Source organism: Phodopus roborovskii, unplaced genomic scaffold, assembly GCF_943737965.1.
Source record: "Phodopus roborovskii unplaced genomic scaffold, PHOROB, whole genome shotgun sequence".
Classification (NCBI taxonomy): Eukaryota; Metazoa; Chordata; class Mammalia; order Rodentia; family Cricetidae; genus Phodopus; species Phodopus roborovskii.
Genome location: NW_026126418.1, coordinates 17,141,548 through 17,285,726, shown reverse-complemented (window position 1 = coordinate 17,285,726; position 144,179 = coordinate 17,141,548). Strand labels below are relative to the sequence as shown.

Below are 144,179 nucleotides of genomic sequence, written 5' to 3'. Positions count from 1 at the left end.
CTCTCTCTTAATTATTAACTGATTTCTACTAATCTAGACATCTCCATGTAGTTTTGTCTTACCAGACCTCTTGCTCCATCAGCAGCTACATGGTGTCTACCTTGCATCTCACTCCCTGTGTTTTTCTTCCCAGCCTTCTCCTAGTCTGGTGTTTCTGCCTATACTTCTTGCCTGGCTACACAAAGACATTGCAAAGCATATATTTCAACATAACTAGTAGCCTAATGATGAGTTTCTTGTTTGTAACAATTTGTTTTTCTTCAGACACATTTAATATTCTCTCCTTTTTTATTTAGCCTTTGACAAATTAACAATAATATGTCTTGGTATAGGTTGTTTGGAATCATTCTCTTAAGTGCCCATTGAGATTCCTGGATCTTGGTTTCTATCTTTTTCTAAAGTTTTCTGGGAAAAAAAAAGCTATACAGGGAATGTACAACAGAGGTTATGTATGACAATCCAAAAACTAATATCATATTCAACAGTAAAATGTTTTTGTCTAAAGTCAGGATCAAAATGAAAATGATCACTTTCTCCAGTTGTATTCAGCATCATAAAGGAATCATGCAAAATAAGAAATTAAAGTCATCTCAATTCGAAAGAAAGAAAGAGAGAGAGAAAGAAACAAAGAGAGAGAGAAATTAAGTTTCCTGTTTGCTGATGACACCACACACAAAAAACAAAAACCTTTACTAATAAATTGAATATGATTTCAGAATATAAAATTATCAAACCACAACTTTCTATACTAAAAAATAAATATTTTAAAAATGAAAATTTAAATTCTATTTATAAATAAGTAAATGTTTAGGACTACATTTAATTGGAAAGGTAAAAGTTAGGAATATGTGTATACTGAAAATTGTAAAACATTGTTGACTTTCAAAAATGGCAGCATACACAAATGCAAAAATATTTTACATTCATATATTAGAAGAATTAATATATCAAAATACCCACATTTTGCAAAGTAATCTATGGATTTAATAATACAGTTACTATTAAAATGCCAATATTATTTTCACATAAATGGAAAAACACCCCAAAATATTCATGGAATTAGAAAAGATCACAGATTGTCTTAAGCAATCTTAAGTAAAACATGATTACTGGAGGCACCACATTCCTGAAGTTCAGCATATCTTACAAAACTGTAATAATCAAAATGACATGTCAACAGCATTTAAGTATATATAAAGACATAAGGTGGATGAAAATGAAATTCCAAAAATAAACTTAAGTGTATAGTTTATTAATATTTTACAAAAGTGAAAAGAACACATAGTGAAAAATTAAAGTTCCTTCAATAAATGATGGGGGGGGATAAATGTCCATATGAAGAATAATGAAACTGAACACTTTGTTTTTGTTTTCTCATCAATAAAAAGAAACTGAAAACGGAAAAAAAAATCTAAAATGTAAGGTCTTTAAGCTGTAAACATGTTGAGCAACATCTTGGTGGCACTGGTTACCAATTTCATTAAACTAAAAATAATAAACCTCTCTCTCATACAAGACAGGGAAAAATTAACATAGTGAATAGAACAATGTATAATAATGGGGGAAATAGTTGCAAACAATATATATGGCAACAGACTAATATCTATTATATATGAAACACTCAAAAAACCCAGTGTTTTAAAATGAGACAAGGACTTGTATTTATATATTTCAAAATGACCATCAAGTTTATGTGTGTAGGGGAGATAGTTGGCAACCCTCATAGTCAAAGGAATGGAAAACACAACCAAAGTATTTTATCATCTCACACCTGTTAGATAGCTGTCATCAACAAAACAAAAGATAGTGGGTATTTGTAAGGGTATTGTAATAAAAGAACTTTTCATAATTTTATGGGACTAGAAATTAGTACAAAATACTGAGGAAATTTCTCACAAAAGCTAAAACTAAAATGCAGTGTCAGATTGCATGTCCAAATGTACATGAAAAATTGTCTCAAAATAATATCTATTAACTCATTTCTATTACGTAATTATTCATAATAGTCAAGAGAGTGATCAAGTGTTAAAAAGAATGAATGAATAAACACCGTGGGATTGTTAACGAGTAGTTTTCCTGCCAGCCTGGTCCCACTGCCATGTCAGCACCAAATAACACACAGAGAAGCTGTATTAGATATAAAGCTGTTGGCCTGTTACTAGCATTTCTTATTGGCTAGTTCTGTCTTAAATATTAACCCATTTCTATCAATCTAATCATTCCATGTGGTCTTGGCTTACGGGAGAAAGGGTCCGGACCTCTTACATTTTGACCCTTCAACTACCTCTCCCAGAATCCTCCTTGTCTCCTAGTCCCACATATCTTGCCTTTCTATTTGCCAACAGTGGCTTATTCATTAACCAATAAGAGAAACATATTTACAGAATGGCATCTCCAATCATCAGGATAGTATGTATTTGCATGCATACAATAGAATACTGTTTGACCTTAAATCTGTCATTTGCAATGACATAGACAAATCTAGAGGACACTTTTAAGTGAACTAAACCAAGCACTTTTAGTTCAGTACTATATGGCCTCTCTTACCTGTAGAAGTTATAATTTCACTCATATAGGCAGAATTGTAGTTGTCAGGGCTTGAGGGATGACAGTCATAGGGACATTTGATCAAAAAATTAGTACCAAGTTTCAATTAAATATCCTCGAGATCCAATATAAAATATGGGACACATAGTTAAAAATAATATATTCTGATGTTTGAAATTTACGCAGAGAACAAATCTTAAATCTTACCAGAGCAAATATATAATGTAGAAGGTGATTGATTTACTAATTATCTTGATTTTGGTAATCATTCTAAAATTCACACACACACACACACATATATGTATATATAAATATATACATATATATATTAAATATATTGTTTTACTTGAAAATAATAGCCCAAAAATATTTCACATAGCCTTATGACACGTTTAGGTTTTTATTTTTAAATATCAGTAAGTGTGATTATTATCACCACAAATCCAAATTGTTATTAAAATACAAATTGAGCACAGTTCATCACAGATGAAATCAAAGTGCAAAAGCACGCTAGATGATCAGGAGATGGAAACACACAGAGTTAAAAAGTCTCAAAGAAAGGCTTATAAAAAGAAATGGATATTAGCTGTAAAATAAAACATAACCATGCTAAAAGAAGCTGAGTAACAAGGAAATCTCACTATGAAGAGTAAATAGAATAGACATCACAGGTACACACAGGAACAAATCTGAATAGAGGTAGGCATAGGAACAGGAGGGATCATGGGGGGATAGAGAGAGAGAGTACTGGGAAGATAACTAGAATCAGGGGCATCTCAGCAATGAGCTAGAAACCTAGTACAAAGGAAACTCTCAAGAATCTATGATGGTGACCCCTAGCAAAGACTCCTAGCAATGGGATATATGGAGCCTGAATCTACCATCTCCTATAAGCAGGCAAGACTTCCAGTGGAGAGACCGGGATACCAATCCAGTCATATAACCCTTGACCTACAATTTGCCCTGCCTGCAAAATATGCTGTAGTAAAAGTGGTGCTGAAATTATGGGAGTGGCCAACCAATGACTGGTCCAGCTTGAGACCCATACCATGCCTGGAGAGCCAGGACCCAGGGTCTAGACAGCCTAGACCCCTAGAACAAAACCAAACATGACTATAAACAGTCAATGAAATGGTTCCTAATAATATTCTACTATACTCATAGATTAATACCTAGCCCAATTGTCATCAGAGAGATTTAACCCAGCAACTGATGGAAACAAATGCAAAGACACATGGCCAAACATTAGGCAGACCTCAACGAATTCTGTAGAAAAGAGAAAAAAGGATTATGGGAGCAATAAGGGCCAGGAGCAAGACAGAAAAACCCACAGAATCACAGAGACTGAAGTGCCAACCAGAAAATTTTCATGGGACTGATCTAGGTAGGCCCTCTGCACAAATGTTGCAGTTGTATAGCTTTGTCATGTTATGGGGCTCCTAACAGCAGGAGCAGGGGCTGTCTCTGACTCTATTACCTTCTTTTGGCACCCTTTCCTCCTACTAGATTGCCTTGTTCGGGCTTAACAGGAGAGGAGTGTTGAGGTTTAATAATGATCAGGAGAAACAGATAGGCCGAATATATGTTTATTCAGGGAGAAATAACTTACAACATAGACAGATGAACCAGCAGGTTCCTGGTCCCAAGGATGCCTCCAGATGTTCTCCTGTCCCTGTGCTGAAAGCAAGAGAGCTCCCAGAGCCCCTTCCTCAGACTTAGTTGCCCCAGGTAACATCTGCCCCTGTCCCCACTCCCAATGGGCGTGGTCTATGCCACAGGTGTGGACAAAGTAAATATTTCACTACAGAGAAGTCTTATTGTAACTTAATATGCCATGGCTGGCAGATAAAGATAGGTCTACCTTTTTTTCTGATGAGAAAAGAGGAAGAGTGACTGGGGGGAAGAGGGGAGAGATTGGGAGGACAAGAGGGAGAGAGGAAAAAATGTGATCAGGCTGAGAAATAATTAATTAATTAGTTAATTAATTAACTAAAAATTGTGAACTATAACCCTTCATCCTTAAAAGGAAAGAGAAAGAGAGGGAGAGAGAAAAGAAGGAAGGAAGGGTGGAGGGAGGGAGAAAGGGAGGGGAAAGCGGGAAAAGGAGGGAAGTGTAAAGAAAGGGAGGGAGGGAGGGAAGGAATGAAGGTACAAAGGAAGGAAAAGGCAGTGGTCTATTCCTAAACTACTATTTGTTATTTCCCATTGAAATTAAAGTAATTATCCTGAAATACAAAAATTAGAATCCTAGGGAAATAGAAGGGGAAAAAAAGGAAAAGAAAGAAAAGAAACAAACCACACATTAGGAAGTGCGGAGTACATGGATCTCAGTACTGTCTCCTGTTGGCCCATCTAAGCATGACAGGGAACACAAGACTGGACAGGACCAAACAAGCAAACAAAAAAATCAACTTGAGTACAGAAGATGAAAACAAATTCCACTTCTCATCAGGAAGTTATTTGCAATTGATACCTGCTGGGAAAGGAAAAATCAGTTTCCTCCAATGAAGTATCACTGGCTATATCAACCATGTTCTAGGTTAGGCCCCAAACCCAGGAGTAGCTGACCAACACAAAACACACCCCATATTTAATTTTTTTAGTTTTTTTATGCTTTTTTGTTCGGTTTGGTTTGTCTTGCTGTTTTGTTGTTTGTTTGTTTTGTTTATGTTTTGTTTTGGGTTTTTTATGAGAAAGACAAAGAGCATGTAGTTGGGTGGGTAGGGAGGTGGGAAGGAACCAGAAGGAGAGGGGGAAAGGAAAGAATATGATCAAAATGTACCATGTGAAAAAAAAAAAAAAGAAAGAAAGAAAAAAGAGCCCCAGGAACATGTTAAAATTTTAAAACTGCTCTCTTTTTTATCCAAGCAGACCATCTGTATTAATTTATTCACAACTTGAGGATAATTACCCTAGGACCCTTCAATTTCCCCAGTCTACTGGTCTGCTCTGTAATGAGTATGGTCTGCCAGCGTCAGTTTCCTGCAGCTTAGACCATCAATTCAAGACAAACTTCTTTGTTCACCAGTCTTGGTGGATGTGACCATGCACACATGCACACGCACACACACACACACACACACACACACACACACACACACACACACACACACCATCATTATCCATCATCATCACTCATCATCATCATCCCAGTAGAATGTCTGATTCTTGTTAACTTCTCAAAGGAGTTTATTTTGTATCAGCTTCTATCCAGGCCTTAGAAAACATCAAGAACTTCATTAGTCAATGCACAACAACTATGCCTTTCCCAATTATTGAAATCCTAGTGTTCATGGAGGAGCCTCGTCTAAAAAGTACAAATATAACTTTCTTAGAAATTTTTCATATGACATCAGAGTGTCTATTCCTCTATCATAAACACCCAATAAAATTATTAATTATGGGAAAACTTTATCTGTTCAAGTCAAAGATATTTTTAGTCTGTCTCCTGGTTGGATTTCAACTGATATAATATAAAAGCATTTGAAGGCTTATGGGTACAAAATTAACAGTATATCAATTTGCTACATAACCAATGTTTAATAGACAACAAAATTCACAAAAGAAAGAATCTAAAGTAAAGGGAGATGACTAAAGATGTTAGTTTCATTATCATTAATATTCAGCAATTTCAATATTACATAACGTTATTACCATCAAACCAACAATTCAGGCTCATACATTTTAAATTCTAGAGATGTTTCAGATTTCCAATCACTTTACAGATATTTGGTGATTCAGAAGCAAATAGTTATAATGACAGACCTATGAGACAGGAGAACATAAATATAGATGATATCCCAAGCTTAAATTTCTACTAAAATAGTTATATGCTAATGGGCATGGAAATCAGGATTCACTAGACTCTGTATATATGAAGTGGAGTTTATTAGGGGAAAAGGAACTTACACAAAAACAAACAGCACTCCAGCTCCAGGAATGCTGACCCTGACACCTTTTCCTTTTAACGGGTCATGTCAGCATCTGTGACCACACCCAAAAGCCATGGTCAAGGCTACAGGTGTGCAGGCTGATCTATCACTGCAATATGCAAATAAATAATATCCAACTCTGCATTATATTTAAAATTCTCATCTCTAGAGCAAAACATGGTGGCCAAGAGTCCTTGTATTACTTCTGTGTGTAAAATTCAATGACGTATTAAATTATTGTCTAAACTCACTTTTTTCTCCAGAGCTTCTTTATTGCATTTTTTACCTCAGCGTTCCTAAGAGTATAGATTAAAGGATTCAGCATAGGAGCCACCATAGTATAAAAGACAGCAACAGCCTTATCAAATGGCAAGGTGGTCACAGGACGTAGATAGACAAATATGCAAGGGATAAAGAATAAAACTACTACTGTGATGTGAGACACACAGGTGGAGAGGGCTTTGCGCCTGCCCTCCAAGCTATGGTTCTTTAGAGAGCGCAAGATGATCACATAGGATCCCATCAAGAGGAGGAAGTTAAATAGGCAGATGAAGCCACTATTGGCAGCAACAAAGAGACCAAGGGTATGTGTGTCCATGCAGACAAGTTCCAACAATGGGTATAAGTCACACATAAAATGGTCTATGATGTTGGGACCACAGAAGGGCAGCCAAACAGTAAAGAGGATCTGAATAGTTGCATGGAGAAACCCTCCAGTCCAGGCCACTCCCACCAAGAGACTGCATAGCTTGTGATTCATGATGGTCACATAGTGCAGAGGCTTGCAGATGGCCACATAGCGGTCATAGGCCATCACTGTCAAGAGGATGATCTCAGTAGCACCAAAAATGTGCTCTGCATAGACTTGTGCCATGCATCCATTAAAGGAGATGACTTTGTTCTCTTGAAGGGAGTCGGCGATCAGCTTTGGAGCTGAAGAAGAAGTGTAAATCGTGTCTATCAAAGAAAGGTGGCTCAGGAAGAAGTACATGGGGGAACTCAGAGCCTTGCTGTTGATGATGGTGACCACAATAAGAAGGTTGCCTGAAACTGTCACCATGTACAGAACCAAAAATGTCACAAACACTACTTTCTGCATTTGGGGGTTCTGTGTAAGACCTATCAAGATGAATTCTGTCACGTTCCTTTTAGTCTCCATCTGTGTGATATAGCTATTCTTTGCAAAATCCAAAAAAGAATGTTTTATCTTTAGGAAAAAAGAATGGAGAAAATTGTAAAGTAATTAAATATTCCTAAACTTTAGTCTTAAGAAAAGTACCATGTCACACATTAGACTAGTCTTCCCAAAACTCCATAAAAATAGTTCAAACATATTCTTAGTTGATTTTCTTTTTTTTTCTTTACTGTCCAAGCAGCCCTTGAGCTGGTTTTATTATTATTATTATTATTATTATTATTATTATTATTATTATTAATTTACTTTACATTGCGATCCCAGTTCCCTCTCCCTCCCTCTTACCCTCTCTTCCCCCCACATGCACCCTGACTACCCTCCCCTTAAAATACATAGAACATACTGAAGGAAGGATCTCATTTCCTACAGTCAGAGGAGCAATTATAAACTTCACTTTTAGCAGCCAAAATTTTGGAGATTAGCAAGACACACACACACACACACACCCATACACATACACAATAGGGTAATTAATAACCATGAAATAATTCTTAAACACTAGTTCTAGGTATGTAAATTTAACTGAAGTAAAAAGTTAACAACAATAATTATATAATTAGCATTTTAAAATTATGTTCAAAACAAATATGTGTATTTCAGGAATAATATTAAATTATACAGATTATGATTCATTGATATTAAACACAAGCATATTTGTTCCATTTTCTTCTCATCTTTGCAAAACTGGAAGTTTTAAGTGAAATAAGTCAAATATTAATATCATATATTATCGCTCATAAGTGGGTTCTAAAACTAGCATTGACCTTAAGGTAAAACTAGAAATGGAATACAAGGGACTCAAGAACAGGTATCAAACAATTAAATTCTCAGAGTGCTGGCATATGCTCTACAGCACAGTTCACAATAATCTATTATATGTTTTATGAAGACCTGAGAGGAGCCTCTAAATACAGAGGTGACAAGAAGAGGAAAATATTAATGACCGTGTCTTGATCAGAACATATGGTGTGCACGTCTTGAAGGAATGCATTGTGCCTTAATATGTGCAGTTATTTCATGTTAATCAAAAATGAGGTAGAAGTTAATGGGACTGCTAGTTAGTTAAGAATTGCATGAAGCTTCTGCAGAGGACCTCTGTTCAGTACCTAACCACATCAGGTGGTTAACAGTCAAATACAACCTCAGCTCCAGGTAATGCTGTATTCCTCTTATCACAGAAACCCTCACTCACATGCCACATACCCGCAAATAGACACACACACAATTTTCCAAAAAAAAGCATAATAATGTTTCATAGCCATTCAGAACATATATTTTAAAAATTTAATTACTTAAAATATTAAGTATTTACTTCAAAATATAAGATTATGTGTGACTTATTATTTCTTTAATTTTTCATTATTTTCCAAATCACCATGGACTTCATTACTAATTTTATAAACAGAATATAACTTCAATATCTATAGTTAGTGCTATAATTGAAAACATGAATAATCAAAGCTGAATAAATATGATACAACAAATATGAGGGATTGCACCCTGTGGAAATCCAGCTAGTATTTTCTGAATGTAACTAAAAGGTAGTGGAGTGTTGTAAAACTGTGCTTGTTAACTCACTAAATGAGCATAAGACAAGTGCATAAATCAGCATTGGTGAATGGGCACTCAGGACAGAGGATGAAATGACCCTGGTCACCCCACACAAAACTTTGAATCATCCTGAATGTCATCTTTACTTTACAGTCCAATATAGGCTCTCATTTGAACTAACCCCATGTATAAGTCAGCCTGAATAATCAACCAGAATTCACTCAATAAGAAAATCTGTTTTATTTACTTGAGGAAGCATGATATTACTTAAAACTGCTTTGTCACCGGGCAGTGGTGGTGCACGCCTTTAATCACAGCACTCTTGAGGCAGAGGCTAGCAGATCTCTGTCAGTTTGAGACCAGCCTGGCCTACAAGAGCTAGCTAGTTCCAGGACAGCCTCAAAATCCACAGAGAAACCCTGTCTCAAACAAACAAAAACAAAAACTGCTTTGTCATTTAGTCATTTATCATCTGTTGCTTCTGTTTTTAAATATCTCTATTTGTTCTAGCACACCAATACTCTGAGGGATAAGATGAATTGCCCCCATACAAGTGGTCATAATACATACTGATGTCTGTGGGAAAGAGATGTCTTTCCAAGTGACCTCAAGAATACTTTGTTGATACACAGACCTTACATCTCTAAGCCAGGGATCATAGCCTCCCTTCTAAATAGGACTAGAGAATCCTCCCAGGAACAAGAGCCCCTGGGATTAAAAAGGAGTGCATTTTTAATTGCCAGGTCTTCTCTAGAGGAGTTAATTCTCAGGATAGTAAAGAATGGACTAATAAATTTTTATAAATTCTAGAATATAAATGTCAAAATCATATTTCATGATCAAAACCACACATAAAACCCAAAACATGACTCATTCAGTTCCATTTCCTACAAACTTTCAAGTAATCTAAGTATATTTTAATTCTTTTGAGGTATTTAGATTCCCCATTTTCCCTCACATCATACAAAAACAAAGACAGCCTGAACAACTCAAACATATATCAAAGCTGATGTATTTGATGCTCAATTTCTGGTTCAAGGAATATGTGAGTTTCATTTCCTGTCCTGCCTCAAAGACTAATAGCACAAGCTCTGACATTTGCAGAGGAACAAAAAGACACTGATCTTCCATAAAAGGAAAGACTGCAATGGAGAGGCAAGGATGTAAATGGACAACCTCATGTCACACTGAGAAAAGCTGGGCACTTATTACATTTCCTGTGCTCAGATATTTAAGCGCGAAGCTTTTGCTGTGTTCTGCTTTTCCACATTTGTGGCAGTATGGTGAGGCTTGCATTTACCCCACAAGTTTCCTCTGAGATATCCTTGCATTGAGCATTGGCCATGCACTTGGCATACTAAGTGATTTGTCTATAGCATTTCACCTATTCCTCACAAAAAATGTTAAAAGATTTATACACTTTTAAGTATGGATTTTAAAGAAGATTGGATTGTTGTTGTAAGATAAAGAACTTACCTAAAGTACCCGTGATAAAATGTAAAGGAGACTGCATCAAAATCCAGGGTGTCTGTTTCTAGTTCTTTAACATTTACTCAGTGCCTGTGTCTCTGATGCAGATGAGTTTACTTTGAGGGACAGTATTGCCAAAGTTCAAAGATATAATACCTTAAAACCACCAGCAGTTGTCACAGGGAACCTTCACAGTCCTCTGCTAAGCTCCAAAAGAAAGCCAAATGATGATGAGTTCAGATTTCCAGTCCACAAGCCTCCAGAACTGCTCTTCATTAGAAATCCCTGTATACCTTGTATTTATCAATGTATACAAATTTTAAAGTTGAGGGGCCAAGGGCCAGATGAGCAAGTTCTAAGGAACTAGAGCTTATCATGAACAGCCTAGGTCTCTTAAACTTCAACACTGATATTTTCTGCATCTCATCTTTCTTAGGATGATGCAATATAAATATATACAAAGAAACAATAGACCTAAACGATAGAAAATTAACTTCCACTTCTATTTATCAATACTTTTCTCAATTCTGAGCTTACACTTACAATATTTAGTCATGTGACAGGGACCTGATCTGCTATTGCAAGGGCAAACTCTCACTGCTTAGTACGATTCCCAAAAGAATTTCATGAAGTCAAAAGTAAAAGTATCCCTGAGCCTGAACTTTTAATTCAGATTCCCTCTTGCCCATTCCAGATTCTGAATTTTTAACACATTCACCTTTGGACTGTCCTCAGCTTCAGGATTAAAAAAATTCTTTGGTAAAACAGAATTCCAATGCCCCTCCTGTTTTGACCTGTCTCTACTATAGTTAAGGTCACATTATCTATCATAACTCTAACTCCAAAGAACCTTATTTGATTGAATTTTGGTCTCCTACTATTGGTACAAGTTGATATTTTTCCTTCTCTCGAATCCCTGAAAATAGCCATAACATTTTTCTAGAAAATAGGTGACTGTGCATAAGCCAATGAGCTATCCAGACCACAGCATATCCTATGCCCTACCCATCAGTAAACTCTAAGTAACCCTTCCATCTATTTCAATTTCTTTATGTTCTTCCTATTTTCAAATCCTAGAAATGAGCTTTTGCAGTTTCATGAATTATAGGCCTCTTCCTAATGTATTTAATATGTATGTGTATCCATATATACAGTTTAAAGGAACAAATATTTTAGCAAAATATTCTTAAAATATCTAAAAGTGATCAAAAGGCATTAGTTTCATAATTTTATGGCAAATTTTGGGGGGATTGAAAATATGATTAGCTAACTTAAAAATCAGAATTCTGGGAAACTTACCGTGGCTGCTGCTGTAGTTGAAGAAAATGTCCAGTGTCTTCAGAAACACAGAGAAATCATTACATCTAGCCACTTAGACTATATTTTATGTAATGTATGCATTCCAAATCCATAATGAATAAACAATATTTCAGGAGGCAGAGACTGTCAAAAGACACAAACTTAAAATGTGTTTAACAAGTACTTTCAAATCTTGATGGCTTTGTAATGAGCGCCAAAAGAAGAAAAATGAAAGCAAGAAAATGTTCTGTTGAATTAAACACTCAAAGATCTCCCTACTAAGGAGAATCTTCTAATCTTCCTTACCTAGATCAAGTTACAAAGCAAGATACAAATGTCTACTCTTTAAATCTTCCAGTGGAAGAAAAGGAATGAAACCGTGTATAGAAAGGCTACTGACTGCTTTATTAAAGGACAAATCTGTCACACCTTTGCCCTCCCAGGAATTAATTATTTCTGTTTTTTGAAGAGTTTGCCTTTGGAATAGATAGATATTTTCTAATACTTATCTGTACACAATTCACCTGATTAGTTCTTTTTATTACAGTTGAAACTGTTATTAACAGTGCATATCTCTGATCTGGAATATTGTGATGAAACATGTCCCACATAAACCCTTGAGGACCATGCCTGAGACATGAATTGCTCTCACTACTGTATGGATAACAGCCCAGGTTTTTCTCACTGTGTTTCCCTGGGGAAGCTTCCTTACAATCTGAGGTCATATGTGAGATGGAGACACTGATACGTCAGCTATACTAGAATGCATCAGTATTCTCTCTGACCATAGGGATGAGTTTTGGAGACTGATGTACTTTTAAGCAGTGTGATATCTAGAATCTGAAATCCTACTATCAAGTTTCCCTGGGTAGAAATCATAACTTTGTTCTGTTTTCTATATCTTCTCATTGACATTGTCTTATAAGTTGAGGCATTTTGGTGACTCTTCAATGGAAGAATCATTACTCATATAAAAAATGGTGCATATGTTTCATTTATGAATATATGAATATATGTACATATACACATATGCAGTTACAAAAATTAATGAAAAGAGGCTATGAATTTGAAAGAGCTCAAAGAGAGGTTTGAAGTATGAAAGAGAAGGGGGGAAATGATGTAATTATATTAAAATCTATAAAGAGTAATAAACATTTATTGTATATATAAAAACCTAATTAAAAATTCCAAAAACATTAAAATTTTCTTCATACATAATGTCATGAGGACCATGGAAGTTTCTGTAGTTAAGTGCCCCAACACTGTGTGAAAACACACAGTATAGCACTTTCTCTGCATCCTGAAGGATAACTCATTGCTAAATCACATATCATAAAAGTTGAAATAGCTGAGCTATTATCATTTCTCATATGGCTAGAGAGTGGATGGAAAGCCAGTAAAACCAGCATCAATAGCAGCTGTCAGTATTCATTACTGAAATTACTAAGCTCTGTATCCTAATTAGTAAGTGTGTCCTTTTTTAATTAATGGAATGTACTCAAATGAATAATTATTATTCAATTGAACAATTGTACTCAATTGAACAATTTTCATTTCTGGGTTGAAGCTTACTTGGACTAAAGTAAAATAATTTTATAACTACTAAATACACTATTCTCGTTTTTATTGAATTTTATATCTATTTTCAAATATTATAGTATTCATTTCTTTTAGCAGTTTTGTAGAATTTTGGTATTAAAATACTATGCCAGAATCACAGAATAAGTTTGGAAGTATTGCTTCATTGTCTATTTTTGGAAGTTAATGGGGGATTGGTGATGGGAGATGTCATTCTGTAAATCTGTTTCTCATACTGGTTAATGAATAAAACACTGTTGACCAATAGGAAAGCAAGATAGGTGGGACTAGGAGACAAGGAGGAAATAGGAAGTAGTATGGAGGAGTCAGCATGGAGAGATTGGGGAGACCAGACGCCTGCCCCACTCCCGAGTAGGTGAAACCATGTGGAAATACATAGAAATGGGTTAATAATTAAGACAGAGCTAGCCGATAAGAAACTAGTACCTGGCCAACAGCATTATATCTAATACAGAGTCTCTGTGTGCTAATTGGGGCAAGCAAGGCAGTGGGACAAGACCTACGGTAGGAGGAAAAACCTTACTCCTTACAGGATTGGTATTTTCTCTGTTCTTTTCCATAGCCTCTCCATTATATTCAAGATAAATTACATCACTATCCTACGTTGTGATTTTCTCTATGGACAAGAAATTACCTAATATTTTCTGCTCATTCCTAAGGCAGGAAAATAATGGATCTCAAAATACTTGTAGCTGAGTATTCAGGGTTCAACAGAACATCATCACTTTGAGAGACAGTGACCTTTCTGTCAAATTCTTGAATTATTTCAGAATAATATCATAATCCTGTGTATCTATTTGTGAGGTCCTCTTTAGCCATGTCAAAGAAGACAAAGGCCTTGAAACTTTATTGTCTAGTCTGTAACAACTCAAAACATTGACAGGATTACCCCAAGGTTTATGAGTTCAGAACTATGATTATAAGGATAGGTTTGAAGATGTATCTGTAGGAATGTTTGTCTAGTTCATCCAGTGCTAGATAAGTCTCTATTATGCTCTTGTGTATTACCATTTCTATTCTGTGTTAGGGGTGTTATGTAAGTGGTACTTCCCATCTCCTCTCTTTATTAAAATGCAACATTTTTGACCAATGGGTGTTCCCCTAGGATAACAGAGGATCAAAAGGCATATACTCAGTGCTCATGGATAAGAAAGAACAAGGAGGAGCTAACGGGCCCCTGACTGATAGCTGGGAATCCAGCATGAGACTGACTAAGAACCCCTGAACATGGGTATCAGCTGGAAGGACTGAGCAGTCTAAGGGACCTCAGACAGTGGAACCAGGATGTATTCCTGGTACACAAAAGGACCTTGCGGACACATCCCCCATGGAGGGATACTGCCTTAACCTAGAGACAGGAGAGAAGTCCTAATTCAAATGACTTGACAGATTTACATGACCCCACCTAGATGGCATTGCCCTACATGTGGAATTGGGGTGGGGGATGGGAGGGGAGGGTAGTCAGGGTGCATGTGAGGGGGGAAAGAGTGTAAGAGGGAGGGAGGGGAACTAGGATCCACATGTAAAATTATATATATATCAACTATAATTTCTTACCAACCAGATCCTCAGAGTGAGCAGAAAGGTCCCCCAAACTAGGCCACTCACAATCCTCTGTAATTCTTACTCTAGAGAATCCATTGTCTTCTGAGATCTGCAAGCACCTGAGCATGTGCGCTGAGCACGCGTGCGCGCGCACACACACACACACACACACATACACACACACACACACACACACACACACACACAAACACACACACATACACACACGGGAGCAGAAGAAAGTTTGGAAATCCATGAAAGAAGTGGAAGGATATCTGGAAAGAGTAGAAAGATGAGTGATAGACCTGTAAGAAGTTAGCCAAAGCCAGCCGGCAGCCCCTGGCAGGGTGTGGTGGTATGAATGAGAAGTCTCTCATAATCTTGGACATTTGAAAACTCAGTCCCTACTTGGTGGTAGTTTTGGGAGGATTGGGCGTTTTGGCCTCGATGGAGGAAGTCTGTCACTGGCAGAGGCTTGGGGGTTCAAAAAACCCCAGTCATTTCCAGTTAGCCCACTCTGCTTCCTGTTCTGTGGTTGAAGATGTAAGTTTGTTCATCTTCAACTGTCATCTCTTGTTCCAGTTGCCTGTCCTGTCTACCTGTGCTTTGCAATGGATTAGAACCTTCAGGAACCCCAAGTCCCAAATAAACTCTTTCATCTCCAAGCTGCTTTGGTCTGGTGTTATCACAGCAATAGAACAGTAACTAATACAAGGGGAAAGGGAAACAAAAAATATTTCCTAAGGAAAATATAGCAAGAGACAGACAGGCTCGCCCCCAAAATAAGCCTCAATTCCAGTTGAAGGCTTCACTCCAGTGAATGGAGGAGGGGCATGGAGAAACCCATTTTGACACCCAGTATGTCATGGAGAGCAGCAGAGGGCTGTATGGAGAGACGACCTACTATTTAAAGCTGAGCTATGATGCTGGAGGCCTGAGAACAAGGAACAACCACAGGGCCAGAAGATTTAATTTGGCCTGCCACTGCCCCAGGGTGAAGGAAGGTCATGAAGGCAACTGTGGAGAGCATGAGAGCCAGTACTGACAAGCCAAAAGGTGCAGGTGGGCAGGATGCTCAGTTCAGACAGGGGACATCTTAGGTAGGGAACTGCTGCTCTGTGTGATCAGTAGCCAGGAGCTACTGGATCTCTGGATCACCTGTCTCCCTTCACTGCTGTAGTAGAACACAAACAGCTGCTTGATAGCCACAGGTCTATTCCTCCAGCAGGGTCATTAACACTCAGGAGGCCAAGGAGGTTCAGAGGTAAGTGCTACACCTCAACAGACCTCAGGAAGTACTCACCACACTGCCAGTGCATCTGGGAGACACTCCCCCAGCTAGCCCTTCTCAGGTGATATAATCTAAGGAATCTGGGGAGGGTAAGAGAACCTTCCCAACACCCACATCACAAGCCTAAGCATGGCAAGGCAGCCTCTGGAATTCAAAAAAAAAAAAAGTTATCAAGGTGAAGATAGCTCCAGCAGGTGTTACTGAATATGGAGATTCATCAACAGCATGAAACAGTAAAGACAAGTTTTCCAAATACAGCATCCTTACATGGGGCATACAACTAATAGTTCCCAGTTCCTGAGGGTAGAGGAAGTAGCCACACCAACACTTCATTCTTTCTAACCTTTTTTCTTGCCCTTTCTTTCTTGTTTGTTAGTTTGTTTTGACCAACCAAGATTGCCTTTGTTGTAATACACTTATAAAAATAAAATGTTTATCATATGTTTTTATGTTTGAAAAACAAAAAGAAATGTTTATTTATTTATTTATTTTTGGTTTTTCGAGACAGGGTTTCTCTATATCACTTTGGAGCCTGTCCTGGAACTATCTCTGTAGACCAGGCTGGCCTCAAACTCACAGAGATCTTCCTGCCTCTGTCTGCCTCCTGGAGTGCTAGGATTAAAGGCGTGTGCCACCAACACCCAACTAATGTTTGATTTCTTGCAGTTCTGTGTACATGCTGCATTTATGCTCATCATTCATTTATATCCACCTTTTTACCAGATCAAAAGGTAAATAGGTTAAGGCATTTAATATTTATAGCAAAAAGATTGGAAGGACTTAACTCTCTTTCTGTGCTCACATGTCATTGTGGCCTAGGTATTATGTATAAATGCCATATGGATTTAAACTCATTGGAAGAGAATTCTATCAAGAAGCTATATTAATAGTTACCACATCCTTTCACATATCATTTTATACTTTTATAAAATTCAATTTCTTTTTTATTGTCTGAGGAATTCTCTCACTCGGCCTGATATCACAGGCTGTTATTGGGTCTCTCGCCACTGGGTGCTGAGGTCATACATACACATCCTTCTCAACCTCAAAAAGTCTTTTCCTGCATCACCTGCAATTTTAGCTGTTTTAAATGTTGTGTGCTTGAATGGAGGCATGTGGATTCAGCTTTAGCTTTCTTTTTTATTTCAACATAACATTTTTATTGATTCTTGGGGAATTTTGCATCATGCATCCCCAATGCCACTCATTTCCCAGTCCTTCCATGTTCTTTGAGGAGTTGTAACATTCCCCAAAAAAATTAAATATGAAAACAGAAATTAACAGAAACAACAAAATATGTTTTTGGCTCTCTTGGCAACAAACATACCTCATCCATGCTGGGATTTTGGCTGCCTTCACATTCATACAGTCATAGTTGCTATAAGTATATGCATGCAATTACCCTATGATGCCCTAAAAACTCTCTTTTGCTATAAACCCCCACTACCTCTAGTTCATACAGTCTTCCCATACCATCTTCAGCTGTGATCCCTGAATCTTGTGAGTAGTATATATTGTAGTTGTCTGCATTACTAGAGCCAATCATTCCACAACTTCTTATTCTCTTCCCAGTGACCAGTTGTGGATCTGTGCATTAACTGACATTTGCAGAAAAAAAAACATAGCTTTTTATGAGAATTGATAAATGTACATATTGTAGAAAAGAAAGGAACACTGGGAGGGTGTAAAATGATTTGGGTAGGGTGGTCGGTCATTTTCACAATAATGATGCTGACATTCATTGAGCTTGAGATTACATTGGATATAAGTCTTTCAATTCCTTTGTTATATTAATTTCAATATTTTTGTAGTTATTGTAAATGGGATTGTTGCTCCAATTTCTTTATTTGGGTATTTGTGTTTGGAGAACAGGAAGGTAGATGGTTTTTGCTTCTTAATTTTGTATCCTGCTACTTTGCTGAATGGGTTTATCGTAGTTCTGATGAAATCTTGGAGATCTTTTTATGGGTGAAATCTGCAAATAGAGATTTGTATTATTCCTTCATATTTGTATCATTTGTATCCTGTCTTGTCCCTTTTTTTATCTAGCTTAGACTTCAAATACTACATTGAACGAAAATGAAGATAGTGGACATCTCTTACTTGTTCCTGATTTAGTAGAAATGCTTTTCATTTTCCACCATTTAGCTTGATATTAACTATGGTCTTGTATTTTCCCTCACTGCAATGATAAACTCTTATTCCTCTGAAAATATAAAACAAATAGATTTTTATTTCACCAAAAGTCTTTTTACAGCCATGGTTTTTTAGAATAGCAACAGAAAAATAACTCACCAAATATTCACTTTGAGTCCTCACTGGGTAGCAGTATCAACTGCCTTTTACAATGTAGAAACTAAAGGAAATTGAAGCTGACACCCAGATCACATAGTTTATAGTAGAGGAATGTTACATAACATCTTCCTTCAAGATTGGGGCATTCATGTTTATTCCTCCCATGACTCAATCGTCCTAGTCCTGCATGCTTTACTCTCCTCCCCTTCTCTTTCTTTTAGCTCCCTCTCCACTCACTGCCCCCCCACTCCCAATATGCTCAGGACATCTTGTGCCTTTCCCCTTCTGTGATGGAACTTTTATGAATCTCTTAGAATCCTCCTTGTATCCTAGTTTCTCTGGCTGTGAAATAGATGAGAGGAGAGAAAGACAGACAGAGACAGACAGAGAGAGAGAGAGAGAGAGAGAGAGAGAGAGAGAGAGAGAATAAAAGAGGGAGCTGTTATAGGTTTGAAGAGAAAACTAAATCTAGAGAAATGTCCAGAGACCTACAAGACTAATCCCAACTAACAATTTGAGCAACAATGGAAAGGCTACCATAAATGCCCTTCCCTGATAATGAGATTCACGACTAACTTATCCACAATCATAGAGCCCTCATCTAGTAACTGATGGAAACAGAAGCAAACACCCTCTACTAAACACTGAGCCAAATGGAATCCACATGCAGAGAGGGAGGAAATGACCAGGCTACAGAAACCCACAGAGACAGCTGACCAGAACAAGGAGGAGCTAATGGGCCCCAGACTGATAGCTAGGAAACCAGCATTGGACTGACTCAGACCCCCTGAACATAGGTCTCAGTTAGAAGGCCTGGGCAGTCTAAGGGACCTCTGACATTGGAACCAGGATGTATCCCTGGTGCAGGAAAGAACTTTGGGAACACATTCCCAATGGAGGGATACTCCCTTAACCTACAGGCAGGAGGGAGGGCCTAGTCCCTACTCCAAATGACTTGACAGATTTTGTTGATCCCTCCTGGAAGGCATCACCCTCCCTGTGGAGTGGGGGGAGTTGGATGATAGGGGGTTCAGAGGGCATGGGAGGAAGGGAGTGAGAGGAAAATGGGATCTATATGTAAAATAAGAAAAAATAATTAAAAATTTAAAAAAAGAAGTAAGAAGCATTGTGGCTATAGCATAAAAGAGTTGTCTCTTTAACCTGTACATGTCTATCCTCAAAACATTAATAATAATAGCAGGTCAGTTTTCCTCTGAGTTGATATTTTTACATGTCATCTTTCCCATAACACTGTAAAACAAAACTTATGTTATTTTTGTTTATAGGCTGAAACTGGACCCTTCACACAATTCTCCCTAACTATGCTATTCTGTGCTTTAGGTTTCAGGCTCTAAGATCATTTTGCACACACAACTATAGAGATGTTACTCATCCAAGCTGGCTCTTCCCCAAACTTTTGGTCACAGCTGTCATGGTCACCAGAGAGAGAACAGGCTATATTGATTTAAATGCCATCGTGGCTAAAGAAGCTAATTCTGACCTCTGGGAGCTGAGAGGTCAGAGAATCCCTAACTTCTTGCATTTATATAAAATGTTCTGAAAGTTTCCTAAGTATGTTCATGAAATTTTTGGTAAGGAAAGAGTCTCGGGATTCCTGATCTAAAGATTACATGAACATAAGAAGCCACAGGTTTCAGAGTTTACAGACGATTTGGGTCCAGAGTTTCAAGAATCAATGAAGATGTCCTTGATTTATACATTGGCTTACTTAGAAAAAGGCTAAAAATAGCCAGCTTGAGCACCTACTACTCCAAAATAATGTACATGTAGGACTGATCTCAAAGTTTTCAGTGCCTAACTTTTCTACATTCTTGTTTGTTATTATTTGGGGATTTTTGTATCAGCTGAGATATCAGATTCAGTGTTGGTATATATTTTACCTAGTTACTCAGGTAGATGCATAGAACAGTAGTTTAAAGGAAGATGTTCTATGATGGTTGGGCTATTTTGTCCCATCAACTTTTTGAAATCTAACACTTTGATTATTTATTTTCTAAATTTAATTTCTAAATTGGAATGCATCTCCTCACATTCACAGGATTGTATAAACATTGGAAGCAAAAGAAATCTGACCTGTTGACTAAGTTTTATTTACAAATTCTTTGTTAGTCACTAATGAAAATGGATATATTTAAAGAAAAATGGATACGCTTGTAAGAAGCAGCTAGTGAAGGAGCAGTGAATGCTAACTTCATGGGAACTGATCTCCACAATCAAACTGACTTACTATGGAATGAACCTGTTGACCCCAAACATTTAGAAAGGTAGGTAGAACCTGGGCTGGGCTTTCCTTAGGAATGGTCTGTGTTTTGTTTGTTTGTTTGTTTGTTTGTTTGTTTGTTTTTGAGATAATGTCTCTTTATGTTAGCCAGTCTGCACTTAAACTCACTTCCTAAGTTTCAGTTTCTATAGGACTCAGATTACAAATGTGTGCTTATCTGTTTTTATTTTCTGAGTAATATAATGAATTCAGGCAAGACATATTTAAACATGTGTTTCTAATGCCTTAAATTCAGTCATGACCAAATCTCCTAACTAAGAAAATATTACTCTGGATACTATGGGTCCAGACCTGACAGTAAACTAAGAGTTATTTTCCTAAATTGTTTTGCTGGGTGTGAAGGTAATACATTTCATTTTTACAAAACTCAGGTCAGAATTTCTTATTGACACAAAAATTGTTCTAATCCCCACAATTCAGACATGCCTTGTTAGTATTGGTATGCTTTCCATGAAATGCTTTTCTGTGGATATTTAACTTTTGAGATAATATGAGATATTTTATAAATCTGGTCCCCATTTGTACATTAGATTCTTTCAAAAACAAATGATTTTAATGTCTACTTGACATTTATAGATCGAACTCATTCAATTGTTCTTCCTTATGAAGACATTAAAATTATTCTTTCTTTTTCACTATCATGAAGGTGTGCTCTGAAACACCTGCAAGCATAATTCTGTCCTTATTTTCATTCAGTACACTTAAAGGAAGTACTGGATCAAGGTCATAACCAATGATAATGCCCTTGTTCTAAAGAGTTAGATCTCAGAAGTTATCAACAACTGTTAATCAACACAGGATAATGCAAGTCTAAGAAATCTCTCTGTTTACTGCATTAAGTATTTCACTGTTTCTTAAATTGCATATTGTGACTCCTGAGAAGTCAAAAAATGTTTAGATATCAAATGCCTTTTCTGAGAACTATTTTGTTTGTTTGTTTGTTTGTTTTTCTTTTTTTCTTATTTTACATATCGATCCCAGTTCCCTCTCCCTCCCTTTCTCCCTCCCTCCCATCCCCACCACCACCACCCTCCCATCCCATTCTGCCCCCTACTCTACAGGGAAGGTGAGGCCTTCCAGGAGGGGTCAACAAAATCTGTCAAGTCATTTGGAGTAGGAACTAGGCCCTCCCTCCTGCCTCTGAGAACTATTTTTATACTGTTTCTTTTATGTTTGCAATGGTGCAAGTGGCCATTTTAATTTGTTTTTAAAACTACTTTTAATAACAGTCATCATGCTTGTTGCAAATATTTCCAATATTTTCCATATCTTTATATAGGTGAATTCACCATTTTTATCTATGTCTTGTATTAGTGCACTTTTACTTAAAGTCCTCTTCTCTATTCCTATGTTGTCTGTCTGTGTCTGTATGTATATGTGTACATGTGTATATGTAAATATAGATAGGCGATAGATAAAGAGATATAGGTGATAACTGATAGATAGATGTATTCTTTTCTATTTTTCAAATGATCTATGTTTTATTTTCCCCTTCTGATTTTTTTGTGCCAGCACTGAGGAAAATGATCAGTTTTGAAAGTTTCCTGCCTAGTTACTGAAAATCTCCTGGAAACAACATGTTTTTTATTTCAAACATCCTTGAAAGACAATGTCCTCTTGTCACTAAGTCTTGTTTGTTTTCTTGCTGTGTTCACCTGCGCTCATTAGATTGCTTTTATTTTTAAAGTAACAAGAGTCTATGTATCTTTATATTTTTTCTATGGCTAAATGTATTTATTTCTGTACTTAACCATTTTCTGGATTTATTCAATAGTTAATTTCTCCATTTATCTTTTGATTAATATTCAGGTAAATATTTTGAGAACACAAATAATAATATGTATTTTTGTTTACTGTTTTTCTGTTTTATTATAAAAATCTTGAGCATATGGAAAAGCTATGTATTTGGCGGATGGGGAGATGGCTCATTGGGTAAAGCACTGTTGTACAAGCAAGGAGGACCTGACTTTGGATCTCTATCACCGTGTACATTCTGGATGTGGCAGCTCCTGGTTGAAGCCCCAGCACTCGGAGAGTGATGAATAGCAAGGGCCTGTCATTTCACGGAATCAGTGAGTTATAGGATCAGTAAGGAGGACCTATCTCAGATAGTAAGGAGAGGGCAACTAGGGAAGACACTTAATGTCAACCTCTGTTCTGTCCTCCTGGTGTGTGTGTGTGTGTGTGTGTGTGTGTGTGTGTGTGTGTGTCCAATCAGGTATGAGAGAGAAGAGGGCTATATGCTCATTATATGAACAATAATATGGTCCAACTTAAGAAATTTTAAAACTGGGTTTTGTTGCTTTGTATTCCCATCTGTGTTAGGGTGAAAAATATATGAAAGAAATTGTTCACTTGTTCAATGTTTGTCAGTCACAAATTCACTCATCTTGTTATTCACAGATTAATCAATTATCCAAATCTCAAACTAGATTCATGAAGCCAGTGAACAATGTAACAGAATTCATCCTGCTTGGCCTGACACAGAACCCAGATGTGCAGAAACTCTTGTTTGTCATATTTGTACTCATCTACACTCTTACCCTCCTTGGAAATCTACTCATTATTTTAACAGTCATCTCTAGTCCAACACTGGGATCCCCCATGTATTTTTTTCTGTCCTTCCTATCTTTTGTAGATGGCTGCTGCTCTTCTGCCATGACCCCCAAAATGATATTTGACTTACTTGCTGAAAAGAAATCTATCTCTTTCAATGGCTGCATGACTCAGATATTTGCAGAACATTTCTTTGGTGGAGTTGAGATCATCTTGCTCACAGCCATGGCCTATGACCGCTATGTAGCTATCTGCAAACCCCTACATTACATGATCACAATGAACAGGAGAATGTGTGGCTTCCTGGTTTGCATGGCTTGGGCTGGGGGATTTCTCCATGCTCTGATTCAAATTCTTTTTATAACCTGGTTGCCTTTCTGTGGCCCAAATGTCATTGACCATTTCATCTGTGACCTTTTCCCTCTTCTAAAACTCTCCTGCACTGACAACCATGTCTTTGGACTCTTTGTTGCTGCCAACAGTGGGCTAATGTGTATTCTAATCTTTTCTCTTCTTCTCACCTCCTATGCCCTCATCCTTTGCTCTTTAAAAAATCATAGCACTGAAGAACAGCGAAAGGCTCTCTCAACCTGTGCCTCCCATATTACAGTAGTCATCCTATTCTTTGTACCCTGCATATTCGTTTACCTTCGGCCCACAGTCATCTTCCCCATTGACAAAGCTGTGGCTGTGTTCTACACTGTGATAACACCCATGTTAAACCCTTTAATCTACACTCTCAGGAACACAGAGGTGAAAACTGCCATGAGGAAGCTCTGGAACAAAAAAAATCCTAGAGAAAGATTCACATGACTAGAAAGGTCATAAATAAATTTGATTCCTATTTTCACAAGTGTGACTCATGTAAAAGATACAACTATTGCTGAGTAGTGGTGGAACACGCCTTTAATCCCAGCATTTGGAAGGCAGAGGCAGGTAGATTTCTGTGAGTTTGAGACCAGCGTGGTTTACGGAGTGAGTTCCATGACAGGCTTCAAAGCTACACATAGAAACCCTGTCTCAAAAAAAACAAAACAAAACAAAAACAAAAACAAAAAAATACTACCATTGAAGGCATAATATGTTAGTTATTTCATTCTCCTTTTCTTCTACTTAAAACCTTTTGTGAAATGAGTCTTTGAAACAAAACTCATCCCAAAATTTAAACTGCCACACTGCATGGCTCCAGGAACAATGTTGACATTATAATACTACTGTTTGCAGAATAAATAATTTTTTCTGATTAAAGCCAAGGAGCGATACAAATTTCTTCCACATATAACTACAGAAATGGCTAGACAACTAATTATCCAGTCCCTTAGGTAGGTATTTCCTGGAGATTTTTGTATTTGTGGAAAAAAAAAACTCTTTTGAAATGCTTTCCTTCCAGATACATTTATAGGAACAAAGATACCAAAACAAAAATGGATATCTGAGTAAATCAGAAAGAAATTTTAAACACTCAAATCTGCATATGGAGTTTCAGGTCAATGATATGGAGTATAATTTTAAACATAAACACCATAATTTTAAGGGGAAATAAACATTGTTTTCCTGCCCCTCTCCATCGAGGGATAGGGACTTGTGAAATTATTCCCATCTATGTTGCCATGTCCACTGGGCTTTTCATTAAGAGGGTCTTGGTCAGACAACCATCTTGTTAAGGTATCAAGGATGCGGCTTCCTTGTCATGTCCATAAAAACCAGAAAGAACCAGAAAGAGTCCACTGGCTCTTACATTTTTATGTTCCCTCTTCTGTGATTACAGGTAATCAATGGTTGCTGACAGAAGGATAGTCAGTTTTTCCAGGAACAAGTTCCTGGTTGTTATCCATTCCCAAGTGCTCAACTCTAAACACACGTACATATATGCAAACATTAAACTGCTCAATAGATCATAGATATGTGTGTGTATGTACATTCACATGTGCTTGAGTGTGTGTGTGTGTGTGTGTGTGTGTGTGTGTGTGTGTGTGTAAAATTAAGAAGAGGTAATGTAGTTTAATAGGGAAGGATTTGAGGATTGCCACTGGAGGAAATAGAGGCAGAGAGGAGTATAAATGAAGGAAATGCAGTAGTCATTGCATGACATTCTCAAAACAATTTTAAATAGAAATATAATCAGATTTAGGTGGAAGAAAGGAAAAGACATATCAGAGTCTAGATAAAAATCTTCCAGATCTCAGCAATTTCATTACTACTATCATAAAGACCAAATTAAGAAAAGTGACTCCTTACCCATGTCTACCTCGCTATTAACTATGCTGCCATCTCATTTTCCAACCCAGTTTTTTAGGTAATACCTTATTTGCAGAAGCTATGTCACTTGCAGGTTTAAGCATTTAGCAAACATGTACTCTTTTCCCTGGTGTAGCAAGGCTAGGAGCTATGCACTGAGTTGGAATAGTCTCTAGGAAAAACACCTGGATTTGTGGAGAATGGGTTCCCTCACCATCACTCCACCAATAGTGAGTGTTAAACTGAGAATTCTAAGTGTATGTGTTATGTAACCACAGCAAAAGATAGCTTACTCCTGACTAATAATTGTATCTGCTAACTTCAGTTTTTAAAAAATTATAGATATTAAGAGAATGAGAGAACATGTAATTTTTACAATTGTCTGAATCCCCCAATACTGTAGAATAAATAAATATCACTCCTTATTAAGTGAAATTCAAGTTGAGCCTTTTCTGTTACAACATGAGATATCATATAAATACATTTAAACAATTTCTCATCCCTTTCATTTAAAATATAAAGAAAAATGAACAAAATTGCATATCTGTACACTAGGAATTAACTGTGAAATTATGACATCAAATATGAACTAGTTTTTCAAAGATTACCAAGAAAATCATCTCACTTTTTAAATTTTTTCTTTGAGAACTTTGTACATGGAAACTGCATCTACATCACTCCCGTTCCTCCCTCACTCCTCAAACTTCCCTGATGGCTCCTCCTTCAAAATTCATTATCTCTTCCTTAATTACTATTTTCACATGTGTATACATATGTATATATGTGTATATATGAACACATGCATATATAATACACTGAATCTATTTACTGTTGTTTGTATGTTCATGTGTTCAGCTCATACTACTTGGCCTTGGGCAACCATTGTGGGAGTTCATCCTTAGAGGAAACTGATCCTGCCTCTCCAAGCAGCCATTGACCACCTGCAGCTCTTAATCCAGTGGTAGGACTATGTGGAATTTCCCCTATTTATGTTGACATACTAACTGGTGGTGCCACTGTGCAGGTTTTGTTCTAACAGCCACATTGTTGATATGTGCTTTCTCTATCACATTTAGGGAATACTATTAGCAACAGGAGTCCTGGCCCTCTGAGTCTTAAAATCTTTTGTTCCCATGATTTTTCATGAGCATTTTGAATGCTTGCAGATCAGTGTGATGATCTCTACAAGTTGCAAAACATGAGGAGTGACATCCACACTTATCTTTGAATATAAGGATGGATGTTTAGAATGCAGTTAGAAATTATATTGATTTGAGAAAATAACAGTAGTAGGTTCTCCTCTCTGATCAATAATGGCTCAAGCCACATGTAATTGTCTTGCTTTAAAGTACCAGAATTGATTCTCTCCTACTGAGCAGGCCCTAAATCTAATTAGACACCTGTTGGTTACTCTCAAGATAAAAGAGCCACTGTTGTACCATTATAGCAATCTTGCCTATCCAGTCATTGCATTGGTTCATAGGTTTTACTGATGGTTAGGATTACCAGTTTCTCCTCTCCTTGAGCAGACTATATAGCACCTTCTAATACCATGAAAGTCAGTCTTCAAGGTGGAGCCTTCCGGGTCAGCTCAATTTCTCCAAGTCCTGTGTGTGAAATGTGTAGTATCTTTAGCAATACCATCTTACCTTCATATTCTGGGAGGCAACCAAGGGCGATGCCAAAAGCCTGAATTGTTTTGGGATACTCTTACATTCCTGAAACCAGTAACTTGAGGTGAGATTTTTCTAAGACCTGGCATTGGAGTTTTAGTTAGTGCATGGCTCTTGTGGCTGGGAGGATTTGTTGGGGGTTATCACCCCATGTGTTGTAATGCCATAAATATGAATATATATTTATATCTATCCATCCTATGACCACCCTACCTACCTACCTAGGAGTTACAACACTCAAAGTGACCTGGGCCCTTTCATATCAATCACTAAACAAGAAAATGCCTCACAGACATTATCACAAGCCACTCTGGTGGAAGATTTCTTGGTGACATTAGTCTATATCAGGTTCACAGAAACTACCCAGTACAATGTTCATTATTGTTCTCTTCTGCTTTTGGTATCATACTAATGCCTCATAAATGAGTCTTAAAGTATTGTCTTATAAATTTTATAGAAAAGCTTAAGAAATATTAGTACTACTTAAAGTGTTTGAGAAAATGTTCTGGATCTGGATCTGAGATTTTTCTTTCACATAGCACATTTTATTAATGATTCTCTTTTAACAGAAGAAACCAAACTCAAGCATAAACTGCAACAGAGATGAACCATAAAGCCATTACACTACGTGCTGCTACAAGAGGGATTTTGTATAGGAAGCCTTTACCCAGAAGGGGTTGTATATGCACTTGCCTGGCATGTGCAAGGCTCTGAATTCAATTCCTGGTACTCTATAAAAAGCATGTTTGTGAAAGGGCAGATATTGCCCTGTTTAACCTGTGGAAGTCAGCTAGACTAGTAAAATTTGTGAGACAGAAAACAGTGTCTTACCAGAACTTAGAAAAAAGTATTACCAGAAACTTAGAAAAATAATAATAAACAGCTTTCATGACTAAGGAATAGAGTTGGAAATACAAAAATTTTCCTAGATATTGATGAGGAAACTGGTTTACAATAATGTGAATGTATATAATGCCACTGTCTTAGTTAGGATCTTATTGCTGTGAAGAGACAGCATGACCATGGGAACTCATACAAAGGAAAAGCTTTAATTGGCATTGGCTTGCAGCATAGAGGTTTAATCCATTATTGTCATGACTAGAAGTATGGGAACATATGCTGAAGAGGTAGCTGAGAGTTCTACATCTGTATCTACAGACATCAGGAAAGAAAGGACACAATGAGCCTGGCTTGAGCATCTGAAACCTTAAAGCCCAGGCCCAGTAGCATACTTTCTCCAATAGAGCCATATCTACTCCAACAATGTCACACGGCCTAATATTGCCACTCCTTCTGAGGGACTATGGTGGCCATTTTTATTCAAACTACCACAGCCACTAAACTAAACTTTACCTTTACATTTGTTAAATACAGAGAGATCCATAACTAAGAATTATGGTAAAAAAGGGAAATAAATGTTGAAGATTACAATAGAGACAGAAGATTTGCTTTTCTTTGCTGGTCCTCAAATTTAACCTGTTAAATGCAAAAACTGATACTTGGGGGTTTTGGAGGGTGTTGAGGGGGATTGGTTTGGTTTTTATTTTGGTTTTTTTGTTGTTGTTGTTTAGTTGTTTTTCTTTTTTTTTTTTGTTTTTGTTTTTGTTGTTGTTGTTTTCATTGTTTTCTCGAGACAGGGTTTCTCTGTATTGTTTTGGAGCCTGTCCTGGAACTAGCTCTGTAGATCAGGCTGGCCTCAAACTCAAGGAGATCTACTATCTGCTTGCCTCTGCCTACTCAGTGCTGGGATTAAAGGCATGTGCCACCAACATCCAACAAATACAAAGACTAATATTATCAACAAAAGATGATTACATGTGAGATTTCAGTTAGTTTGACAAGTTCTCAGAAGCTACTGGAAACTCCTTGAGAGTGAATTTGTCCCCTAACTCTAAATGTATTTATACAGTAGTTTCTGACTGTATGTGGCTTTCTTAATACCAACATATTGAGAACATGGTGCCTAGCTCTAAGAATCATTTTTCTTCCACAAGGAGGAGAAATAGCAAAAGAAAGAAAATAAGAGCAAAAGAAAAGATCAAGTTCCATTATATATATATGTATATATATATATATATATATATATATATATATATATATGTGTGTGTGTGTCTGTGTGTATATATATATATGTATATTTATAGTGTGTATATATACTGTATATATATACATATAATATATATACATATACATATATATATAATTCTTTTTTTTACATATCAACCCCATTTCCCTATCCCTCCCTCCCATGCCTCCTGACACCCCTCCCATTCCATTCCTCACCAACTCCACAGGAGGCATGATGCCTTCCAGAAGGCATCAAAATCTGTCAAGGGTGTAGGCAATCCCTCCTGCCTCTAGGCTAAGGGAGTAACCCTCCATGGGGAATGTGTTCCCAAATTCATTTCGTGTACCAGGGATAGATCCTGGTTCCACTGTCCGAGGTCCCTTAGACTGCCCAAGCCTTCTAGCTGAGACCCATGTTTACAAGGTCTGAATCGGTCCAAGGCTGGTTTCCCAGCTGTCAGTCAGAAGGTCCATGATGTCCCCCTTGTTCAGGTCAATTGTCTCTATGGATTTCTGTAGCCTGGTCTTGACCCCTTTTCTTATCACTCCTCCCACTCCTCCCTCTCTGCAACTGGGTTCCAGGAGTCCAGCACAGTGTTTAGCTGTGGGTGTTTGTTTCTATTTCCATCAGCTACTACATGAGAGCTCTATGATGGCATATACATTAGTTATCAATCTCATAATCAGGGAAGGGCATTTAAGGTAGCCTCTACACTGTTGCTCAGATGGTTAGTTGTGGTCGTCCATGTAGGTCTCTGGACATTTCTCTAGAGTCAGTTTTCTCTTCAAACCTATAATAGCTCCCTCTATTATGATATCTCTGTTTTTGTTCTGCTCTATTAGTCCCCAACTCAATCTTTCTGGTCCCACATGTTCTTCTCTCTTCTCCTACTCTTTCTCGTAACTCCCTCTCCACTCAATGCCCTCCTACTCCCAATATGCTCATGAGATCTTGTTCCTTTCCCCTTCTCTGAAGGATCTTGTATGAATCTTTTAGGTGTATCCTTTCTCTGGAAGTGGGAATTACAGGATGGTAATACTTTTCTCTATGTCTAAAATCCATATATGAGTGAGTACATAACATGTTCCTCTTTTTGTGACTGGGTTACCACACTCAGATTGAATTCTTCTAGTTCCATCCATTTGCCTGAGAATTTCAAGATTCCATTGTTTATTCCACTAAGTAGTATTCCATTGTGTAAATGTACCACATCTTCTTTTTCAGTCAAGGGCCATCTAGGTTGCTTCCAGGTTCTTGCTATTACAAATAATGTTACTATGAACATAGTTGAACAGATGTCTTCATTGCATGGATGTGGATCATTTGGGTAATAGGCCTAAGAGAAGATTGCCAGAATCTGTGGTAGACTGATTTCCATTTTCCTGAGGAACCACCATATTGATCTCCAAAAAGGCTGTACAAGTTTGAACTCCCACCAACAGGGAAGGATTTTCCCCTTTCTTCACATCCTCTCCAGCATAAACTATCATTGGTATTTCTAATTTTAATCATTCTGACAGGAGTAAGATGGTATCTCAGAGTCGCCTTGATGTCCATTTCCCTAATGGCTAAGGATGTTGATCACTTCCTTAAGTGTCTTTCAGCCATTTTGGATTCCTCTACTGAGAATTCTCTCTTCAGTTCTATACCCCACTTTTTAATAGTGCTATTTTGTGTTTGGTGAATAGTTTCTTGAGTTCTTGTATATTTTTGGAATCAGACCTCTGTCAGATGTGGGGTTGGTGAAGAACTTTTCCCAGTCTGTGAGCTGCTGTTGGTATTGTCAACCTTTACCTTTACCTTACAGAAGATTCTCAGTTTCAGGAGGACTCATTTATTGTCGATGTCAGTGTTTGTGCTACTGGGGTTATGTTCAGGAAGCTGTCTCATGTACCATTTTGTTCAATGGTACCTCCCACTTTCTATTCTAAGAGATTCAGTGTGGCTGGATGTATATTGAGGTCTTTGATCCAGATGGACTTGCATTTTGTGCATAGCGATAGACATGGGTCTATCTGTAGTCTTCTACACACCATGACCCAGTTGATCCAGCCAGCACCATTTGTTGAAGATTCTTTCCTAATTCCATTGTATAATTTTAGCTGTTTTGTCAAAAATCAGGTGTTCATAGGTATATGTATTAATATCATCATTTTCGATTCAATTCCATTGGTCTACTTGTGTATTTTTATGCCAGTACCAAGCTGTTTTCAGGATTATAGCTCTATAGTAGAGCTCCAAGTCGCGAATGGTGATGCCTCCTGAAGTTCCTATATTGTACAGGGTTGTGTTGGCTATCCTGGGTCTTTTGTTTTTCCATATTAAGTTGATTATTATCCTTTCAAGGTCAATGAAGAATTGTGCTAGGATTTTAATGGAGATAGAATTGAATCTGTGGATAGCTATTGGCAAAATTGCCATTTTTACTATTGTAATCCTATGTATCCAAGAGCATGGGGGCTCTTTCTATTTTCTTGTATCTTCTTTAATTTCTCTCTTTAAAGACACAAAGTTCTTGCTATATAGGTCTTTTACTTGTTTGGTTAGCATTACCCCAAGATATTTTATGTTATTTATAGCTATTATGAAGTGTGATGTTTCTTTGATTTCTTTCTCAGCCCCTTTATCGTCTGTATATAGTAGGCTACTGATTTTTTTGAATTAATCTTGTATCCTGCTAATTTACTAAATGTGATAAGCACAGCTGCAGGAGTTCCCTGGTAGAGTTTTTCAGGTCATTCATGGAAACAATCATATCATCTACAAATAGTAAGAGTTTGACTTCTTCATTTCCAATTTTGATCCCATTGATCAACTTTCGTTGCCTTACTACAACTTCAAGTGCAATATTGAAGAGATAATGGAGAGAGTGAGCAGCCTTGATTTGTTCCTGATTTTAGAGGAATCACATTGAGTTTCTCTCCATTTAGTGTGATGTTGGCTGTTAGTTTACTGTATATTGCTTTAATTATGTTTAGGTATGTTCCTGTTTTCCCTGATCTCTCCAAGACCTTTATCATGAAAGGGTGTTGGATTTTGTCAAAATATTTTTCAGCATCTAGTGAGAGGGTAATATGATTTTTCTTTTTCAGTTTGTTTATATGGTGGATCACATTGACAGATTTTTGTATGTTGAACCATCCCTGCATGCCTGGGATGAAGCCTACTTGGTCATGGTGAATGATTTCTCTAATGTGTTCTTGGATTTAGTTTGTCAGTATTTTATTGAGTATTTTTGCATTGATGTCCATCAGGGATATGGGTGTTTCTTTCTTAGTTGTGTCTTTGTGAGGCTTGGGTACCAAGGTTATTGTGGCCATGAACCTTCTGTTTCTATTGGTGAAACAATTTGAGGAGTATTGGTATTAATTCTTCCTTGAATTTCTGGTAGAATTCTGCACTGAATCCATCTGGCCCTGAACTTTTTTTGGTTGGAAGGCTTTCGATGACTGCTTCTATTTTATTGTGGGTTATATGTCAATTTAAATTGCTTATCTGTTCTTGATATAATTTTGGTAACTGATAGCTATCCAGAAATTTGTCCATTTCCTTTGAATTTTCAAATTTTGTGGAGTACAAGTTTTCAAAGTATGACCTGAAAGTTGTCTGGATTTCCTCAGTGTCTGTTGTTATGTCCCCTTTTCATTTCTGATTTTGTTAATTTGCATGGTCTCTCTCTGCTTCTTGGTTAGTTTAGATAAAAATCTATCTTGTTGATTTTCTCAAAGAACTAACCCTTTGTTACATTAATTCTTTGTATTGTTTTCCTAGTTCCTACTTTATTGATTTCAGCCGTCAAATTGATTATTTCCTGGCATCTACTCCTACGGGGTGACTTTGCTTCTTTTTGTTCTAAGGCTTTAAGTTGTGCTGTTACTTCTCTAATGTGACTATTCTGTTGTCTTAATATGGGCACTTAGTGCAATGAACTTCCCTCTTAGCACTGCTTTCAAGGTGTCTCATAAATCAGTTATGTTCTGTCCTCATTCTCCTTGAATTTTAGGAAGTCCTTCATTTCTTTCTTTAGTTCTTCTTTGACCCAGGTATGATACAATTGCACATGGTTCAGTTTCCATGAGTTTGTAGGGTTTCTGTGATTTGTGTTTTTGTTGAATTCCAATTTTAAAGCATGGTGGTCTGATAAGATACAAGAGACAATTCCAATTCTTTTGTATCTGTTGAGGACCACCTAATATATGGTTGATTTTAGAGAACGTTCCATGTGGAGCAGAGAAGAAGGTATATTCTTTTGTCTTTGGATGGAACGTTCTATAGATATCTGTTAAACCCAGTTGAGACATAACTTCTGTTAGTTCTTTTGTTTCTTTGTTGAGTTTCCGATTAGTGGTCCAGTCTAGTGTTGAGAGTGGTGTGTTGAAGTCTCCCATTATAAGCGTGTGAGGTTTTATGTGAGGTTTGAGTTTTAGTAGAATTTCTTTTACCATTGTGGGTGCCTTTGTATTTGGGACATAGATGTTCAGAACTGAGACTTTGTGTTGATGGATTTCTCCTGCAATGAATACGAAATGACTGTCTTCATCTCTTTTGATTAATTTTGGTTTGAAGTCTAACTTTTTAGATAGTGGGATAGCAACGTCTCCTTGCTTCTTGAGTCTATTTGATTGGAAGATCTTTTCCCAGCCCTTTATCCTGAGGTAATGTCTGTCTTTGAAGCTTAGATGTGTTTCTTGTATGCAGCAGAAGGATGGATTCTGTCTTCATATCCATTCTGTTAGCCTGTTTCTTTTTATAGGTGAGTTAAGACCATTAATGTTGAGGGTGAGTAAGGACCATTGATTGTTAATGCTTGTTTGTTTTAGATTTGTTGTTGGCAATAGTATTATAAATATATCTGTCCTGCTTTACCCTTGGTTTCTGGTGAAGTGGGATTATCTGTTGCCTACGTCTTTGTGAGTGTAGTTATCTTCTTTGGGTTGGAGTTTTCCTTCCAAAACTTTCTGTAGGTCTGGATTTGTAGATAGGTATTGGAAAAAAATCTGGCTTTGTCATTAAATATCTTGTTTTCTCCATCTATAGTGATTGAGAGTTTTTCTGGGTATAGTAGCCTCGGCTGGCATCCGTGGACTCTTAGTACTTGCAGAACATCTATCCAGGACCTTCTGGCCTTGAGGGTTTCCATGGAGAAGTCAGGTGTAATTTTGATAGGTCTGCCTTTATATGTTACCTGTCCTTTTTCCTTCGCTGCTCTTAATATTCTTTCTTCATTCTGTATGTTAGGTGTTTTGATTATTATATGTCGAGGGGTCGTTTCTCTTTGGTTCAGCCTATTTGGTGTTCAGTATGCTTCTTGTACTTTCATGGATATGTTCTTCTTCAGATTGGGAAATTTTTCTTCAATGATTTTGTTGAATATATTTTCCTCACCTTTGAGCTGGACTTCCTCACCTTCGTCTATGCCTATTATTCTTAGGTTTGGCCGTTTCACAGTGTCCCACATTTCCTGGATGTTTTGTGTTAAGAATTTGTTGGATTTAAGATTTTCTTTGGTCGATGAATCTATTTCCTCTAGTTTATCTTCGGCACCTGAGATTCTCTCTTCCATCTCTTGAATTCTGTTAGTTATGCTTGTGTCTGTTGTTCCTGATCCTTTGCCCAGTTTTTTGATTTCCAGCATTCCTTCATTTGTGTTTTTTTTTTTTTTTTTTTTTTTTTGTCTCTAAGTTTTCAAGTCTTGAACCATTTCTTTCCCCTGTTTAATTGTTTTTTCTTGGCTTTCGGTACTTTCTTTAAGAAATTTGTTCAATTCTTCCATATTTTTTTTTATCTTCCATTTCTTTAAGGGATTTTCTCACATCTTCTTTGAGGGTCTCTATCATTTTCATGACGATAATTTTTAAGTCATTTTCTTCTGCTTCATCTGCTTTGTTGTGTTCTGATCTAGTTGGTGTAGATTCCCTAGATTCTGGTGGTGTTAGGTGTGTCTTTCTGTTGTTAGGTGTTTTCATGTATTGCTATCTTCCTATAGCTTCTTTCAGTAGGTATTGGTGGAGTCTCTCCCTCTCTCTATGGTACTTTCCCGGTGGGCTTAGGTGTGTCAGAGGTTCGATGTTTGTAGCTCTGGGTGGTCCAAGCTCTCTAGGAGGTCTCTCCACAGGCAGGGGTCTGGCGATGGGGGTCAAAGATCAGGCTCCAGCAGAGGACTTGCTATGGGAGTCAAAGATCTGGAAGGCTGGAATCAGGATGTTCCTTAAACTGATATGCAGATCTAGCCTGGGCTTGGTACTCTCTAGCTGAGGCCTCATTGGCAGAGGCCCTGTGATGGGGGTCTAGGATCTAGCCCTCAGGAACTCAGTGAGGCCCAGCGGAGATAGGCAGATCTCCCAGGGAGGGGCCTAAACTCCAGTAGGGGACTGTGGGTGGGGGTCAGAGACCATGCAGGTGGAAATTACAGGTGGTCCTGCTGGGTAGGCAGGTCTACTGTGCTCAGAGCAGCTTCAGGAAGTTCCCCAAGGTGGCCTGAATGTTGGCTCCACCCTTTGTCCCAGTGCTCAACAGTGGAGCAGTGGGACAGTGGGAAGGGTAGGGCACAGGTTAGGGGGAGGGCAGGCTCGTGATGAGGGTAGGTGGGGTGTATCATAGCTCCAAGAGCACTCTCGATGGGGACAGAACATAGGGGCAGCGAGATCCCGGGGCCAACCCAGGGAGTCCAGGGAAGGGTGTAGGGGAGAATCCACTGGAATTGTTCCCAGACTCACCTCTAGCCAAGGTCTGGGGATGGGGGACAAAGGCTGGGCTTATCATCAGGATGTTTTTGCACAGATAGGTGGATCTAGCTGGGACCTGGCACTCTCCAGCTGAGGCCTCTTCAGCAGAGGCCCTGCAATGGGGGTCCGGGAGATAACTTTTTAACAGCGCCCATTTAGTATAACTAATTCTAGAACAGCAGCTTTTATGCCAGACTATATATGACCCTTCCTTCATGATCCCTTTTTTTGTGAACATTGGATGTATACATGTAAAGGCTCCAAAGTCTTTTAAGTCCTCACAGTATTTCATTAATTTTCCCAAATGGTGAACTATTTCCTCATTTATGATTATGTTCAGGGTTATATGAGGTGAGAGCATGTATGAGCAGGCTAGCTGAGGAAATTTACTCTCTGTTTTTGGTGTGTAATCAGCCAAAATAGATGATTTTACAGTTTTCACTGACAACTCGTGGAAATGATGATGCCATACAAAAATGCTCTCTTTCAATTTCTGCCTGGGGACTTTTACTAGCATGTCAGTGTTATCAAAGAGGAGGAATTCTATTCTTTCTCTTTCCCTTCTGCCTCTTTCAAAAACACCTGCCAGAAAATGAGTGGCATAATTCTCTTCCCGTAACATCCACACTCTGGATAGAGAGGTCATCATCGAGATCCCTCAGTTACAATACAAGTGAGGGAAATAGACTTGGGTTTTAGAGTGGCTTAGTCCCTGAGTAGTTCCCTTTTATTCATTGGACCTGTACATGGTGACTGTGTTGTTAATCATTCTCAATGTCTTTAACTGAAAGTTCTAACTTCAATGTAGCAGCCTGGAAATTAGAAAAGGCAAAAAGCTCTCAGGCTATTATACACAAGACCTCTAAATCTGTGTATTTAGTGAGACTACTGGACAGAGCATTTTAAATTGACGTCTGCTTTGTCAATATCACCTGATATGGGATTTTCTACATGTTATTTAATGTTATCCTGTTTCATGCATTCATTTTCATAGCAAAATATTACACTTTGAATTCACTATAATATTATAAGATCCACTTCAATCCGAACAAATTGTCCAAATCAAGTGAATTCGATTAAAGTATTTAAAGAAATAATGTAGTTTTCACTGACCTGGGTGTAGCTGAATGTAGAGATATCCCTGTTTGTAGTTTAGTGCAGTCATTGTTTCTTCTCCTCTGGACACATGTAGCATAACTTTCCAAAGGTTCTGGGAACTGACATCTCTCTATACAGTTCTCCACTGTGGATGTTTTCAGTTTTTTGAGTTCCATTTTCACTTAAAATTTATTCTGAAATGGACTATTTTAGCCAGGAGAGTTTGGCGGTTGTAGGGATTAATTCCTATGTACTTCTTAATTTTCCTGAGATATATTCATAGCCATATATATATGTATATACATATATATATATATATCTTCCTATATACAAAATATACTTTACATTAAAAGCACTCAAAATAAAAACTAACATCTGAAAGCAGAAAAGCATTTTTGTATTCCACTATAGAATGTATAAGTGAATATAAATAGCTTGATTGGTCCTGGTTGTCTCTACTATTTTGGGCTTTTGCTTTAGTTTCCTAGTAGCCCATTAAAATTTCTGTGCAGAGAGAATTTCTTTTATTCCTAACTTGTTTTCTTGTAACTTACCTCTATAGAAACTCACTGATACCAAGAAGTGTCTCTTAAACAAATATTGTTACCACGTCTCTACACTGACTCACAAAGCAATGATTTGTGATTCCTCTCTCTTAATTAGGAACAACTATTTAAATACACTTTCTGTTAAATCTTTGCCAAGAGAGTAGTCAAGTTATTCTGCATACTCACATTGTCTCCTGCAAACTCTTCATTAGCAGTGACTTATTTTAGGGATGCAGTTGAACTGGGGCTAAATAGGTATGAGTACTGTAGTTTAGGATAAGACCTGACAATTTTTGAAAACTCCTTTATTAAAATTTTATTAAACTTTTTTTTTGCTAATTGTAGCTTTATTGATGTTGTCTCAGTACATGGTTTTAGCTTTAGTTTAAAATTCAGAGGATAGATATCTCTCTAACAATATGAATATTCTGAAGGACATGGTCACTTAAAGATTGAAATGACAGTATTAGACATTGAAGATAGTGACATTTTCATTAATGGCCCATTTAGTTTAGTCAAAGGAATAATGCAGGATCCTTAGCTACTATAGACTGGACAGGTTTTAAAGAAATCAGAGACATCATTGTCCTTTGGTGTGATTGCTTACCGCACCTATTTTCTTGTGTTTGTGTGACTGTTGGGCAAGGATATATATATATGTATGTATATATGTATGTATGTATGCATACATATATATATATCTTAATTATATATGTATATATATATATATATTACTTAATTTTCCTCAATAGTGATTGTCTTATCTCGCCTATAAAAAGACACAGGCTAACAGAATGGATATGAAGACAGAATCCATCTTTCTGCTGCATGCAAGAAACACAGCTAAGCTTCAAAGACAGACGTTACCTCAGGGTAAAGGGTTGGGAAAAGATCTTCCAATCAAATGGACCCAAGAAGCAAGCAGGTGTAGCTATCCTAGTATCTAACAAGTTAGACTTTAAACCAAAATCAATCAAAAGAGATGAAGAAGGTAATTTCATATTCATCACAGGAGGAATCCATCAATACAAAGTCTCAGTTCTGAACATCTATGCCCAATTACAAAGGCACCCACATTTGTAAAAGAAATTCTACTAAAACTCAAAGCTCATATAAAATCTCACACACTCATAGTGGGAGACCTCAACATCCTACTCTCACCATTAGACAGGACCACCAGGCAGAAACTTAACAAATAAAGAAAAGAACTTATTGCAGTTTAATAAGGATCAGGATAAACAATTAGGCTGAACAGATGTTTATTTAGGGAGAAATAACTCACAACATAGACAGGTGAACACCAACAGGTTCCTGCTTCCAAGAATTGCTCTGGATGTCCTCCTGTCCCAGTGCAGCTAGCAAGAGAGCACTCTCCTGCCCTGCACCTCCTCTGACCTAGTTCCCCAAGTCACTTCCACCTCTGGCTCCACCCCCCCAATGGGTGTGGTCAGTGCCACAGAAGGAGAGAAAGGGAATATCCCACTATAAGAACTAACACAATTTATGTCCCAATTGGGTTTAATAGACATCTATAGAATATTCCATCCAAACACAAAAAAACACTTGGAACCTTCTCTAAAATTGACCACATACTAGGCAACACAGGAAACCTCAACAGATACAAAAAAAAAAAAAATTGGAATAGCTCTTTCACTATGCTTTAAAGTTGTAATCCAACAACAACACAAATCACAGAAACCCTACAAGCTCATGGAAACTGAACAATGTGCACCTGGGTCAAAGAAGAACTAAAGAAAGAAATGAAGGACTTCCTAAAATTCAACGAAAATGAGAACAGAACATACCCGATTTATGAGACACCTGGAAAGCAGTACTAAGAGGAAAGTTCATTGCACTAAGTGCCCATATGAAGAAAACAGAGGATAGTCACATTAGAGAATTAACAGTGCAACTGAAAGCCTTAGAACAAAAAGAAGCAAAGTCACCCCGTAGGAGTAGACGCCAGGAAATAATCAATTTGAGGGCTGAAATCAATAAAATAGAAACCAGGAAAACAATACAAAAAAAAAATCAATACAACCAAGAGTTGGTTTTTTGAGAAAATCAACAAGATACACAAACCTTTATTCACACCAAAGAAAAAGCCGAGAGAGACCATACAAATTAACAAAAATTAGGAACGAAAAGGGGGGGCATAACAACAGACACTGAGGAAATCCAGGCAACTTTCAGGTAATACTTTGAAAACCTGTACTCTACAAAAATTTGAAAATTCAAAGGAAATGGCCAAAATTCTGGATAACTATCACTTACCAAAATTAAATCAAGAACAAACAACTTAAATAGACCTATAACACACAATGAAATAGAAGCAGTCATCGAAAGCCTTCCAACCAAAAAAAGTCCAGGGCCAGATGGCTTCAGTGCAGAATTCTACCAAAAATTCAAGGAAAAGCTAATACCAATACTCCTCAAATTGTTCAACACAATAGAAACAGAAGGCTCATTACCAAACTCTGTCTATAAGGCCACAATCATCTTGGTACCATAGCCTCACAAAGATACAACTATGAAAGAAATATCCCTGACGAACATCGATGAAAAAATGCTCAATAAAATACTGGCAAACCGAATCCAAGAACACATCAGAGAAATCATCCACGATGACCAAGTAGGCTTCGTCACTGGGTTGCAGGGATGGTTTAACATATGAAAATCTATCAACATGTTCCACCATATAAACAAACTAAAAAAGAAAAACCATATGATCATCTCACTAGATGCTGAAAAAGCCTTCGACAAAATTCAACATCCTTTAATGATAAAGGTCCTGGAAAGATAAGAGATAACAGGAACATATCTAAACATAATAAGAGCAATATACAATAAACCAACAGCCAACATCAAACTGAATGGAGAGAAGCTTAAGGTGATTCCTCTGAAATCAAGAACAAGACAAGGCTGCCCTCTCTCTCCATATCTCTTCAATATCATACTAGAAGTTCTAGCTAAAGCTATAAGACAACAAAAAGAGATCAAAGGGATCCAAATTGGAAACATAAAGAATCTTGGGGTAACACTTACCAAACAAGTAAAAGACCTATATAATAAGAACTCTGTGTCTTTTAAAGAAAGAAATTAAAGAAGATACCAGAAAATGGAAAGATCTCCCATGCTCTTGGATAGGTAGGATAAACATAGTAAAAATGGCAATCTTGCCAAAAGCAATCTACAGATTCAATGCAATTCCTATCAGAATCCCAGCACAATTCTTCACTAACCTTAAAAGGATAGTTATCAACTTTGAATGGAAAAGCAAAAGACCCAGGATAGACAAAACAACGTTGTACAGTAAAACAACTTCAGGAGGCATCACCATCCCTGACTTTAAGCTCTACTACAGAGCTATAGTCCTGAAAACATCCTGGTATTGGCACAAAAATAGACAGGTAGACAAATGGAATTGAATCGAAAATCCACACACCTATGAACACCTGATTTTCAACAAAACATATAAAGCATCTACAACAAATGGTGCTTGCACAATAGGATAATGGTATGTAGGAGACAGCACTTAGCCTCTTGTCTATTGCCATGCACAAAACTCAAGTTCAAATGGATCAAAAACTGCAACATAAATTCAGCCACACTGGACCTCTTAGAAGAGAAATTAGGAGGTACCCTTGAACAAATTGAAATAGTATACTGCTTCCTGAACATAACTCCAGTAGCACAGACACTGATATCAACAAGTAATAAATGCGACCTCCTCAAACTTAGAAGCTACTATAAGGCCAAGGACACAGTGGACAAGACCAAAAGACAGACCACAAAATGGGAAAAGATTTTTACCAATCCTACATCTGACAAAGGGTTGATTGATGGGAGATGTCATTCTGTATATGTTTCTCATACTGGTTAATGAATAAAGCACTGTTGGCCAATAGGAAAGGAAGATAGGAGGGACTAGGAGACAAGGAGGAAATAGGACGTAGAAAGGAGGAGCCAAGATGGAGAGTCTGGAGAAAGCAGTACGCGGCAGCCGGCTCTGGGTAAGAAGACCACGTGGAAATACATAGATGGGTTAATACTTAAGACAGAGCTAGCCGATAAGAAAGTAGTAACTGGCCAACAGTATAATATCAAATACAGAGTCTCTGTGCATTATTTGGGGCTGGCGTGGCGGCGGGACAAGACCAGCGGCGGCAGGAGGAAAAACTGTACGCGTTACAGTTGATCTCCAAAATATACAAAGAACTCAAGAAACTAGTCAACAAAACACCAAATAACCCTATTTAAAAATGGGGTACAGAACTGAAGAAAGAATAGAGGAATTTTCTCAATAGAGGAAATCAAAAAGGCTGAAAGACACTTAAGAAATTGCTCAACACCCTTAGCTATCAGGGAAATGCAAATCAAAACAACTTTGAGATACCATCTTACTCCTGCCAGAATGGCTAAAATTAGAAACACCAATGACAACTCATGCTAGAGAGGATGTGGAGAGAGGGGAATACTCCTCCTCTGCTAGTGGGAATGCAAACCCGTACAGCCATTTTGGAGATCAGTATGGCGGTTCCTCAGGAAAATGGGAATTAGTTTACCACAGGACCCAGCAATCCCCCTCTTAGGCATATACCCAAATGATCAACATCCTTACAATAAAGACATGTGCTCAACAAAGTTCATAGCAGCATTATTTGTAATAGCAAGAACCTGGAAGCAACCTAGATGCCCCTCAACTGAATAATGGATAAAGAAGATGTGGCACATCTACACAATGGAATACTATTCTGCAGAAAATAATAATGGAATCTTGAAATTCGCAGGCAAGTGGACGGAACTTGAAAAAACATCCTAAATGAGGTAACCTAGTCACAAAAAGAGGAACGTGGTATGTACTTGCTCATATACATATTTTAGACCTAGATCAAAGGATCACCAGCCTATAATTCATATCACCAGAGGAACTACGATACAAGGTATATTCTAAGAGATTCATATAAAGTCCCTCACAGAAGGGGAAGGGACAAGTCCCCCAGAGCACATGGGAAGTGGGGGGGGGAGCAGTGAATGGAGAGAGAAGTAGGAGAAAGAGAAGGGGATGAAAGGAAAGCACATGTGACTAGGATGAATGAGTCAGGGGAGGAATAGAAGACAGAAAAGAGAGAGACAGAGAGAGAGAGAGAGAAAGAGAGAGAGAGAGAGAGAGAGAGATAACACAAAAGAGGGAGCCATTATTGGTTTGAAGAGAAAAATGAACCTAAAGAAAGGTCTAGAGACCTACAAGACTGACTCCAACAACAATTTGAGCAACGTGGAAAAGGTACCATAAATGCCCTTTCTTGACTGTGAGATCAACTAACTTATCCACCATTATGGAGCCCTCATCTAGTACTTGTTGGAAACAGAAGCAAACATCCATACCTAAACACTGAGTCAAACTAGAATCCAGATGCAGAGGGAGAGGACAAGACCAGGTTGCAGAAACACATAGAGACAGCTGACCTGAACAAGGAAAAGCTAATGCCCGCCCCCAGACTGATAGCTGGGAATCCAGCATGGGGCTGACTCAGAACCCCTGAACATGGGTCTCAGCTAAAAATTCTGAGCAGTCTAAGGGACCTCAGAGAGTGGAACCAGGATGTATTCCTGGTGCACAAAAGGTCTTTTCGGACACATCCCCCATGGAGGGATAACTCCCTTAACCTAGAGACAGGAGAGAAGTCCTAGTCCCTACTTCGAATGACTTGACAGATTTACATGACCCCACCTGGATGGCATAGCCCTACATGTAGAATGGGTGTGGGGGGATTGGAGGGAAGGGTGGTCAGAGTGCATGTGAGGGCCAAGAGAGGGTAAGAAGGGGGGAGAGAGAGGGCACTGGGATCCACATGTAAAATATGAAAAATAATAAATAGTATATATTATATGAAAAGTATTTATTCTTTTTTTTACTTTGATTCTTTCTGAATTTCACATCATGAATTCTTATCCCACTTATCTCCCTGCCCCATGGAATCTGCTCTCTGCCCTTGCAAACTCCCCTTGCAAAACAATACCAAATTCAAAAGAAAGGCCAAAAACCAAACCAAACAAAAACAAAAAAGAACAATGTTGTTGGCAATGCTGTAGTGTGGCCAGTTGGTCACACAGCTAACCCTTTAGTCCATTCATCTCTACTTGCATGTGTTCATTGTCTGTCTCAGAGCCTTTGGTTCTACTACAACACTGATAATGGGCTCTCACTGGAGCTCCTTTTGGCTATCCTGTTGTTGTCCTGTATCTTGAAGATCCTGCTATTTTGGAACTGTAGGTTTGTCATCTTCACATGCTCCAACTGTTCACACAAGAGGCGGATGTTGGGGTGGGCCAACTCATAGCCCTGGTTCTGGGTCTGGGTGATCGCTGATTTAATCAGTTCACTAGTTTTCCCTTATCCTCACTATCCAGTTGAACTTCTCCAGTACTGCCTCAGCTAGCTCACCCAATGCAACCTGAAACAAGGAGCTGGACCAGTTTTCCTGCTCTTGGGCCCTCAAATCTGGGCCCCCCTCACTCATTATCACCAGCATCAGCTGGATTATTTTGTTCAGGCAAGGTCCAGACCTTCTCTCCTGATTGCTGTAGGGGCATAGAAAGAGGGATGGAATCAGAAGTCCTGCTCACACTCTCAGGGCTTGCTTACATGTACACCCAACAACAGGGTAAGCTCTAGTGTGCTGTCTAGTTGGTATGCAGGATCAGCTCTCCTATATGCTGTCTGTAGCCAGTATTGGGCAGGGCTTGTTCTCACACTCTCCTGACCCAGGGACTAGCTAGCCCTCTTGCTACAAGTAGCAAGAGGCAGCAGGGGGTGGGGGGGAGACAACAGGAGGCATCTTTCCTTCACACATACCACTGCATGGTAGATGGGGAATAAGGGTCAGCTCTGTTGCTCTCACACTCTCAAGTCTGGTTCACCTGGGTTCCGAAAACAGGGTCAGCTCTAATGTGCTGCCCAGATGGGAAACAGAGGCTGCTTTCTCATGTACTTCAGCCAGCAAGGGTCAGAGCTAGCTCTTTCTTGTGACTCCAGAACTAACTTTCTCATCTGTTGCAGGTGGTAATGGATGAGGGGAGGAAGACATCTTTCCCTCATCCATGCTACCACATGGCAGATGAATGGAGGCAACAGGGTCTGCTCTCTTCCCTCATGCTCTCAGGGTTGGCTCACCTGCATCTCCTACCACAGGGTCAGCTCTAGTGTGTTTCCTAGGGTGAGGTGCACACCTACAGTGAGAGGTAGATCCATCTTTTGCTCTCTCCTGAGAGGGCAAATCCAGATATTCTGCTGGAATATCCATCGGTAGGCAGGACCAGCCATCCAGGGCCAATGAAAGGTAGGACTGGCTCAGCACAGCATGATTCCAATGATACCCATGCTAACACAGGCCCAAGCTGCAGCAGGACCCTCCGGCCTAAGCCTTTACATCTCCATGGCTCCAGGTGGCAGCACAGGCCACCACCCAGATCAGCATGGTCCAGGGCGCAGCATGGTCCTCAGACACCGACATGGTCCAAGGTGGCTGACAAGACTCTGGTCACCCACATGGCCCTCAGTGACAACAGGTGCCCAGGACATCAACTCAGACCCTGGCTGCTGTAACACCTGGACCCAGGCATGACCCTCTGCATCACCCCTGGCCCTGACAACACCATGGCCCGAATGACAGCGAGGCCACTCAAATCAAGATGTTCCTGGTAGCAGCATGGCCCTTGAATGCCCCCATGGCCACAGGTTGGACCCCAGACGCTGGGCATCTATGTGACCTTTGTTGGCAATATAAGCATAATTACAGCCCAAGCCAGGATGTCACCATGGTCCCAGGTGGCAGCATAGGCCATCCAGCTCAGCATGGTCCCCCAGTGAGGACAGAAGCCACAGACATCAACACAGGCCCCTCTGACTGCTCTTGGGGACTTAGATCAAGATCTGGCCCTTAGTCATAGCCCAGGCCCATCTCCCTGGACTTGAGCAATCAGCTGGCTGTTCACATCAGCCCATTTCTCAGCACCCTCACATCCAGATCTACCACTCTACATAGCCCACAAACCATTCTACCTCTCCCTCTCTCCACCTATACTCTCTCACTACAGTGGTGCCCAACTGCCCACACCAGGGCTCTTGATTGGATCACAGGTGGCACATAGTTGAGTACTGCTGGCCCCAGCCACAATGGATGGTGGAGCTGTTGCCTTTCCTCTCTCCTGTGCTTGGGTCTAGAGACGTTGGGCAATACTTGGTATGGTGGTACATGATCAGCTGGGAAGGTTCCTGGTTGATTGAGACCCCTGCAGACCCAAAAGTCTGGGGACACCATCTGTGTTCATCATCAATCTAGGCCCTGAGAAAATATTTTTAGCAAAAAGTAAAAGAAAAAAGGTGCTGCTGTGAAGATAATTTTCTGCAAATTAAAACATTCCTTCCTGGAGGAATGCTACTTAAGACTCGGGAAATAAAACTTATAAGGTTCAGAAAGTAAACAAAATCAGTGTCAAAAAATTTCTGAAACTTGAAAAATTCACAAGACTCCTCCCAAAGTTCTATAGACAGACAAAACTTCAGGGAAGAGGACAGTCTCTAAGTGGCTGAGCTACCTGCAAGTCATTCAGGGAGCTCCACACATGCAGTTTGCATGAGTCATCACTAATACTGAGGTGGGCTTCTCAATGACACAGTTAGTTGTCTTTGAGTCAACACTGCTCCTGTTAAGCCCAATAAACCCATTAGCACCCCAGACTGAACCTGACAGGACTGTTCTTTGGTAGTGGTGGTACCCTGTCTGGGTTGACCAGATGTTTACCCAAGTCTCCCCCCAGAAAAAAGTCATACAACACTAGATAAACATTTCTTTTGCAAAATATAATTTCTCAAACCACATTTTATGACTTTTGGTTTCTTCATTTTTGTTTTAGTTTTGAGACAGGATGTGGCTTTATAACTTCCCCTGGCCTCAGACCAATATCTCCCTACCTCCACTCACGAAAGCTTGGATTACAGGTGTGCTCCTGTTCAGCCAGTGATATATCATTGTTTAACCTACCTTTTCACTCGATATTAAGTTTTCCAGCTTAATCTCTATTAGTAGGTACAGATTTGATTTAATTTTACTCATTGCAAAGTAATCTATTGTAACTGCCATGCATTGCTTGATACCTACTTTACTACAAAACATGGTGGATGTATTTGTACATGCTTCCATGTACACTTTCATGATGTGCTTTTCTAAAACAATACCTATGATTACATCAAATGATTTAACTTTGGAAGCCTAAAAGCATTATTATCTTTATTTTTTGACATTTTCATACACTAGTTTATACTACCACAAATAATCAGCTGTCATCCTTGCCAGAACTTATCTTTATTTTCTATTTTTGTAACATTTTATTAGTTCTTCCAAAACTTTATACATGTATTGCTCATATTCACTCCTCAGCTCCTCGCAGGTCTGCCCCCTATTTACTTTCCCACCCAGACTTTTGTCCTTTTATTTCTACCAATGCCAGTTGTGCTGCCTAACTGTCTTCAGATGTGTGGCCTTTCACTAGAGCATGATTGACTTACCAGGGGCTACATGCTTAAAAAAACTTATGCTCCTTACTCCAGTAGCTAAAAATTGCCAACAGTACCTCAGCTAGGGATGATATATCATGCATAACTCCTCTCTTCTTGATGGAATTTGATCTACCTTGGTTATACAGGTCTTTTGCATGCTGTGAGTTCATATGTGCAATTGCCATTCTGTTTCCAAATTATGTTGTTTTCATTTGCTACTTCTCATATTTTTTATTTAATAAATTTTTATTTTCTCCAAATTAAAAATTATTTTTTCTTATTTTACATATCGATCCCAGTTCCCTCCCATGTCCCCCGACCACCCTCCCATTCCATCCCCTTCCACCCCACAGGGAGGGTGGTGCCTTCCAGGAGGGGTCAACAAAATCTGTCAAGTCATTTGGAGTAGGGACTAGGCCCTCCCTCCTGCCTCTAGGTTAAGGGAGTATCCCTCCATGGGGAATGTGTTCGCAAAGTCCTTTTGTGCACCAGGGATACATCCTGGTTCCATTGTCAGGGGTCCCTTAGACTTCCCAGGCCTTCTAACTGAGACCTGTGTTCAGAGGGTCTGAGTCAGTCCAATGCTGATTTCCTAGCTATCAGTCTGGGGGCACATTAGCTCCTCTTTGTTCAGGTCAGCTGTCTCCGTGGGTTTCTGTAGCGTGGTCTTTCCTCCCTCTCTGCATCTGGATTCCAGTTCAGCTCAATGTTTAGAAAATATTTTTCAATAATGTGAATGGTGAATTTAATTTGTTAGCTTGACAAGGCTATTGCACATATTTTTAACAACAAAGTAACGTATAATAAGATAAAACAAAAACCATACCATCAAAGTTAGATAGGGAAAACAAACAGAAGGAAAAGAGCCCCAAGTGAAGGCAAAATAATCAGAAACCCACTCATTTATGTATTCAGGAGTCCCTTAAAATATTAAAGTAAAATATATTCAGAGGACCTCATATAGACCCAGGTAGGCCCTGTGCTTGCTGCTTCATTTCTGTGAGTACCTATGAGCTTTGCTCATGGGTTTGTATTTAGAGGACCTTGTTCTCCTGGTGTCCTCCATCCCCTCTAGCTCTTTCAGTCTTTCTTCATCCTTTTCTGTGGTGATCCCTGAGCTCTGATGGGAAGGATTTGATGGAGATATCTCAAGTAGAACTGTGTGTTCCCAAATTTCTCTGTGAATAATGTCTGGCTGTGGGTCTCTGTATTTATTTCCATTTGCTTCTCTGATGATGGCTCAGCAAGACACTGACTTATGAGTGTAGCAGAAGGTCATTAGAAGTCATTTTATTGTTGTTGTTGGGTTTTTTTTTTTTTTAAGATCAGGACTATTTGGTTTTACCCTAGGTCTCAGGGCTATCTAGTATCCTGTTCTGGATCAATCAAACAGTGTCAAATATGGGGCGCAACTTGTGGAGTGAGCGTTAAGCCAAATCAAACACTGTTCAGTTATTCCCACAAGCTTTGTGCCACCATTGTCCTATCTTAATTTGAGGGTAGGACAGATTGTAGATCAAAGCTTTTGTGGTTGGCTTAGTATTTACATTTCACTTTTGGAAAAGCTTAAAGGGTACCTTCCCATACCAAAGACACTAGAACATGGGGTGAAGGTTCACTATAGGTACAAGCTCTACCTCTTCATGTTCCATGACTTGTGTGGGTACCCTCTTCAGCAATGGGGTCTTGCTCTCAGTTTTGAAGAGCAGCATCTTAGCTTGGCAACTGCCTGGGTTGTTTGCATATTTCCATGGGACTTTTTTGGTCAACAACTGGGTTAGATATAACACAGTTCTGGTACTGGAAGCTTCATTTGATGGCAAGAGTTTGCCAGTCGGGACTCTCTCCCATATTATTTGAAGACTTCATTCAGTTCACCTTCATATATTTTAGAAAGTTAGGATTTTCATTCTTTGACTCTTACACTTTTTCCATCCCCTCTTCTACAGTGATCCCTGAGCCTTGGAAGGAGGGAGTGTGGTATACAAATTTCATTTAGCAGCGAGTATTCCATAGTCTCTTACTCTTGTATTCATCTATGGGTATAAAAATAAGTCACCATAAGTCAGTTCAATAGTACATCCACTAAATAAATAGTAGATTCTCCACTAGGGTCTATGATCTGACTAGCCATAGAACTTATACCCAATAATGAACCTAACTATGGGTTTCACCTTTTGGCACATGCCTTAAGTCCAATCAGAAAGTTGTTGTTCTCATAATATTCACAATATCACTGCCAGTGGACATGTCTTGTTACCTCACATGGTACACAGCTAAGCATTCTGTTATACCTCATTTGTCTATATGCCCTTTGGTTTGGTAGTATCACGCTGTCTTTATTACCGTGGCTCTGAAAATTGGTCTGAGGTAAGGTAACAGAATGCTTCTGTGTTCTATTTGCTTATAATTTTGGGGGTTTCTGTGATCTTTTAGTGTTCCATGTGAATTTTAAGATTGTTTTTTTAGTTTTGTGATGAATGTTTTTGAAATTTTGATATGAATTGGATTGAATAAATACATTGATTTCTGAAGTATGGTTGTTTTCTACTTTTTTGAAGATTTTTTATTTTTAAATTTTTTAAAATGCTTAAATTTGTTTATTTAAATAACATTTTTTTCATTTTTTTTACATACTGACCATAGTTTCCCCTCCCTCCTCTCCTCCACCCCACCCCCTCACACATCCCATTGCGATTCCCAGCTACCCTCTCCCTCCCATTCCTCCTCTGTGTTCATTCAGAAAGGGCCAGACCTCCCATGGGTTTGAACAAAGCATGACACATCAAGTTGAGACAGGACAAAGCTCCTCCCCTTGCATTAAGGCTGGTCAAGGTAATCCAGCATGGGAACAGGTTCCCAAAAGCCAGCTAAACACCAGGGACAGGTCATGGTCTCACTTCTAGGAGCCTCACAAAGAAACCAAGCTATACAACTCTCACACACATGCAGAGGGCCAAGGATGGTCCCATGGAGACTCCCTAACTGTTAGTCCAGAATCCATAAGCTCCCACTACTTCAAGTCAGCTGTCTCTGTGGGTTCCCCATCATGACCTCCCTGGATAGTTCAATCCCTCCTTCCTTTCTTCAGCAAGACTCCTGAGCTCAGCACAGTGTATGGCTGTGGATCTCTGCATTTGCTTCCATCAGTTACTGGATAGAATACCTCTGATGACAATTAGGGTAGTCACCAATCTGATTATAGTAGATAGCCTGTTCAGGTATCACTCCACTATTGCTTGGAGTCTTAGCTGTGATTTTCCTTGTGGGTTCTTGGGGGTTTCCTTGGTGCCCCCTATCAACACACTTCTTTCGCTACTCTTCCCCCCCACTCCCCATCCCATCGCCAACCTGCCTCCTGCATCCAGTCTGCAGTATAGTCATTTTCAAAATATTCTGCCAATATAGGATAATAGAATCTCGAATGTCTTTCCATTGTTTATTGTCTTATTTTATTTCTTTCTTGAGTATCTTGGTGTTTTTCTTGTGAATATTTTCACCTCCGTAGTTAATCTTATTCCAAGATAGTCTTAAGGAATCATGAGTAGAATATATATTTTCCCTGATTTCTTTCTCAGAAAGCTCATTGCTAGTGTGGATAAAAGTTGGGTTTTTATGCTTATACTTTACTGAAAGTGCTTATTAAATATGCAAGACAAAAAATCTAAAACCAAGCAAACAAACAAAAATTATCCTCAAGATTATTTATGCAAGTATTGGTGGCACAGTCCTTTAATACCAGAACTTGGGAGACAGAGGCAGGTGGACAAGCTCCACAGCAATACAGAGAAACCCTGTCCCGAGGAAAAAAATCCAAATAAATATACAAACTCAGTAGGGCCTTTTAAACATAGTGTTTTGTCATCTTGTCATCTGAATATATGATATTGTTATTCCATGTATGTATTAATACATATAATATTATTATAGAAATTATTACATGTTATTCTAATTGTTATTCTATGTATATACCTCTCTAGTCTTATTTGTCTAATTAAGATTTTAAGCACTGTTATTCTTTGTTTCTCTATTACTATGACCACAAACAAAAAGAATTTAGGAAGAAAGGGGTTTTCTCCATCATAATCCATCACTGAAGGAAGTCAGATCAGGAACTCAAGCAGGATCCTGGAGACAGAAACAAGATGGAAACCATGGAGGAATTCTACTGACTAGATTTTCCTCATAGCTCACTCACACCACTTCTTTATACAACCAGGAACACTTGCCCAGCAGTGGCACCACTCACAGTGACCTTGGCCCTCCTATATTAATCATTAATCAAAAAATGCCCATATACCTGCCTACAGGCTAATTTAATGGAAATATTTTCTTAATTGATGTTCCCTCTTCCTAGATGAACCAGCCTCTGCCAGCCTCAAGTTGACCAAATAAATAAATAACCAGCATAAGTACTACACTGAATAAAAACAGAAAGATTGCTATATAAGTTTGTGGGGTTTTTTATTATTATTTATTTCATATGGTCCCCTTTGACAGCTGATTGCCTTGTGAGAGATCAGAATCTTAGTCAAAAATCCTTACTGATGTCTTGAGGTGTATTCCCTACTTTTTCCTCCAGCAGTTTGAGAGGTTTAGAACTTCCATTGAAGTCCTTGATCCATTTGAAGTAGATTTGTCTTCAGGGTACAAAATGAAGATAGTTTCATTCTTCTATATGCAGATTTCCAGGTTTTTCTATAACTCTGATGAAGATGCTGTCTTTTATGTAATGAATAGTTAGTAATTGACTTCATTCTTTTCCACATCTTAGATTAATCCCTACTCTGCTCAGTCAGGTCTTCTATTTGTTCTCTATACACACACACACACACACACACACGCGCGCGCGCGCGCGCGGAAACAAAAGAAGAAGAAAGAAAAAAGAAAAAGAAAAAAAACAGTACTCCTCTGAGGAGCCTGAATATGGAGAGGATTTCAGGAAATTCTGTAAAGACTCACCTCTGGACATAGCATGCTGTTCACACAAGACTTGGCTGTTCCAACATAAAGTCATCACAATAAGAAGCATGGAAAGAGGACATGATCCTGATGTCCTACCCATTACTGATAAGTTAAAGTCATTGATAGAAGGAGAGTCATTTTCCTTGGTGATGTCATGAGAATTGTGAGGTTGTTTATTCCAAAGCAGATGAACCCAAACAAATATTTGAATGGGCAGCACTAGTTTTATCTAGTGGATTTTTTTAAGTATAAAAAGAGATAGGAAATATGTGGGGATGGGCAAAGAAAGCAAGAGGAATGAAAGAGGGGATGGATATGGCCAAAATGAATTATATACATGTATAAAACTTTTAGCCAATGAAAAAACCTAGTTAAAGCTGACCTGAACAAAGGAGAACTCATGGACCCCAGTCTGATAGCTGGGAAACCAGCATAGGACCAACCCAGACCCCTTAAGCATGGGTGTTAGTTAGGAGAACTGGGCAGTCTATGGGGTCTCTGGTAGTGGACCAGTATTTATCCCTAGTATATGAATCGACTTTGGGAGCCCATTCCACATAGAGGGATACTCTCTCAGCCTAGATACATGGGGGAAGGGCCTAGGCCCTGTTCCAAATGATATGATGTTGAAGACTCCCCATGGAAGAACACACCCTCCCTAGGGAGCAGAAAGGGGATGGATGGGGTTTGAAGGAGAGATGCAGGGTCAGAGAGGAGAAGAGGGAACTAGGATTGATATATAAAACAAGCTTGTTTCAAATTTAAATTAAAAAAAGAAAAAAAACTAGTTAAGTACTCTGCTACTATTGTCTGCAAGTTCAGTGTTCTCATAATCTTTGTTTTCTTGTTTTAGTTTGTGGAGTTTTTATATGAAATGTTCTCTCATGTTTTTTGTTTTTGTTTTTTTTTTTTTTTTTTGTCTATTTTAGAGGTACTCTGTGTGTTAATTTGATTTGCTATTTATAGATTTTCCTATTTTTTCTGTTTTTGTTTGATTTTATCTGAATCCTCATGTAGGTTGTCTTCTCTTATATTTATGTCCAAGACAAAAGTAAACTGCGATAATTACTATGGTGGTTTGATAAAAAGTCTCAGTGTTAACTACAGGAGAACAAATTGTGCTCCTGACTTTTTCCCCTGTAATATTTGCAAACATAAGTATTTCCCAACCTGGTTGGTTGGGAAAATGTGGTTGTTTAAATAGTGAATGGAAGATAGGGTATGGAAAAAAGAAAGAGTATGAGTGAGGGAGAAGTATATAGACTAGAAATATGAAAATCCATAAAAATATAATATAGTAGGTTTGAGAAAAGACAGACATAAGAGGGATTTTCCTAACAACCTATACTTTATAACACATTAAACACTTGAAATATAAAGATGTACTTACCTAGTCTGTCCAACAAAAACTGTACCATGTTCCACACAAGCTTCCATGTAGCCCTTCCATGTCTCACTCTGGAGATGTGACCATGAGTCATAGGGCTATTCTCTTTGGTGAAATTCCACAAATTAAGGTCAGTTCCTGCTGCATTCTAGTTTTTTCATGTAGTCTAGATCTAGACCATTCCCAGGATACCTACATCCCATAACTTTCTCTTCTTGACTATGACAGAAAAGAAAAGACCATAGGCATTGGGAATTTGTCTGTTCCAACTCCCTACATCCCTCATTGAGCTCTTTCCAGAGATCTACCAAGAGCTCTTTAATCTCTGGATTGGGTTTTCCTTTTTCAACTCTTGAGTAACTGGCTCCAGGCTCTATTCTTGGCCCCAAGCTGGCTGAGCTGGACTGGCAGCAGGATCCCTCCTCTTGTCCCCAATGGCAAGTTTTCCATAGTCATGTGGGTTTTGTTTCATTTCATTCTGCTTTGCTTTGTTATTATGTCACTTCTTTCATGGATTTCTAAAGTTCTTCAATTTCTTTCTGTGGAAGTCTCTTCATTCTTATTATTTCCTTGTTTTTGACTCTATCCTTCATTGACTTACACTAAGGTATAACCTGTAGTCTGCCATCTTATCCAGGAGTTCAAGTTTGAATGTTTATTGTGGGGGGGGTGTAGTATCTTTATTTAATTAAGGTATCCTATTAAAAGTAGGCCATATAAAATTAGTTTTGAAGTATTCTTCCTTCTCAATTTTGTGGAAAAGTTTAAGAAGTGCTATTTTATAGTTCTGTAAGATGTGAGATAAATGCAGCCATCTGGTCTGAGATTTTTATTCATGATTACTTGCTTTTAGTCTCAAAAAGGGATCAAATTTAAGCACATGATCCAACATAAATGAATTAAAGTCATTACTCTAAGTGAAATAAAGAGGGGCTGTATGGAGTTTATTGCTAGAATACTTGCCAAAATACAAGAATCTGAACTCAGTTCACAATCCAAATGCATTTCTGACCACTGCTAATGATGTCTATGTAAAGCAAGTGGCCCTGGCAAAGATTTCAAAAGAGCCAATTACCAATCCTCTGGGTACTTGCTAAGCCAAAACATCACCAGCCCCTCCAGATTGTGTAAGTATTTCTTTAGTTTCAAGGAAGGAAGAATTGAAACAAAGGGTCATTGTGTTGATGACTAGAGAAGAATGTAAATCAATAAGATGATGATTTAAGAGGAGCTACTCTCCATGTTGGTAGGTTTCTAAAGAGATGGAGTTACAGAGGAGCCAGAATTGAAAAATGATAGGAATTCTATCTTCAAAATGTTCATAAACTTTTAGGAAGCAAAAAAACATGCCTCAAAGGGTAAGGAGGAAAGTTTAACCAATTTGATTTTATTCTCTTATACATGTTAAAGTTCAATGGACTAATGTTTTCTTACTTAAGTAATTAGGCTTTGTTGTCAGAATTGTTATCTGAAAAGAATATTATCTACGTGTGTGTGTGTGTGTGTGTGTGTGTGTGTGTGTGTTTTCATACCACCAGTCACAAGAAATCAAGAAAGTGGGTTTTCCATCTAACTTCCTAACTGAAATAGTTAATTTTTTGAAGTAAATGATGACAATAGGGTCAAAATATAAACAAATAAAAATGTCTTACTTAAAGTATTATCTAGAAGAATAATAATTCCAGTGTTGGTTTAGAGAGTCTACTGAACACTGTGCTGGGTGTGCCTAGAGTAGAACAAACAATGTTTGCAATCAATCAACAAACAGAAGAATCCCCAACCAACTACAACCTGGTAAGTGAAAACTAAAACTTTTTTCCCAAAATTTAAGCAGATTAACTTGATTTAGCCACTTTGTTCTCACTGAAGTAGATGTTGCAGTAACATGTTTGACTTGAAGTTTTGTTATTTTTCTGTGAAAATTAATTTAGACACAATAACACGAAAATATAATTGGTAATTTTTTACTTAGGTGATTGAAATCACTTCAAAGATGTGTTAATGTCTACATCTTGCTAAATAGATGGTTGTTTGCAATGACTTGAAGTTTTTCCCTTCTCATGATTTCTGCTCTGTCACTTTGATTTTAGGATTTGTGAATTGAATTTACTGATAATGATCAACTATATTATTGCTATCTATAGACATCATGAGCAGAGTAGAGATACTCTGGGACCAAGCCAAATTGAAGACCAAATATGCTTCTTCTTACTTCATTTTCTCCTTGCTCTTCTGGGGTTGAAATATTATGCTGATGACCTTCTCTGTATCCAGAATTTTATTTTCTGAAGCTGGGATAGTGTGGGAGGGGGATTTTTTTGGTATGATTTCAAGTAGGTCTTAGGGTAAAAGATAAACAAGTATAATATACCTCAGCTCATTAGTAACGACTCTAATTGACACTTGAAAGTCTGCATCTAGTTCACTTAAAAGAATATATTACACCTCAATATTTCTTCAACATGTCAATGAAAACTAGAAGTTCATCTCATTTTGGTTGAATTTACTATTAAAAAAAATGTGTGGTGTCTTAGCTAACCCTGTCATTTGTGTGTTTTCAATAAGAAATTCAGGGTAACCTCATGTCTAGTTTAAACCTAGTTGTAAAATGTGAATAGGGAGGATAAATTTAATTCTGAGAATAACCTAATTCTGAGAATGATCTTATATCTGATCAAAGTGAAACCACAAGAAAATGTTATTGATGAAATACTGTGGTGCTTTAGGGAGATTTTGTGCCACTTACACGTAACATTCAGATATAAAAAAAAAAAAAAAGAAATGTGGAAGAAATTGCTGCAGAGAATCAGGGATAAAAATCTAGGTTTCTGGAATGTAGTATGCTCAATGAGCTATAACTCATATGGTTCTTTGGCATCCAGAGAGAAGATAACTCCCTCCAGAACAACATGACTATCTCTAGGAGCAGATGCATTCATATGAAAGGGGAGAATTGTAGATTAAAGAGTGTGAGAGCTTTAAGTTCAGCAACACTTGTATTTTTGGTGTGTAATGCTCAGGTGTTGTTCATTAAATACTATGTTTTTATCAAAAAAAATCTGTGTAAATAAAAACAAAACTTGAAAATAATTGATATTGATGATATCTACCCTCCAAAGACACATGAAATAAGCCATTTCAGGGACTGGTTAGAAGAAATTTGGAAATCACCTTGTCATCAATTATAATGGCAGGTTTCTTGCAGTATTTGTAAGGTCTTATCAGTATTCCATGAAAATTCATTAGGAAAAATGGAACCTACTTTTGTTCTTTGTAACTACATGGGATGTTACACTATCAGCAGATGTCACCAGAAGTGCAGCTACATCAAGCTCAAGGACCAGAATTAACAATATGATGGAGTATTTCAGTGTTGCATTTTAAATACCATCACTGAGACACCCTGTGATTTCTTTTCAGATGACGATATGTTCACAGCCTGGACTAAACTGATGGAAAGAATGAGCAATGTCACAGAATTCATCCTCCTGGGCTTGACTCAAGACCCAGAGCTGCAGAAACTCTTATTTATTGTATGCTTAGTAATCTATTTGATCACACTGACAGGTAACATGCTTATCTCAGTCACCATCTTCATCAGCCCAGCCCTGGCTACTCCCATGTACTTTTTTCTGTCCTATTTGTCCATCACAGATGGTTTCTACTCTTCTTCTATAGCACCCAAAATGATCTATGACTTGATCTCTGAGAAAAGCAGCATATCCTTTAATGGCTGCATGACTCAGCTTTTTGCTGAGCATTTTTTCGCAGGAGCTGAAATCATCTTGCTGATTTCCATGGCCTATGACCGCTATGTAGCCATTTGCAAGCCCTTGCACTACATGACCATAATGAACCGACCTATGTGTATTTCCTTGGTGGTTGCAGCTGGAATTGTTGGGTTAGTTCATGGAATGATACAAACTACATTTATAGCCCAATTACCCTTCTGTGGCCCCAATACCATTAACCACTTTATATGTGACTTAATACCACTTCTAGAGTTAGCCTGCACTGACACTCACATTCTGGGGCCCCTGATTGCTGCCAACAGTGGATCAATGTGTTTACTCATTTTCTGTATGCTTATAGTTTCCTACATAGTCATCCTTTACTCCCTGAGGAAACACAGTTCAGAAGGGCGTCACAAAGCCCTGTCTACCTGTATCTCTCATGTCACTGTTGTTGTCTTATTTTTTGTACCTTGTTCATACTTGTATGTAAGACCAATGACCTCCTTCCCCATAGACAAAATTGTGAGTGTGTTTTACACTCTAGTGACACCTCTATTGAACCCTTTAATCTACACACTTAGAAATGAGGAGGTCAAGAAGGCTATTAAGAAACTCCTGGGTCAAATAAGGTCAAACACTGGTTAAAGAAATCCAGTGATTTTCCATATTCAAGCAATAATCTAGTGATTCTTCATATGGATTTCTCTTTCCTAAATGATTTAAATTGACAGTGTCTGTTGTACACTGCATCAGAATTAACACGTGGATGATTTTTATACTAATGTAATAGGAACAGTGTAATAACACATGCAAAAAATGTGTATGAACACATCAGAATGATATGGATTACTATGGCATTAAAATTTATCATTTCTTTCTGTTTAGAATCTTTAAATTCTGTTCCAATTTTGTATAGTATCTAAAATAAGTTATAAAATAGTGTGACCCTAGTCTACCTAGGATGTATTTATTCCATCAAACCATATTTTAGGATTTGTTACCCCAACTCATGTTGTTCCTCCTCTTTCTCTCCCATTCTAGCTTATAGTGGGCTTTCCTCTCGCCTTCAGTAAGATAAAAATATTACAACAAATACTGATGAGAATCCAAGGCAAGAGGAACCCTCACTCATCTTGATGTAAGGGTAAACTAATACAGCCACTGTAGAAATAAAGGGTATTTTTTTCAAAAAACTAAAAATGGAATATATTTTTAGTTCTAAAACATTGAACATATTTTTTAGAACTAAAAACATGAACCAGCTATAACACTCCTGGAAATTTACTCAAAAAGCTCTAATCCACAATAGAGATATCTATACATTTGTGTTGGTTCACAGCAGCTAATAAATAGGATCAACCAAGATGCACATCAATTGATGAATGGATAATGAAAATATGGCAATATGCATAGTGAAATTTTATTCCACGCTAAAGACAAATGAAAATAAATGATTTTCATGTAAATAGTTGATCCAAAAAAAATTATACTGAATGAGATAATCCAGGTCTAGAGTGAAATACTGTTTGCTCCTCACATGTAGATTCTAGGTTGAATATTTACATTTTTGTATTTATGTTAAAACCCTTATAGATAGATCCCTGAAAGCAAGAAACGAAAAAAGGTATGAAAAGGGGAGGAGATTTGTGGAGGAAGAATAGTAAAACACACATGGTGTGAAAATAAATGTGTAAACTCAAAACAGAAATGTTTAAATGGGACAGGACTGGGGGAAAATGAGATTGATGGGGAGGGATGAACAAAAACTAAGGATGGATGAAAATGTATGAAAACAGAAAATGAAAAGATGTGGATTCCTTCCAGACTAATGTGGTTTGATCACGCCAGACCGCCTGAAACAGAGTACAAGCTGATCCTACATTCCAAACAGCTGGACAAAACAGCCCTACAGACTACAGCTAGGATATCTGAATCTTCTTCGAATCCCCCAAGACAGAGCCCCTTACCAGCAGGAAGTAGTTTGGAAATAACGACGCCCAAATTCCCAAATATTGTGTATAAATGTTTGTTTTCATTTAATTGGACTTTGTTATATAAAATTAAATAAAAATTATATTTAATAAAACTATTTTCAAATTTAAAGAAAGATTAAAAACTCACTCAAATTATTGAAAAAAAGAAAATGCATGAAGAACCATATAGAAATATTTTAATTTATAAACTAATTAAAGGGTAGAAGTGACCCTGATCCTGCTGCTCCTGTCTCCTGTCCCCATCGAGAGCACCCTTGGAGCTCTGATACACCCCCACCCATCCCACCACGAGCCTGCCCCCCTACCCTGTGCCCTACCCTGCCCATGGTCCTGCCACTCTGATTGAGCACTGGGACAGAGGGTGGAGCCAACAGTCCAAACTACTTCAGAGACTTCTCGGAGCAACTCTGAACAAAGGAGACCTGCCTATCCACAAGGGACTACCTGTAATTTCCTCTGCTGGAGTCCTGGGCCCCTCCCAGTGATCAGCCTATCTCTGCGGGTCCACTCTGAGTTCCTGCCGGCAAGAAGAAGCAGGCCAAACCCCAAATAGGTTGGACCAAAGAAAATAGATCCCTCGACATAGAGCATGCAGAATAAAGAAAGAATATTAAGAGCAGCGAAGGAAAAAGGACAGACCTATCAAAATTACACCTGACTTCTCCATGGAAACCCTAAAGGCCAGAAGGTCCTGGATAGATGTTCTAAAAGTATTAAGAGAACAGGGATGCCAGCTACTATATCCAGCAAAACTCGCAATCACTGTCATGGGGGATTCGAAGAACATTCAAATATCCTGGCTGTAGTCTGTAAGGCTGCTTTTTCCAGCTGTTTTGAATGTAGGATCACCTGGTACGCTGTTTCAGGTGGTCTGGCTTGATCAAACCACATTAGTAAGGAAGGAATCCACATCTTTTCATTTTCTGTGGAAACAAAAATAGAAATCCTTTTCCCCAGTAACTTGTCCTTGAACTTAAATTTTGGAGTCAAAGCATTTTTTTTTAATTTAATTTATTATTTTACATGTCGATCCCAGTTCCCTTTCCCTCCCTCCCTCCCTTCTTCCTTTCCTTTTTCCCTCTCTGCCCTCTCACATGCACTCTAACCACCCTCCCCTCCCATCCCCCCACCCCAATTCCATATGTAGGGGAATGCCATCCAGTTGGGGTCATATAAATCTGAAAGGTCATGTGAAGTAGGAACTAGGGCTTCTCTCCTGTCTCTAGATTAAGGCAATTATCCCTCCATGGGGGATGTGTTCGCAAACTCCTTTTGTGCACCAGAGATACATCCTGGCTCCACTGACTGAGGTCCCTTAGACTGCTCAGTTCTTCTGACTGAGAAGCATTTTCAGGGGGGCCTGAATCAGTCCCATGCTGGCTTCCCAGCTATCAGTCTGGTGGCCATTACCTCCTCCTTGTTCAGATAAGCTGTCTCTATGTGTTTCTGCCGCCTGGTCTTGTCCTCTCCATCTGCATCAGGGTTCTACTTCGACACAGGGTTTATGTATAGCTGTTTGCTCCTGTTTCCAACAGCATTAGTTGAGGGCTCCAGGGATGAATTAGTTGTTGATCTCACTCTCCAGGAATGACATTTATGGTAGCCTTTCCACGATTGCTCAAATTGTTAGTTGGCAGCAGTCTTGTAGTCCTCTAAACCTTTCTTTGTGTTCAATTTTATCTTCAAACCAATATTGGCTCCCTCTTTTATGTTCTCTCTCTGTGTGTCTCTCTCTGTCTCTCTCTCTGTCTCTCTCTCTCTCTTTCCTGTCTTCTATTCCTAACCAGGCTCAATCTTCCTGGTCACACATGTTTTCCTTTCCTCCCCTCGTTTTCTCCTACTTCTCTCTCCATTCGCTGCCCCCCCCCACTTCCCCTGAGCTCTGGGGGATTAGTCCCTTCCTGGTTCTGTGAGGGACTTTATATGAATCTCTTAGAATACAACTTGTATCCTAGTTCCTCTGCTGGTATGAATTATAGGCTGGTGATCTTTGATCTAGGTCTAAAATCCATATATGAGTGAGCACATACTGTGTTCCTATTTTTGTGACTGGGTTACCTCATTTAGGATGGTTTCTTCAAGTGCCATCCACTTGCCTGCGAATTTCGAGATACCATTATTTTTTTCTACAGAGTAGTATTCCATTGTGTAGATGTGCCACATATTCATTAACCATTCTTCAATTAAGGGGCATCTAGGTTGCTCCCAGGTTCTTGCTATTACAAATAGTGCTGCTATGAACATAGTTGAACAGATGTCTTTGTTGCATGGATGTGAATCCTTTGGGTATATGCCTAAGAGGGGGATTGCTGGGTCCTGTGGTAAACTAATTCCCATTTTCCTGAGGAACCGTCATACTGATCTCCAAAATGGCTGTATGAGTTTGCACTCCCACCAGCAGTGGAGGAGTGTTCCACTTTCTCCACATCGTCTACAACATGAGTCATCACTGGTGTTTCTAATTTTAGCCATTCTGGCAGGGTTAAGATGGTATCTCAAAGTTGTTTTGATTTACATTTCCCTGATAGCTAAGGATGTGGAGCACTTTCTTAAGTGTCTTTCAGCCTTTTTGATGTCCTCTATTGAGAATTCTTTCTTCAGTTCTGTACCCCATTTTTTAATAGGGTTATTTGGTGTTTCGTTTACTAGTTTCTTGAGCTCTTTGTATATTTTGGAGATCAGCCCTTTGTTGGATATCGGATTAGTGAAAATCTTTTCCAAGTCTGTGGGCTGCCATTTGGTCTTGTTCTCTGTGTCCTTTGCCTTACAGAAGCTTCTAAGTTTGAAGAGGTCTCATTTATTAATTGTTTCTCTCAGTGTCTGTGCCCCTTTAGTTATGTTCAGGAAGTGGTCTCCTATACCAATTTGTTCAAGGGTACCTCCTACTTTCTCTTCTAAGAGGTTCAATGTGGCTGGATTGATGTTGAGGTCTTTGATCCATTTTGACTTGAGTGCAAGTTAAATAAATCTTTTAACTAAAGAGTTCTTGAGTTCTTTGTATATTTTGGAGATCAGCCCTTTGTCGGATATAGGATTGGTGAAAATCTTTTCCCAGTCTGTTGGCTGCCGTTTGGTCCTTTGCCTTACAGAAGCTTCTAGGTTTTAAGAGGTCCCATTTATTAATTGTTTCTCTCAGTGTCTGTGCCCCTGGACTTATGTTCAGGAAGCAGTCTCCTATACCAATTTGTTCAAGGGTACCTCCTACTTTCTCTTCTAAGAGGTTCAATGTGGCTGGATTGATGTTGAGGTCTTTGATCCATTGGACTTGAGTTTTGTGCAAGTTGACAGACATGGGTCTATCTGCAGACTTCTACACATCCTTATCCAATTGTGCCAGCACCATTTGGTGTTCATAGGTGTGTGGGTTAATACCAAATTTTCAATTCGATTCTATTGGTCTACTTGTCTATTTTTGTGCCAATACCAGGCTGTTTTCAGAACTATAGCTCTGTAGTAGAGCTTAAAGTCAGGAATGGTGATGGCTTCCGAAGTTTTTTTATTGCATAGGGTTTTTTTTTTTTTTATTTAGGCTATCCTGGGTCTTTTGTTCTTCCATATAAAGTTGATTATTATCCTTTCAAGGTCAGTGAAGAATTGTGCTGGGATTTTAATCTGGATTGCATTGAATCTGGCTTTTGGCAAGATTGCCATTTTTACTATGTTTATTCTACCTATCCAAGAGCATGGGAGGAGATCTTTCCATTTTCTGGTATCTTCTTTAATTTCTTTCTTTAGAGCCACAAAGTTCTTGTTATATAGGTCGTTTACTTGTTTGGTAAGCATTACACCAAGATACTTTATGTTGCTTGTGGCTATTGTAAAGGGTGATGTTTCTCTGATTTCTTTCTCTGTCTTTTTGTCTTCTGAAAAAAAAAAATAGGGCTACTGATTTTTTTGAATTTATCTTGTATCCTGCTAGTTTGCTGAAGGTGTTTATCAGCTGTAGGAGTTTCCTGGTAGAGTTTATTGGGTCGCTTATGTAAACTATCATATCATTTGCAAATAGAGACAGTTTGACTTCTTCCTTTCCAATTTGGATCCCCTTGATCTCCTTTTGTTCTCTTACAGCATTAGCTAGAACTTCTAGCACGATATTGAAGAGATATGGAGAGAGAGGACAGCCTTGTCTTGTTCCTGATTTTAGAGGAATTGGCTTAAGTTTCTCCTCATTCAGTTTGATGTTGGCAGTTGGTTTGCAGTATATTGTTCTTATTATGTTTAGGTATGTTCCTGTTATCCCTGACCTCTCCAATACTTTTATCATGAAAGGGTTTGAATTTTGTGAAAGGCTTTTTCAGCATCTAGTGAGATGATCATATGGTTTTTCTTTTTCCGTTTGTTTATATGGTGGATCACGTTGATAGATTTTTGTATTTTAAACCATCCCTGCATTCCAGGTATGAAGCCTACTTGGTCATGGTGAATGATTTCTCTGATGTATTCTTGAATTCGGTTTGCCAGTATTTTATTGAGTATTTTTGCATCGATGTTCATCAGGGATATTGGTCTGTAGTTTTCTTTCTTAGTTGTGTCTTTGTGAGGCTTGGTTACCAAGGTTATTGTGGCCTCATAAAAAAAAGTCTGGCAATGAACCTTCTGTTTCTACTTTGTGGAACAGTTTGAGGAGTAGTGATATTAGTTCTTCCTTGAATGTCTGGTAGAATTCTTCACTGAATCCATCTGGCCCTGAACTTATTTTGGTTGGAAGGCTTTCGATGACTGCTTCTATTTCATTGCGGGTTATAGGTTTATTTAAGTTGTTTGTCTGTTCTTGATTTAATTTTGGTAAGTGATAGTTATTCAGAAATTTGTCCATTTCCTTTGAATTTTCAATTTTTGTGGAATACAGATTTTCAAGGTATGACCTGAAATTTGTCTGGATTTCCTGTGTCTATTATTATGTTCCCCTTTTCATTTCTGATTTTGTTAATTTGCATGTTCTCTCTCTGCTTTTTCATTATTTGAATAAAGGTTTGTCTATCTTGTTGATTTTCTCAAAAAACCAACTCTTCGATGCATTGATTTTTTGTATTGTTTTCCTGGTTTCTATTTTGTTTATTTCATCCCTCAAGGTGATTATTTCCTGGCTTCTACTCCTATGGGGTGAATTCGCTTCTCTCTGTTCTAAGAGCTTCAGTTGCACTGTTAATTCTATATGTGACTATCCTCTATTGTCTTCATATGGGCACTTAATGTAATGAACTTCCCTCGTAGCATTGCTTTCAAGGTGTCCTATAAGTTTGGGTATGTTGTGTCCTCATTCTCGTTGAATATTAGAAAGTCTTTAATTTCTTTCTTTATTTCTTCTTTGACCCAGGAGTGGTGCAATTGCACCATGAGTTTCCAGGTTTTCTGCTATTTGTGTTGTTGTTGAATTCCAATTTTAAAGCATGGTGGTCTAATAAGATACAGGGGACTATTCCTATTCTCTTGTATCTGTTGAGGTTTGTTATGTCACCTAGTATGTGGTCGATTTTAGAGAAGGATCCATGTGGAGCAGAGAAGAAGGTATATTCTTTTGTCTTTGGATAGAATGTTCTATAGATGTCTGTTAACCCCAGTTGAGACATAACTTCTGTTTCTGATTTGTGGTCCTGTCTAGTGTTGAGAGTGGTGTATTGAAGTCTCCCACTATAAGTGTGTGAGGTTTTATATGAGCTTTGAGTTTTAGTAGTGTTTCTTTTACGAATGTGGGTGACTTTGTATTTGGGGCATAGATGTTCAGAACTGAGACTTTGTGTTGATGGATTTCTCCTGCGATGAATAAGAAATTACCGTCTTCATCTCTTTTGACTAATTTTGGTTTGAAGTCTAACTTGTTAGATATTAGGATAGCTACGCCTGCTTGCTTCTTATTTCCATTTGATTGGAAAATCTTTTCCCAACCCTTTACCCTGAGGTAATGTCTATCTTTGAAGCTTAGATGTGTTTCTTGTATGCAGCAGAAGGATGGATTCTGTCTTCGTATCCATTCTGTTAGTCTGTGTCTTTTTCTAGGTGAGTTAAGACCATTAATGTTGAGGGTGAGTAAGGACCATTGTTGTTGATGCTTGTTTGATTTAGGTTTGTTGTTGGCAGTGGTATTGTGAATATATTAGTTCTCCTTTACCCTTGGTTTCTGGTGTAGTTGGATTATCTGTTACCTACATTTTTGTGGGCGTAGTTACCTTCCTTAGGTTGGAGTTTTCCTTCCAATACTTTCTGTAGGGCTGGATTTGTAGATACATATTGGGAAAATCTGGTTTTGTCATTAAATATCTTGTTTTTTCCATCTATAGTGATTGCAAGTTTTGCTGGATATAGTAACCTAGGCTGGCATCCGTGGACTCTTAGTACTTGCAGAACATCTATCCAGGACCTTCTGGCCTTGAGGGTTTCCATGGAGAAGTCAGGTGTAATTTTGATAGGTCTGCCTTTATATGTTACCTGTCCTTTTTCCTTTGCTGCTCTTAATATTCTTTCTTTATTCTGTATGCTAGGTGTTTTGATGATTATATGTCGAGGGGTCTTTTTTCTTTGGCCCAGCCTATTTGGGGTTCGGTATGCTCCTTGTACTTTCATGGGCATGTCCTTCTTCAGATTTGGAAAGTTTTCCTCGATGATTTTGTTGAATATGTTTTCAGCACCTTTGAGCTGGGCTTCCTCACCTTCCTCTATGCCTATTATTCTAAGGTTGGGCCTTTTCATGGTGTCCCACATTTCCTGGATGTTTTTTGTTAAGGATTTTTTGGATTTATGATTTTCTTTGGTCAATGAATCTATTTCTTCTAGTTTATCTTCGGCACCTGAGATTCTCTCTTCCATCTCTTGAATTCTGTTCGTTATGCTTGTGTCTGTAGTTCCCGATTTTTTGCCCAGTTGTCTATTTCCAGCATTCCTGCGGTTTGTGTTGCCTTTATTTTCTCTATTCCAGTTTTCAAATCTTGAACCGTTTCCTTCACCTGCTTATTTGTTTTCTCTTGGCTTTCTATACTTTCCTTAAGGATTTTGTTCATTTCTTCCACTTTTTTGTTTGTTTTTTCCTCCATTTCTTTAAGGGATTTTCTCACATCTTCTTTGAGGGCCTCTATCATTTTTATGATGGTAATTTTTAAGTAGTACCCTTCTGCTTCCTCTGCTTTGTTGTTGTGTTCCCTAGATTCTGGTGGTGTCATCCTTGTCTTTCTGTTTTTAGGTGTTTTCTTGTATTGCCGTCTTCCCATAGCTTCTTCCAGTAGGTGTTGTTGGGGGTCTCCCCTTCTGTCTATGGTACTTCCCTGGTGGGCTTATGTGGGTCAGAGATTCAATATCTGTAGCTCTGGGTGGTCCAAGCTCTATAGGAGGTCTCTCCACAGACAGGAACCTGGAGATGTAGTCAGAGCTGAGGATCCAGTAGAAGATGCCACTAGCCAATGGCTCTAGCCAATGGCTGGCAGATGAGGACAAAGGCTGAGCTGAAACTTGGGAAGGTTTTGCAGGATAGTCGTATCTCACTGGAAACTGGGACTCTCCAGCTGAGGCCTCTTTCTTTAGCAGAAGCCCGGATTTGGGGGTCAAGGATCTTGCCAACAGGAACTCAGAGTGGACCCGCAGAGATAGGCAGATCTCTGGGAGGGGCCCAGGACTCCAGCAGAGGACTGGAGTTTAGGTCAGAGACCAAGCAGGTGGAAATTACGGGTGGTCCCGCGTGGATAGGCAGGTCTCCTTTGTTCAGAGTTGCTCTGAGGAGTCTTCGAAGGAGGGTGGACTGTTGGCTCCACCCTCTGTCCCAGTGCTCAACCAGAGCAGCATGAAAGTGGGCAGGGTAGGGCACAGGGTTGGGGGGGCAGGCTCACAGTGGGGATGGGTGGCTGTGTATCATAGCTCCAAGGGTGCTCTCAATGGGTACAGGACACAGGAACAGCAGGATCGGGGCCATCCCAGGGAGTTTGGGGGGGTGGGGAGAGGTTGTAGGGGAGAGGCAGCCCCGATTGGGTCCAGACTCACCTCTGGCCAATAGCTGGTGGAAGAGGACAAAGGCTGAGCTGAAACCTGGGAAGGTTTTGCAGGATAGTCAGAACTCACTAGAAACTGGAACTCTCCAGCTGAGGCCTCTTTCTTTATCATAGGCCCTGATTTTGGGGTCAAGGATCTTGCTGGCAGCCTGATTTTGGCTTTTTATAAATTTGGTTTTGGTATAGACATATCTTAGACATATTGCAAAAAAATTATTCCACATATTCATCTCTTTTAAAGACCTAATTTAGTTCCCAAAGAAAAATCAAATGAGAAATACAATTAGGTAAAGTAATAAAGAGATGATGTTTGTACATGCAAACAATACTAATCGGATTCACTAAGTTATATTAAACATATATAACAATATGTTATATATCATATATATATATATATATATATATATATATATAACAATATAACAATATAACAAATTTAAGTAAGAAAACACGGTTGCGAGAGGAAGTGGAAATGATGGAAGCACAGTGTTTTGTGTATAAAATTCTCAAAAAAAAAGTAAAATTAAAAGTTTCTTTCAAGAGTGAGATAGTAGGAGTGACTGGATCCCCAGCTGGAGGCCCCTAACCTCTAGGTCTAATCATCCTGAGCATGTCACACTCCTTACCCTTGCCCACTGAAGCCCCAGGGAACTGGGAGCAGCCTCCTCACATCCCAAACCATCTAACATCTCATCTGCTACCGTTGGAGCCTTGGCCCTACCCACACCAGGAGAAATGAGTGCCTGGATCCCTGGCTGGAGGACCCTAACCTCTAGGCCCTAATCATATGAGGCACATCGAATACCCCATCAAATACCCTGGAGACTTATCCATAAATCCAGCTTTACATAAAGTACTAGAAGGAAAACTACAACCCAAGAAAGTTTGCTATACTCACAAAAACATAGGCAATAGATAATCCCACATTACCAAAACCGAAAAAAGGAAAAGAAGCAATGATGATGGGAGATGTCATTCTGTAAATATGTTTCTCATACTGGTTAATGAATAAAGCACTGTTGGCCAATAGGAAAGCAAGAGAGGAGGGACTAGGAGACAAGGAAGAAAGAGGAAGTAGTAAGGAGGAGTCAAGATGGAAGACAGAGAGAGCAGAACACCGGCGACCTCTCTTTCCAGTAAGATAAGACCACATGGAAGTACTTAGATTAACACAAATGGATTAATACTTAAGACAGAGCTAGCCGATGAGAAACTAGTACCTGGCCAACAGAATTATATCTAATACAGAGTCTCTGTGTGTTAATTGGGGCTGGCGCGGCGGCGGGACAAGACCAGCAGCCGGAGGAAAAACCTACTCGTTACACAATACTACCGTAAACAACAATCCAAAAACAACAGAAATTAATGATCACTGGCCATTAATGTCTCTTAATATCAATGGTCTCAATTTACCTATGAAAAGACAACCTATAAAAAAGAATGGATACAAAGACAGAATCTATCCTTCTTATGAATACAAAAAACACACCTCAACTTCAAAGACACCTCAATGTGAAGAGATGGGGAAAGATTTTCCAATCAAGTGGACTTGAGAAACAAGCTGGTGTAGCTATCCTAATATCTAACAAATTAGGCTTCAAATTAAAATTAATCAAAAGAAATGAAGAACAGGAAAAATTCATCAAGTGAAGTCTCAGTTCTGAGCATCTATGTCCCAAATACAAGGGCACCTACATTTGTAAAAGAAACATTATTAAGCTTACATAACACATAAAACCCCACACACTAATAGTGGGAGATTTCAATACCTGACTCTCATTACTGGACAGGACTATCAGGCAGAAACTTAACAAGAAATAAAGGAACTAACAGAAGTTATGCCTCAATTGAGTTTCATAGACATCTATAGAACTTTCTATCCAAACACAAAAGAATATGCCTTCTTCTCAGCACTTCATAAAACCTTTTCTAAAATCGACCATGTACTTGGCAACAAAACAAACCTTAACAGATACAAAAAAAAATTGGAATAAACCCTGTATCTTATCTGATCACCATTGTTTAAAGTTAGAATTCAACAATAACACAAATTGCAAAAACCCTACAAACTCGTGGAAATTGAACAATGCTCAATTGTATCATTCCTGGATCAAGGAAGAAATAAAGAAATTAAAGACAAACTAGAATTCAATTAAAATGAATGCACAACATACCCAAACTTATGGATTATAGTCGAGTAGTCGAGTGTCAGCCCAACCAGTGTTATATCAATCTGCAAGTACCATTTTACCCTGTATTCTTTTCCAGACCCATTTCTATTGGTGGATTTATATTTCACTTTCTTTTTTTTTTTTTTTTTTTGCTATAAAATAACCCATCACATCAGCTATATGTTATTGAACCATTCCCCTACTTAACTATTTATCACCAAAAGAAATGTTTTATTACAAAAACAAATTATGTGGTAAATATACTTGTACATATTTCCATGGCACTTTCATGCCATGGAAATTTCCTAAAAATCTTTAAGGAAACCAAATGTATAAATCTTATTTTTTTAATACACGGACACCATCAAACGACTTCTTTTAGTGGGTATGTTGCTAACAGTGTGAGAGATGGCTGCCAGTTCTCATCTTTAATAACACTTATAATGTCAAAGTCAAATGTCTTGAACTGAAGTTGCACATCTTATGATAATATGCATCTATGAACTATAAGGTCTTCATCCATTCATCTGCTCATATGTTGGTTGATTAACTTTGTTTTTGTCTTTATAGAAGTGCTCTTTGTATTCCATTTTTAAGCTACGGAATAGACAGCAAATATCTTCTCTTAAGCAGTAAGTGACTTTTAACCTGTCTGTGACATCTTATCACTCAAAAGTAGATAATAATTTTGTTGTTGTTTTTAATTTAATTAGCATACACAGTATGAGTTTAGTCCATGGTATTTTAAACAGTTTGTTCTTGGTGATTCTCCCCCTCATCCTCCTAAAACACGACCCTCCTTCACACCCCTCCACTCCTCATACAATGCTTTCTGCTTTCAAGTCACCTTTACCATATTGCTCTCCCCAACCTTGTTAGCACCTCTTTTTCCCTCTTGTGACCTCCTGTCCAGTTTCACAAACTATAACCATACTTGTCTCTTATACATACATACATACATACATACATACATACATACAAGCATAAACTAAGATCTACATTTGAAGAAAACAATTTATGTCTTTTTGAGTCTGGATTATCTTGCTTAAAATGAAAACATTTTAGAAAGGCAATACTACTTCTAAAAGTATTTGCAGAATTGATCTATGTCATGATCTACTTGTGAGATTGCCTTTCATGGGAGACCCTTTATTACTGTCAGTCTCAAAAATTCTGGAATGTACTCCAATACAAATTTACCTAAAAATCAGTTCAATAAATGAAATAGGACATACACAAAGGGGTTTGTTCATGAAGCATGAGGATAGAATATTTGTGTGTTATCCATCAAAAAAGCCACGATTTCAATCCATAGCACCCCCACCCCCACACACACAAAGGATATATGTAAAGAATAGATACTGTGTTACTTCAATATACATTGTACCTAGTGTGGACTGCTTCATATAGACAGAAACAAAATGAAAAATAAATGTATAAAAAACAAGAAAGTTTTCTAGAAATTGATGGTCAAGATGGCTAACAGTAATATATGTGCTTCCTGTCACTTAACTTTGCAATTTAATTGGTTAAAATAGCATCCTGTGGATTATCTATATATGCATATTTAGAAATATATATGTGTGTATATATATACATATACATGTATATATATAACCATATGTATAAATGATTTTAGAAAATAAAAAGTAAGAGGGACCCATGAGTGATGTTGGTGTCAAACAAAGGCACAAAAACAAACAAATAGACAAAAAAGAATGGCTACCAGCCATGGAACCAAATGCTTTGCTTTGTGAACCCCGGAATTCAGGAGTATCTGTTCATTTTATTTAAAATCAAAAGTTGATAACAAAAACAGAGGGTTCCACTGGTAGTTGCAATCAGTTCTTTATCTGCTCAGAAGCGAGAGAAGACAGCAGATTCCCACTTGTAGACTGTTTCTGTGCTTCTGTTCCCTAACTGATGTATTTTTATGCAAGCATTATGCCCTGTGACTGTCTCAATGGCTACTGATCTAGAGCGTAGAATCTAACCCCAAGTTTCAGCATCCTCTGCCAGTGTAGCACAGAGCAAGAGATGCATGCTCTTTGGTTTAACAAGAGAATGTGGCAGCTCTATGACTTTTCATAATTTCTACACAATCTTTGATGCTGGGAATCCTGCCATTTCATCTCCTTAGTCATTCACTGGTAAAATAAATCACAACCTACAATAGTAATTAAGTACATAATCTTGAATACTGACATTTCCATTCCTAGTCCAGTTCCACAAAGTCACAATCAGCAAACAAGCCCTAGACGGAGGCTTTCAAAGTCTTGCAACTCATCTTAATCTAAACTACAACCTAAATTCCTACTTAATGCCAGCTGCATTTCTAAAACTAGCCACTGCTAATGACCTTTGTGGGTACCAAAGGGGAGTAACCAAAAGATCTTGACAGCTGCCTTGGCAAAGACTTCAGCAGAAACTATTTACCAATCATCTGGGTGTTTGAGAGGCCAACGCATGACCAGATTCTGCAGATTGTGGAAATCTATTTAAATCAATGGCTCTCAATCTTCCTAATGCAGCAGCCCTTTAATAGAGTTTTTTTCCTTGCTATTTCATAACTATAATTGCGTTACTGTTATGAATTGTAACTGTTTTTTTGATGGTCTTAGGTGACTTGCTTAAAGGAGTCCCAACTCACAGGTTGAAAACTGCTGATTTAAAGGTTTCTTTAGGATCAAGGAAGAATCAAAAAGATGAAGAATGGTCAGTGAGCCAGTGACAGAAGCAAGCATATATCAACAAATGAAAATTTGTTTAGGAGATGCTGCTATTGAAGTTGGTGAGTGTCAAAGGAGACAGCAATAAAGGAGGATTTGACTTAAGAATTAAAGGAATTCTCTTTGCACTGTATTCATGGACTCTTAGGAAGCAAAGTCCAAGCCAAAAATTTAAAGAAAATCAAGTTGTTTATTCACTTATTTATTTTATAATTGAATACAGTGGTATTTTCTCATTTTAGTAATGTTTTCCTTTACATTGAATTTAATAAGAAAACAGAGACAGGTCATAAGAATAAGGTCCTACCAAAATGTCCCAAGGAGTTGTTCCATAGCTTATATTTGAATAATCTTGGCTCACAATGGGAACCAAATGGACAATAATATCTAAATTGGAGGGTGTCTAGAAAAATAGTAATTCCCGTGTCAGATTATAGAGTCCACTGAATACCATTCTGTATGTACCCATGGGAAACAAATAAGGGTGTAGTCAATCGACAAACAGGACTCCATAAATGACTAGACCCAGGTCACTGTAAACTGTATCTTTGCGTCTAAATTTTTAAGCAGATTAACTTGATTTAGGCAAGTTATTCTTGCTGAAGAGAACTTGTAGCTATATAATATTTAATATTTAGTAATATTTACTATTTTCTATGATAACATTAAGTCATCCATAGAAAACACTTTCTGTAATTCATCCAAATCAGGTGGTAGTGGGAAGGAAGGCATTTCTAAAACATCTTACAAGTACATTGTGAACAGCTCTGTTTGTAACCACTTGAGGTCCCCCCTCCATTGTGATTTCCACACAGTCACTTTGAAGTTAGGATTTGTGAATCAATTAAACCCATTGAGAATTATTAGTCACAAAGCCCCCATCTATAGGTGCCATGAACAGAATGGGGATACTCAGAGACTTAGCCATCCTGAAAACCAAATGTGGTTTTCTTCACTTTTATTGGGGATTCTGAGCTTGGTAGCCAAAACTGTTGCAAAAAATTATATGGCATTTTTTTAACAGATAATGAGGAAAAAGAAAAAAGGAGCAGAGAAAGGTTAACATCCCAACATTGACAGCTCTTGAAAAGCCAAATATAAGTCATGTAGAAGAACACACTGCTGTATATCCTCAAAACCTCTAGCACTTGGCAATGAAAACTACAAATTCATTTATTTTCACTGGTTATTCCAAAAAGGAAAATCTTACATATTAACTAAACCTTTCATTTATGTCTTGTCAATAATAAGTTTAGAGTGACCTTAGTCTCGGTTATTTCATTTGTAAATGTGAATGCAGAAGATTGTTTGGCCCAAAAGAAGCATGTTACTAGACATGATGGAAGTTTAACTTTATAAATACTGAGGGGCCCTAAGGAGGGTTTGTGCCACTTACATATATGTATTCATTCAAACATACAGATGAAAGGAACGTGAAAGAGTGGGTGTGAATTGGACATGAAATGTGGAACTAGGAAATTAATTGTGTTAAAAGAGCTGTAATAAGATGGATCGTTGACATTCAGAAAGGAAAGATTTCAATCTACAGCCCCTGCCGTTAGGTACATGGCACTCATGTGACAGAGAGGAACAATAAGCCACAGAGTGCAGGTGCTTTCAAGTTAGCAAGATTTGTTTCTTTAGAATGGTGTCCACAGTTCACTTTCATAGAATACGCTATTAGTGAATTGACATTAGTAGACAAACATAAATTCAAAATAATTGATATTTATATTTACCCTCTAAAAAACACAATGAAATAAGCCATGTCAAGTACTGGTTAGAATTTGGGACTCACCTGCATCATCAATTATAATGACAGCTTGGTATCTTTTTTTATTTAAAATAGATTATTTCTCATGAAATACATCCCAACCAGTTTTCCCTTCCTCCACTCCTCCTAGCTCCCCACATCTTCTCTCTTTCCCAGATCACTTCCCCTCATTTTCCCCTTCAGAAAAAGAGCATGCCTCCAAGAGACAACAGCCAAATAGGAAGAAACAAAATACAATAAGACGATGTAAAAGCCCTTATATTGAGATTGGACAAGGCAACCCAACAGGAGAAAAATGGTTCTTGTAGAATATTTAAAGTCCTGTCACTATTCTATGCAAATTCATTGGGAGGGATCCAACCTATTCAACCCAGTCTTTGCAGCTGCATGGGATGTGATATCCAGAGAGGTGAACAGAAGTTTTGCTACATAAACCTGAGGGACCAGAGGTAATGAGATGATGGAATATTTCAGTGTTACTTTTTTAAATACTATCACTGAGACACCCTATGGTTTCTTTTCAGATGACCATATGCTCACAGCCTGAACTAAACTGATGGAAAGAATGAGTAATGTCACAGAATTCATCCTCCTGGGCTTGACTCAAGACCCAGAGCTGCAGAAACTCTTATTTATTGTGTGCTTAGTAATCTATTTAATCACACTGACAGGTAACATGCTCATCTCAGTCACCATCTTCATCAGCCCAGCCCTGGCTACTCCCATGTACTTTTTTCTGTCCTATTTGTCCATCATAGATGGTTTGTACTCTTCTTCCATAGCACCCAAAATGATCTATGACTTAATGTCTAAGGAGAGCAGCATATCCTTCAATGGCTGCATGATTCAACTTTTTGCTGAGCATTTTTTTGCTGCTGATGAAATAATTTTACTGATTGCCATGGCCTATGACCGTTATGTAGCTATCTGCAAGCCCTTGCACTACATGACCATCATGAGCCGACCTGTGTGTGTATTCTTGGTGGGGGCTGCTGTAGTCCTAGGATTCATCCATGGAGGAATACAGACTTTATTTATGGCCCAGTTACCATTCTGTGGTCCCAATACTATCAACCATTTTATGTGTGATTTAATACCACTCCTGGAATTGGCCTGCACTGACACTCACACTCTAGGACCACTGATTGCTCTCAACAGTGGGTCACTGTGTTTACTCACTTTCTCTATGCTGGTTATTTCCTACATAGTCATCCTTCACTCCCTAAGGAATCACAGTTCAGAAGGGCGTCGCAAAGCCCTGTCTACCTGTGCCTCTCATGTCACTGTTGTTGTCTTATTCTTTGTACCTTGTTCATACCTGTACCTAAGGCCCATGACCTCCTTACCTGCTGACAAAGCTGTGACAGTGTTTTGCACTCTGGTGACACCTATGTTGAACCCTTTAATTTATACCCTCAGAAATGAGGAGGTCAAAAGGGTTATGAAGAAGCTCTGGGGTCAAATGTGGAAAGCTGTTGATACATAAACCTGTTGATTTGTGTTTTTAAAATGTCTAGAGCTGTTTCTTGGACATTTATTCTCCTTAAATTAATAAAATTTAAGGCAGTTAATTTTCTTCTGCTTCCAAGTGTAATTGGCATAATCACTATATTTATTGATGGTGTAGTCTCATAATACAATAGACAAAGTCTGTATTCAAATCAGGGTAGTAAGTTTTCCAACCCCATTGAAACTTGTGTTAAGATTCTTTAAATCCTTTGTTCTTCTTCATAAAATATGTAACAAATAGTTGTGAACATGGTCACCCACTCTACTTTCACATATGAGTAGGAATATGCAATGTTTGCCTTGTGTTTGCCTACTTGGATAGAACAGAGGTCTGGGCCCACTCTCCGGTAAGATGAGACCACGTGGAAATACTTAGATTAATAGAAATGGGTTAATAATTAAGACAGAGCTAGCCAATAAGAAACTAGTACTTGGACAACAGCATTATATCAAATACAGAGTCTCGGTGTGTTATTTGGGGCTGGCGTGCTGGTGGGACAAGACCGGCGGGGAAAACCTACTCATAACATTATGGCACCACAACGTGGACCAAAGAACTTCCACGTAAAACTTAAGAAAAGCTTAAAATGGATTTTAGAAACAAAAGAACAGAGACAAGCAAGACTTCTTGGTAGCAGCATTTTTCTCGGTTAGACTGTTTTGCTAGATTCAAGCAGAGATTTGTGTGGCTCCTTTAAGGGAGGTTTCCTGACTCAGCATAAGTGGCAAAAAAAAAAAAACCTTTTAAAAACTCTGCTAACAATTCATTGGTGTGTGCGAGAGCTGGCAATGGCAGTGACCACATTTCCAAGCCGGCAGCATGCTGCTGGATGGCAGCGCAGAGCAAGGCAGTGAACATAGCTCTCAGTGCTGGCAGTAAAGGTACCCACCACCATCTTGGATAGACCATGGCTGAAACAACTATGACTTTCATGTTAGCAATGTTGTTGTTTAGCAGATAAAAGACTCGTGGCCAGAAAAAGATAAAGATTTACAGTATAGAAAGACTCACATTAAGAAAAACCTCTAAAGGTTTGCAGTGTATTTTAAGATATACGTAGGCTTGGGAGAGAAAAAGAAAAAGGAATAAAATGGTTTTAAAAAGACAGAGAGGATCTGGGTGTGGTGGCACACGCCTTTAATCCCAGCACTTGGGAGACAGAGGCAAGCAGATCTTGGTGATTTCAAAGTAAACCTGGTATGCAGAGTAAATTCCAGGACAGATAAGAGTTACACAGAGAAGCTCTATCTCAAAAAATGAAAAAATAAAGGTAAAAGAAACAAAGTAATAATAAAAAAAAAAAAAAGCCACGTAAAGATGGAGAGAATCTAGACATTGTCTTTATATCGTTTGACTGTAGAGGAAATAACAACTGTTAAAACAAATGCTGCTGGATCAATCCAATTTATATATTTTAAAAATTCTTTGACTTTAAAATTTAAGTCTAAGGACAAGTTACCGGGGAAAAGGATTTCTATTTTTATTCCACAGAAAATGAAAAGCTGTGGATTCCTTCCAAACTAACATGGTTTGATCAAGCCAGACCCCCTGAAACAGAGTTCCTGGTGATCCAACATTCAAACCAGCTTGAACAAGACAGACTTGCAGACTACAGCCAGGATTTCGGCATCTTCTTAGTATGCCCAATGACAGCTCCCCCTACCAGCAGGAAGTAGTTTGGAAAGAATGATGCCCAAATTCCCAAATATTGTATATAAATGTTTGTTTTCATTTATATGGGGTTAGTTATAAATGGTTAATGAGCACAACCAATATCTATAAAGGTAAAAAGAAGACTATGGTATAGATATGAATACTATCTATTGTTTTGGAATGGATTTTCATTTATTGATACAAACTTAAGGTCAATTTTGTGATATGTGTAGTTCTCCTCTTGTTTGGGTATTGTGTTTATATAGCTCATTTAGAAATGCAATGTATAATTTAGTACAGAATAGATAGTTACCTATGATAGTCAAAACTTAGAGTTAAGTTAGTTTTCAAGATGTATTTGAGATGGATAGGAATTCTTCAAACCTTTCCAAGACCTACAGAATATGGCATTTAAAATGGTTTAGGGTTTTTCTTGACAGACATAACTGCTCCTGACAACACCACCTATGTCAGAAAGGAAGATGGCCTATGCTTATTGCCACAAATGCTAGGATTCCATGCATCTTATTATTGAATAATATTCCAATGTGATTACAAACTATATCTCTTAATCCATTTTTCAATTGAGGATATGTCAACTTATATTAGAAGTATATATAAGTGGACTGGATTTGCATGTTAAGACAAGTAGGAACAGTCTTAAATCTAGGTATTTCTACAATGCTCAATTTGTTCAAGATAAGAAAAATAAGTAAATACAATCTATATTCAACTTGAACTATATTCATGACTTACCAAAGCAGCCATAAAATACAATTTTTACTATTTTTGTTAGTTAAAAACCTATGAGGGTAAAGTGTCAAGGGTTCAAACAATTATTTTATTTAATATGAGCATGTTCAATATTTTTATCATATTCACTATACATTCCCCCACCTTGTAATGCCCCAAAAATAGGACTCCAAATATTTTTTCTATTTTCTCAAGTTTACAAGGGTTACAAATGTTCTAATAAAGCAACAGAAAACTTTTACTCAATTGCATGGAGACTGCATTTTCAGAGAATGGACACAAGCCCATGTCTTACAGTTGTCCTAAATGTCTGAACAGTCTTTGAAATTTACTTTTAATTTATTATTCATTTATTTTTATTCATTTGTCATTTCTATTTTTTTATTTTTATGTCTGTAGGTGTTTTTTTGCACATGTATGACTGGTTGGTGTGTGTGTATGTGTGTGTGTGTGTGTGTGTGAGAGAGAGAGAGAGAGAGAGAGAGAGAGAGAGAGAGAGAGAGAGAGAGAGCCTAGTACTTTCAAAGGCCAGGAGATGACATCAAATGCCATGAAACTGGAGTTATAGATGGTTTTGAGTCACCATGTGGGTGCTGGGAATTGAACCCAGGTCCTCTGGAAAAGCAGCCTATATTCTTAGCCACTGAGCCATCTCTCCAGCCTGAAGTTTATGTTTTTAATCTCTTGAGCTTCAATTTTCAACACATTTTATAGGCAGGTTTGCTTTCACATAAGGTGAGACTAAAAATGCAGAGCCTGTGAAGAATAGGGGTGGGGAAGGAGGGGAAGCAGGAATCTGTCAGTAATTCACTTCTTCTGCAAGTGTGATCATTCTCAAGTGAAAGCACAGATCTTTGAAAGCGGTTGTTTCTTCCCTACCTATACCATTTTCTATATAAATGGAGCTGCTATGGCTGAACCAGGGCTGCTTTCCTCCACTAAACAACAGAAGAAAAAGAAAAAACAAAGCAAAACAAAACAAAAAACTTTAACAAAAGTGAGTACTCACTCAAATAATCATCAAAGCTCTACTTGTGGGACAAGGATTCAACAGGTGGGAAAAATACTGTTTTAAGTAGTTTTTCCAGGCTGTTAGAATGTTGTGCATAGAAGTTTCTCTTTTCATTCCTTGCTATATTTTTCACAAAACTTAAACTGAGATTTTACTTTCCTTTCAAGTCTTTAGTTTTTCATTTTTCTGTCTAATATGAACCAAGCTCCAATTACCAGCAGCGACTATTCCTCTCATATCTTCTCCCCTATTATTAGGCATAGTGTTGGAATAAGTGCTCACTTTTGGGCAAAAAAAAAAGGCATCAGAAAGGTTTATTCTCCTAGGATACTTAGTTCAGCTGAATAATGAATAATTATCTCCAAAGTGTTATTACACCTTCTCAGGCCAGCAGATGCTTAACAAACTTTTGGGTTGTATATGATGTTACATTAAAGAAGCACTAACTGAAAAGCAGAGAGAAAAAATAAAAATGGTTGAAGAATAAAGAAGTCATGGAGGTGATGTATGGAGAGATCAGTGAAAAGGCTGACTTCAGACGGGATAAGTCATGAGTGGAGGTGTTCTTCAATATGTGTGGAGACAAAGGAAATGTTTGGCACTGGAAGCAGACTTGTGACAGCAGACTTGATTTTTTAATATTCATTTTTTTTTAATTTTATGTGTGTTAGTGATTGACTGTATTCATGTGTACCATGTACATGCCTAGTACCTAAAGAGGCCAGAAGGAGCTTTGGTTCCCCCTGGAACTAGAGTCACAGGCAGCTATTAGTTGCCATGTGGGTGCTAGAAACTGAACCCAGGTCCTCTTGCAAGAGCAGTAAGTGCTTGTAACTTCTGAGCCATCTCTCCAGCACTAAAACACTTTGTTTTAAGAGACAATTGTCATTTTCTGACCATCAGCACCATTCTTATGAGTACCATGTCTGTTTAATTTTATTTTTCCACTTGTAATACTCATATGAATATGCTCACAATAAAATAAACTTCTTTTTTATTTGTCTTGAATAAAGAAAATAGTATGATGAATTTGATAGTATTTCTTCAATCCTGTTTGACATAAACCACAGGGATAAAAATGACGCTCAATGATTTCTTTTCACATTAGTATTATAGAACACACATACATATACACACAATCACACACTCTTCCTTCATTGGTTTGCCCTTTTTATTTCTTGTTTCGGGGCTTGGGGGATTTTTTATTTTTCTTCTTTTTTTCGGGGGGGGGGGTGTCTTTCAAACCAGAGTCTCTAAGATAATCCTGGCTGTCCTGGAATTTTCTCTGTAGACAAAGCTGGCTTTGAAGTTAAAAGTCTGCCTGCTTCTGCCTCCTGAGTAGTGGGACTATAGGTGTAGGCCACTGACAAGCTTGTTATTTCACTAAGATCTGGCTATGTAACCCAGGCTGCTCTCAAACTCCAGATCTTTCTATCTCTACTCCTAAGTGCTGGAATACAGTCATACACCATCACAACCAATTGTATCATTCTCCAACCTATTGTTTCACTCTACATTGCTTTCCAGGCCATTCTTTGTTGGTGGATGTAGGCCTGATTTAATTTTCTTTTAATAACTATAAAATAAGTCACCATATCTACTGTATATTATTGAAATATTCCCCCATTTGATTATTTCAGAAAGTCTTCTCTAGCCTAGATCATGAATGTATTCTCAAACATCATCTCCTGATACTCTTCCAACAGTAATTCTCAGGTTTAGTAAGTATGTTTTAATCTGGAATATATTTTTATGGTCACATGAAACAAGAATCGAGTTTTAGTTTTACCTTGCCCAAATGGTTACACATTCTCTTATAGGGCTAAATCTAAATTTCCAGTTATACACAATTTTACATGAACTTGCATAGAATGCAAAGCCCACTTATAATGTACTTATTTATAACATAAAATTAGCTATGTATAAACAGTATACATAAAATTATATAATAGAAAATCATATATAATTGATTAATATCATATATAATATATATATTTCATCTCATATAATTAGTATCAAGTTGTAAAAAAGTAACATAACAGTTATTTTGCCTTAAAACTCTTCAACTACCAGTTTATTAGACATACAAGTTGGAGGATGATGACTATTCTATAATAACTCTGCCTTTATTCATTCTGGAAGCCAAATTTTTAATATTTTTCCTGATAACAGAAAAACTACTTATTAAAACAGTAACTTATTTTCCTCTATTATAGGACTGGGTATTAGTGGGAGAATGCTTGCCTAGCATATACATCAAAAGAGAAAACACTACATGCTAAAATATACTGAACCACAGATTCTCAATCGAAGGATAAATTTATTGTAAAGTATGGAGCCTAATCACTCTTAAAGAGTGAAAATTTGGAAATCAAATAATCAAACTTTGTAAAACAGGAAAATGGTGAAATAAACATAGGCATGCCTTTAAAATTCTAGGACACAGGATCTGGAGAGATGGAGCAACAGGGATCAGAGTTTGTACTGCTCTTGCATAGGACTGACTCAGTTTCCACCACCTGTGTCAAGTAGCTCACAGCCACCTATAGTCAAAGAGATGTTCAACACCTTTAGCCTCTGTGGGCAGTTGCACTCACATGCACTTGTGTGCATACACACATAATTCAAATGTAAAAAATTAAATCTTTCCCAGTAAAATTTTCTAGAACACAATAATCCAAAACAAAACAAAAGTTCTTAGTTTGTGATATGGACTGGTGGGAGAAGAATAGGAAAAAGAGGGAGACAAGAAAGGGTAGGATGAGAGTCATCAGAATATATTATATAGATGTAAGAAACTGGCAAAGAACCTAACCTAATCAATACAAATAAGTAAACAAACAAATGGAAATGCCACTCTCTATTTCTCACCAAAGAAAAATGATTCTGCTATAAAAGCAGGATAAATTTCAAACTAGTGAAGGTAAGACAGCAATCTATTTGTGAGGGGTACTGAGGGAGATATAGTATCAAACATGTTAATAGTTTCCTATGTGGAGGAAACTCTTAAAACCACAATTTAGATTATCTAGTTTAATTGTCAAAGCACTACCTTGACAATGATATCAAATATGTTAGGAGTTTCCTAAGCATTAAAACCTTTATCTAGATCACCTAGTAAAGTAACACTTTGAAACCTAGTCTTCATAGTTCCCGAAGTTTATTGAGCTACCCAGTTAGTACCTATAAAAAGCAAAGAATCCCACCATTCACTGCAACACAAGTAGACAATAAAGAGATAATGCTAAATGCAGTAAGCTAGATACATCTAGGTAAGTAGGACATGATCTCAAGTGCAAAACCTAAAATATCCTTACCCTTACTCTAAAGATAGGTATCAAGGGCTTATAGGATTTTTTGTTGATTATTTAAGATTATGACAACAATAAGCATAGGAACTAAGACAGAGACTGTGGTCTGTCTCCAGAGCCCAGCTCTTGGCCTGTGTGAACTAGTGTCACAAAGGACAATGATGCATGCAATCTTCTATGCACACAAGACTGTGTTACTAAGCATGTTATATGTTACTAATCATGAAGGATTTTCTGATGGGTCTTTCCTCACTTTTTCTATAGCTCAATTAATTATCATACAGAACCAACTTGTCTTGTCATTTAAAGACAATGATAATGCTTTCCTATGTTTGGAAATTGCATTAAAAGCTTTGTCTAGATCATCTATTGAAATAACACTTTGAAACATGGTCTTCATATATTTCCCCAGTTTATTGAGATATATAATAAACATCTTTAAAAAGTAGAGAAACCTGTCGTAACAGGTTATAATTTATCAAAAATAACTGACTGAGTTTTGAAACTAGATAACTTGCTAAGTCAATTGGCAACATCAGGCATAATGGTTTTCTTATTCCTAAACCAGTAGTAATGGTAATTCAGGCCATATGTATCTTGTACATATAGTCTATAATAAAGCTGTGCAATTTAAATGAAAAGACTGTAAGACATACAAGCCTTTGAAAATGGGAGGATGGATTAACTGGAATAAGATGACATTTGGTAATAAAAAAATGGCAAACTTCAGTTGTTTCACCTAGAGGACTAGAGTCACTGCTATTACCTTCTTTACCACTCAGGTATTTACAATTTCTGAGCTTATCATGAGTTTTCTCATGGCATTTTTCACCTCTTCATTTCTCAGAGTATAAATGAGTGGATTCAACATAGGTGTCAGAATGCCATAAAATACTGCCATGCTTTTGTCTATAGGTAAATAGTTGATGGTCGCATATAACTAAATATACAGGGCACAAAGAACAAAGTAACAACGGTAAAGTGAGCCCCACAAGTAGACAAAGCTTTCCGTCTCCCCTCTGCACTGTGGGACCTCAAGGAGCGCAAGATGACAACGTAGGAGGCAGCCAGCATGAGAAAGTTGAGCAGGCAGATCACACCACTGTTGGCCACCACCAGCAGGCCAATGACATAGGTGTTGGTGCAGGCCAGCTCCAGTAAAGGGTACAAGTCACACACAAAGTGATTGATTACATTGGGTCCACAGAAGGGCAACTGAAGGACCAGAAAGAGCTGAACCGATGAGTGCAGGAAGCCACCCAACCAAGCCACTGCCACCAGCACGACACAGAGGGGCCTGGCCATGGTGGTGGTGTAGTGCAGGGGCTTGCAGATGGCTACATAGCGATCATAGGCCATCACTGTGAGCAGAATGATCTCAACACCACCCAAGAAATGAGCCCCAAAGAGTTGAGCCAAGCATCCCTCATAAGAAAGAGTTGTTCCTTCACACAAGGAATCAGCAATGAGTTTAGGGGCCAAAGAAGAAGAGTAGCAGGTGTCAATAAAGGATAGATTGGAAAGGAAAAAATACATGGGGGAAGCCAGGCTGGAGCTAAAGGTGATAGTGACCACAATGAGCATGTTGCCACAAACTGTGACTGTGTAGATAATCAAGAAGACCACAAACAGAGTTCTCTGGACCTCTGGCCTCTGGGAGAGTCCCAGCATAAAAAACTCTGTAATATTGTGTGATAGTTCCATAGACTCCAGGGGTACTGAGTGTGCAGGTACAGTGTTGCCTATAAAGTGAACAGAAACATATGTAAGAGGATTAACTCCAGGGGTTAGGAATGTTTCGTTTGCATATTCCACTCACCTCTCAACATGCTTCTTTGCAAAAGTCTCATACTAATAGAGTCTGTTATCCATTACATGGTAGCATATGTCCTTTGCTTCACTGGGCACTAGTTATTAGCTGCAAATAATAATTCATTATCTCAGCCTCTTTGGTTACAGTTATGACTGAACCTTTAAAAGCCAATGATTTTATAATGCTCACTGAGATGTACCTCTGACAATTTTCATGGTCAGTATGATGGTATTTGAAGAAATAGTTAGGCTCTCTGACAACATCTGCTTGTCTAGTCCACCCCTTTCAAATGAAAACATTCTACTTAGACTATACAAAGGTGTTTGCTTCCTATGTCTCAGTTTATCTGATGGTAATACTAACTGATATGGTGGGGGTGGAGAAGCAGAGTAGCAGATTGGGAGAAACCAGATATGGTTGCAGCTAGAGATTTGCATATCTTCCTATTCTTTTCTGTTCATTTATTCCCATGTTTCCCCCACCCCAGGCTGTGAACAGCATCATGTCTAGGAAACCAACCTAACTTACTATCCCTGACTCATATGTTTTACATTCTTCTGGATTTTGCTTGTCATTGCCTTACTAAGATCCACCTACTTAAGTCTGCTACTCCCTCTACTGACTACAAGTCAGACAAGGCAAAAGTAAAAATAATTTTTTATTTGTGGAAAAGATCATTGCTAACACGAAAGCATCTCTCTTCCCTGTCTATACTTTATTGCAAGAAGGTAAATATAGTTTCTGCAAGTGACAGGTCTGATGGGGACACTTTATGACAATTTTTTAGCTAAAACTCCTATACAGCTGTGGCAAATACCTGCATGACCTTAGCCCTCCCCAAGAACTTTGCAAACTGCATTACTTATTTTAGCTCATTTAGCTCTCACCTCATCCCCACAGAGAAAACTCTCACCTTGTACAAGAAGAAAAGAGACATTGCATTCAACAACTGTGGGTATGTTCATTGCATTCTATCTCCCCTATGTTTCTTTTATTCTTTTCTTTCTTTCTCTCTCTCTCTCTCTTTTTTTTTTTTTTTTTTTTTTTTTTTTTTTTTGAGAAATACAAATAGCAAATCAGTGGCAGATCTGAGACATGCCCACAGGCAGTTTTACCACAGTGTCTATTAGCTGGGTGGCTGGGCTATATATTTTGGTTACTATTTCTATATTTACATCCTGCCATTGACAATTACTTAGTGGATAATAAGCAATTTCTCAAAGCTTCAATGTTTTGTCTATAAAATAAAAGAAGAATACTTGTCATTATTATGCATCAATGTTCAAAACTGGGCTAACATTTTGGAATGAAAGAGTTCTGAAACAGCCTGATGATGCAGAAAGAACATGAAAGCAGTGCATGTTGTGTGTTTTTAAGAACATGGCAGTAATCAATATTCAATAAATAATATCTGTGACTGTCACTGTCATCAATATAATGGACAAGTCTTCCTGTGGCTTAAGGAACCAAGGCACATAGAGGACTGGCATTTCAAAGTTGTACACATGAAATATGAAAAGTGCCCTAAACTTTATTCTCAAACAGAAAGAAAAAGAGTACATAAAATGTAATCACTCTGAATATTATAAAATACAGCTAAAAAGTAAATTAATATGCACCAAAATAAAAAAATGGTATGTTGATTTGTCTCTGTGATTCATATTTGGGACTAAGAGTAAAGTATTCATTACAAACTAGGAAAAAAAAATCCTCTCTCAATTATTCTTAATGAAACAACTACTAAAATCACCCCAGTTATTTTCATTCTGGGTATTTTCATCTTTTGTTTTAAAAATAGATTACCAAACCATGCTTAGTGACACATGCCTATAACAGGAGATGGCTGTGAGTTCAAGGCCAGCTGGAGCTACACAATGAGCACCAGGCCAGCAAGGACTACATAGCAAGATCCTATCTCCAAATAAATAAAATGTAAATTACAATTAAAATAGAATATATGAAACTTAACTTGATCTGTGTATACCACAGAAGCGCCACAATTTTCTCACATCCCAACATCATGGACTGACGAACCTGAAAAAATTCCTAAAGGGTCATCAAGACTAACCCAAACATATGGTCTCAAATTTACAGTTTCAGATTTCTTCTAATCTTAGATGAAAATTGAACTATTTTTTTTTACATTGACACAAAGCACATTATAGTTGTTACCAAGTAAAGAAATATGACTGAGCTGAAAACTCCATTATTAGTGAAGTAAATGTAAAGTCCAAAAGGGGTCAGTCATTCATTTACAAATACCTAGGAATTCATTGCATCACCACTTCCCTCTGATTTGCTGAAGAACATGACTTTGAAAATCTCATCTTCTTAGTGACTTTGAGGCTTAGGAGAGCAGTTGCTTCAAAGTTGTGTAGGAGATTTGAAACAGAAGCATGACTGGTTCCTAGGTACTTCCTCATGCCAAGCTGTGCCCTGTTCATGTATTGACAACCTCCAACTTTTGGCTTCATCTGGCTTTGACAAGTCAGAATAGCCCTGCTGCTAATGGCCAGAACAAGGAGAAAAGCTTCACAGGGGGTTAAGTAGATTGATCACTCTGCTTTATGCAAAGACTTTTCATCCCCACCGTATCAGAGAAAACCCTTCCCCTTCATCTTGAAGAGGAAATATGGCTGAGGGATTATTAGCTCCATGTGCTCTCTGCCTCTCTGAGGACAATCACCGCACTCCCACAGGATCAACTGCTGGAGCAGCATAAGAAGCAGCTTCAGGTCACAAGTTGAGACAATGTGGAGGTCATCATTTAATTAATCTCTGTAAATTCAGTTTGTTCTCATAAGGAAGAAACGTCTGTCCTGCCTCTCAGGATGCCTAGCATCCTTCTAATATCTAAAGAGAGACTTTGAAAGTTAGGATATTGCAGAAACTGATCCTGGAAGTCAGCATTTTTAGGGATCACTGACAGAGATGAAGCAAAACTAACACCACTTGTAAGCATCCTGTTTTAGGTACAGAAGCAAAGGCCCCTAGTAGGCATCATCTCCTTCATCTGCACCCTACAAAGCTGAAATACAAAGGTCACTATGCATTATCTATGTCTCTACTGCAAGTTATGCTAACAGGCCAAGGGAGGTAAAGCCAAACAAATTGAATTAGAATTATACTTCCACCCTCCAGTCCTCCAGTAAGTAACCCAGTTTCCATCAAAATACTTTATGGAGTTGCACATAATGAAAATAGCAATTAAATAAATAAATTATAAGCACAAGGAACATGATTACATCTCACAAACACAATGCTGAGCCCAAATAAGGAGACATCAAAAACTACATGTTCTATTATTGCTTATCTTAAAATTTAAAAATAGGTGAAACTAAGAAGTTATGCTTTGGTGATAAATATATAAAGGCATAATGAAAAAGAGTTATGCTATAGTGCACTCTTAGTAGTGTTGGGTTGCAGTGACAATAAAGAGGTGGATCATGAAGTGACTAAGTCTACTGCTTTTTTTTTTTAACATATACATCCCAGTTCCCTCTCCCTCCCCCTCATGCCCCACGACCACACACACACACACTCTCTCTCTCTCTCTCTCTCTCTTTCTCTCTCTCTCTCTTTCTCTCTCTCTCTCTTTCTCTCTCTACATGTAGATGTAGGGTGATGCCTTCCAGGAGGGGTCAACAAAATCTGTCAAGTCATTTGGAGTAAGGACTAGACCTTCTCTCCTGTCTCTAGGTTAAGGGAGTATCCCTCCATGGGGAACATGCTGCCAAAATCCTCTTGTGTTCCCACTGTCTGAGATCCCTTAGACTGCCCAGGCCTTCTTGCTGAGACCCATGTTCAGAGGGTCTGAGTAAGTCCAATGCTGGACTCCCAGCTATCAGTCTGGGGTCCCATTACCTCCTCCTTGTTCAGGTCAGCTGTCTCTATGTGTTTCTGCAGCCTGGTCTCCCTCTCTGCATCAGGATTCCAGTTCGGCTCAGTGTTTAGTTGTGAGTGTCCACTTCTGTTTCCATCAGCTAATAGATGAGGGCTTTATGATGGTGGATAAGTTAGTCGTCGTTCTCATTATCAGGGATGGACTTTTATGGTAGCCTTTCCAATGTTGCTCAAATTGTTAGTTGGGGTCAGTCTTGTAGGTCTCTGGACATTTCTATAGAGTCAGTTTTCTCTTTAAATCTATAATGATTCCCTCTTTTATGGTCTCTCTCTTTCCACTCTTCTATTCCTCCCCTCCTGGCTCAATCTTCCTAGTCCCATGTGGTTTCCTCTTCTCCCCTTCTCTTGCTCCTAGCCCCCTCTCCACTCACTGCCCCCCACTGCCAATATGCATAGGAGATCCTTTCCCCTACTGTGAGGGACTTTATATGAATCTCTTAGAATCCTCCTTGTATCCTAGTTTCTCTGACAGTGTGAATTATAGGTTGGTGATCCTTTGCTCTATGTCTAAAATCCATATATGAGTGAGTACATTCCATGTTCCTCTTTTTGTGACTGTGTTACATCATTCAGGATAGTTTCTTCAAGTTCCATCCATTTGCCTGAGAATTTCAAGATTCCCTTGTTTTTTTCCACAAAGTAGTATTTCATTGTGTAAATGTACCACATCTTCTTTATCCATTCTTCAGTTAAGGGGAATCTGGTTCTTGCTATTACAAATAATGTTACTATGAACATAGTTAGACATATGTCTTCATTGCATGGATGTGGATCATTTGGGTAATAGGCCTAACACAGGATTGCCAGATTCTGTGGTAGACTGATTCCCATTTTCCTGAGGAACTGCTATACTGATCTCCAAAATGGCTGTACAAGTTTACACTCCCACCAGCAGTGGAGGAGTGTTCCCCTTTATCCATATCCTCTCCAGCATAAGCTGACATTGATGTTTCTAATTTTAGCCATTCTGGCAGGAATAAGATGGTATCTCAGAGTTGTTTTGATTTGCATTTCCCTGATAGCTAAGGATGTTGAGCACTTTCATTTTTTTTTAATTTGTTTTTTTGTTTGTTTGTTTGTTTTTGGTTTTTTTGACTTTTTTATTTTTATTTTACATATTGATCCCAGTTCCCACTTCCTCCCTCCCTCCCTCTTTCCCTCTCTTCCCCCCCCCATGCACCCTGACCACCCTCCCCTCCCATTCCCCCCCACTCCACATATAGGGTTATGACATCAAGGAGAGGTCATCTAAATCTGTCAAGTCATTTGAAGTAGGGACTAGGACTCCTCCTGTCTATAGATTAAGGCAGTATACCTCCATGGGGGATGTGCCCCCAAGGTCCTTTTGTGCACCAGGAATACATCCTGGTTCCACTCTCTGAGGTCCTTTAGACTGCTCAGGCCTTCTAGCTGAGACCCATGTTCAGGGGGTCTGAATCAGTCCCATGCTGGATTTCCAGCTATCAGTCTGGGGGGGGGGGCGCATTAGCTCCTCCTTGTTCAGGTCTGCTGTCTCTATGTGTTTCTGCAGTGTGGTCTTGTCCTCCCTCTCTGCATCTGGATTCTAGTTTGCCACAGTGTTTAGTAGTGGTAGTGGGTGTTGGCTTCTGTTTCTAACAGGTACTAGATGAGGGCTCCGTGATGGTGGATAAGATGGTTGTTGATCTCATTATCAGGGAAGGACATTTAGTAGCCTTTCCACTGTTGCTCAAATTGTTAGTTGGAGTCAGTCTTGTAGGTCTATAGCCCTTTCATTAGGTTCAGTTTTCTCTTCAAACCTATACTGGCTCCCTCTTTTATATCCTCTCTCTCTCTCTCTCTCTCTCTCTCTCCATCTCTCTCTCTCCCTCTCTCTGTCCCTCTCTCTCTCTCTTCTGTCTTCTATTCCTCCAGTGACTCAATCTTCCTAGTCCCATGTGCTTTCCTCTCCTCGCCTTCTCTTTCTAGGGTTCCCTCTCCCCTCACTGTGCCCCCCCACTCCTCATGTTGCTGAGCACTTTCTTAAGTGTCTTTCAGCCTTACTACTTCTTAAACTCATTTATGAATATCGTGGCATTTCAACTTAATATTCAAACATTTTTGCTTTCTCTTAGATTTAATTGGTAAACAGGTGATCCTACATTCAAAACAGCTGGACAAAGCAGCATTACAGACTACAGCCAGGATTTCTGCATCTTCTTAGAATCCTCCATGACAGCACCCCTTACCATCAGGAAGTAGTTTAGAAAGAACAGCTCCCGGGGCAAGATCCTTGACCCCCAAATCCTGGCCTCTGCCAAAGAACGAGGTCTCAGCTGGAGAGCACCAGTTTCCAGTAAGATCCCACTACCCTGCAAAACCTTCTCAAGTTCCAGCTCAGCCCTCGTCCTCTTCTGCCTGCTATTGGCCAGAGGTGAGTCCAGGCCCAATCTGGGCTGCCTGTCCCCTACAACCTCTTTTCCCCCCTCCCCTGCCCGAACTCCCTGGGATGGCCCCTGCTCCTGCTGCTCCTTGTCTCCAGTCCCCATCGAGAGCACCCTTGGAACTCTGATACACCCCCCACCCATCCCCACCGCCAGCCTACCCCCCCTATCCTGTGCCCTACCCCACCCACGGTCCTGCCGCTCTGGTTGAGCACTGGGACAGAGGGTGGAACCAACAGTCCACCCTACTTTGGAGACTTCTCAGAGCAACTCTGAACAAAGGAGACCTGACTATCCAAGTGGGACCACCCATAATTTCCACCAGCTTGATCTCTGACCCAGCCTCCAGTCCTCTGCTGGAGTCCTGGGCCCCTCCCAGAGATCCGCCTATCTCTGCGGGTCCACTCAGAGTTCCTGCGGGCAAGATCCTTGACCCCCAAATCCTGGCCCCTGCCAAAGAATGAGGTCTCAGCTGGAGAGCACCAGTTTCCAGTGAGATCCCACTACCCTGCAAAACCTTCTCAAGTTCCAGCTCAGCCCTCGTCCTCTTCCACCAGCTATTGGTCAGAGCTATTGGCCAGAGCTATTGGCCAGAGGACCATTGTGAGTACCTGCTACCATCTTCTTCTGGATCCTCATCCTTGACCCCATCCCTGGATCCTTGTCTGCAGAGAAACCTCCTAGAGAGCTTGGACCACACAGAGCTACAGATATTGAATCTCAGACCCACATAAGCCCATCGGGGAAGTACCATAGAGAGAGGGGGGAGACACCACCAACACCTACTGGAAGAAGTTTTGGGAAGAAGGCAATACAAGAGAACACCTAACAACAGAAAGACAACCATGACACCACCAGAATCTAGGGAATCTACACCAACTAGAATGGAACACAGCAACAAAGCAGAGGAAGCAGAAGGGTACCACTTAAAAATTACCATCATAAAAATGATAGAGGCCCTCAAAGAAGATGTGAGAAAATCCCTTAAAGAAATGGAGGAAAAAACAAACAAAAAAGTGGAAGAAATGAACAAATTCCTTAAGGAAAGCACAGAAAGCCAAGAAAAAAACAGGTGAAGGAAATGGTTCAAGACTTGAAAACTGAAATTGAGAAAATAAAGGCAACACAAACAGAAGGAATGCTGGAAATAGAAAAACTGGGCAAAAAGTCGGGAACTACAGACGCAAGCATAACCAACAGAATTCAAGAGATGGAAGAGAGAATCTCAGGCGCAGAAGATAAACTAGAAGAAGTAGATTCATCGACAAAAGGAAATCATAAATCCAACAAATCCTTAACAAAAAACATCCAGGAAATGTGGGACACCATGAAAAGGCCAAACCTAAGAATAATAAGCATAGACGAAGGTGAGGAAGCCCAGCTCAAAGGTGCCGAAAACATATTCAACAAAATCATCGAGGAAAACTTTCCAAATCTGAAGGACATGCCCATGAAAGTACAAGAAGCATACCGAACCCCAAAGACCCCTCGACATATAATAATCAAAACACCTAGCATACAGAATAAAGAAAGAATATTAAGAGCAGTGAAGGAAAAAGGACAGGTAACATATAAAGGCAGACCTATCAAAATTACACCTGACTTCTCCATGGAAACCCTCAAGGCCAGAAGGTCCTGGATAGATGTTCTAAAAGTATTAAGAGAACACGGATGCCAGCCTAGGCTACTATATCCAGCAAAACTCTCAATCAATATAGATGGAGAGAACAAGATATTTAATGACAAAACCAGATTTTCCCAATATGTATCTACAAATCCAGCCCTACAGAAAGTATTGGAAGGAAAACCCCAACCCAAGGAAGGTAACTATGCCCAGAAAAATGTAGGCAACAGATAATCCAACTACACCAGAAAACAAGGGTGAAGCAGAACAAATATATTCACAATACCACTGCCAACAACAAACCTAAATCAAACAAGCATCAACAATCAATGGTCCTTACTCACCCTCAACATTAATGGTCTTAACTCACCTATAAAAAGACACAGGCTAACAGAATGGATACAAAGACAGAATTCATCCTTCTGCTGCATACAAGAAACACATCTTAGCTTCAAAGATAGACATTACCTCAGGGTAAAGGGTTGGGAAAAGATTTTCCAATCAAATGGAAATAAGAAACAAGCAGGCATAGCTATCCTAATATCTAACAAGTTAGACTTCAAACCAAAATTAGTCAAAAGAGATGAAGATGGTCATTTCTTATTCATCGCAGGAGAAATCCATCAACACAAAGTCTCAGTTCTGAACATCTATGCCCCTAATACAAAGTCACCCACATTCGTAAAAGAAACACTACTAAAACTCAAAGCTCATATAAAACCTCACACACTTATAGTGGGAGACTTCAATACACCACTCTCAACACTAGACAGGACCACAAATCAGAAACTCAGCAAAGAAACAAAAGAATTAACAGAAGTTATGTCTCAACTGGGGTTAACAGACATCTATAGAACATTCCATCCAAAGACAAAAGAATATACCTTCTTCTCTGCTCCCCATGGAACCTTCTCTAAAATCGACCACATACTAGGTGACATAACAAACCTCAACAGATACAAGAGAATAGGAATAGTCCCCTGTATCTTATCGGACCACCATGCTTTAAAATTGGAATTCAACAACAACACAAATAGCAGAAAACCTGCAAACTCATGGAAACTGAACAATGTGCAATTGCACCACTCCTGGGTCAAAGAAGAAATAAAGAAAGAAATTAAAGACTTTCTAATATTCAATGAGAATGAGGATACAACATACCCGAACTTATGGGACACCTTGAAAGCAGTGCTAAGAGGAAAGTTCACTGCACTAAGTGCCCATATGAAGAAAACAGAGGATAGTCACATAAGAGAATTAACAGCCCAACTGAAAACCTTAGAACAGAGAGAAGCAAATTCACCCCGTAGGAGTAGAAGCCAGGCAATAATCAACTTGAGGGCTGAAATCAACAAAATAGAAACCAGGAAAACAATACAAAAAATCAATGCAACAGAGTTGGTTTTTTGAGAAAATCAACAAGATAGACAAACCTTTATCCAAATTAACGAAAAAGCAGAGAGAGAACATGCAAATTAACAAAATCAGAAACGAAATGGGAACATAACAACAGACACAGAGGAAATCCAGACAATTTCCAGGTCATACTTTGAAAATCTGTATTCCACAAAAATTGAAAATTCAAAGGAAATGGACAAGTTTCTGGATAACTATCACTTACCAAAATTAAATAAAGAACAGACAAACAACTTGAATAGACCTATAACCCGCAATGAAATAGAAGCAGTCATCGAAAGCCTTCCAACCAAAAAAAGTCCAGGGCCAGATGGATTCAGCGCAGAATTCTACCAGACATTCAAGGAAGAACTAATACCACTACTCCTCAAACTGTTCCACAAGATAGAAACAGAAGGTTCATTGCCAAACTCTTTTTATGAGGCCACAATAACTTTGGTACCCAAACCTCACAAAGACACAACTAAGAAAGAAAACTACAGACCAATATCCCTGATGAACATCGATGCAAAAATACTCAATAAAATACTGGCAAACCGAATTCAAGAATACATCAGAGTAATCATCCACCATGTCCAAGTAGGCTTCATACCTGGAATGCAGGGATGGTTTAACATATGAATATCTATCAACGTGATCCACCATATAAACAAACGGAAAAAGAAAAACCATATGATCATCTCCCTAGATGCGGAAAAAGCCTTCGAAAAAATTCAACACCCTTTCATGATAAAAGTATTGGAGAGGTCAGGGATAACAGGAACATACCTAAACATAATAAGAGCAATATACTGCAAACCAACTGCCAACATCAAACTGACTGGAGAGAAACTTAAGCCAATTCCTCTAAAATCAGGAACAAGACAAGGCTGCCCTCTCTCTCCATATCTCTTCAATATCATACTAGAAGTTCTAGCTATTGCTATGAGACAACAAAAGGAGATCAAGGGGATCCAAATTGGAAAGGAAGAAGTCAAACTGTCTCTATTTGCACATGATATGATAGTTTACATAAGCGACCCAATAAACTCTACCAGGGAACTCCTACAGCTGATAAACACCTTCAGCAAACTAGCAGGATACAAGATAAACTCAAAAAGAATCTGTAGCCCTACTTTTTTCAGACGACAAAGAGGCAGAGAAAGAAATCAGAGAAACATCACCCTTTACAATAGCCACAAGCAACATAAAGTATCTTGGTGTAACGCTTACCAGACAAGTAAAAGACCTATATAATAAGAACTTTGTGACTCTAAAGAAAGAAATTAAAGAAGATACCAGAAAATGGAAAGATCTTTCATGCTTTTGGTTAGGTAGGATTAACATAGTAAAAATGGCAATCTTACCAAAAGCAATCTACAGATTCAATGCAATCCCCATTAAAATCCCACCACAATTCTTCACCGACCTTGAAAGGATAATAATCAACTTTATATGGAAAAACAAAAGACCCAGGATAGCCAAAACAACCCTATACAATAAAAGAACTTCAGGAGGCATCACCATTCCTGACTTTAAGCTCTACTACAGAGCTATAGTTCTGAAAACAGCCTGGTATTGGCATAAAAATAGACAGGTAGACCAATGGAATCGAATTGAAAATCCTGATATTAATCCACGCACCTATGAACACCTGATTTTCGACAAAACAGCTAAAATTATACAATGGGGCGAGGACAGCATCTTCAACAAATGGTGCTGGCACAATTGGATGAGGGTGTGTAGAAGACTGCAGATAGACCCATGTCTGTCGCCATGCACAAAACTCAACTCCAAGTGGATCAAAGACCTCAACATCAATCCAGCCACATTGAACCTCTTAGAAGAGAAAGTAGGAGGTACCCTTGAACAAATTGGTATAGGAGACTGCTTCTTGAACATAACTCCAGGGGCACAGACACTGAAAGAAACAATTAATAAATGGGACCTCTTCAAACTTAGAAGCTTCTGTAAGGCAAAGGACACAGTCGATAAGACCAAACGGCAGCCCACAGACTGGGAAAAGATTTTCACCAATCCTATATCCGACAAAGGGCTGATCTCAAAAATACACAAATAACTCGGGAAACTAGTCAAAACACCAAATAACCCTATTAAAAAATTAAAAAATGAAGAAAGAATTCTCAATGGAGGAAATCAAAAAGGCTGAAAGACACTTAAGAAAATGCTCCTCATCCTTAGCTATCAGGGAAATGCAAATCAAAACAACTTTGAGATACCATCTTAACCCTGCCAGAATGGCTAAAATTAGAAACACCAGTGATGACTTATGTTGGAGAGGATGTGGAGAAAGTGGAACACTCCTCCACTGCTGGTGGGAGTGCAAACTCATACAGCCATTTAGGAGATCAGTATGGCGGTTCCTCAGGAAAATGGGAATTAGTTTACCACAGGACCCAGCAATCCCCCTCTTAGGCATATACCCAAAGGATTCACATCCATGCAACAAAGACATCTGTTCAACTATGTTCATAGCAGCACTATTTGTAATAGCAAGAACCTGGAAGAAACCTAGATGCCCCTCAATTGAAGAATGGTTAATGAATATGTGGCACATCTACACAATGGAATACTACTCTGCAGAAAAAAATAATGATATCTTGAAATCCGCAGGCAAGTGGATGGCACTGAAGAAATCATCCTGAATGAGGTAACCCAGTCACAAAAAAAAAGGAACACAGTATGTACTCACTCATATATGGATTTTAGACCTAGATCAACTGATCACCAGCCTATAATTCACATCACCAGACGAACTAGGATACAAGGAATCCACATCTTTTCATTTTCTGTGGAAACAAAAATAGAAATACTTTTCCCCAGTAACTTGTTCTTCAACTTAAATTTTGGAGTCAAAGCATTTTTTAAAAAAAATTTAATTTATTATTTTACACATCCCCCGTGGAGGAATAACTGCCTTAATCTAGAGGCAGGAGAGAAGCCCTAGTCCCTACTTCACAGGACCTGTAACATCTACATGACCCCAACTGGATGGCATTCCTCTACATATGGAATTGGGGTGGGGGGGGAAGGGAGGGGAGGGTGTTTAGAGTGCATGTGAGAGGGCAGAGAGGGTAAAAGTGAGGGAAGGAGGGAGGCAGGGATGGGGGGAAGGAGAGAGGGAGGGAGGGAAAGGGAACTGGGATCGACATGTAAAATAATAAATAAAATTTTAAAAAAAGCTTTGACTCCAAAAATTAAGTTGAAGGACAAGTTACTGGGGAAAAGGATTTCTATTTTTGTTTCCACAGAAAATGAAAAGATGTGGATTCCTTCCAAACTAATGTGATTTGATCACGCCAGACCGCCTGAAACAGAGTACAAGCTGATCCTACATTCAAAACAGCTGGACAAAACAGCCCTAAAGACTACAGCCAGGATATCTGAATCTTCTTCGAATCCCCCAAGACAGTGCCCCTTACCAGCAGGAAGTAGTTTGGATAGAACGACGCCCAAATTCCCAAATATTGTGTATAAATGTTTGTTTTCATTTAATTGGACTTTGTTATATAAAATTAAATAAAATAAAATAAAAAAGAACGACTCCCAAATTCCCAAATATTGTCTATAAATGTTTGTTTTTATTTAAATGGACTTGGTTATATAAAATAAATATATATAAAAAATACAGGCTACTTTGGAGGGAGGGTAGGAAGGGTGTAACATATTACAATATCAAAAATAAAGAGAATGTTTAAAATCAAAAAAAAGATTTAATTGGTAAATAACAATTATATGTGTTTATGGGATACAATGTGGTATTGGGGTATGCATATACAGATGCTTTATCAATTATTGTTGGATCATATCCCAAAAAATTATAAATATGAAGAACCATATCAAAATGTCCTTAACATGCTTAAACTACTAAACACCATAACTTAGCCTAGCATACCTCATATACTCTCAGAACATTTATATCATCTCATAGTTGGGCAAATTTTCTACCAAGAACACTATTTTATAAACAGATAAAAACATTACATAAACAAATAAGAATTTTGTAGAGATAATAGAATGTGAAAGAAAACATAATCTCCAGATACATTGGACAGGACTGTAGAACACTGGTTGCTTACCCTCATACATTTACATTCACCAGGGATATCAGTCTGTAGTTGTTGTTGTTGTTGTTGATGATGATGATGATGATGATGATGCTGTTGTTGTTATGTCTTACATGGTTTGGGGATTAGAGTAATACTGGAATGAGTACAGCAGTGAACCTTCTCTTTCTGTCTTTCTTTGTTTCTTCATCTTTCTTCCGTTCTTGTTTTCTTTCGAGTTTACAAAGATTTTTGTACTTCTTTGAAAGCCTTATGGAATTCTGCTGTAAACCCATCTGTGTCTAGATTTTTTTGTCAGAAGGCTTTGTATTACCCAGACTTTACTGGACCAACATAATTCCTTACTACATTCTAAAGCTTTTTTAAGCCCATAGATAAATGTAGCTACATCCCCTCATCAAAGAAGCCTCTTCTCACAGTAAATGGAGACCACTGAAGAATACTGGACATGATACAGATATCAACAGACTGTGTGGACCCTAGCATCAATAGATGCATGTACATCACAGGGCCTGAATTTATGAGTAGGAAGCACTGAACAAGAAGGGAGTGGAAAGGTTTTAAGAACCAGAATACCAGGAAACTGTGAAACAGTCTCTCCTAGAAATGGTTCCATAAATAAGACCAGAACAATGGCAATATTAGTGGATATGTGGAAGAAGGAAACTTTCTTGGGGTCCTACCCCTAGACAAAGAACTACAGGAAACTAATGACTATGGGGAGAAGGAGAGTTAGTGTCTCCAAGGCATGATCTTCCTTATTGTTGTTCAGTGCAGAGTGGTCAGCCCCAAAGTCATATATACACAAACTGTTAAAATGGACTCAGCAGGTTGTATATATTTATATTTATGCTTATTTGTACATATATATACACATATGCCCATATGTATGTAACAATAATAGGCTGTCAACTTTATAGTGGAAGAACCCATTGGTTAGTATGTGACTTAGTCTACAGCTAGAGGTAGTTTCTAGTGGTGTTTTTTTCCGAAGGTAGTCAAAGACCATTCCTGGGTTTAGGACTACTTTTGAATTCAGGTCAAGTGATACCAGAAGAGAAAATATTAGCAATTTCCAATTATGATATATTTCTCCAGTCTTCCCACTATCATTTACTTTTCAGAATCTCCAAATAACTTATTGATGCATCTTCCAAAGAGGGCATGGATTGTGCTTATTCAAATTTGTTTGGGACTGTAACTCTTTGGGACTGGAACTTGTTGACCTAACAGAATTTGACAACAGACTGGTTATTAGAAGCAAAAGACAGAAAAGTCATGGGTGACTCCAAAAATTTAAAACCAGAAAAAATGAAAGTGAATAAAAGACTAATGTGGTAAATCCCTACTGGAAAAGGGACATGGAATGTAGTCGTATCCCCATAAAAAACATATGGCCTGGGTTGGCACCTACTGTATCTCATTCATACTTCTACAGCAGAAAACATTATCTTGTGGGCAATGAGGAAGTTTCATTTAGAGCAAGGAACAAGAATATAAACAAAATCAAGGGAATAACAGTAGAGGTTCTATCCCCAAAACTCCAGGTGTCCTGGTGCATAAGCTCTAGAAATAAAGAAGCACTTGTGGTGGAAAAAGGACGGAAGTATTTTCATTGTGGTTCAGTTTTGTTTTAGAACTAAAGTTACTGAACTCTAACCAACAACCTGCTTGACTAAATTAAGTACTCAGCACTCAGGGGAAAACGAGTGTTCATGATAAAGCAGAATATTTCCACAAAACTGGTTTTATGAACAGTGAAATCCATGTCCCTCACAAAACCAATATATCCACAATATGATGCCCTTCAAAACATACAAAGCACAACCTTACTTAATGCCATAAAATATATAGTACTTGCTACTTGTCTTAGAGAACAAAATAATTAAATACTGGACATAAACAATCTGACAAAATCATTTCTCATATGTGTAAGGCTCCAGTGATTTTGAGTCTTTCACATGAAGATATAATTCTGTGTAAAGCTCAGACATCAACATAGGCCCTGGCTGCAGTAGAGCCATGGACCCCCAGCTTCAGTCCTGGCCCAGAGTCTCCATAGCACCAGGTAGTAGCATATGCCACTCAAATCTGTATGGCCCCAGATGCAGCATGGTCCTTGGGCACCACCATGGGGCCAGATCACTGATCAGACCCCAGGCAACCACACAGCATTCAGTTGCAACAGGAGCTATAGATGTTGACTCAGATCTTGGCTGCTATAAGTCCACAGATCCAAACATGGTCCTCAGCAGCAGCCCAGGCCTGAACCACACCATGGCCCTGGGTGGGGGTGGGGGAACACAGGCCACCCAGACCAGTGTGACTCCAGTGGCAGTATGGTCCTTAGACACCAACAAGGCCACATTTTGCAGCCCAAACCCAAGGCTTCCATGTGACTTTCAGTGAAAACGTGGACTATGGATGTTAACACTGACCCTGGTTGCTGTAGGACCACATACCCAGACATGATGCTCGGCAGCAGCTCAGGCCTGGACAACACTATGGCCCCAGGTGACAAGCAGGCCTCCCACATAGCCTACTTCTCACCTCCTTCACTTCTTTCATTCTGCCTCTTTCCACAGCACATGAACCATTCAGCATCTCTTCTCTCTCATTTCTCCACCACATCCTTGCTCGTCATAATAGGAACCACTTGTTGGGGATGTCTTCCCATCAGCATGGCCTGTGAGTGGCTCACACTGGCCTACATTCATGTAGTTTTATCCTGAAATTTTTGACAATTACTCAGGTCCCATACAAAATATGAATTCTTAGAGTTATGATTTATTTCCCCACTGTAACTTCTGTCCTCCATTCAAAATTCCTTATTTTCTCCAGAGGTTCTTCATGGCATTTTTCACCTCTGCATTTCTCAGAGTATAAATCAGGGGGTTGAACATGGGTGTCAAAATACAGTAAAACACAGCTACAATTTTGTCTATGGATAGAGTAGATGATGGCCTCATGTAAATAAATATGCAAGGCACAAAGAACAAAGCAACAACGGTAAAGTGAGCCCCACAAGTAGACAAAGCTTTCCGTCTCCCCTCTGCACTGTGGGACCTCAAGGAGCGCAAGATGACAACGTAGGAGGCAGCCAGCATGAGAAAGTTGAGCAGGCAGATCACATCACTGTTGGCCACCACCAGCAGGCCAATGACATAGGTGTTGGTGCAGGCCAGCTCCAGTAAAGGGTACAAGTCACACACAAAGTGATTGATTACATTGGGTCCACAGAAGGGCAACTGAAGGACCAGAAAGAGCTGAACCGATGAGTGCAGGAAGCCACCCAGCCAAGCCACTGCCACCAGCACGACACAGAGGGGCCTGGTCATGGTGGTGGTGTAGTGCAGGGGCTTGCAGATGGCTACATAGCGATCATAGGCCATCACTGTGAGCAGAATGATCTCAGTTCCTCCCAATAAATGAGCCACAAAGAACTGGGCCAAGCAGCCCTCAAAAGAGATGGCTCTCCCCTCATGGAGGGAGTCAGCAATGAGTTTGGGTGTCATACAAGAGGAGTAACAAGTATCGATAAAGGACAAATATGAGAGGAAAAAATACATAGGGGAGCCAAGGGTGGGGCTGAAGATGATAGTAATCATGATAAGTAGGTTGCCCCCAACAGACACCAGGTAGACAAACAGAAAGAGCACGAACAACATCCTCTGCACTTGGGGGTTCTGGGAGAGTCCCAGCATGAAAAATTCTGTGATGTTGCGTGGATTATCCATGAAGTCACAGCAGCATCCAGAGACATAACCAGGAAATTGAGTCTCTTTGGAACATTTCAAAAAACTTTGGGCTGGAAGAAAACAGTTGTTATGGAGTATAGCTAATCTAAATCCTGGATCCCTAAATGAAGACCCATTAGTAATATAAATCATGTTATTCCCAGCTAGTTATTTCAAGTGTAAAGTAATAAACAAAATATGGAATTGTGGTGGGGGGATGGGAGGGGAGGGTGTTTAGAGTGCATGTGAGAGGGCAGAGAGGGTGAAAGGGAGGGAAGGGGGAGGGAGGGCTGAAGGGGAGGCAGGGAGGGAGAGGGAACTGGGATCGACATGTAAAATAATAAATTAAAAAAAAATAATGCTTTGACTCCAAAATTTAACTTGAAGAACAAGTTACTGGGGAAAAGGATTCCTATTTTTGTTTCCACAGAAAATGAAAAGATGTGGATTCCTTCCAGACTAATGTGGTTTGATCACGCCAGACCACCTGAAACAGAGTACAAGCTGATCCTACATTCAAAACAGCTGGACAAAACAGCCCTACAGACTACAACTAGGATATCTGAATCTTCTTCGAATCCCCCAAGACAGCGCCCCTTACCAGCAGGAAGTAGTTTGGAAAGAACGACGCCCAAATTCCCAAATATTGTGTATAAATGTTTGTTTTCATTTAATTGGACTTTGTTATATAAAATTAAATTAAAAGAATTATTAAAAAAATCTCTAAAACTCATATGATTATGAATAAAATATTTCACTGCTTTGTAAAAAAAAAAAAGAAAAGAAAAGAAACAGTTGTGTGTGTGTGTGTGTCTGTGTGTGTGTGTGTGATGCATGCATGCATGAATGCATATATGAGTATTCACATGTGTGCAGTTGGGCATGTATGTGTGTGCAAACGCCAGAGGTTGAAATCGGGTGTCTTTCTCAATAATCCCCCCATGTTATATGTTGAGGCAAAGTCTCTCTTTGAACACAAAGCTTGCAGATTCAGCTAATCTAGCTAGACAATTTGTCTTAAGGATACTGGAGTCTCTGCCTCCTGAATGCTAGCATTACAGCTGGTCTGACCATCTGCCAGCTCTGATGAGAGTGATGGGAATCTGAATTCTAGCCCTCACACTCACACAGGAAGCACTTTTCCTGCTGAGTCATTGCCCCAGACCTCAATCCTTTTTTATTTCAATAGGGGCTTTTGTTTGTTTGTTTGTTTGTTTGTTTTCTTCCTTTCCTTTTTTTCTTTTATAGCCAGGTTTCTCTGTGTAGTCCTGGCTGTCCTGGAACTCTCTCTGTAGACCAGGCTTGCCTCAAATTCAGAGATCCACCTACCTATATATCCAGGGTGTTAGGATTAAAGGAGTGAGGTACCACCACCCAGCTATTACTTTCATTTTTATTTCTTAAATATTTTCATTTATAAGACAATTTTTAAAAAATCAATTCTTTTTCTCAGATTAGGAACAGCCTTAATTCATAATGGAAATAAAATACAGGTCTCTGGAACAATGTGTGTCTCTGTGATAAAGCTATGCAAATACCAATTGTTTATAGAATAGAAGTATTAAGACTATTTTATGGTTATCTCTACTCCCTATTCCAAGAAGGGTGGGCAGGAAGATCAGAAATTCAAGGCCAGATTGGTCTATTAAGACCTTGTTTCAAAAACAAACTAACAAATAACTAATCAAGACTATAACAGCTTTTTCCCGCTGTACCAAGCTAGTTTTCTGTTCACCCAGTGTCTCTACAGATGCTGCTGACCTTTACAAAGTGAATCAGGGTTAGGATATGAAGGAGAATACTGACCTGAGGATGTGACTCAGAGGTAGATTGTGTGTTTAGCATTCAGGAAACCCAGGATTCAAGCTCCAGCCCCCCCCCCAAAAAAAAAAGAATATATATGAAATAATTGTCCTGGAGTTGCTTCAAGACTCCTGAAAGAAACAATATTTAGAGTATAAAAACACAAATTTTGTAAAGTGTGCTGGTACACACTTTGAGGTGCTTTTTCTTTTGAAATAAAACAAATTTCTTCTTGGAATGACTTTAAATAACAAAGGAAGGTAGGACACCAGGATTTGATCTGAGTTCAGTGTTACTTGTGTTATAAGGCATTTATCAAAAACAAACAAAAAAAAAAAACAAAAAAAAAAAAGCACACACACACACTGTAATTGTAACTCCACTGAAAGAAAATATAGGTGTAAGTACTGTATGGTAAAAGTTAAGTACTGGAGTATTTACCTGCTATCTTAGAAAAAAATAATCCTATTGAGAGATTTCTGAATAACTCAATTTTTTTTTTTTTTTTTTTTTTTGGTTTTTCCAGGCAAGGTTTCTCTGTAACTTTAGAGCCTGTCCTAGAACTTGTTTTGTAGACTGGCTGGCCTCAAACTCACAAAGATCCACTGGTCTTTGCCTCCAAAGTGCTAGGATTAAACGTGTGTGCCACCAACACCCGGAATAACACAAATCTTACAAAACAGTTGACATCCATTCTTCCTCTTTTTCCTTAAGAGCAGATAGAGTGAGTTGTATTATCACTGATTTACACAGGGAAGGTATCTCTATTCACTCACTAAGATGTAACTATGACACATTCACAAGCAATGAAAAACCTGTAGTCTACAGATTCTAGAATGCACAAATAAGTCTTCTGTCTCCAAATCAATTCTACCCTTGTGTGTTCATCTTTTAATATATATCATTAACAAAGCATAAATAATGTGTCTCAAAAACAAGAGATAAAATTTTGTATGTTTTAAAGATGTGCATGAGATCCTTGTTAATCTTGTCTAGGTAGACTTTGTTCTGTTATGTCATTTCTCAGGATTAGAATAAAGATAAATTTCAATCCTGATAAATATAGAAATCAATCTTTGTACCAGGAGTGGAGTTCTTTTGCTATTTAGACAGTTGAATAATTTATAAAATTAAGAATTTTGTACTGTATATTAAACAATAATATTGTATTCAAAGAAATGTATTTGAAATGTTAATACTTCAAAACAAAACTTCCCTGTAGAGAAGAGAGTATGTTTTTATGGAGGTTTTGTGATGGCATCCTTCAGTACAATGCTGTAACTATGGTTCATGATAGTCTAGTATATATTTTATGAGCATCTAGATGAAAAGAGTTTGAAGGTTCAAAACACAAAAGTTTAAAGAGAAAAAAGGCTGCTGTTGCTGATGTTGTTGCTGTTGGTATGCACACATGATTCTAAATTTTAAAGAGAAGAAATTGATAATCACCTTTGTGTGATCAGTGCATGCTATATACTTCTGTTGAAACATCACACTACATTCTACTGTTGTAAACAATCACTACATATTAAGCAAAATTTGAATATGATGGAAGAAATATACCTAATGTGCCATAAAAATGTATTATGTGATATGTTACAGTCAGCTTAAGATAAATTGATTTAAACCTATACTTTCATTAAAAATAACTGTTGTAGAAATTTTCTCTACATTCTTTTGTGTTAAACTTCTAACTTACAACTCCTCTTTCCAATTCAAATGGACATTTCCTCGATTTGAACTCATTTAACCCCATCTCTACTTAGTTTCTGAGTTTCATGTTCCACCCACCAAAAGCATAGACCCCATCCTTACTTATCTCATAATTCCAAAATTGGTCACCACATCTTATCAAATTGTGTTGCTATCAGAGGATGGAGATATTGTTCAGTGGTTGAGAGGACTTACTGTTCAAACATGAGGACCTAAGTTCAGATTTCTTGTACCAAGGTAAAAAAGACAAACATGGACAGGTGGTGACCCCCAACCATAAAATTATTTTTGTTGCTACTTCATAACCGTGATTTTGCTAGTTATAGTTATGAATCATAATGTAAATGACTGATATGCAGGATATCTCATATGCAACCCCTACAGGTTGAGAACCACTGCTCTAGAGAACAATGGTAATTTCCCATAACCCCTTTGATTTTTAAAGGTTAAAAAATTGACACAGAATGACTAAGTAGCTAGCCCAAGTCAAAAACACTGTCCTATGCCTTTTGACTCCATAGTTTGAAACCCCACTTACATCACACCATTTCCTCTCAGAACCCAGGTTACTAACCCCACAAGAGGAACAGAGGCAAAGAAAGGTTGGAGCCCTGATTTTTGTAATGACACATATCAACTAAGCCTTTCAGAGGAAAGGGAAAAGGCAATTGAGAATACTAATAGCTACCCCAACTATTAGACAGAATTTAGGAAACTATTCAAAGAAGTGGGAAAATTTAATTTGACATTTAAAAAAAAAATGGTTTCCTAAGACACTGTTTATCGTTCTTTCTTCTACATGTAACTTTTTGTTCAATTATCAATTTTACTTTGTAAATCACATTATACATTTAATACTTCTCCCAATTAACACTAAAATATGTGATATTTAATAATAGTATAAAATCTTTGAAAAATTTCCTATTTAGATGGTGCCAAAATACAAATTACTTATTCTTCTCACTCTAGCCAGTAATAGATATCGAGAGCTTTTCTATATTTTACCATTCTCTTTTAATCTACATACCATTATTAGTATGGTTATTTGTGTGCATATATATGTTCATGCACACACAACACACGCACACACACGTGCAAGCACATGCTCCAGAGATGGCAACTTTCCATCACATTCCCTTGGAACAGAATCTCTTCTGAACCTGGAACTATGCTGGCACCCAACCCTTCTGCCTCTGCATTTTCCTACCCTTCATGATTCTGGAATCACAAGTGTTCACACAGCCACACCCAGCTATTTTACATGAGTATGAGCATTCAAGCTTAGACTCAGGTCTTCATATACTTACACAGCAGGTACTTTTACCCACTCAGCCTCTCCTCAGTTTATGTTTTTCTATGTAATGTCTTCTTTCTTTGGAAAATCAATAATGCTATAGAAATTAGGCTATGCTTGGTATTGCCCAAGCTCAGCCTCTCAGATGACAGTCTTGAAGTTCCTTACTAGCATCTGTGGGATCTTATAAAGAAAAAAAGAGGTTTTTATCATTTGCATATTTATGCTTTTATATTTGATGAAATTAATAGTCAATGCCTTCATAAGCATTACATTATAATAGAATTATAAGAAATAAGTATTCAGACTTAGAGTCTAGCATCCCTACATATGCCTCTACATATCCATGAGGTAGAGGCAGCAAATCTCACATATACCAAAGATATCTTCTTGAAGTAGGAATCATGATTATCATAATAGAGAAAAAACACTTGGAGGGATGATTAAAAGTTAGAAAAGACATCAGTTATGTGTGGTAGGAGAATATATGTGTGTTTTCATGTGAGTGTGTACATATGTATACATGTGCATATGGAAGGTAAAGATCCTCACTGTGTGTCTTATTTTCTGAGGCAGGCCAATTTTGCTACAATGCCTGGCCAATGAGCTCCAGGGACCCACCTATCTCTGTTCTACCCAACACTGAGGTTACATGATTGTGCCACCACACCAGGTTTGTTCTGTAACTTTTGGAGATTCTAATTCAGGCCTCATGCTTGTATGGCAAGTACTTTTCTGACTGAATCATCTCCTTGACTTAATCAATCTTCCTTTTTTGAGAAAAATTTACCTGCATATTATTTTCCTGTTTGAATGTGTCAGAATTGTACTGTGCATGATATTATTTCATCATTGCAATGAGACTAAAAGGCAAGTCTACCCCTGCCCAGCATAGACAATAACAAGCCACAAATGGTATGGTAGTAAAAACAGAATTCCATCTAAAGAGAAGAAACATTCCTAATGCCTAGTGTGTGAACTTTCCACACCAAGCACCACTCCAGTTCTCTACAAATGGCCATCACCTGTTCTACATTTACTTCAGTGCAGATACTACCTACACAGAGTTGACCTAAACCCCACAAATCAAGGATTCAGTGCCCTAAAACGGTTCCTAGCTTAGTGAGTAGTGGGTTCCCAGGTTGTTCATACTTACATCTGAACCATGGGTTCCTAAAGATTGCCCATTTAATTGCTGTCTTTACTTACTTACATATTTTACTGGTTTGTTATAAGGCATGCAGCTAGACACAGTACTGTGTAGTGTGAGGTCTCCTTTTTGTGTTACTTATTTCCTCTCTTGTCTGTCAGTCTGCAAAGTTAGAAACCAACTCTCATATAACCTTTAATGGTCAGTCTTAGATATATAAGTAAGGTCTTCTCAATTCAAGTGATGTTCTCTTGAAACTCTGACCAAGGGTTATAGTTTTTCAGGGGTATAATACATCTGTGTGAAGACATCACACAGGATGACACTCTTCTAGAAGGACAAGGAGAGTTGTAAAAAAATAAAGTGAAAGTTTTGCACATGTCAATCTCCATGATAAGCTCTTCCCATGCATTATTGTATTCAACTCTACTGCTTCTTCATTTTCATGGTGAGGTTTTCAATACTTGCCCCAGAGAGTTTTGCAGGGTCAAATAAGAAAATATGTGAACACACTGTGGCCACCAAAACCCCTCCAAGCAAAATTTAAGTTGTTATTTGTTATTAACTAGTCTGTCTCTTTTCTCAATTCAAACCTTTAGATCAAGGGTAAATGACAATTTCAGAAACTTCAGTAAAATTTCAGAGAGAAAAGTAAAGGCAGAATCATTTTAAAAGTCAAAGAGGTGAGCTGGGGAGATGACTCTGTCGGTAGTGTGCTTGCAATGCCAACATGAGAAACTCAGTTCAGCTCTCTGGCATCCATGTTAAAAGATGAACACACACATCTGTAACTACAACACAGGGGGAGAAAAGATAGATCCCTGGAGCTCAGTTCTCAGTCTTGCAAGAGCCATCAGCTCCATGTTCAGAAAGAACCTGACTCAACAAAAAGAAATATTCCTAACATTAACATCTGCCTTTCACAGGCGTGTGCATTCATGCGCGTGTGTGCACATACACACACACACACACACACACACACACACACACACACACACACACTACATATAATGAATATACACACACAATTTTCAAATAGGTTATTTTGTTGCCTTATAAGGACAAATATAAAGTAGAGTTTAGCAAAAATGTTATCAACAATGGAGAAAAATTTGCTTGTATGGCCATGTTGAAAACTGAAAACTTTAACTAAGTTATAATTTTACCCTCTTGCTGAAGCTTTGAAAATTTCTGAAGTTCCAGTTGTAATTTGGGCTCTGACTGTAAGAGCAGTTCCTAATATGCTTCATGTTGAAACCAACACAGCCTCGTCTTACTTCCAGCTGCCCTGCACTCTGACCCCTGTTTTCCTGACTCTCTGAAGCCAAAAATAAGAAGAGAATTAAGGGAATAGATGACTGTTCTTCCTCCCTAAAGACCCCAGCCCTTGACTTCTTGAATTAAGTCATTAAATAGATGACCAACCAGAATAGGAATCATGTCACACATTATTTTCCTTACTTTCTGAAAACTGGAGAAAGTTGAAGATGTCTTCCCTGGGTGTCTTAAATGAAGACTCAACTCTTAGAAGAAAACAATCTTTTCTACCTCCCAAGCTAGAAGTTGGCACTAAACTAGCAATTTAAGCACAATAGTCCTCAGAGGCCCTGTCTTGGCCATAGCCCAGGTGTGATGATATAGAGAGTTGTACAAAGCCTGGAAGAATCTGTGACCCAAGATTTCCTATCTTTGCACAGTCACACTTTACCATCCAAATAAAAAGTTCAATGATCAGTCTTAGAGGCCCATGGGTACATCCTTACCTAAATCTCTATTCCCAGCTTTTTTCCTTTGGGCAAATAATTCAACTTGTATCCTTGTGTCATGAAGCAAGCCCTGAGCAGACACCTAATTTTCTGGGGCCTTCACCTTGATATGGCAAAGCTATAAGAAATGAATATTTGTGTTTGCGCTATTTGACATAGTATTCTTATTGTAGCCTCACAGGTAAACTAAGAATGTACATTGTGCGTACACCTGAAACTACCAAAAGACTTCGTGGTGGTATACATGTTGGCAAGGGTGTACAGTAACAGAATCTCTTAAATCATTGCTAGTTGTAGTGAATATTGGTTCAATGTTGGTTAAGAATACCCTTCAACAACAGTAATTTCACATCTAACTGCATATGCCCAAGAAACTGTGATGATATCTTGTCTGTACACTACAAATAAAGCTTGCCTGAAAAATCAGAGGATAGAGCTAGCCACTAGCTAACCATCTCGCTTTCTATCTGTCTGTACTGACCTCTAAATATCTATGGTTAACTAGTGGCTTTTAATACCCATAGATTAGTACAATTCTCATCCCTCAATGGAGAAGCTTCTTTTTACACTAGTGGCAGTCATTTCTTGGCAGTAACCAATAACTCTCTATTTGGACTTAATACTTGCTCAACAAGAGGGAAATCATGTCTGGTACTGGAAACCTAGTCAACGATTCAGGGATAGTGAAATCATGGATCTTGAAAAAGAACCTACAATCTTGACTTTATTAAATCATCATAATTTCTAACTACATTATAAACATTTATCTTATACATGGTCCCCTGGAGAAGGGGAAAAGGACAAGATCTCCCAAGCAAATTGAGACCATGGGAGGAAAGAAGAGGGACTTAGGAGGAAGAGGAGGGGAAAGGTAGGTATGACAGAGCAGGAAGATTGAGTCAGGGAAAGAACAGAGGAGAGCAAGAAAAGTGATGCCATAATAGAAGGAGCCATTATAGGCTTTAAGAGAAATCTGGCACTAGGGAAATGTCCAGAGAGCTACAAGGATGGGCACAACTAACAATCTAAGGAATAGTGGAGAGGCTACCTTAAATGCCCTTCCCAATAATGAGATTGATGACTACCTTATATACCATCCAGTAGCTGATGGAAGCAAAAGCAAACATCCACAGATAAACACTGAACTGAACTCTTGAATACAGTTTCAGATAGGGAGGAGTGATGAGCAAATGGGTCAAGACCAGGATGCAGAAACCCACAGAAACTGCTGACCTGAACAAGAGGGAGCTCATGGACTCCAGTCTGATAGCTGAGAAACCAGCATAGGAGCAATCTAGATTCCCTGAATGAGGTGTTAGTTGGGAGGACTGGGCAGTGGATCAGAATTTAACCCTAGTATATGAATGGACTTTGGGAGTCCATTCCACATAGAGGGATACTCCATCAGCCTAGACACATGGGGGAGGGCCTGGGCCCTGTTCCAAATGATGTGACAGACTTTGAAAATTTCCCATGGAAGGCCTCACCCTCCCTGAGGAGCAGAAAGGGGATGTGATGGGGATTGGTGGAGGGAACAGGGGAAGATTGGAGGGTGCAGGAACTGGGATCGACATGTAAAACAAACTTGTTTCAAATTAAATAAAAAATGATTTTAAAAAATAATTAAAAATAAATAAACATTTGTCTTATACCCACAGATATAGGTGTATTCCTCATTCCTCAATAAAGAAACTTCTCCTTGAAATAGACAGAGACCATTACAGAAAACCACAAACAACCAAAATTCAGAGTTGTGGAGCCCAGTCACAACTGATACATCTACAACACAATTCCTGTACATAAGACTCACAGATCATTGTAGAAGAGGGGCCTGAAGGATTGTAGGAGCCAAAGGAACAGTGAGTTTGCTGTGAGAGTGTCTCCTAGAAATGTTAAAGTTATAGCCATCAAGTCTCACCATCATGGCTGCCTAAACATAACTGCCATTGGCCATGCCAGAGGAGCAGTGGGTGGCAATTGAAATTCTAGGTTTCAGCCCACCAGAAGAAAACTCTCTGATGGGCAATTCTGTTTAGTCAAGGCCGCGGGACTGCAGCAACTGGAATGTCTTTTGCATCTGCTGTGCCTTTACATGTTTGCTGCAGCTCTCTTTCTTTGTTATCTAGTATGGTGTGAGTGGATGTGGGGAGAGCTCTGTTACCTGTAATATAGTGTGTTTATCTCATGGAAACAGTCCATTCTACTATGCATTTTTACCTGGGGATTGTAAAGAAGATGACCTCTCCCTAAGCTGCACTGTCTAATTTAATAATAATGATAGCCTATACAGAGTTTTGATGAATACAAATTAATACAAGGGTATTTTTCACAGTCAGGAGCTACATGGATTGTAGCTCAAGTTAATGATTGACAACTGAGTCCCAGTAGCCCAGCTAGTTTAAATTCTTTTAATTTTAATGTTGGAAGATGTTCACAGAATGCAGAGTGCATCACAGCTGAATCAAAACTTTGAAAATAACAAAGTTAGACCAAGCTTTGAGGTGAAAAACCCAAGACAATCTAAAGTTTTAGAAAGGCACATAATTGAATGTAGAACTTGTTAGAGTCAGGAAACAAGAACCACCCCAATTATCATTGCCTGATATAACTTTCTAACTAAGATTGGTTGATGGCCAAAGGTGATAGCTAAATTTTTTATACCAATTTTTGACCTCAATCTCCTGAAGGTGGGTACATACCCTAAAGATTTAAGGTAGAGCTGACTGATTGTTTTTCATATATAAAAGCTTAGGTTTGTGATTCCTCTAAGATTCTATATAAGATTACCTTTCAAGATAAGTAATAAAGTAATTGGCCCTTTCTTTGTAACTTCAAAATGCAGCCTGACAGTAAAAGACCACCTGACAAAAATAACATGCTTACCCACATGGTTAATCTATAACAAGTTGCTTGGATATGAATGTATGTGGGTTCTTATGATAATTTGTTTTTCACCTGCAGTACATAAAATGTTTAATCTTGTAAGGGATGTGGGAAACACACTGTTTTTTCTGTTCGTTTTGTATCTATTGTAATCATTCACTTGAAAAACAGAATGTAACCACATTGTAATTCCTATACTGCCTGGAAAACTTGTTGGGATATATAAGCTATAGGAAAAAAGTATACAGCAGAGAAAGAACATAAAAAGAGAGAGAACCTAGAATAAAGAAGGAAACCATAAAGAGATTGTGTGTCTTTTTTTTTTCCCCAATCCCCCTCAGACAGAAAAGTGTAGTTTACACCAACTCCATGGATTCCTCTCAAAGTGCTATGCTGCTGGAGGCTGTCCCTCAAACAACAGTAGATGACACAAATGGACATGTTAACATAGAAGAAAAGCTCACTAGGTTTCAATCATACACAAAGAATTTCAGGAACCAATGAATTCTGAAAGTAGGAGAAATGATTTTCCCTCAGGAAAAGCACACCAATTGCTTATCCAAATCAAATGGTCAGCTCTGAAAACATAAATACAAGTAACATTTATATAGACTGAGTAGGCTGTATTTATGTATTTTAGAATACGCACACAGACACGTGTGTGTGTGCGTGTGTGTGTGTATACATACATACATACATACATACATACATACATACATACATACATCAATTTAAAAGTGAATCAGTATGGTGCTACATAGGATGGTCTGAAGGGAGGAAATGGAAGGCGAAAATCATTTTTTAATGATTTTTAAATGATTAGGCCTCGTTATGTAGGATTTCAATTGATTTTTCCCAACCATCTACCAGCCTGCCCTTGACTTTGAATCCATAATAACTCTACTCTAGGTACTGCTTTTATCTCAATAACTTTTTTATGTTTTCACAATTTTATATTTATATACTCAGAAGAAATTCAGCCTTTGAGTCAAGTATTCATATTCTCTCTCTCTCATACACACACACACACACACACACACACACACACACACACACACACACTTTATCATTATAATAATCAAGTGAGGGGAAGCATTTGGCATGGTTCTGAGCACTTAGGAGCCACTGGCTAGTTATGGTTGAATTTAATACAATTTACTTAAATTCATTTATTCACAGTTACTTAGAACCTATGATATTTGTTTATTATTTCATATATTCATTCATTTACCATGACTTTGCTATTTTCTCAGGGTTTTGAATTCTGTTTGTATTCTTTTACTACACAGCTTCCAGGGTAAACACCTTACTGGAAATTCTCAGTTCCAAGATAAGAAAATATACTATTTCTATAACCTCTATCAGTTACTGTCATTGTTTTTGTCTTCCAAAGCTAGTATTTATTCTTTTACTCATTTAATCAGCAAATACTAATGGAACGCCAACAAAGTGCCGAGCAATGTTCTAGATACTTGGGACACAAGAGAGACTAAAACTATGAACATTGCCTCTTTATTTCCTTCCTCAACCTCAGACTGACCTGGAATTCTGAAGAATTACACTTTCTCCAGACTTGCCAATCTGCCTCAAGGCCATTGTGGTACTAGAATATCCCTCTTACTCCATTCTAGATACCTTCACTCTTTTTCCATTATCATAAAGATGAGGAAATGGAATTCACTGTCAGACAAGGTAAAGACTGAGTATGAATTGAGGTACTCCAATTCCCATTTCTAGTGCCCCTGTTTTGCCTAAATTTTCTACTTTTCTTCCCAAGTGATCTTCCTCCCTACAAGTCTCCTCATGGCATTTTTCACCTCAGTGTTTCTGAACGAGTAAATAATGGGGTTCAAGAGAGGTGTCACAACTGTATAAAACACAGCCACAATCTTGTCCACAGGGAGGGTGATGCAGGGTCTCATGTAGACAAAAGAACAGGGTATGAAAAACAGACCCACCACAGCAAGGTGAGAGGCACAAGTAGAGAGTGCCCTACGCCGTCCTTCTGCTGTGTGGCTCCTCAGGGAATGTAGGATGACCACATAAGAAGCCAGCAGCACTGCAAAACTGATCACTGAGATGGAGCCACCATTGATGATGATTAGCAGGCTAATGAGGAAGGTGTCTGAGCAAGCCAACTTCAATACTGGGTGGACATCACAGAAGTAATGGTCAATGATGTTGGGACCACAAAAGGGTAGCTGGAAAATGAGGAAGGCTTGTCCAGCAGAATGCAGCAAGCCCCCACTCCATGCTGCCCCCACCAGGAAGCCACACACTCTCCGATTCATGATGGTGACATAGTGCAAGGGCTTGCAGATGGCCACATAGCGGTCATAGGCCATCACTGTCAGAAGAAAGATTTCAGTGCCACCAAAGAAATGGAGGAAAAATATCTGTGTGATGCAGCCCTGGAGGGAAATGACTTTCCTCTTGAGCAAAGAGTCAAAGATGAGCTTGGGGGCTGTGACAGAACAGTAGCATAGTTCTACCAATGACAAGTAGCTGAGGAAGAAATACATAGGGGAAGAGAGCCCTTTGCTGGCCATAACAGTCACCACAATCAGTCCATTGCCCAGCACAATGGCTGTGTACATCAAGAGAAATATCACAAAAATGACCTTCTGTACATGCTGGCTCTGGGAAAATCCCAAGAAAATTATTTCTGTCACGTTGCTTGTAGCTGTCATGTTTTAAAGTGTAGTTTCTGGGAGCCTGGAGTCACAGAAATCAGAATCAGAACTCCATCAGACATGGGAGGAATCTTCTTTGGGTTTTGCGGTCTGGTATTCCCTCCCCATTCCTTTCTCTTCCTCTCCCTCCCTTTCTTTTTCCCTCCCTCCCTCTATGTTTGATTTGGGTTTCCCCAAAGCAAGTATTACATGACACAAGTGACTAAAACTATCAACTATCTACTGTTGGATATTAGTCTCAATCTGCAATTTGACTTTGTAATGCTATAAAAGCATAAGAATTACCTGACTGTCCTCAAAAATGTCAGAGAGCTATACATGATGCATCCCAGAGGGAAATGAGACAATACTTTATAAATTAAAAAAATAAGACTTAGGTTCATCCATGTACCCAAAGTCACAAACACCATAGCTAGACAGTTGTTTGTATTCTTCAAGTGTCTTCCCTGAGTCTCCAACTCATAGTGACTTAACTGATGATATAGTCCTGCCCTACAACAGGAAGGGATCAACATTCTACAAGGAGTGATAGAATTTCTCAACTCTAATTGTTCTTCATTTGGTAAAACTTATCAGGCTCCTGAGCTTGTAAAGCTAAAATAAAATTATAAAGTATTAGAGCATAGTTGGGTATACTTTTATTCACCTTATCACACTGTTCATTGCATCTATGAGGGGGAGATCCTTAAAGTACTTTTGCAGTAGAGACATGTATAATACTACCTTAAGAATGTTCAGTGTTCCAGGATTCTGATAAAGAATCATCCACCCAACACATGCACAGAAGTGGTGGGTACATGTGCATGTATGTGGAAGCCAGAGGTAACTCTCAGGTGAAATTCCTCAGAAGTGCCATCCACATTTTTTTTTTGAGGCAGTGTCTCTCACTGGCTCATGGGGCTTGTAAATTCTGCTAAGATGACTGGACAGAAAATCTGAGATATCCATCTGTCTCTGCCTCCTCAGCACTGAGATTATAAATAAGCACCATCACATCTTGCTTTTCACTTGGTTGCTGGGTTTCAAGTCCAGGTCCCCAATTTCTCATGTCACTTTACCGACTGAAAATACCTTTCCAGCCCTTGTTTGATTTTAGTTGGGCTGGATTGGGTTGGCTAGGCTTAGGTTGGATTTAATTAAGATTATTGATATTTAAGGTATCTTTACCATGTAATCATCTTGAAAAGCTAAAAGTTAAACATATTTGAGTAGAACAACAATAAAGGAACCAAAATCTTCTAAGTGAAAATAAAAAAGCACTTGAGAAAATGTCATAAAGGGGTCATCAAACGAATGATGACATTTCATCTATGGGGTATAAATAATTTTAATTCTAAATACTTAAGTATTGGAGACAAAGTTAAAGACTGAAAGATAGGTGTGCATTCTTATCAAGCAGAAAATTAACTGGCTATTTCTAGGATTTGTAGATAATAAAACTTTAAATAGAAATGAACATAGAAGCTTAAACTGACCCAATAAGCAATTTCCTTGAGAACCTTTCAGATCATTCTAATGAATCCAACACCTACTTTGTGACTTCTTGTGTGATACGCCCTGCCTTAGAATCTCATGTACTATGCTGTTGTGAAAGATAAAATTTGACCAGCTGCCTTGTCTAGAGTTCTTCCTCTCCTACATTTTCTCCAAAGAGATATTATGAAGGTGGGAGGGATAAATCAAACACAGGAGCTTCTTCCACCATTTTCTTTCACTCAGTAATCATAAGCTGCTGTTTTGGAAGGAAGTTCATGAAAGTCTCTTCCCACTAAGGGAGACTCCAGGGCCATTACCCATTCCTATTCTGTGGCTGACCCAACTCTGTCTCCATTCAGGAGGCAGACCAGAGAGAGAAGAGAATCATTTCTAAAAAAGAAAGAAAAGAAGAAAAGAAAAAGAAAAAGAAAGAAAAAAAGAAAGAAAGAAAGAAAGAAAGAAAAGAAAGAAAAATGCAAAGCCAAGAGAAAAGGGAAATTGTAAATAACAACAACAAAAGAATTAAAAATTATATGCTCCAACTCCAGTGGGCCACTTACCTTGGATATAATGCCTACTGAAACAGCTTATCTTCACAGCTTGGCAATTCTAAAGGATAACACATATTTCTGGAGTCAGACAAGCTAGGAACAAATGACCTTTGCAAGATTTGTGTTCAGGACCACAGAGCTTATCACCAGCACTTAGCCTCCAAGAGATAGCTAAAACTTAATCATTTGACATACATCCATCAATTTCCACCAGCAAAACTGTAACTCTTGATGGCACCTAGAGAATGTCTGTTGTAGTGCTCTACACAGATTTTAAAACAGTAGATGTTAATAAGTAGCTTGGAGTGATCTCTGAGTCCTCTATCTATTACTATAAGTATTAGGAAGCCAAGGCAACAATAGAGGAGTGTGGGCAGAGTTTCTGTTCTGCCTTGTCCTGTGGCTGTTTAGCCCCAAATAAACACACTGACACTTATATTAAGTATAAACTATTTGGCCAATGGCTCAGGCTTCTTATTAATCATTAACCCAATTCTATTAATGTAAGTATTTTCATGTGGTCTTTTCTTACCAGAGAAAGGTTCAGACCTGTTACTCCTTCCTTGGCTACATGGCTTCTCTCTGCATCCTCTCCTCAGAATTCTCATTGTCTCATAGTGCTGCCTCCTGCCTGGCTACTGGACAATCAGTGTTTTATTCATCAACCAATAAGAGAAACATACGCCTTGATTTTTAATTTTATCTTCCAGATCTTTTACAGTCCGAAAATGGGTTCATTTTCAGTCACTCCTGGAAAACAGTTTTATTTTATTATCCATATGTAAAAGTGAAGTGATGTTAGCATGTTAGTGTTTATGAGTTTAAAACTTGGAGATATTGGTTCAAGATTATTCCTCAGTAAAATTTGGACTTACTTTTTTCTTTTTATAGTGCTGTGGATAACAACCAATGCCTCATGAGTACTCAACCACTGCATCCCATCTCCAGACCCAAAATTCAGATTTCTGCATATTATGATCTCCATTCAGGCTCAGATGAAGTAAATACTTTCATGTCCTCAGGAAATGTTGAATGTAAGAAAGTATTAGCCAAGGCCCTTCAATTACCAAAAGAATATTTATTTTTCAAAAAGCCTTACCTTTTCTGAGGAGTGGGTGAGGGAATGAGGAGGGGGAAAGAGGAGATAGCAGGAGGGGAGGGAGTGGGAATTAGGATTGGTACATAAAATGAGAAAAGATTGTTTTTAAAATAAAAAGAAATGATTAAAAAATCAAGTTGAGGCAGGACCAAACTTCTCCCCTGCAACAAAGCTACGTAAGGCAACCCAATGTGTAGAATAAGTTTCCAAAAGCCAGGAGATGGGTAGGTGGGAGTGGGTAGGTAATGGAAGGAGAGAATGGAAGGGAAAGTGTGATTTGTATGTAAAATAACTGAAAAGCATTAATGGCATAAATAACAAAAACAAAAAAGAAAAAAGAATGAGAATAAAAGTTTACTTGGAATGCAAGTAAAGAGCAGATCACAGTTCGAAAATGTATTGCATAATGGTATGCTGAGTTTTATAAACCAATTCCAAATGACCTCACACAGAAGCTGATGAGGAAAAACACTTCAACACTTCTCCTCATACTGAATCTAACATTCCTCAAGAGCTGGACGGAACCCTTGTTCTTACCCCCAGTGTACTTGATTATAACCTTACTAAGCATATATTATGATGGCCATTTGTCAGTCCTTTCTATACAGGAAGTTCTCAAGTGTGGCACTGTCATTCTCACATGGGTTCCTTCTTGCATGCCACCTCACCTCTTCTCGCTACACTTCATTTTAACACTGTTCCCAGACAATAACATTTTGAATTAATTCCTTAAATGTTCAAATAAAAGTGATCATTTTTGCTTTACTTCAAAAGAATGTAACAGCAACCAGTTTCAAAAACTAGCATTGCAAATATTCTTAGACAGCCATGTGACCAGAAGCTTGGCTAAAAATGACTGACTATATCATCTGCTTTGAACCAAGCTGCAAGCTAACTCTCACCCTGTCATTTAGTCAGACAAGCAAGACTCTGACATAATGATATCTAAGGCCATCCCATTAGCTTATAGAGAGCAAATATGACAAAGGATTTCTGTTTATGAAACCATGTGAAGTAGAGTACAGTGAAATGAGCCAATGTAAGGACTGGGAGTGCTTTGCAGCTGATAGAGTGCTTACCTAGAATGTAGAAAGCTCCAGAATCATATAAAGCTGGATGCGACAGTGCATGCCTATAATCGCAGTCCTTGGAGGTGATGGCAGGAAGATCAGAAGTTCAAGAAAATGATATGAAAGACTTTGAAGACTCCCCATGGAAGGCCTCACCCTCCCTGGGAAGCTGAAAGGGGATGGGCTGGGGTTTGGTGGGGTGATAGGGGAGAATGGGAGGGTAAGGGAACTGGGGTTGACATGTAAAACAACCTTATTCCAATTTTAAATTTGAAAAGGAGAAAAAACATATAAAACTCAAAGATGCAATATGGCAAAGGAAATCACATATTCTTAAGGAATTTCCAAGACTTAGGCTTAATAAATTGCTATTAAACCACTGACCTAAATAAAACATTATCCTCAGTTACCTAGCAAGTGCAAGGCTAACCTTGGATATGTGAGACCTTAAAGAATGAAGGAGATAAGAAGAGAAGAAGTAATGGATAGAAAGAGTATGCCAGTGTGTGAAAGGCCCCACCCAAGCATCTGTCCATCCATGGAAGAGTTCAGTGAATGGAAAGGACTTGGAATTTGCTCCACCCAAAAGAACTCACCGGTTGTCATTAATGCCAATACCCCCTGTGTGCCAACTCCTGCTTTTAATGACCTTCTCATTAGGAAAGTGACAGGGAAATATAATAGGATCATTCTACCATAAAACTCTAGAATTTGGAAATGTTTGCTGGACCAAGGATCCTGAACCATTTAAGGTATGAGGAATGAAGAATTTAAATCCAAGAACTGAATTCCCTGAGCATCCTCTGCCCAGGGAGTTTCTGAGAACAACAAAAGTCAGGTTCTCATTTACTTTATTCAAGGTTAAGGGAGCTCTCTCTAATTAATCCAATTAGAAAGCCAAGGTTTCTACTTGCCCCCTCATGATTGTCCCCTGCTGATGTGGCCCCAAAGGTCTTCCCTCCTCTGTTTTCAGGTTAGTGACAGAAAGGGATCCAACTTCTCAGGTCACTAGGACAATCTCAGAGGGCTCCACATGGCCTCTCCTACCCTCATACACCTTATTGTACCCATGATGTCAACAAGTTCCCAGAAATCCAGGTCACCTCACACACATATTTTAAATCATCTCTGAGTTATAGCATGGTGTTTGAGCTCATCTACTCACTCATTGTAAAGAGAGTAACCAAAGTGGAAACAGTAGCCCAGTTCTTAACATCTGTTGTAAGATGGGGAAACAGCAGTTGTAAATAAACAAATAAATAAAATCCACAGTAAAATAAAAGTGATAGATACCTTATGTTCTTCATTGTACTAAATCTTTCATTGCATATAAGTACATTAAAGGAGCATGTTGTATACCTTAAGCAAATATAATTGAAGTGGTGTTTCTTTATTATTTAATAGTTTTTATATTTTCTGAGAATTTTATACAAGAGCACATTTGCATCTATATCACCCCTGCTCCTATTTTTCACATTCTAAGTACTCCACCCCTCCCAAATTCACAATATCCATTTTAATTGTTACATTATATGCATAAGTATGTATATGCACACATGTGTATATATAATCTGCTGAGTCCATTTAACTTTGCTCATATCTGCATGTGTCCAGCCCTGACCACTTTGAATTAGACAACCTATGTGGAAATTTGTGCCTGAAGGCATTTGACTCTTAGCAGACATTGACTTCCTATAGCTCTTCATCTAGGAATGGGACTATGTGGAATTCCCTATCTGCATTGGCACATCAACAGAAAAGAAATTCAAAATAAATAAAATATGACCCTATTATATACAAGGCTCCAAGTTAAAATCCAGTACCCACTATCTAACTCACCAACTATACAGTAGGTAAACATAAGAACTACACAAATTTGATAATCTATATTTATACCCAAAATACCACATATATTTTATATGTTTAATTAGAAATTTTTATGTTTTAGGACTTTCTAGTCCACATATGGTTTTAAAGAGCTTAGTAATTGTGTTGGCAAAAGGGCAAGTGTGGTATACAGAAGCAACACAAAAAAATATTTCTCATTCAATATTTCTGGCAGATTGCTTAAAATGCCATTAATGTGATTTCAAATATTGATTGTGAAGGTCTTTAAGCAAATACAAATATGTATACCATATGAATTCATCTGGTTTAATTACACTTAATCATCTAGGCATGCTTACTCACAAGATCATAATTTGTGTTCACATCTAAGTTTTCTGTCATTAAGAAGATATATACACAGCATGTATAATAACTATCAATATCTTAGTTAACTGTGCCTAATATAAAGAAAAATAATTCACAGTGTCCTATTATGTATTTTCTCTTGTTTCTTAGCTTTTAAAACTGATGGGAGATGCCATTCTGTAAATATGTTTCTCTTATTTGTTAATGAATAAAGGCCTGTTGGCCAATAGGAAAGCAAAATTGTTGTGACTAGGAGATAAGGAGGATTCTGGGAGATGTAGTAGAGAGTCAAGATGTAGAGACTTGAGAAAGAAGAGATTCAGACCCTCTCTCCAGTAAGATAAGACCATGTGTTAACACTTAGATTAGTAGAAATGGATTAATATTTGAGACAGAGCTAGCCAATAAGAAACACTAGTAACAGACCAACAACTTTACATCTAATACAGTATATCTGTGTGTTATTTGGGGCTGACACTGCTGTGGGACCAGGCTGGTGGCAAAACTGCTCATAACAAAATGATACCTACAATGTGGGTACTAAGAACTTCCACTTAAAACTTGACAAACACTTAATAACGGATTTTAGAAACAAAAGAACAGAGACAAGGAAGGCTTTTTGGTAGCAGCATTTTTCTCAGTTGGGCTCTGTCTTGACAGAGACAAGCAGATTTGTGTGGCTCCTTTAAGGGAGATTTCCTGACTCAGCATAAGCGGCAAACCTTGCTAACAACTGAATAGTGTGTATGAGAGCTGGCAATGGCAGTGACCATATCTCCAAGCCGGCAGTATGCTGCTGGATGGCAGTGTAGACGAAGGCAGTGAGCACAGCTCTCAGTGCTGGTGATAAATGTACCCCAGCCATCTTGGGTAGATGGCAGCTAATACAGCTTTGGCTTTCATGTTATATATAAATTGGATTAATTCAGCAGCATTTCTTTTAACAGTTGTTATTTCCTCAGCAGTGAAACAATACAATACAAAGACAACACAATAGCAGTATCCAGACTCTCTGTGCACTTTCCATCTTCACGTGGCTGTTTTATTACTCTATTTCTTCTACTTCTAGTTTTTCATTTATTGAGACAGGGATTCTCTGTGTAACTTTGGCTGCCCTGGAATTCACTTTGTACACCAGGTTCACTTTGAAATCACAGAGATTTGTTTGCCTCTGCCTCCTGAGTGTTAGGATTAAAGGTGTGTGCCACCACACCCAGCTACTCTCTTTCTATTTTTTTTAAACCACTTTATCCTGTTTCTTTTTCTCTTCCAAGCCTATGTATATTTTAAAACACACTGTAAACTTTTAAAGTTTTTTCTTTATCTGAATCTGTCATTACTGTAAATCTTTATCTTTTTTCTGGCCACGAGTCTTTTCTCTGGTAAAACAACATTGCTAAAATGAAAGCCACAGCTGTATTATCTGCAGTCTATCCAGATGTGGGGGTACATTTACCACCAGAACTGAGAGCTGTGCTCACTACCTTTGTCTACACTGCAATCCAGCAGCATACAGCCGGCTTGGAGATGTGGTCACTGCCAATGCCAGCTCTCATACACAGCACTTAATTGTTAGCAGGGTCTCTTAATAAAAAGAGTCATGTGATGGTTTTTTTGCTTATGCAGAGTCAGGAAATCTCCCTTAAAGGAGCCTCACAAATCTCTGCTGGTCTCTAGCAAAATAGAACCCAACTTAGAAAAAAATGCTGCTACCAAGAAGCCTTGCCTATCTCTGTTCTTTTGTTTCTAAAACTTCTTTTTAAGCTTTTGTCAAGTTTTAAGTGAATGTTCTTAGTACCCACATTGCAGGCACCATTTTGTTACCAAAGAAATGGTCCAGACCTCTTACTCCTCTTGAGCCTACATTTCAACTCTCCTACTACATCTCCCAGAATCCTCCTTCTCTCCTAGTCCTGCCTATCTTGTTTTCCTATTGGCCAACAGAGCTTTATTTATTAACCAGTAAGAAAAACATATTTACAGAATGACATCTCCCATCATCTCCTCTTTTCTGTCTAAAAAAAGAAGGGTTTTAACTTTAACATAGTAAAATACCATATAATGAAACAGTTATTAAGCAAGAAGTACAGTCAGAAAGGAAGATGGACATCAAAGAAACTCGTTATGGAGTTTACTTCCAATATGGCAAGACTAGTCATTTGGGCAAGATACTGCTCTTGTCTGGACTTCTGGACTTTATGCTGTATAAACTGGACAGTCAGGACCCACAGAAAAATAACTGCTGAAACAAGGTGGACATTGCTGTAGGATTCCTGCTTCATGGAAAAGTCTGTCAGACATTCTGCAGGACACAGACTGACAAACTGACAAACATAGGTGGGACAGTTTGAAATTTTATGCTTTGCTGAGGAGTCTGCCAGACACACTGCTGCCTATAGACTGAAGATGGAAGATTACAGAAGAACTTCGGGTGACTGACCAGGCAGCAAGTTGTCTCTGTCATTTCTAGAGTTTATATATTATCCTTCTGTGGTCTTTGATGGAGTTAAAGACAGATAGTTAGGGTTATAGTTTTCCTTAGTTAGGATTAAAGATAAATTACATATAAGACTTTAGACTCATAAAGATAGAATAGATGATAGAATATTATCTTTAATTCATGATAATGTTAATGAACTAAATATTGTTAACTGTAGTTCTTATTTGATAACTGTTTTGTTATATATTTTACTATGTTATAGTTAAAACTCTTATTTATATTTAGACAGAAAAGAGGAGATGATTGATGGGAGATGTCATTCTTTAAATATGTTTCTCTTACTGGTTAATGAATAAAGCACTGTTGGCAAATAGGAAGGCAAGATAGGAGGGACTAGGAGACAAGGAGCATTCTGGGAGATGTAGTAAGAGAAAGGCAAGATGTGGGGACTTGATATGAAGGTCCAGAATCTCTCTTCAGTAAGATTAGACCACGTGGAAATACTTAGATTGATAGAAATAGGTTAATATTTGAGACAGAGCTAGCCAATAAGGAACACTAGTAACAGGCCAACAGATTTATATCTAATACAGTGTATCTGTGTGTTATTTGGGGTTGACAGAGGTGTGGGACCAGGCTGGTGGGAAAACTGCTCATAACATAAAATAAATAATCCAATTATCACATCAACTTCCAGTGGAAATACATTGCATCTCCTAATATTTTATTGGACTCATTTTAAATTTTATTTTTATTTTAATTTTGTTTAGTGGTTTTTTGTTATAAGTATGTACCACATAAACCACAACTTTAATTTTTATTAATATCCAGCCAGATAGTTATGCTATCAATCATAGTTACTTTCATTGCCTGCTCTGCTTTATGTTACTAACAAATTGTGACAATTTTTAAATGTACATATTCTAAAATCTTTGAAAACTTCCACATAATATATTTTTATCCCTACTACTTCAGTGAGTAATTTCTAAATCCAGAAATGCTCTCTGAGATGAACAGTGTCATTTTCAAAGTTAGCAAACTAACATTTACACAATCCCACTACTTCATCTAGAAAGATCTCATCCAGGAGCATATAACACATTCAGTTGTCATCAGTTCATAAAGGGTAAAACAACTTTTTTTTGGTGATTGCATGTCATTTTTTTTCTTTTATTGAAAATAGATGGGAATGACCCTCAAGGTTCAATCCTAGAATCATAATTAGGACTTTTGCTTTCAGAAAATGGAAAACTGAAATGCATTAATTTTGAGGCTTGGATCCTTAAGCTGGAATGAGGTGTTGAAAACACAGTCAACTGAGGAGAGAGAACCTGAGGGAAACAGGGAAGGTGGAAAGGATGCTGAGAAATATGGACAGCAAAGGGGAGGATGGGAGCACGAAGAATGGGAGATGTTCCAGGCAGGCCTCAAAGGGAAAGGGACACCAAGAAGACAACATGAATGAACAAAGATTGTAAGCTTTACACCAGATGTTTCTGTCAAAAGAACAAAGCAACTTTTCAATGTTTGATACATCTATGGGCATCTTATAGCAGTACCAACTGTTTTGTGAGGTTTCCTAATACACAAAGATGTTGGCTTGGGAAGCTGTCATATAAGCTGAATTTCACTGTTGATGCCCCTGGTATGTGAGATAGAATTCTCACTATATTCTCGCTGTCAAACCAAACTAACACGTTTTCTAATACCACAGAGAATATATGGGATTACTGGATTTTTGTCAAACAGAAATGTCATTTCATTTTCCAAAAGATTATATAATGTATAAGTGATATTTAAGAAGTTCCATGTTTCCTTTTGTAATTAACAAGCATCTGTCAAGATAAGATACAATGAGATAGCTCATCCATTCATTAGTTTCTCAGCCAAAAAAGTAAACTATTCTATTAAATGGAGTATTTGTTTCTTTTTTATCAAGAGTACATTCTTAAGACAAATTGCTCAAAGTAACTCTGTAAAGCAAAGATATTTCTGTCCCATGTCACAGTAAATTACCATAGAAAATGAACCTAAACCAAAATAAGTATAGTCTAGTATTCTGGTGCTAATATTTGCCACAATATTATGTATAGTGGTAAGAATGCAAATAAATATAAAATAGAGAGTTATGTAAGAATATTTTCATGAAAGGAACTAACTTACAAGTATTTTAGTTACAGTAGTGCTAAATGAGCATCACTTCCACTCACAATGCCTGATCAGTTTGGACTCATCACCATTCCAATACTGACAGCCAATATCCAGTCTCTATTTCTCATCTGCTTTCATTGTCCTGATCCATAGACTCTTCATGGATTTCTTCACTTCTGCATTTCTCAAGGAATAGATGACAGGGTTGAGGAAGGGAGTTATCACTGTGTAGAACACTGCTACCATCTTGTCTACAGGTAGGGTAGCAGAAGGCCTCAGATAGATAAAGACACATGGACCAAAGAACAATACAACTACAGTGACATGGGACCCACAGGTGGACAGAGCTTTGCGTCGTCCCTCAGAACTCTGAGTTCTCAGATGAAACAAGATGACTACATAGGATGCTAAGAGGATCACAAAACTGATCACAGACAGTGTGCCTCCATTGATGACAATCAACAGACCAATGAGGAAAGTATCTGAGCAGGCAAGTTTAAGCACGGGAAGCAAGTCACAGAAATAATGGTCAATGACATTGGGGCCACAGAAGGGCAAGCGAAAGATGAGGAGGATCTGGGCAAAGGAATGCACAAAGCCTCCTACCCATGCTGTTCCCACAAGGACAGCACACACCTGTTGGTTCATGATGCTGGTGTAGTGCAGGGGCTTGCAGATGGCCACATAGCGATCATAGGCCATAACCGTGAGCAGGAAAATCTCAGTGCCACCAAAGAAATGCATGAAGAAAAGCTGTGTCATGCAGCCCCACACAGATATGGATTTCTTCTCAGCCAGGAGATCCAAGATGAGTTTGGGGGCTGTTGTAGAGGAGTAGCAGATCTCCACGAAGGAGAGGTAGCTGAGGAAGAAGTACATGGGGGATCCAAGACTTCTGCTGACTGCAACAGTGACCACCATGAGGAGGTTCCCCAGCACAATGGTTGTGTACAAGAGCAGAAATATCACAAAGCAAACTATCTGCACATCTTCATTGGGAGAGAGTCCCAGAAAAATGAACTCAGTCACATTGTGCATATTAGCCATGAGGGAGCAAGTTGGGTGGTATGATCTGAAATAACACAAAAGACTTCATGAAATAAGTAAATTAAATAAAATCTTTTGCAGGAAACCTGTGAGCTACGTATTTTAAAGTGAGTAGGAATTAATAATGAAAAGTTGCGTACAAAACAGATAAAGAAAGTGTCAGTGCATTGTATATGACAGGAATTGTGGAGAAAATAACTAAATGTAGAAAAAGAATACCCCTGATATATGAAAAGGTGTTGTGGACTTTAGAGTGTGCCTACAGTCAGTGAGAAATCATCAAGAGTGTGTCAGCTGAGGAGCCTAGAGTTATTTGCAGAGAGTGATTCAAAGAGGGATGACCAATTAAAAACTCAATAAATCCACTTATTGTTCAACATGGGAGCATCCAGCATAGTATTGCCATATCCAACTTAGAGGCTTTTCTATTACTTTTGAACGTCTTTGTTGTACTTTCCCCTACAGATTTCCTCCTTTACCTTTCTCCTAGCTCATTTTCCTTTCGTGGTTTAGAAGGGTTGGCCTTCAAACTCTCACACACTTATTAGTGTCTTCAGAAGACATGTTTATGGTGTACCTCCCTTGATATGTTGCACCTCTTAGACAATAAGCCTGTACACAGATTTTCATTCTGCTTCCCCTCCAGATTCTCACTTTATATAGTTGTTTACTTGATGACATCACCATAGTTTAACCCGTGCACAGTCTTCTTCTTCGCTGGCATGCTCATTTCCTCTAACCCTGTACCCCCAGTGTCAGTAGTCTGACATCCTTTCATAGGGCCCACTCATGCTCTGAGACATCATCCCCTAAAGACAGCTCTCTAGATCCTCAGAAATCACCCAGACTGCCACTGACTGACTTGAAAATCTCCTGGTATGTGATAGACTTTTCCAAAGTAGCTGAGAACTGTATGTATTTACAGAGGATTTCCTATAGCAAGACTCCAGGACTCCTGAGTGTAGGAGCCAGATGACTTTCGTTCATATCACAAATGGACATACTGGTACAAACACAGAAACAAAAAGAGAGTGAAGACAAAAAAAAAAAAAAACCCACATTCAGGTTTTCTCAGATGGCAATTGTGTAATATCTAGGAAGTTCTTTAACTTCTTAAAGCCTAAGATTCCAAACAATACCATGCAGGTAACACATGATTCAAGTATTGAGACCACATTTTCTACTCTCAGTCTCCTGGTGCAGGTAAAGTTCTCATCATATGACTCTTCGTGCCACATCCATAGTTCCTCACAGCCAGTGGCCCTTCTTATTCCCATAACATTTTAAAATCATAGTACTGACCACACTAAATCTTAATTATTTATGCAGTCCTTTGTCTAGCCATAGCCTGAGCATCCTTAAGGCGGAGACTGTTTTTTCTCACCACTTCATCGCTAGCACATTATGTGTCTCATAGCACCACTCCCTTTTCTTTCAAAGTACACTCGGTTATCACATGTGGAAGAAGCCCATGAACAGAAAACTAAAGTCACACTGGAGTCCTTCTGATTTTGCTTCTCTGAATATACATATGCAAAAAAAAATGTCTCTGGGTTCACACTGTTTCTTGGTGAGCCAATGGAGAAGCACTAAGCAGCTATGACCTACCCCTGCCTCCCTGTAGTAACAGGATAGATATGCTTCCCTTTTATTCTTAGACTTGGAGATATAAAGTATATATAGGTGCAAAGTCACCAGGACTCAACTCTACCCCATTGTTAAGTAAAAGAAAAGTAGACTTGCCTCCCACCTGTTTCACAGAAAATGGATCACTCAGACAGGTCAGCCTTGAGTTCATGCTGCCTAGATGATACCCAGGGAGAAGGCATGATCAAGCAACAGTAAGGAGCTCCCCAGAGAGCTGCAGTCTCTCCCGTTCCTAATAAGAAAGAATGCCTCATGGGAAGCAAGATCTGAAAAGCCTCCATAGGAAACATTAGATCAGAGAGAAATGCAAACCAGTTGCATTCACCCAGTGTTCACTGAATACTCACCCATAAGGGTCTGTTAACAGGTGAGAATTCACCTACCCATCATAAGTTTAATCTGATGGCTTCATATAAAATGACAGTACTGATAAGAGTGGCCCAAGGATTAGGAAACATGCATGTCAAGAAATTGTCTGTGGTGAAAAACAAGTGAACAGACAAAATGGTGCACATCACAAACTCTCTGCCTGTGGTTCCTTTGTCTCAAAGGAGGTTTGAGTCTGTCTAAAAGCACTTTCCCATTGTCCAACTTAATGGAGTAGAAAAAATACCAACAACATTAACAAAGTAGAGGCCAAGGGTGCAGAGAAACATCTTACAAGGCACAAGACACTCCCAAAGTGAAGAAACCCTAGACCTGCCATTGAGATATCATGGCACAGAAGAATATTAGTTTGTCCTGAACTGATAATCCTTAAATTTGTAATGTTGGTAGACTGCAGGAGAATTTTTCATACTGCTTTGAGCATAATTGTATGTACTTTAAGTATCCTATGATAAAACATCTGAAAGATGCTATAAAAGCATTTTCAAACAAAATATCCTTATGTCAGTACAACTTGTAAAAACTCAACCTTGAATAAAGATTACACAAAATACAGTAAATTTAAACTAATTACTAATAAGACAACCATAAGATTTATTAAGGGTTATGAAAAAGTTTGAAACTTCTCTTGCATATTCACCTCCTGAATTAAACATTATCCTTTAGAAGCAAGGAATCACAAAAATAAATATAGAAATAAACATGAATAATTAGTGCTAGAGGAATAGAATCATGGTAAGGAGTACTAACTGCTCCTCCAGAAGACCCAAGTTTGATTCCTGGCACACACATGGCAGCTAATAACCATCTTTAATTCCAGTTCCAGGGATTCTGACGCATCTCTTCTGCTCTTTTGTTTTGTCTTATTTTGGTTGGGTTGGGTTGGAGTTTGGTGTTTTGGGTTTTATTTGAGACAGGGTCTTTCTACATAATCATGGCTGTTCTAGAACTCACTGTGTAAATCAGGCTGGCCTTAACTCCCAGAGATCCACCTGCCTCTGCCTTTAGAGTTTTGGGATTAAAGGTATGTACCACCACTTTATAAGTATTGTTTCTGGCATTACTACTTGATGCAATTTCATGATTCTAACAATCTTTCAGACCACTGTTCTGCATGTTCCTTAGGCCTTAGGTACATAAGTGTTTAATAGATATGCCTATTGGGATTAGGTGTCATGACTCTGCACTTTGTTAGTTGTGATTTTCTGTAGTTCTTTGTTTAAAAGAGAACTATCCTTGATAATGGGTCAAGGCTATATTTATCTATGAGTATAAGGACCAATGTTTATAGATTGTTGTTAGGGATTATGCTAGTTCAGTAAATTAGTGACTGTAGATTCTCCTCTAGAGACCATTATTTCATTAGCACCAAGTAGTTAGCTAGGTATGCATTCCAGGAATGGGCTCTCTCTTGTTGTTAGTCTTAAGTTCAATTAGAGAACTGTTGGTTATTAGCAAGTTATACACACCATTACTGCACCCTTAGGGTTATCATGCCATACGTATCATTAATGTGGCTCATAGACATCATAGCTAGGTAGGAGTGTTGGTAACTTCCACCTTTAGAAGCTTGTGTGGTACCTTTTGGTACTATAAAAGCTAGTCTTCAGGAAAAAAGAATTCAGTTAAGTTCTAGCTCAGGAGTCTCAGGCTTGTATCTGAAGGGCATGGAGTCTTTAGCAATTGGGAGTAACCTTCCACCTCTGGGGCACAACCAAGGGAAGTGGCAACATACTGTGTTTTGGGAGTCTCTTGGAAAGCCCTAGTCAACAACCCAAAAGTCAACAACCCATAATATTTAGTATGTGGAATGGTCCAGACTTCCACAAGACAGCAGCTGGCCGCAGTTAAAAAAAAAAATGCTGAATAAAATTCACACTCCTCAAAAAAAAAAAAAAATATTTAGTATGTGGGGGCCGGTGTTAAGTGGCCTTTTGAGTCTTGGAGGGAGCAATGTCAACCCAGTTTTTCTTTGGCTCTTTTTCTCTCATTAGTTTGTTTAGTACTATCTCAATGTGTTGCTATGTTCTATCTTATTTATTATATTATTATTCCTTAGATGCCTGTTTATTTTCTAATGAGAAGCAGAAATGGTGTTTATCTGGTAGGGAAGAGAAGTGGGAATGAATGGGAGGATCTGAAAGAGAGAAAACTATAATCACTATGTACTATTTAGAAAAATTATTGATTTATGCAAGTTGATTCTTTATCCTAACACATTGCTGAATTTGTTCATCATTTCTAAAAGTTTTCTGATAGAATTTTTGTGATCTCTAATGTATAGTAGCATATCATCTGCAAATAAGGATAATTTGACTTCTTCTTTCCCTATTTATACCCCTTTAATTTCCTTCTCTTGCTTTATCGTCCCAGTTATTATTTAAAGCACAATATTGAGCAGGATAACAGACATTCCTGCTTCCTTCCTGACTTCAGTAGGATTGCTTCAAGCCTTTTCTCTATTTAGGATGATGTTAGCTATGGGTTTTTCACACTTAGCATTTACTATGTTGAGGCACGTGCCCTCTAGCCCTACATTCTCTAAGACTTTCATCATCAAGACATGTTGGATTTTTTCAAAACCCTTTCTGCACTTTATTTAGATAATTCTGTGATAGCTGAAGTCCATTTATGCAGTTTATTGAATTTATTGACTTGAATATGTTGAACCACCCCTGAATTTCAGTGGTAAAGCCTTCTTAGTCATATGGTATAATTTTTATATAGTCTGTATTTTGTTTTCAAGATTTTATTGAATATTTTTAAGCCTATATTCATCAGAAATAATGGCCTATATTTAGAATGCTTCCCTGTTCATTTCTGATTCTATACTTTAGGTCCCCTCTTTCTTTCTTTTGGGTAGTTGGCTCATGAGTCTCTTAATCTTATTATTATTCTCAAAGAACAATGTTTTGGATTTATTGATTTTTTTGTATCATTTTCTTTGTTTCTATTTCATTGATTTGTTGCTGCCAACAGGATTTACATTTGGTTTGTTTTTCCAAAATGTGTTTGCACTCTTTCTGACTTTTTAATGTTCACACTGGGAGCTAATAAATTTCCTTTGTAAGACTATTTTTAATGTGTCCCAGAGTTTTGTTGCATTGTTTTCATTTTAATTTACTTACAGGAAGATTTTCTTTCTTTCTTGATTTCTTCCTTGACATGCCCATTACTCAATAATAAGTTGTTTATTTTTGATGACTTGCATATTTACTAAAGGTTGTTTTTGCTGTCAATTTTAAGTTTTATTGTGGTTAGATATGATACAAAGAATGATTTAAATCTTTTTTGAATAACTAATGGTTTGTTTTATGTCCCAGGTGTGGTCTATTATAGGAAAGCTTTTGTGTGTGGCTGAGTGTATTCTTCGTTGCTTGTATGAAATGCCCTATAGATATCTGATAAGACCATTTGATGTATGATGTCAATTAGTTCTGATATTTTTCTATTTAGTTTTTGTTGTTGTTGTTGTTCAGAGACCTGTCTATTAGAGAAAGTGAGATATTGAAGTTACTTTTTATTGGTGGATTGATGTTGATCTGTGTCTTTAGATCAGTGTGAGTTTTTTATGAAATTGGGAGCCCCAGAGATTGATGCACATACATTTAGGATACTAATGTTTACTCGGTTAGCTGTTCTCTTGATTAGGTGAAGTGCCCTTTATCTCTTCTGACTAGTTTTAGTTTGAAGTCTACTTTGTCAGATTCCAGAGTAGCAAAATCTGCTTACATCCAGGTCCCATTTGATCAGAGTAATTTTGTCTGCCCTTTTACCCTAAAGTTGCGCCTATCCTTAAAACAAAGGTGCATTTCTTGTAAACAACAGATTAATGGATTTTGTTTCTTGATTCATATGGTCAGTCTGTCTTTTGATTAGAGAATTGAAACCATTGATTTTTGTGATGTTTGAATGAGAATTGTTCTCATAGGCTCATATATTTAATGTTTAGTCACCAAAGAGTGCAAATGTTTGAGAAGAAATAGGAGGTATGGCCTTGTTGGAAGAGGTATTGCTGGGAATGGACTTTAAAATTTCAAAAGCCAATACCATGTCCAGTCTGTCTGTCTCTCTCTCTCTCTTTATCTATCAATCTCCTCCTCCTCTCTGCCTGCTGCCTGAAAATATAAATCTCTCAGCTACTGCCTCTGTCATGTGTGTCTGCTTCCTGCCATGATGACCATGGACTACTTCCAAAATTAAAGACTCTCTTTTATAAAAGTTGCCTTGATTGTGATGTCTCTTCGCAGCACTAAAACACTGACTACTGACTACTGGAAATATTTAAAGTTGTTACTTAAACATGTGTTAGTTTGTAATCATCAGGTCTGGGTGGTAAGACTAGGCTGGGTTCTTGATGTGGGACATGGGCTGGATCTTGCTGTTTGCTGGAAAACAAAGATGCTGTGTGTATTAAGAGGTACTTACCAAACCAGACCCTAGAGGAAGATACTTTGGAGGTTTGGGTATCTAGGGGAGTGATAAAAATGGAGAAGTATATGCTTCCTTACAAAATAGGGACTTTAAATACTTCCCAAAGCTTTTGTGAAATTAGCTATGTATAGGATGACCCCCAACTAACAATCTGGGAAATAGTGGAGAGGCTACCTTAAATGCCCTTCTCTGATAATGAAACTAATAACTACCTTATATGCCATTCTAGAGCCTTCATCTAGTAGCTGATGGAAATAGAAGCAGACACCCATAGCCAAACACTGAGCCAAACTCCTGGAATCTAGCTGCAGAGAGGGAGGAGTGATGAGCAAAGGGGTAAAGACCAGGCACAGAAACCCACAGACAGCTGACCTGATCAAGGAAGAGCTCACGGACCCCACCCTGATACATGAGAAACAAGCATAGGACTGTCCCAGACACCCTGAATGCGGGTCTCAGTTAGAAGGCCTGGGCAGTCTATGGGACCTCTGACAGTGGAACCAGGATGTATCCCTGGTGCACAAAAGGACTTTGGAAGCACATTCTCCATGAAGGAATAATCCCTTAGCCTAGAGACATGAGGGAGGGACTAGGCCCTACCCCAAATGACTTGACAGATTTTGTTGATCCCTCATGGAAGGCCTCACCCTCCCTGGAGAGTAGATGGGGAATGGAACAAGGTAGGGAGATATAGGAGGATGGGAGGGAGAGGGAACTGGGATCGATATGTAAAATAAGAAAAAAAACATAAAAATAATAGCTATGTATTTATTTGAGGAAACAGTACATGTATGCCATGTTGCATTAGTGGAGATCAGAGAACAATTTTCAGATGTTGGTTCTTTCCTCCTACCATGCAGGATCTGGGAATCAAACTCAGGTCACCAGATTTGTCAGCAATCATTTTTATGTCTCACAGATTTTATTTATGGCATCTACTGACCCAGGAATGATCTCTGGGTACAATTCTAGATACTCTGACTTTTAGAATTTATGTCTTTTTCCTTGCAGTCCCCTAGGCCATCATGCCTGGTTTATGTATCCTGGCATGGACAATTGGTGTTTTCCAACCCTTCTTTGTCTTAAGTGTAAGAAATATGTCCAATGTCCATCAAGTGAAACAACTTCTATTTAATGTAACATATTCATGCAGTGGTAGAGCACTCAAAAAAGAAAATAACAAATTATTGTGATCACAGTACAAATGACAGTTTCAAAAACATTAAAATAGTTAAGAAACCCAATACAAAGAGGGCAATTACCATGCTAGTATTTCTATGAACACAGCAAGCCTCTAAACTAACATCTGATGATAGAAATTAGAATGGCAGCTGCTGTCGGATGAAGAAGAGATGGTGTACATGAAAGGACACAAGAGAATTATTAGTATCTTCTCTTAGATGTCAGAGAAACAGTATGCAAATTTGTCATTAATCATTGGATTGCATTCTTAAGGTATTTACATTTCACTGAATATAAATGTGTCAACGAAATGTTGCCATTGTGAATGAAGCTCCAGCACTCATCTTAGGACATGAGGTAAACATGGAAATGGAAGGTCTTGATGATGGACAGACATGATAGAGAATGTTTCTACCCTGAATATACTTTGCCACTTCTCTCTTATTTCAGATTCTGTTCCTTGCAACCAAAACCTAACTTAAATAACATTTAAATATCTAATACTATACATTCAGAATTATTAATAACTATTTCATTAACACCACAGAGTTTCTTTGAAGATTCCTGGAAGGAATGGAAGGAATGAAAAGACTTTACAATATGCAAAAGCTATTTACTCAAATAGAATGCATATCAACCACTTCAGCAATAGATATGAATATGAATTAGGAGCATTCCCATGGAGTTCATAAAGCTAATATAAGTCGATTGAGGTAATCCTAAGAAAATTCTTCCACTCCTGATATCTTCATATCTGACCCAATCCCCTTCCAAATGATAAATACTATTGGCATCACCTTGATATCTTTAGACATTGTTTAGCTCACCTCCTGCTGTGTATGAATTGTCATGTAAGGTTTCCTGGAAAGAACAGAGATGTAGAGGGTAAGGAACAAACTGATGATTCAATGTGATCAGCCTAAGGAATACACATGGAGAATTAGTGAAGGTGTCCTAGGACTCCCCAAAACATTGCAAGGAGGCAAAGGCAAAACATGTACTTTTGCCATAGGATGCCAAGATCCTTTCACATACTACAGTATGCTAACACTTGAGGGGCAATGAATAAATTTGAGGTCACAGAGCTGATAGGTTCCACTTGTGAATTGAGATGCCCAAGGAAAAGCCACACATGTTTAAGATTCTAAAAAACTGACTGACCAATTAGAATTTTACAATTATGCGATGTGTGGTATTATAGACCCATGTTAAATTATCATGAGCTAGCTTTAGAGTCATTAATAGTCATCCATTGTCCACCTCTGTGCCTAATCTAATGTCTTGTGACTATCACATGAATCTTTGGGGTATTGTTCAACAGACCACCAGCTTCACCAACTCAAAAAGTAAGAATTCCAGCATACACTATCTGAAGCCAATAGCAAAGATTTCACACACACACACAATTCCATAGCCTATCAACCTGATATTTTCACCAGTGTATTTGAAAAGTGCCTTGATTTATGAATTTTTGTTCTATGAACCTGTGACCACAGTGAAACATGGTGTTTAATGTAAGCTGAGTCTATATTCTTAGGCCACCTAATTCATATTGGCTTAAGAACAAACTATTTAATTCCTTTTTATGTGAGAACTATAGTTTGCATCCACACATTATAGAAGTTCTATTCCTCAATTTTACATATTACAGACCACTGGAGAAAAGATGTAAAATAGCCTAATTTGAATATACTCAAAAATACTGATACCTATGACATGATGGAAGTCAAATAAAACAAAAACCATAAGCATATAGATTTTGATCTGTGCCTTCACTGATCATAAAAGATAGCTTCAAGTTCTTGTCATATTAGTCATGCTGTTTATCCCATGATTTTATTCTAGACTTGAGTTTGCTTTCTTGCCCCATAACTTCTTCACAGCATTTTTCACCTCCGCATTCCTGAGTGTGTAGATGATTGGGTTCAGCATGGGGGTGATGACTGTGTAGAACACAGCTACAAGTTTGTCTTCAGTGTAGGTGGAGGCTGGTCTCAAGTAGAGGAAGATGGCAGGTCCAAAGAACAAGACAACCACCATGATGTGAGAGGCACAGGTGGATAGGGCCTTGCGTCTTCCCTCAGCAGAATGATTTCTCAAATTGAACAGGATAACAACATAAGAGGACACCAAGAAAAGGAAGGAAAATACAGAGAATAATCCACTGTTAACAAACATAATAACCCCAACGACAAAGGTATCAGTGCAGGCCAGCTTGAATAAGGGATGGAGGTCACAGAAGTAGTGGTCAATCACATTGGGACCACAAAAGGGCAAGGGGATAGTGATGAAAATCTGAATTATGGAATGAAAAAAGCCCCCCACCCAAGAACCAGCCACCATATGGTGACACACAGTCCTACTCATGATAGTTGTGTAATAAAGAGGTTTGCAAATGGCCACATAGCGGTCATAGGCCATCACTGTAAGTAAGAGGATTTCAGTGACCCCAAAGAAGTGAAAGAAGAAAATCTGAGCCAGACAGCCCTTCAGGGAGATGGTTTTAACTCTGGAAAGTAAATCACTGATGAACTTGGGGACAACAGTAGAGGAGTAGCAGATCTCCACCAGGGACAAGTAGCTGAGAAAGAAGTACATAGGGGAACGCAGATTCTTACTGATGTTGACTGTCACAACAATGAGGCCATTGCCCAGCACTGTGGCTATGTACACAGGAAGGAAGAGTACAAAGCACACCTTCTGCACCTCTGGATCCTGGAAAAGGCCAGTGATGATAAGTTCAGTTACATTATTTACACTGCCCATAGTGTCAGTTCAGGTGTGCCAGACACCATCAGTTTAGGGACCTACAATAAAAGAAGCAATAACTGTGACATTATTTACACTGTTTATATCACTTCAGAGATATAACCAACTTACAGTATGTTTAGGTGTGCTCACTGAATGTTAAATATTACCTATATTACTTTTTATTATTAGAAAAATAAAAAATCTAGTAGAATTAAAAAGCTAGAGAAATCATTATTTGCCCAATATCACACAGAATATCACAAAACTTAAGAGTCGGACAAGTATTTCTGCCTGTTCAGGGTTCTCTCTAATCCACACAAGACATTCACACAGGGGTGAAAAGCCTGTTTGTATCAATTATACATCACTTAAACAGCTCTCTCCCACTGTGAAATCCCCTTGGTCCATCTCTGACCTGTGTTCTTCATCTCTCATCTCTGCACCTCAGGAACTTAGCTTCTCACAGACCATTCTCCCCAAGGCCCCCTGTGCTGTCTGCTTTCCTCAGTCACACACACTCTTTTCTCATCCAATAACATAAGCAGATAAGGGCCCTGTATACATGCCTTGGGGGTGTGGTGTCTTATACCAGAACATACTGGCTTTGGTTGCATCTTATCCAAAGCGCACTCTCAGTGATGTCACCTTGGTTGATTGAAATGAGGTCAGGTTGTGGGGATGACCAGTATTTGCACATTGGAAACCAACAACAATTCAGAGCTGATTTTTTTGTTAAAAAGAAAGAGCTGTGAAAATGTTGGCAAAGGTGCACAGGAGAGCATTTCCTCTTTACCCTGATGCATATCCTGCCATAGAGGAGTGAGCTAAATTTGGAAGGAGAGATGAGTACACCCAACTAGGTCCTTTGCCTCTCTTCATGTGGAAACTTCCTAATCTACTTCAGGAACAACTTTTGTCTAAGTGCTGTAGAGACGGTGTTATCTCTGTTAAGTTTATCCAATGCTTCCACAGCTGGTTTGGTATGTTCAAAGTTGCAGCAGCTGGTGCATGTATACTTCTAGAGAAAATCATATGAAGTTCACTGATAACTAGTGTAAAACCATGTTTGTTATCATCTTTATCAGTAACAAAGGCAATGCTTCCCCAAACTCAAGTGCCATATTCAATGTTAGCTCAGGACCCATATAAAACAAAATGACAGACCAAATTTATCAGACATCAAAACAGTATTTCATATACCTTTTTTAAAGCATGAAAATGTGTAAAGCACCTAAACATCAATACTAAAAAAAAATCTGTCTACTCAAACAAGAGGCATACCATCTAATACCTCTGTGTGGCAGAAATAAGAGGAATGGGCTCAGAAAAGAAAGAGGAGTCAGACATTCATAGAACCAAAAAGAAATTGACTCAAAGGGCTAATGCTTTTAAAGAAACCATAATCAGCAGCAAAATTACATTGAAACTCAAGGGCACAACAAGCAAAATGCTTAAATTCAGCGTGGCATGTTCTATAAAATAAGAATAATAATTTGGTGCAAAGCTTTTGAGTCACTGAGAATATCCAGTCACCTGGGAAATCGAGCTGCTAAATAGGAAGGCAATGCAGAGTCGTTTTCTCCGCAACCTCACAAGCACAAGGCAAAGATATAGATGGAGTTAGGATTGTAGATGGTGGACTACATTGTGGTTTCACAGAAGACCTAAGGGCACTAGGGCCCAGAAGGTGTTCTAGTGATCTCATTACCCTCCAGGCTGCACGACCTTGCAGCTTTGATGCTGCCTCATTTCCCATATCCAGCCAACACATCACATTAATTTGACCTGCACACCAGATCCCCACAGTGCCCTTTCCTCCCCCATTCTTACTGTCATCTCCTCATGCTCAGAAAGATGACAACTAAATTGCCAAAGTCTTTCAGTCTCCAGCAGCCCCACCCCATCCTTCCTGTAATGGAAATCAGAAAATTGCTTTACTACACCCTTCCTTCCTCAGATCACTCTGCTGCCTTGGAATAACCAGGGAAAGCCTGGGTCCTTCTACCTAGTGTTTAATGACTTGCTACCTAGAAATAACCAGAGCAAACCTGAGTCCCTCTAACTAGTGTTTAATGACTTGTTAAACAGGAACAACCAGCTCAAGCCTGAGTCCCTCTAACTAGTGTTTAATGACTTGTTAAACAGGAACAATCAGCTCAAGCCTGAGTCCCTCTAACTAGTGTTTAATGATTTGTTACCTACGAATAATCAGGGAAAGCCTGATTCCCTCTAACTGGCTTCTAATGGCTTTCAAATCTGACCCATTCTTTATATTGCCCAGCAAACTTCAACTTGTCTATTTTCAAGTCAGTATCTTTTCCACCTCTATAAACCTACCCTGTTCATTATACCAGAAACACCCACACCTTGTCCCTTCCAGCCCCACGCATCTTCTAGGGCCAACTGCAGTCCTGTTGGTCCAGTGAGTTTGCATTAATTACATGATCCCACAAATATTGTCTCCTCTCTAAACACAGGGGAAATGCTTCAACCATTTTCCTTATATACAAATCTAACAACATTTCTTCTCTACTAAGTCTTACCAACTATTCCCTCACTACTCTCAGCATGAGTTTTGATATCTTCAGAGAAATGTAAGGCTGTTGTTAAACTGACTGTAAACTCTTTACACCCTTATTGCCACCCCCTAACTGAACACTATGAAGCTATTCTAACTTAAAGTGTTCTTACCTCTTTCTTTGATATTCCATCTTTCTACACTATACAATGAACCTCATTGTTATAAAAATGAAGCCCTGTGGATTTCTGTTCCAAAAGTACCCCATCATATTTCTTCCAAAGAGATTAATATGATATTTTATTACTTTAGCTTCTGTATTTATATCCCTTACTAAGAAATACAGTGTCTAGTGTCAAAATTACAATTAATTATTGGGCAACTGTTTGCATCTTGGGTTAACAGAAAAGACTATCATTTCAAAACTACCTAACATATTACACATTTGTAAGTGCTCTATATGAATTAATATATTTAGCATGTACAACAGACCTGTAAAATTGATGTGATTTTTATTTCTTCTTTTTTCCAAATGACAAAACAGAGACACAGAGAAGTGAATTAGTCTAGGTTTACACTGTAGCACAGCCAGGCTTTGAAAGCTAGCAACCAGAGTAAAATACCTGTGTTCTTTAACTACCACACTATACCTAGTAAGAAGAGGAAATGTGTGTAGCATGTAAGTGAAGAGAAATACAAATGACCAACTATTAAAAGAAGGGGATATATTCATTTGATAACCCAAACATATAACTTTTGTCTGATTTCCTGTAAAAAATATTCCTGGTCAATTATAGAAATGAAGATAAATTTACTAGAACCACTCTGAGCACTCAGAGATAAGAAAACTTTGTAAGGACCCATGTTGCCAAGCTTTTCGAATGAGAAGAAGAATATCTAAGTAGCTTTTCCCTTTGAAAAATAACTCATATTTATCTATCTATTATCTCATCTTTTCTGGATTTCTTCTCTCTCTAATCTCCATTTCTTTGCCTCTGCTCCTTCCCAAAGCTGATGATACATTCCCTTAGCCCACAGTGGTGCCTCACCCAGAAATATAGAAGACAAAGTGATCAAGGAATAGAAGCACAAATTAGTAGGTGAGCATTTAGTGTATTATGTATTCCAAGAGATTATATATGTGTACATTACAATAAATGGTACCATGCTTGAGCAGAGCTTCATGTATCAGTTATGCCTGATCACTATGTAATGAAACTTCTGTTCCTATTATAGGATCCAACTTCTTTGAACCAAAATGGTGCCTTACAAAAGCCCCAAAATTACAAAGGACTTTAAAAATATATAAACTCTCTAGTTCTGTGTAAAATTATCAATTTAAATAGCAACTGACTCCAAATATATATATAATTTAACAAATGAACTCTGACTCTAAGGGAAAAAATTCCTGTCCAAAGACCAGGTTGCAAAAACACATAGAGACAGCTGACCTGAACAAGGAGGAGAAAACAGGCCCCCAGACTGATAGCTGGGAATCCAGCATGGGACTGACTCAGGCCCTCTGAACATGGGTCTCAACTACAAGAACTGAGCAGTCTAAGGGACCTCAGACAGTGGAACCAGGATGTATTCCTGGTGCACAAAAGGACCTTGTGGACACATCCCCCCCATAACCTAGAGACAGGAGAGAAGTCCTAGTCCCTACTTCAAATGACTTATATGACCCCACCTGGATGGCATTGCCCTACATGTGGAATGGGGGGGGTAATAGGAAGGGAGGGTGGTTAGGGTGCATGTGAGGGGAGAGAGAGAGTAAGAGGGAGAGAGGGGGAAGGAAAGGAGGGGTGGAGGGAGGGAGGGAGGGGGAACTGGAATCGACATGTAAAATAAAAATTAATTAATTAATTAATTAATTAATTAAAAAGGAGTATAAGCCAAATAAACCCTTTCCTTGCCCAAAAAAATTGTGTTCAACATCATGTGGCCACTAAGAAACTTTGCTCTTTATTTCTAGAAAGATCACCTACCTTTAAGTCAGAAGAGCTGCTGCAGGCTTACTCTGCCTTGGAAAACAAATCATTGAACAAAAAGAAAGTCAAAGACACTCAAGATGCATCCAACATGAATTTATAATACAACAGAGATGGGGAAGGCCATCATATTCTTCCTTTTAAATCCTGGTTCCTAGAAAATAAGGTCACTTAACTAAGAGCACCACCAAGCAGATACCTCACCAACTACATGATACTTCAAATCCAGGTTAAGGTCATATAAACCTGCTGAAGGAGATACAGAAAGAATTCAGAGAGATGTTTTACTTTGTACTCATAAATGAAGTGACAGAAACTGAGAAGGGTTATTAGCTTTCTAAGTCCACACTCTAGTTATTTCCAGTTACAAACTTAAAAACTGGTGCTTCTTCATAACATCTTGGTGCTTCCTAAAGGAACTGGCCAGTAGGTATAACTGTGATGCAAAGATCTGGCCTATCTCCAAGGACAAATCACCAGTGGTCTTGCAAGCTTCATAAAATAATATAGATAATGCTTAAGACAAATCACAAAAAAAATTCAAGGGGTTTGAATTAATGATAATATTTGTATCTAAAAAAATAAGACCCACAAAAATAAAAAAACTGAAATTTTAAGATCCTGTTGCACTTCAGGTACCTACCTCCTCATTCAGACTCCAAGAGTTGTGATTAAGTGTTTAGAACTTTGACCTATTTATAATAAATGAATCTACACACTGTAGTCAAGAGACCAACTTCCCCATAGAATTCCTGTTCTCTAGAGTAAAAATTTGCCAAATGAAGTATGATGCATGGACAGAATCAAACTGTTTCAATTAATTCCATGCACAACCATAAAATTGTAGTAATGCAATGGAAGGGTAATTAAAGAAACAAATTCAAAGGATTTTCCCATACCCATTTCCACCAAAAATAAGTACCAGATTATAAATAAAGTTGCCCCTGGGCACTAACTCAGGGTAAGCAGTTGTTGAAGCATGCCACTATACTCACACCATCTCCCCTTCCCACACCTTACTCTTTCCTGTTTCTTCTTTTATATAAAATGAAAGTATTGACTTTATGGACACCACTGTCCTTATTGGTGCTTGCTTTAGCCATGATAAAGCCACCATGATCTTTGACATTGTGGCTGACAGCAAGTCTTTGGGCCACATCTCCTTTGAGCTATTTGAAGGCAATGCTCCAAAGACAGCAGGAAACTTTTGTGCTCTAAGCACAAGAGAAATGATTCCTCCTTTTACAAAATTATTCCAGGATTCATATTCAAGGATGATAACTTCACATGTCATAATGTAGCATGTTTATCAATAGGGAGAAATTTGAGGATGAGAACTTCAACCTAAAGCAAACAGGTACTGGCATCTTCCCCATGGAAAATGCTGAACCAATCACCAATTGTTCCTCGTCTTTCAACTGCATTCCATGACTGAGTGGCTCAATGGCAAACAAGTGATCTTAGGGAAGGTGAAAGAAGTGTGAGCATTGTGGAAGACACTGAGAATTTGGAGTCAAAGAATGGCAAGACCATCAAGAATATCTCCATTGCTGACTATCCTCTAATTCTTCTGGCTTTCAGATAGCTTACTCACCAGACCATTCCTTCTGTAGCTCAGGAAAGCACCCCTACCCATCTGCTCACCATACCTGTAATCACTGTTCTCACTCAAATTCTTTAGGTTCCATAGTCTCCTCATTCCCCTCCAAATCTAACCAGATTGTAGAGAAAGTTTAATAAATAAATAATGGAAGTATTCATCTAAATTGTGTTTATCAAAACTTGTAATTCTACATCCATGTATTTGAGTATAATATTCATGTATTAAGTCATTTAGTCAACTTCTGTGTCAATGAGGACAATGCTCATGATCATAGACTATGACTAGAATTTTCTCTAAAAAAAGATGCTATTCTTTCATTCACTCAGTCACTCAACAAATAATGTTAAATCCTATGAAATTCTAAGACTATTCTCAGTAGTGAAGAATACACAGAGGAAAAATAAAATACCTAAACCCATGGTAATAAAAACCATCATAATGGACATAATAGAAGTGGAGATAAGCATAAACAAATATAATTTGATAAATAATTGAGTAATATGTCTGTGGTAACTAATATTGGTTGTCATTTTGCCGCAACTGAGAGGGAACTGCAAGTGAAAAATGATCTCTACAAATTTGGTCTGTGGGTGCATTTTCTTGATTGATAATTGATATAGGAGGCTCAGCCTCCTGTGGGCAGTACCATCTCTAGACAAGACTGTCTGGTATGTTTTAAAAAGGCATTTAAATGTGAGCCTGTGAGAAGCCAGTAAGTAGCATTCCTCCAAGGTCTCTGCCTTAGTGCCTTCTTCCAGGTTTCTGCTTTGGATTCCTGCTTTAATTTCCCTTAGTGCTGGATTGAGAGTTGTAAGATGAAATAAACCCTTTCCTCCTCAAGTTGCTTTCAGTGAGGGCATTTTATTACAGCCACAGAAAAGTAACTAGAACCAAGTCCTATGAAAAATAAAATAA

At 38.4% G+C, this 144,179-nt stretch overlaps 9 protein-coding genes across 9 annotated transcripts; 3 read left to right on the top strand and 6 right to left on the bottom strand.

Moving 5' to 3' along the window:
- Window positions 1-6,726: 6,726 nt before the first annotated feature.
- On the bottom strand, window positions 6,727-7,638 carry LOC127222280 (olfactory receptor 4C12). The gene has a single exon (XM_051184289.1). The coding sequence runs from the start codon at window positions 7,636-7,638 to the stop codon at window positions 6,727-6,729; it is 912 nt and encodes a 303-aa protein (XP_051040246.1).
- Window positions 7,639-23,462: 15,824 nt separating this feature from the next.
- Window positions 23,463-24,492, top strand: LOC127222278 (olfactory receptor 4C5). The gene is made up of 2 exons (XM_051184287.1): window positions 23,463-24,370; window positions 24,465-24,492. The coding sequence occupies exons 1-2, from the start codon at window positions 23,463-23,465 to the stop codon at window positions 24,490-24,492; spliced, it is 936 nt and encodes a 311-aa protein (XP_051040244.1).
- Window positions 24,493-57,295: 32,803 nt separating this feature from the next.
- Window positions 57,296-58,225, top strand: LOC127221815 (olfactory receptor 4C45). The gene has a single exon (XM_051183810.1). The coding sequence runs from the start codon at window positions 57,299-57,301 to the stop codon at window positions 58,223-58,225; it is 927 nt and encodes a 308-aa protein (XP_051039767.1). The 5' UTR covers window positions 57,296-57,298.
- A 16,549-nt stretch (window positions 58,226-74,774) lies between these two features.
- LOC127222289 (olfactory receptor 4C45) lies at window positions 74,775-75,707 on the top strand. Its single transcript, XM_051184299.1, has one exon. The coding sequence runs from the start codon at window positions 74,778-74,780 to the stop codon at window positions 75,705-75,707; it is 930 nt and encodes a 309-aa protein (XP_051040256.1). The 5' UTR covers window positions 74,775-74,777.
- A 7,531-nt stretch (window positions 75,708-83,238) lies between these two features.
- LOC127222290 (olfactory receptor 4C3-like) lies at window positions 83,239-84,167 on the bottom strand. The gene is given in 2 exon segments (XM_051184300.1): window positions 83,239-83,381; window positions 83,384-84,167. Coding segments are annotated over 2 exon segments (924 nt in total). The 5' UTR covers window positions 84,165-84,167.
- A 16,346-nt stretch (window positions 84,168-100,513) lies between these two features.
- Window positions 100,514-101,422, bottom strand: LOC127222282 (olfactory receptor 140). The gene has a single exon (XM_051184291.1). It carries the CDS (start codon window positions 101,420-101,422, stop codon window positions 100,514-100,516), a length of 909 nt encoding a protein of 302 aa, XP_051040248.1.
- Window positions 101,423-113,791: 12,369 nt separating this feature from the next.
- LOC127222274 (olfactory receptor 4X1) lies at window positions 113,792-114,721 on the bottom strand. Its single transcript, XM_051184282.1, has one exon. The coding sequence runs from the start codon at window positions 114,719-114,721 to the stop codon at window positions 113,792-113,794; it is 930 nt and encodes a 309-aa protein (XP_051040239.1).
- An 11,100-nt stretch (window positions 114,722-125,821) lies between these two features.
- On the bottom strand, window positions 125,822-126,751 carry LOC127222270 (olfactory receptor 4X2). Its single transcript, XM_051184277.1, has one exon. The coding sequence runs from the start codon at window positions 126,749-126,751 to the stop codon at window positions 125,822-125,824; it is 930 nt and encodes a 309-aa protein (XP_051040234.1).
- Window positions 126,752-136,237: 9,486 nt separating this feature from the next.
- LOC127222273 (olfactory receptor 4B1) lies at window positions 136,238-137,167 on the bottom strand. Its single transcript, XM_051184281.1, has one exon. The coding sequence runs from the start codon at window positions 137,165-137,167 to the stop codon at window positions 136,238-136,240; it is 930 nt and encodes a 309-aa protein (XP_051040238.1).
- Window positions 137,168-144,179: the final 7,012 nt, after the last annotated feature.

Coding starts and splice junctions, on each gene's coding strand:
- LOC127222274 (XM_051184282.1), bottom strand. CDS start 114,721: ATGACAGCTACAAGCAACGTGACAGAAATAATTTTCTTGGGATTTTCC.
- LOC127222278 (XM_051184287.1), top strand. CDS start 23,463: ATGAAGCCAGTGAACAATGTAACAGAATTCATCCTGCTTGGCCTGACA. Junction 24,371..24,464: donor AGGAAGCTCTGGAACAAAAA/AAATCCTAGAGA, acceptor GATACAACTATT/GCTGAGTAGTGGTGGAACAC.
- LOC127222289 (XM_051184299.1), top strand. CDS start 74,778: ATGGAAAGAATGAGTAATGTCACAGAATTCATCCTCCTGGGCTTGACT.
- LOC127222280 (XM_051184289.1), bottom strand. CDS start 7,638: ATGGAGACTAAAAGGAACGTGACAGAATTCATCTTGATAGGTCTTACA.
- LOC127222273 (XM_051184281.1), bottom strand. CDS start 137,167: ATGGGCAGTGTAAATAATGTAACTGAACTTATCATCACTGGCCTTTTC.
- LOC127222270 (XM_051184277.1), bottom strand. CDS start 126,751: ATGGCTAATATGCACAATGTGACTGAGTTCATTTTTCTGGGACTCTCT.
- LOC127222282 (XM_051184291.1), bottom strand. CDS start 101,422: ATGGATAATCCACGCAACATCACAGAATTTTTCATGCTGGGACTCTCC.
- LOC127221815 (XM_051183810.1), top strand. CDS start 57,299: ATGGAAAGAATGAGCAATGTCACAGAATTCATCCTCCTGGGCTTGACT.